The sequence below is a fragment of the Melanostigma gelatinosum genome (genome assembly GCF_949748355.1).
Source record: "Melanostigma gelatinosum genome assembly, chromosome: 7".
Lineage (NCBI taxonomy): Eukaryota > Metazoa > Chordata > Actinopteri > Perciformes > Zoarcidae > Melanostigma > Melanostigma gelatinosum.
Genome location: NC_136640.1, coordinates 21653265 through 21797443, shown reverse-complemented (window position 1 = coordinate 21797443; position 144179 = coordinate 21653265). Strand labels below are relative to the sequence as shown.

Genomic DNA, 144179 nt, shown 5'->3' with positions numbered 1-144179 from the left:
AACGAAATTTTTACACTAAGATTACTACAAAAATTTGCTTTCCTGAAACCATACCTTTAGGTTGTAAAGGAGCAGTATTTTACTTTTGGGTAAAGCAAATAATTAAGTTGGAAAAACTGGAAACTTTAGGTTGACCTCTTTTTAAGTTGGAGTAATGCAAACCATTGTTTTGAAAACCATCAAATGATTACATGAATCTAACTTAAAGTAATTGTGTTAATCCAACTTGTTAACTTAATTTGGAAAAACATAATTCATTTGTGTGTTACCAATTGAAATAATTCAATGAAGTTGGTCCAACTATTCTCTTTTTTCAGTGCACAAGCTGCATTCATGGTCCACAAAACTTGTCTTGTTCTGTTTAGTGTTGCTTCATATTGAGAAGTATATATATATAGAAGCAGTGATGAAGCTGCTGTACCATTTAAACACATTGTTGTAGTATCAGCTGTTTGTTGATCAGTAGAAATAGTGTAAAAAGACTGGGTCCCGCTGTTACTCAGGCTGCACTACAGCGTCTATTCACAGGCGCGATCCCACTACTGAGCGGCACGGGGCTTTGACCTGCTCCGTCTCCGACCTGTGCCGGTGCACCCCTCCTTAGACAACCTGGTGGTCCCGGGCTCCCCCAGGACCACCATACCGATACCGAACTTAGTGCGGACACCCGATCTGCATAGTCCACTGCAGCTCAGAGGTCCTGAGCTCAAACGATCCTCCAGCCTCAGCCGCCCGGTAACTGGGATAACAGGCGCGCGCCACTGCACCCAGCTAGAGATCTATTCATTCAGAAGGATTTGGGCTTTTACAAACGTGACGTCATTTGGGCGATCAAGCGGAATCTAGTGAAGAAAACATACAAGAAACAACAACTGGACATCTGTTACAGGGCTGTTGTTGCATTTCACATCACATCAGCCTCTTTCTGGCCACTCAGTGTTTCTTACCCACAAGCTGCATTCATGGTCCAAAAAACTTGTCTTGTTCTGTTTAGTGTTGCTTCATATTGAGAAGTATATATATATATATAGAAGCAGTGATGAAGCTGCTGTACCATTTAAACACGTTGTTGTAGTATCAGCTGTTTGTTGATCAGTAGAAATAGTGTAAAAAGACTGGGTCCCGCTGTTACTCAGGCTGCACTACAGCGTCTATTCACAGGCGCGATCCCACTACTGAGCAGCACGGGGGCTTTGACCTGCTCCGTCTCCGACCTGTGCCGGTGCACCCCTCCTTAGACAACCTGGTGGTCCCGGGCTCCCCCAGGACCACCATACCGATACCGAACTTAGTGCGGACACCCGATCTGCATAGTCCACTGCAGCTCAGAGCTCCTGAGCTCAAACGATCCTCCAGCCTCAGCCTCCCGGTCACTGGGATTACAGGAGCGCGCCACTGCACCCGGCAAGAAATCTATTCATTCAGAAGGATTTGGGCTTTTACAAACGTGACGTCATTAGGGCGATCAAGCGGAATCTAGTGATGAAAACATACAAGAAACAACAACTGGACATCTGTTACAGGGCTGTTGTTGCATTTCACATCACATCAGCCTCTTTCTGGCCACTCAGTGTTTCTTACCCACAAGCTGCATTCATGGTCCAAAAAACTTGTCTTGTTCTGTTTCGTGTTTCTAATCTGATTTTGAAGAAGCAGGAGTTTGTTATTGTCAAATGTACAAATGTACAAATGTTTCCTTTTAGTTGTGGGAAAAAGTTTAATTTCAGTTTTGAGGTGTTCCAAAAAACTGTTACACAACAGACTAAGACAGCTGTGTCAATGGAAAAAATGCCAAATATGATAAACTGTTATGCATTTTGTGCATATTTGTTTTCTAAAAACAAAGTAAACAAATGTTTATTTACATTAATGTAATACATTTTGAAAAACATTAGATTTGAGTTTGTCATTTTTCTTTCAGCCAACTTAAAATTGTATCGCTAGAACAGGTATTTTTATTTAATTGAACAAACGAAATTCTTACACTAAGATTACTACAAAAAGTTGCTTTCCTGAAACCATACCTTTAGGTTGTAAAGGAGCAGTATTTTAATTTTGGGTAAAGCAAATAATTAAGTTGGAAAAACTGGACACTTTAGGTTGACTTCTTTTTAAGTTGGAGTAATGCAAACCATTGTTTTGAAAACCATCAAATGATTACATGAATCTAACTTAAAGTAATTGTGTTAATCCAACTTGTTAACTTAATTTGGAAAAATGTAATTCATTTGTGTGTTACCAATTGAAATAATTCAATGAAGTTGGTCCAACTATTCTCTTTTTTCAGTGCACAAGCTGCATTCATGGTCCACAAAACTTGTTTTGTTCTGTTTAGTGTTGCTTCATATTGAGAAGTATATATATATAGAAGCAGTGATGAAGCTGCTGTACCATTTAAACACGTTGTTGTAGTATCAGCTGTTTGTTGATCAGTAGAAATAGTGTAAAAAGACTGGGTTCCGCTGTTACTCAGGCTGCACTACAGCGTCTATTCACAGGCGCGATCCCACTACTGAGCGGCACGGGGGCTTTGACCTGCTCCGTCTCCGACCTGTGCCGGTGCACCCCTCCTTAGACAACCTGGTGGTCCCGGGCTCCCCCAGGACCACCATACCGATACCGAACTTAGTGCGGACACCCGATCTGCATAGTCCACGGCAGCTCAGAGCTCCTGAGCTCAAACGATCCTCCAGCCTCAGTCTCCCGGTCACTGGGATTACAGGAGCGCGCCACTGCACCCGGCAAGAAATCTATTCATTCAGAAGGATTTGGGCTTTTACAAACGTGACGTCATTAGGGCGATCAAGCGGAATCTAGTGATGAAAACATACAAGAAACAACAACTGGACATCTGTTACAGGGCTGTTGTTGCATTTCACATCACATCAGCCTCTTTCTGGCCACTCAGTGTTTCTTACCCACAAGCTGCATTCATGGTCCAAAAAACTTGTCTTGTTCTGTTTCGTGTTTCTAATCTGATTTTGAAGAAGCAGGAGTTTGTTATTGTCAAATGTACAAATGTACAAATGTTTCCTTTTAGTTGTGGGAAAAAGTTTAATTTCAGTTTTGAGGTGTTCCAAAAAACTGTTAGACAACAGACTAAGACAGCTGTGTCAATGGAAAAAATGCCAAATATGATAAACTGTTATGCATTTTGTGCATAGTTGTTTTCTAAAAACAAAGTAAACAAATGTTCATTTACATTAATGTAATACATTTTGAAAAACATTAGATTTGAGTTTGTCATTTTTCTTTCAGCCAACTTAAAATTGTATCGCTAGAACAGGTATTTTTATTTAATTGAACAAACGAAATTTTTACACTAAGATTACTACAAAAATTTGCTTTCCTGAAACCATACCTTTAGGTTGTAAAGGAGCAGTATTTTACTTTTGGGTAAAGCAAATAATTAAGTTGGAAAAACTGGAAACTTTAGGTTGACTTCATTTTAAGTTGGAGTAATGCAAACCATTGTTTTGAAAACCATCAAATGATTACATGAATCTAACTTAAAGTAATTGTGTTAATCCAACTTGTTAACTTAATTTGGAAAAACATAATTCATTTGTGTGTTACCAATTGAAATAATTCAATGAAGTTGGTCCAACTATTCTCTTTTTTCAGTGCACAAGCTGCATTCATGGTCCACAAAACTTGTCTTGTTCTGTTTAGTGTTGCTTCATATTGAGAAGTATATATATATAGAAGCAGTGATGAAGCTGCTGTACCATTTAAACACATTGTTGTAGTATCAGCTGTTTGTTGATCAGTAGAAATAGTGAAAAAAGACTGGGTCCCGCTGTTACTCAGGCTGCACTACAGCGTCTATTCACAGGCGCGATCCCACTACTGAGCGGCACGGGGGCTTTGACCTGCTCCGTCTCCGACCTGTGCCGGTGCACCCCTCCTTAGACAACCTGGTGGTCCCGGGCTCCCCCAGGACCACCATACCGATACCGAACTTAGTGCGGACACCCGATCTGCATAGTCCACTGCAGCTCAGAGGTCCTGAGCTCAAACGATCCTCCAAGCCTCAGCCTCCCGGTCACTGGGATTGCAGGACAGCGCCACTGCACCCGGCAAGAAATCTATTCATTCAGAAGGATTTGGGCTTTTACAAACGTGACGTCATTCGGGCGATCAAGCGGAATCTAGTGATGAAAACATACAAGAAACAACAACTGGACATCTGTTACAGGGCTGTTGTTGCATTTCACATCACATCAGCCTCTTTCTGGCCACTCAGTGTTTCTTACCCACAAGCTGCATTCATGGTCCAAAAAACTTGTCTTGTTCTGTTTCGTGTTTCTAATCTGATTTTGAAGAAGCAGGAGTTTGTTATTGTCTACAAATGTTTCCTTTTAGTTGTGGTAAAAAGTTTAATTTCAGTTTTGATGTGTTCCAAAAAACTGTTACACAACAGACTAAGACAGCTGTGTCAATGGAAAAAATGCCAAATATGATAAACTGTTATGCATTTTGTGCATATTTGTTTTCTAAAAACAAAGTAAACAAATGTTTATTTACATTAATGTAATACATTTTGAAAAACATTAGATTTGAGTTTGTCATTTTTCTTTCAGCCAACTTAAAATTGTATCGCTAGAACAGGTATTTTTATTTAATTGAACAAACGAAATTTTTACACTAAGATTACTACAAAAATTTGCTTTCCTGAAACCATACCTTTAGGTTGTAAAGGAGCAGTATTTTACTTTTGGGTAAAGCAAATAATTAAGTTGGAAAAACTGGAAACTTTAGGTTGACTTCATTTTAAGTTGGAGTAATGCAAACCATTGTTTTGAAAACCATCAAATGATTACATGAATCTAACTTAAAGTAATTGTGTTAATCCAACTTGTTAACTTAATTTGGAAAAACATAATTCATTTGTGTGTTACCAATTGAAATAATTCAATGAAGTTGGTCCAACTATTCTCTTTTTTCAGTGCACAAGCTGCATTCATGGTCCACAAAACTTGTCTTGTTCTGTTTAGTGTTGCTTCATATTGAGAAGTATATATATATAGAAGCAGTGATGAAGCTGCTGTACCATTTAAACACATTGTTGTAGTATCAGCTGTTTGTTGATCAGTAGAAATAGTGTAAAAAGACTGGGTCCCGCTGTTACTCAGGCTGCACTACAGCGTCTATTCACAGGCGCGATCCCACTACTGAGCGGCACGGGGGCTTTGACCTGCTCCGTCTCCGACCTGTGCCGGTGCACCCCTCCTTAGACAACCTGGTGGTCCCGGGCTCCCCCAGGACCACCATACCGATACCAAACTTAGTGCGGACACCCGATCTGCATAGTCCACTGCAGCTCAGAGCTCCTGAGCTCAAACGATCCTCCAGCCTCAGCCTCCCGGTAACTGGGATAACAGGCGCGCGCCACTGCACCCAGCGAGAGATCTATTCATTCAGAAGGATTTGGGCTTTTACAAACGTGACGTCATTTGGGCGATCAAGCGGAATCTAGTGAAGAAAACATACAAGAAACAACAACTGGACATCTGTTACAGGGCTGTTGTTGCATTTCACATCACATCAGCCTCTTTCTGGCCACTCAGTGTTTCTTACCCACAAGCTGCATTCATGGTCCACAAAACTTGTCTTGTTCTGTTTAGTGTTGCTTCATATTGAGAACTATATATATATAGAAGCAGTGATGAAGCTGCTGTACCATTTAAACACGTTGTTGTAGTATCAGCTGTTTGTTGATCAGTAGAAATAGTGTAAAAAGACTGGGTCCCGCTGTTACTCAGGCTGCACTACAGCGTCTATTCACAGGCGCGATCCCACTACTGAGCGGCACGGGGGCTTTGACCTGCTCCGTCTCCGACCGGTGCCGGTGCACCCCTCCTTAGACAACCTGGTGGTCCCGGGCTCTCCCAGGACCACCATACCGATACCGAACTTAGTGCGGACACCCGATCTGCATAGTCCACTGCAGCTCAGAGCTCCTGAGCTCAAACGATCCTCCAGCCTCAGCCTCCCGGTAACTGGGATAACAGGCGCGCGCCACTGCACCCGGCGAGAGATCTATTCATTCAGAAGGATTTGGGCTTTTACAAACGTGACGTCATTCGGGCGATCAAGCGGAATCTAGTGATGAAAACATACAAGAAACAACAACTGGACATATGTTACAGGGCTGTTGTTGCATTTCACATCACATCAGCCTCTTTCTGGCCACTCAGTGTTTCTTACCCACAAGCTGCATTCATGGTCCAAAAAACTTGTCTTGTTCTGTTTAGTGTTGCTTCATATTGAGAAGTATATATATATAGAAGCAGTGATGAAGCTGCTGTACCATTTAAACACGTTGTTGTAGTATCAGCTGTTTGTTGATCAGTAGAAATAGTGTAAAAAGACTGGGTCCCGCTGTTACTCAGGCTGCACTACAGCGTCTATTCACAGGCGCGATCCCACTACTGAGCGGCACGGGGGCTTTGACCTGCTCCGTCTCCGACCTGTGCCGGTGCACCCCTCCTTAGACAACCTGGTGGTCCCGGGCTCCCCCAGGACCACCATACCGATACCAAACTTAGTGCGGACACCCGATCTGCATAGTCCACTTCAGCTCAGAGCTCCTGAGCTCAAACGATCCTCCAGCCTCATCCTCCCGGTAACTGGGATAACAGGCGCGCGCCACTGCACCCAGCGAGAGATCTATTCATTCAGAAGGATTTGGGCTTTTACAAACGTGACGTCATTTGGGCGATCAAGCGGAATCTAGTGAAGAAAACATACAAGAAACAACAACTGGACATCTGTTACAGGGCTGTTGTTGCATTTCACATCACATCAGCCTCTTTCTGGCCACTCAGTGTTTCTTACCCACAAGCTGCATTCATGGTCCACAAAACTTGTCTTGTTCTGTTTAGTGTTGCTTCATATTGAGAACTATATATATATAGAAGCAGTGATGAAGCTGCTGTACCATTTAAACACGTTGTTGTAGTATCAGCTGTTTGTTGATCAGTAGAAATAGTGTAAAAAGACTGGGTCCCGCTGTTACTCAGGCTGCACTACAGCGTCTATTCACAGGCGCGATCCCACTACTGAGCGGCACGGGGGCTTTGACCTGCTCCGTCTCCGACCGGTGCCGGTGCACCCCTCCTTAGACAACCTGGTGGTCCCGGGCTCTCCCAGGACCACCATACCGATACCGAACTTAGTGCGGACACCCGATCTGCATAGTCCACTGCAGCTCAGAGCTCCTGAGCTCAAACGATCCTCCAGCCTCAGCCTCCCGGTAACTGGGATAACAGGCGCGCGCCACTGCACCCGGCGAGAGATCTATTCATTCAGAAGGATTTGGGCTTTTACAAACGTGACGTCATTCGGGCGATCAAGCGGAATCTAGTGATGAAAACATACAAGAAACAACAACTGGACATATGTTACAGGGCTGTTGTTGCATTTCACATCACATCAGCCTCTTTCTGGCCACTCAGTGTTTCTTACCCACAAGCTGCATTCATGGTCCAAAAAACTTGTCTTGTTCTGTTTAGTGTTGCTTCATATTGAGAAGTATATATATATAGAAGCAGTGATGAAGCTGCTGTACCATTTAAACACGTTGTTGTAGTATCAGCTGTTTGTTGATCAGTAGAAATAGTGTAAAAAGACTGGGTCCCCCTGTTACTCAGGCTGCACTACAGCGTCTATTCACAGGCGCGATCCCACTACTGAGCAGCACGGGGGCTTTGACCTGCTCCGTCTCCGACCTGTGCCGGTGCACCCCTCCTTAGACAACCTGGTGGTCCCGTGCTCCCCCAGGACCACCATACCGATACCAAACTTAGTGCGGACACCCGATCTGCATAGTCCACTGCAGCTCAGAGCTCCTGAGCTCAAACGATCCTCCAGCCTCAGCCTCCCGGTCACTGGGATTACAGGAGCGCGCCACTGCACCCGGCAAGAAATCTATTCATTCAGAAGGATTTGGGCTTTTACAAACGTGACGTCATTAGGGCGATCAAGCGGAATCTAGTGATGAAAACATACAAGAAACAACAACTGGACATCTGTTACAGGGCTGTTGTTGCATTTCACATCACATCAGCCTCTTTCTGGCCACTCAGTGTTTCTTACCCACAAGCTGCATTCATGGTCCAAAAAACTTGTCTTGTTCTGTTTCGTGTTTCTAATCTGATTTTGAAGAAGCAGGAGTTTGTTATTGTCAAATGTACAAATGTACAAATGTTTCCTTTTAGTTGTGGGAAAAAGTTTAATTTCAGTTTTGAGGTGTTCCAAAAAACTGTTAGACAACAGACTAAGACAGCTGTGTCAATGGAAAAAATGCCAAATATGATAAACTGTTATGCATTTTGTGCATAGTTGTTTTCTAAAAACAAAGTAAACAAATGTTCATTTACATTAATGTAATACATTTTGAAAAACATTAGATTTGAGTTTGTCATTTTTCTTTCAGCCAACTTAAAATTGTATCGCTAGAACAGGTATTTTTATTTAATTGAACAAACGAAATTTTTACACTAAGATTACTACAAAAATTTGCTTTCCTGAAACCATACCTTTAGGTTGTAAAGGAGCAGTATTTTACTTTTGGGTAAAGCAAATAATTAAGTTGGAAAAACTGGAAACTTTAGGTTGACTTCTTTTTAAGTTGGAGTAATGCAAACCATTGTTTTGAAAACCATCAAATGATTACATGAATCTAACTTAAAGTAATTGTGTTAATCCAACTTGTTAACTTAATTTGGAAAAACATAATTCATTTGTGTGTTACCAATTGAAATAATTCAATGAAGTTGGTCCAACTATTCTCTTTTTTCAGTGCACAAGCTGCATTCATGGTCCACAAAACTTGTCTTGTTCTGTTTAGTGTTGCTTCATATTGAGAAGTATATATATATAGAAGCAGTGATGAAGCTGCTGTACCATTTAAACACATTGTTGTAGTATCAGCTGTTTGTTGATCAGTAGAAATAGTGAAAAAAGACTGGGTCCCGCTGTTACTCAGGCTGCACTACAGCGTCTATTCACAGGCGCGATCCCACTACTGAGCGGCACGGGGGCTTTGACCTGCTCCGTCTCCGACCTGTGCCGGTGCACCCCTCCTTAGACAACCTGGTGGTCCCGGGCTCCCCCAGGACCACCATACCGATACCGAACTTAGTGCGGACACCCGATCTGCATAGTCCACTGCAGCTCAGAGGTCCTGAGCTCAAACGATCCTCCAAGCCTCAGCCTCCCGGTCACTGGGATTGCAGGACAGCGCCACTGCACCCGGCAAGAAATCTATTCATTCAGAAGGATTTGGGCTTTTACAAACGTGACGTCATTCGGGCGATCAAGCGGAATCTAGTGATGAAAACATACAAGAAACAACAACTGGACATCTGTTACAGGGCTGTTGTTGCATTTCACATCACATCAGCCTCTTTCTGGCCACTCAGTGTTTCTTACCCACAAGCTGCATTCATGGTCCAAAAAACTTGTCTTGTTCTGTTTCGTGTTTCTAATCTGATTTTGAAGAAGCAGGAGTTTGTTATTGTCTACAAATGTTTCCTTTTAGTTGTGGTAAAAAGTTTAATTTCAGTTTTGATGTGTTCCAAAAAACTGTTACACAACAGACTAAGACAGCTGTGTCAATGGAAAAAATGCCAAATATGATAAACTGTTATGCATTTTGTGCATATTTGTTTTCTAAAAACAAAGTAAACAAATGTTTATTTACATTAATGTAATACATTTTGAAAAACATTAGATTTGAGTTTGTCATTTTTCTTTCAGCCAACTTAAAATTGTATCGCTAGAACAGGTATTTTTATTTAATTGAACAAACGAAATTTTTACACTAAGATTACTACAAAAATTTGCTTTCCTGAAACCATACCTTTAGGTTGTAAAGGAGCAGTATTTTACTTTTGGGTAAAGCAAATAATTAAGTTGGAAAAACTGGAAACTTTAGGTTGACTTCATTTTAAGTTGGAGTAATGCAAACCATTGTTTTGAAAACCATCAAATGATTACATGAATCTAACTTAAAGTAATTGTGTTAATCCAACTTGTTAACTTAATTTGGAAAAACGTAATTCATTTGTGTGTTACCAATTGAAATAATTCAATGAAGTTGGTCCAACTATTCTCTTTTTTCAGTGCACAAGCTGCATTCATGGTCCACAAAACTTGTCTTGTTCTGTTTAGTGTTGCTTCATATTGAGAAGTATATATATATAGAAGCAGTGATGAAGCTGCTGTACCATTTAAACACATTGTTGTAGTATCAGCTGTTTGTTGATCAGTAGAAATAGTGTAAAAAGACTGGGTCCCGCTGTTACTCAGGCTGCACTACAGCGTCTATTCACAGGCGCGATCCCACTACTGAGCGGCACGGGGGCTTTGACCTGCTCCGTCTCCGACCTGTGCCGGTGCACCCCTCCTTAGACAACCTGGTGGTCCCGGGCTCCCCCAGGACCACCATACCGATACCAAACTTAGTGCGGACACCCGATCTGCATAGTCCACTGCAGCTCAGAGCTCCTGAGCTCAAACGATCCTCCAGCCTCATCCTCCCGGTAACTGGGATAACAGGCGCGCGCCACTGCACCCAGCGAGAGATCTATTCATTCAGAAGGATTTGGGCTTTTACAAACGTGACGTCATTTGGGCGATCAAGCGGAATCTAGTGAAGAAAACATACAAGAAACAACAACTGGACATCTGTTACAGGGCTGTTGTTGCATTTCACATCACATCAGCCTCTTTCTGGCCACTCAGTGTTTCTTACCCACAAGCTGCATTCATGGTCCAAAAAACTTGTCTTGTTCTGTTTCGTGTTTCTAATCTGATTTTGAAGAAGCAGGAGTTTGTTATTGTCAAATGTACAAATGTACAAATGTTTCCTTTTAGTTGTGGGAAAAAGTTTAATTTCAGTTTTGAGGTGTTCCAAAAAACTGTTACACAACAGACTAAGACAGCTGTGTCAATGGAAAAAATGCCAAATATGATAAACTGTTATACATTTTGTGCATAGTTGTTTTCTAAAAACAAAGTAAACAAATGTTTATTTACATTAATGTAATACATTTTGAAAAACATTAGATTTGAGTTTGTCATTTTTCTTTCAGCCAACTTAAAATTGTATCGCTAGAACAGGTATTTTTATTTAATTGAACAAACGAAATTTTTACACTAAGATTACTACAAAAATTTGCTTTCCTGAAATCATACCTTTAGGTTGTAAAGGAGCAGTATTTTACTTTTGGGTAAAGCAAATAATTAAGTTGGAAAAACTGGAAACTTTAGGTTGACTTCATTTTAAGTTGGAGTAATGCAAACCATTGTTTTGAAAACCATCAAATGATTACATGAATCTAACTTAAAGTAATTGTGTTAATCCAACTTGTTAACTTAATTTGGAAAAACGTAATTCATTTGTGTGTTACCAATTGAAATAATTCAATTAAGTTGGTCCAACTATTCTCTTTTTTCAGTGCACAAGCTGCATTCATGGTCCACAAAACTTGTCTTGTTCTGTTTAGTGTTGCTTCATATTGAGAAGTATATATATATAGAAGCAGTGATGAAGCTGCTGTACCATTTAAACACGTTGTTGTAGTATCAGCTGTTTGTTGATCAGTAGAAATAGTGTAAAAAGACTGGGTCCCGCTGTTACTCAGGCTGCACTACATCGTCTATTGACAGGCGCGATCCCACTACTGAGCAGCACGGGGGCTTTGACCTGCTCCGTCTCCGACCTGTGCCGGTGCACCCCTCCTTAGACAACCTGGTGGTCCCGGGCTCCCCCAGGACCACCATACCGATACCGAACTTAGTGCGGACACCCGATCTGCATAGTCCACTGCAGCTCAGAGCTCCTGAGCTCAAACGATCCTCCAAGCCTCAGCCTCCCGGTCACTGGGATTGCAGGACAGCGCCACTGCACCCGGCAAGAAATCTATTCATTCAGAAGGATTTGGGCTTTTACAAACGTGACGTCATTTGGGCGATCAAGCGGAATCTAGTGAAGAAAACATACAAGAAACAACAACTGGACATCTGTTACAGGGCTGTTGTTGCATTTCACATCACATCAGCCTCTTTCTGGCCACTCAGTGTTTCTTACCCACAAGCTGCATTCATGGTCCACAAAACTTGTCTTGTTCTGTTTAGTGTTGCTTCATATTGAGAACTATATATATATAGAAGCAGTGATGAAGCTGCTGTACCATTTAAACACGTTGTTGTAGTATCAGCTGTTTGTTGATCAGTAGAAATAGTGTAAAAAGACTGGGTCCCGCTGTTACTCAGGCTGCACTACAGCGTCTATTCACAGGCGCGATCCCACTACTGAGCGGCACGGGGGCTTTGACCTGCTCCGTCTCCGACCGGTGCCGGTGCACCCCTCCTTAGACAACCTGGTGGTCCCGGGCTCTCCCAGGACCACCATACCGATACCGAACTTAGTGCGGACACCCGATCTGCATAGTCCACTGCAGCTCAGAGCTCCTGAGCTCAAACGATCCTCCAGCCTCAGCCTCCCGGTAACTGGGATAACAGGCGCGCGCCACTGCACCCGGCGAGAGATCTATTCATTCAGAAGGATTTGGGCTTTTACAAACGTGACGTCATTCGGGCGATCAAGCGGAATCTAGTGATGAAAACATACAAGAAACAACAACTGGACATATGTTACAGGGCTGTTGTTGCATTTCACATCACATCAGCCTCTTTCTGGCCACTCAGTGTTTCTTACCCACAAGCTGCATTCATGGTCCAAAAAACTTGTCTTGTTCTGTTTAGTGTTGCTTCATATTGAGAAGTATATATATATAGAAGCAGTGATGAAGCTGCTGTACCATTTAAACACGTTGTTGTAGTATCAGCTGTTTGTTGATCAGTAGAAATAGTGTAAAAAGACTGGGTCCCGCTGTTACTCAGGCTGCACTACAGCGTCTATTCACAGGCGCGATCCCACTACTGAGCGGCACGGGGGCTTTGACCTGCTCCGTCTCCGACCTGTGCCGGTGCACCCCTCCTTAGACAACCTGGTGGTCCCGGGCTCCCCCAGGACCACCATACCGATACCAAACTTAGTGCGGACACCCGATCTGCATAGTCCACTTCAGCTCAGAGCTCCTGAGCTCAAACGATCCTCCAGCCTCATCCTCCCGGTAACTGGGATAACAGGCGCGCGCCACTGCACCCAGCGAGAGATCTATTCATTCAGAAGGATTTGGGCTTTTACAAACGTGACGTCATTTGGGCGATCAAGCGGAATCTAGTGAAGAAAACATACAAGAAACAACAACTGGACATCTGTTACAGGGCTGTTGTTGCATTTCACATCACATCAGCCTCTTTCTGGCCACTCAGTGTTTCTTACCCACAAGCTGCATTCATGGTCCACAAAACTTGTCTTGTTCTGTTTCGTGTTTCTAATCTGATTTTGAAGAAGCAGGAGTTTGTTATTGTCTACAAATGTTTCCTTTTAGTTGTGGTAAAAAGTTTAATTTCAGTTTTGATGTGTTCCAAAAAACTGTTACACAACAGACTAAGACAGCTGTGTCAATGGAAAAAATGCCAAATATGATAAACTGTTATGCATTTTGTGCATATTTGTTTTCTAAAAACAAAGTAAACAAATGTTTATTTACATTAATGTAATACATTTTGAAAAACATTAGATTTGAGTTTGTCATTTTTCTTTCAGCCAACTTAAAATTGTATCGCTAGAACAGGTATTTTTATTTAATTGAACAAACGAAATTTTTACACTAAGATTACTACAAAAATTTGCTTTCCTGAAACCATACCTTTAGGTTGTAAAGGAGCAGTATTTTACTTTTGGGTAAAGCAAATAATTAAGTTGGAAAAACTGGAAACTTTAGGTTGACTTCATTTTAAGTTGGAGTAATGCAAACCATTGTTTTGAAAACCATCAAATGATTACATGAATCTAACTTAAAGTAATTGTGTTAATCCAACTTGTTAACTTAATTTGGAAAAACGTAATTCATTTGTGTGTTACCAATTGAAATAATTCAATGAAGTTGGTCCAACTATTCTCTTTTTTCAGTGCACAAGCTGCATTCATGGTCCACAAAACTTGTCTTGTTCTGTTTAGTGTTGCTTCATATTGAGAAGTATATATATATAGAAGCAGTGATGAAGCTGCTGTACCATTTAAACACATTGTTGTAGTATCAGCTGTTTGTTGATCAGTAGAAATAGTGTAAAAAGACTGGGTCCCGCTGTTACTCAGGCTGCACTACAGCGTCTATTCACAGGCGCGATCCCACTACTGAGCGGCACGGGGGCTTTGACCTGCTCCGTCTCCGACCTGTGCCGGTGCACCCCTCCTTAGACAACCTGGTGGTCCCGGGCTCCCCCAGGACCACCATACCGATACCAAACTTAGTGCGGACACCCGATCTGCATAGTCCACTGCAGCTCAGAGCTCCTGAGCTCAAACGATCCTCCAGCCTCATCCTCCCGGTAACTGGGATAACAGGCGCGCGCCACTGCACCCAGCGAGAGATCTATTCATTCAGAAGGATTTGGGCTTTTACAAACGTGACGTCATTTGGGCGATCAAGCGGAATCTAGTGAAGAAAACATACAAGAAACAACAACTGGACATCTGTTACAGGGCTGTTGTTGCATTTCACATCACATCAGCCTCTTTCTGGCCACTCAGTGTTTCTTACCCACAAGCTGCATTCATGGTCCAAAAAACTTGTCTTGTTCTGTTTCGTGTTTCTAATCTGATTTTGAAGAAGCAGGAGTTTGTTATTGTCAAATGTACAAATGTACAAATGTTTCCTTTTAGTTGTGGGAAAAAGTTTAATTTCAGTTTTGAGGTGTTCCAAAAAACTGTTACACAACAGACTAAGACAGCTGTGTCAATGGAAAAAATGCCAAATATGATAAACTGTTATACATTTTGTGCATAGTTGTTTTCTAAAAACAAAGTAAACAAATGTTTATTTACATTAATGTAATACATTTTGAAAAACATTAGATTTGAGTTTGTCATTTTTCTTTCAGCCAACTTAAAATTGTATCGCTAGAACAGGTATTTTTATTTAATTGAACAAACGAAATTTTTACACTAAGATTACTACAAAAATTTGCTTTCCTGAAATCATACCTTTAGGTTGTAAAGGAGCAGTATTTTACTTTTGGGTAAAGCAAATAATTAAGTTGGAAAAACTGGAAACTTTAGGTTGACTTCATTTTAAGTTGGAGTAATGCAAACCATTGTTTTGAAAACCATCAAATGATTACATGAATCTAACTTAAAGTAATTGTGTTAATCCAACTTGTTAACTTAATTTGGAAAAACGTAATTCATTTGTGTGTTACCAATTGAAATAATTCAATTAAGTTGGTCCAACTATTCTCTTTTTTCAGTGCACAAGCTGCATTCATGGTCCACAAAACTTGTCTTGTTCTGTTTAGTGTTGCTTCATATTGAGAAGTATATATATATAGAAGCAGTGATGAAGCTGCTGTACCATTTAAACACGTTGTTGTAGTATCAGCTGTTTGTTGATCAGTAGAAATAGTGTAAAAAGACTGGGTCCCGCTGTTACTCAGGCTGCACTACATCGTCTATTGACAGGCGCGATCCCACTACTGAGCAGCACGGGGGCTTTGACCTGCTCCGTCTCCGACCTGTGCCGGTGCACCCCTCCTTAGACAACCTGGTGGTCCCGGGCTCCCCCAGGACCACCATACCGATACCGAACTTAGTGCGGACACCCGATCTGCATAGTCCACTGCAGCTCAGAGCTCCTGAGCTCAAACGATCCTCCAAGCCTCAGCCTCCCGGTCACTGGGATTGCAGGACAGCGCCACTGCACCCGGCAAGAAATCTATTCATTCAGAAGGATTTGGGCTTTTACAAACGTGACGTCATTCGGGCGATCAAGCGGAATCTAGTGATGAAAACATACAAGAAACAACAACTGGACATCTGTTACAGGGCTGTTGTTGCATTTCACATCACATCAGCCTCTTTCTGGCCACTCAGTGTTTCTTACCCACAAGCTGCATTCATGGTCCAAAAAACTTGTCTTGTTCTGTTTCGTGTTTCTAATCTGATTTTGAAGAAGCAGGAGTTTGTTATTGTCTACAAATGTTTCCTTTTAGTTGTGGTAAAAAGTTTAATTTCAGTTTTGATGTGTTCCAAAAAACTGTTACACAACAGACTAAGACAGCTGTGTCAATGGAAAAAATGCCAAATATGATAAACTGTTATGCATTTTGTGCATATTTGTTTTCTAAAAACAAAGTAAACAAATGTTTATTTACATTAATGTAATACATTTTGAAAAAGATTAGATTTGAGTTTGTCATTTTTCTTTCAGCCAACTTAAAATTGTATCGCTAGAACAGGTATTTTTATTTAATTGAACAAACGAAATTTTTACACTAAGATTACTACAAAAATTTGCTTTCCTGAAACCATACCTTTAGGTTGTAAAGGAGCAGTATTTTACTTTTGGGTAAAGCAAATAATTAAGTTGGAAAAACTGGAAACTTTAGGTTGACTTCATTTTAAGTTGGAGTAATGCAAACCATTGTTTTGAAAACCATCAAATGATTACATGAATCTAACTTAAAGTAATTGTGTTAATCCAACTTGTTAACTTAATTTGGAAAAACGTAATTCATTTGTGTGTTACCAATTGAAATAATTCAATGAAGTTGGTCCAACTATTCTCTTTTTTCAGTGCACAAGCTGCATTCATGGTCCACAAAACTTGTCTTGTTCTGTTTAGTGTTGCTTCATATTGAGAAGTATATATATATATAGAAGCAGTGATGAAGCTGCTGTACCATTTAAACATGTTGTTGTAGTATCAGCTGTTTGTTGATCAGTAGAAATAGTGTAAAAAGACTTGGTCCCGCTGTTACTCAGGCTGCACTACAGCATCTATTCACAGGCGCGATCCCACTACTGAGCGGCACGGGGGCTTTGACCTGCTCCGTCTCCGACCTGTGCCGGTGCACCCCTCCTTAGACAACCTGGTGGTCCCGGGCTCCCCCAGGACCACCATACCGATACCGAACTTAGTGCGGACACCCGATCTGCATAGTCCACTGCAGCTCAGAGCTTCTGAGCTCAAACGATCCTCCAGCCTCAGCCTCCCGGTAACTGGGATAACAGGCGCGCGCCACTGCACCCGGCGAGAGATCTATTCATTCAGAAGGATTTGGGCTTTTACAAACGTGACGTCATTCGGGCGATCAAGCGGAATCTAGTGATGAAAACATACAAGAAACAACAACTGGACATCTGTTACAGGGCTGTTGTTGCATTTCACATCACATCAGCCTCTTTTCTGGCCTTTTAATGTGTAAAAAATGCAGAGCAATAAACTAACCTACATTTTCTGTAGATGAGAGTGTCAAACAAAAATAATACATTTGGTGAGGAAATTAGATGTATATATATCTGTCTATCTGTATATCTATCTATCTATCTATCTATCTATCTATCTATCTATCTATCTATCTATCTATCTATCTATCTATCTATCTATCTATCTATCTATCTATCTATCTATCTATCTATCTATCTATCTATCTATCTATCTATCTATCTATCTATCTATCTATCTATCTATCAACCCACCCATCATTACTCTTTCGGAGATTGTCTTGATCTGAAGTTTCCATTTACTGTTTCATATGATCAATACAATAATTTAGTGCAGGCTCAGAGTGAAGGCTGACGACTCACTCTGCTGGAGACCTTCCATAGCTTGAGATAAATTACCCAAGCGTAAAATCCGTAATGCGCCTGCGCCAGACACGTAGCTCTGTTATTGTCACGTGATAGCTGACTCAACGCCACACACTTTTGCAGAGGAGTTGCTAGTAACTGCTAGAAATTATGACATATCAAGCAACACTTTCTGGTGACGTGTGACTACGATATATATATATACGTACACGTACATTGATAGCGTCCTCGGGGGGTTAAATAATTTGAAGCGGACTCGATGTACACACTTTAAAACACCCATCTAACGCTAACGTTAATGTTAGCATTCGCATTAGCTAAAGCATCACGGAAGGAGGGAAAGGGGTGTGCTCACAGTAAGTTTATTTTAAGCCACCAATGATGCTGATACATTTGTCTGCGGAAGGGTTTTATTCGTTGCTTTTTATCAAAAGTTGATGTTTTGCTCATAATAACAGACTTTTTTGGGAGGCTATTGACAGTCGTCTCCCCTGCTAAGCATTTTGCTCAGCAAAGTTAGTTTATCAAAACTCTAACGTTACAACTGTTCTAGTATTAGCAGAGAGTTCTTTCTGGAGAAGGACTCTGGGAAGTTTGGGTCATATAATGTCTGCATAATACACTATCAGCAGAGAGCGTCTTTTCGTGTTGTCTAATATTGCTGTGTGTGTGTGTGTGTGTGTGTGTGTGTGTGTGTGTGTGTGTGTGTGTGTGTGTGTGAGTGAGAGAGAGAGAGAGAGCTAGTTATCTCAAACACAAAGCCACAGGGTCACTAAATCTTAGGAAATGGACCAACTCTAAAAAGTGCTTCCTGATGACACACATTCATAGATTTAAGTCTTGATGCTCTGATTTTAGCTTTAGGGTTTTGGCAGATATTATATAACTTATGGATCATGGTCTTGGTTCTATCTACTGCAACCAAAATGTAATCTTGTTGCTCTTTTTTTTTTTAAACAGACATTACAAGAGGACAATATAGAAGAGCGATTCGTGTTCTCTGAGGTTTTGCGATGGAGATTCCAGAGTCGAGGAGCAGCTAAAGCACAATTTCCTTAGTTTTCAGCTTTGACATTGGGATATCAAGAAGTCTCTCATCCAGGCTCAAATTCCCAGGTGGCTTCCACTGTCTTTTTTTCTTCCAGTAAAGCAGAAATGACTCATTTATAATCTCACACTTTTATCTTCCCAGTTTGTTTTGGGTATGCGGAACCGACACAGGGGATCCCATCTGGGCCTGATGCTTCTGGCCTCCCAGGTGTTTCAGATGGGTCTGGACAACATCCCCCCAGTCACTCTGGCTGTCCTGGGACTCAACGTGTACCTTTACCTGTTCCCTGCAGCTCCACTGATGCAGGTAAGGCACACATACAGAGACGATCATCTACACAACTTGCTGCGTCCGACTTATCTCATGCTTGCTGCTTTTCTTTGGCTTATATCACAGTAAATAGCAGCTGCAACTATAACTGCGTCCAAATATAATTATAAATGACTTCTTACCATCGGGGCTTTACCATCTTACAGAAATGACATGCACCATTGCCTTGTACTGTATTTATTTGATATTATTTGTATCATTATGAATAATACTATCTTTCCAACCCGTAGGCCTGTGTGAGTGTTCAGCAGGCATACTGGTTCAAGGACTGGCGCCGCCTTCTGCTGTCCCCGCTGCACCATGCGGATGATTGGCATCTCTACTTCAACATGGCGTCCTTCCTCTGGAAAGGCACCAAGCTGGAGCGACGGCTGGGCGGCCCCTGGTTCCTCTACCTGCTGTCGGTCTTCTCGCTGCTCACTGGATTGGTCTATCTGGTGTTGGAGGCACTGTTGACAGAGCTCACCCAGGACCAGTCCTACAGCATGGCCTGTGCTGTTGGCTTCTCAGGTACAGACTCATCTACAAAACTCTCAAAAGATGTACACTGGTATAGAAGATTGGACTTTTTTATGTAGCTCTACTGGTACAACATGGAATAAACATTAGAATACACTTTTCATAAAAGTAAAGTCAAATAAATACAGGAAGTATGTATTTATTGATAATTACTTTTTTTTCTCTAAGCTGCCTTTTTGCATTCTCTCATCTTTGGCTGCATCCAAAGTGTGCGTTTAGTGATATTAGTTTTTTATTGTTACATGTTTTTCCATTTCTTCTGTGAAGATGCTTTGCAGTTTACACCAGCCGATGTAAAGTATCTCCCGGCCGACTGCTGTAGTCTCCCGGTGTTAAAATTCCCTCACCCCCCTATTGATTCATCTTTGTAAATATGTCTGATGCTTCTAGGTGTCCTGTTTGCTCTGAAGGTGCTCAGCAACCATTACCACCCTGGAGGTGTGAGCTCTGTGATGGGCTTCCCTGTGTCTAATCGCTATGTTAGCTGGGTGGAGCTAGTGCTGATCCACATCACATCCCCTGGGTGAGTTCCCAATCAGACACATCAGATTGCATTAAAAATTCACCAGGATTCACCGGCCAGATATACTGCAGAGATACTAGCGCATACCCTCTTGGTGCGGGTAGCAGGGCACCAGCACTGACGGGGTTAATTCTTCTGTTTTCAATGGGATGACCCACGCTTAAAGGACCAGTTCACAAATGTTCAAGTTGATCTCTATATATTTGCTATAGTATGACAAGCCTGTTGTATACCGCACAGCTGTACGGCTGTCGGTAAGCTCTGCAACTTGTAAAACAACTCCCCAAACATTTCATTAGAGGATTCAGGCTTGGGCCAAGGAAGCCGATTTCAACTTCAAACATCTGTCAGGAGTTCAAAAGAAAAAAAAAAAAGTCCAATCTATGTTTGGAGCAATAAAAAAAAATGGAAACCATATTTTAGGAGTAAATATAAATATGTAGCACATGTTTAGAACACGGGTTCTGTTTGTAAAGTTTCCCCTTTTCTACATGCTGTCAGATGTTATGATTGAACGTGTCCACCAGGTGGCAGTGTCTCATTAGTTAGGAATGAATCTGTGCTCCGCTTCTTCAGGACCTCTTTCGTTGGTCACCTGGCCGGTATCCTGGTGGGTCTGCTCTACACTGCTGGACCACTGAAGGCCATCATGAAGAGATGTGCAGGTCAGAATTTAAGTGTGTGTGTGTTTTTATTCACGAGTTGTTTACACTTGTATGTGCTGACGGTACATAACCTTAGGTTCTTGTAACCTGTTAAAAGGTGTATGACTGTATGATTTAAAAAAAAAAAAAAGTCTAAAGATAGAAAATCCTCAAGCTTTAAAAAGTAATAATTAAATGTGATTCAGGTCATATACTAGCGTCATGGCGGTTCTCCTGTGCAGTAACAATCGGTACAGGTTTGCTAAGTGTGAATAGAAATAGATCTGACACTGGAGATAGCTTCTACACCACGTGTAGATCTATGTTTGTTTGTATTAATCCAGATGCAAATCTAAATGCACATCAACAACACTTCTGTTTGCACTGACATTGTCTGCTTGTCTACATTTTCACCAGGGTTTGTGACCTCGAATGGACATAACTCCCGGTCCAATGCGTACTACAGCTCTTCAGGTTCTTCAGGTACCTAATAGGCTTTTTCCAGAATTAAATAAAATTATTCGCTATGTAGTAGTGACTCGTTTTTTAAAGGCTGAATCAGAAAGTATTTCGAGACAGACTCACATTGCTGATTTTGATCTTTTCAGAGAATCTGTTGACATTAACAGGACTGTAAAATACACCAGCCTCAAACTTTTTAACGTGTTTTCTTAAATTTGAATACTTATGCTGTGTGTGTGTGCGCTTGTGTGTGTCTGCAGGCTACAGTGGCACTGGTGGAGGATACTCTGGATACCATCAGTCTCCACCAGATCACACAACGAGTCGTACACCATCTTATACAGGTGGACTGACGGAGGAGGAGCAGATAGAGGCGGCCATCAGGAACAGTCTGAATCACGGAGGTAAGGGAGGTTGTGTGGTGACACTGAATTCTAGAAGCTGCTGATTAAAAGCCACCCCAGAGAAGAGTCGGCTCAAATCTAAAGTGTGTAAATCTAATTTTGCAGGACAAACCAGCCAGAGACGAGCTCCACCTCCCTACGGGTTCCGCCTCTCTGAGGAGGCGACAGCTGAGGATATCAGGTTGAGGAGACTTCGGAGGTTCGACAGCTGAACTGCGGAGGGGAACAAGAAGAAGGTGTAGGTGCCAAGAGAGGAGCGCCGTCCTGAAGCAAATTCTGCTTCACAGGCTGAGGAAGAGCAACCCCCATATGAGAAGGTCCGACCACACAGACTGACACTTTTATTGCTTGGCCCCTTGTGAATACCTAAAGAGTTCAATGCCTTGTGAGCAGGTTAGGTTTGAGCGTGTCTGATGATGCTGAAGCAGCTTCCAAATATGGGGGGGGGGGGGATTATGAAAAAAGTGAATGGGCAAAAGTTGTTTTGAATTTGTCATCAGATTTGCTGTTGTTACGCCACTTGAAGTTGTGAAATGGATACAGGACATAATATCAAATGGCTCAATTTAAAATGTATTTTTCTCCATTCAAACCGCATTCGACCAGGAGTAGCTCGAGATACTGTATTTGAATTAGTCAAACCTGGACTTCAGAGATGTAAAGTTCCGTTGCAACTTTGTAAAACCTTTTCTTTCTGTTTCTGAAATCGGGTAAAAAAAACGGGCCAGATCACCGCAAGACCACGTACAACGTAGGACACTTCTACTCGTCAAAGCTGGACCAGCTTATGTCGATTCAGTCGAATGTGGTTTCTGATCTCCACCTGTTCTCATGTGGTCGTAATGGAGGGGAAAAGCTGTGAAATCAGCCTCTTTTTCTTTTCTTTTTTCTTCTCACAAGTAGAATAACAAACAGGAGGATGCCAATTCAACAACAAAAATAATTCATGGAAATGTTAAGTCTAAACCGGACAGTATTTTCAAAGTAGGTGAAGCTGATTGATATCAGCGATGCCTGAACGATTCTTTTGCACTTGAGGAAAGCTGCGGGTCCCTCCAACGCTGTTCCTGACCGATTCCTTGTTTCCCCTCAAATCAGCTTTTCCCAGATTACCAAAACACCATAATCATAATAGTAATAACAATTAGACTACCACCATAGTTGAATGCTGACCCGATGGGCCACATCTGGTTTCACAAAGGCCCAGCTGGCTCGTGTAACGATTCATCTTTAGTAAAAGTTCTTCTGAGCACTCACGGTACTGCTCCTGGTCGGTGTTTCTGACTTAGAACAATCCACGCAGACCACTGGTAAACAATGTTATCAATGACATTTATTACCCCAAAACACATAATGTGTCGTATTACTTCTACTACCCATGTCTCAATACATTGTTTTTGCAACCTTACCACCGTACTACTCCGAACTTTCTAAACAGTCACCGAGCAAGAGTGACACTGGCTGTAAGCAAAGTTACAAAAGCGACGTCGAAGAAGTACATCGCTGGCTCTGATTCCCCTAAAGCCCTGCGGCACGATGGGAAGTAGGACAGCTTAAATTAGAGCCAAGAAACCCAACGAGCCGTCAAAACCCCCATGGGCCCGAAACCATGCTGCAGCGGATACGATCCAAATGTACGTCCTGGTATGACAGGATGAGGACAGGGATGACATGCAGTGCACAGCAGGTGCCGCCCGTAATACTCGGGGGCGCACATTAAAGGGGCGTGTTGGTGGTTTTATGTCTTTCTCTGTGTCTGCACACGTCAGGGAAGTTGCGTCTCAGTTCGTCCTGTAAACGTGCAGTTCGTCCCGGTTCACGTGCGGAGGCTGTTTTACTTGACCGTGTCGGGTGGCAAGGAGGCTCAGCGATGGTCGCTCATCGCCCACAACATTCTGCTTCAAGCCCTTTTCAATCAGTTTGCCAACAATTAACGTTGATCAAAGTCTCGTATCAGTTCGGCATCTGCTCTACTCCAGGTGACATGAACAAAACAAGACACATGAGGACAATTGACCGTTTTTTTATGCTGGCTAGAAACCAAAAATGTGTTAAATCAATTGCACTGGTGCCAAACTCTGAAGCGTTTTTGTTCATTTATCTCTTTTGTTATCATTACATGGCAACAAAATAACATATTGTAGAAGTGCTTTTTATAAAATTGATACGGTTTGCTTCGCAGTTCAGATGTCAGTGTGTGAGGTTTCAAATGGAATTGGGCTGAACAGAGTGATTTGTATGTTCAACGATTTACACGCTGCCCCAAAAATGTCCTGAATATTTACATTTTGTGGTCACCCTTTAAAGACACAGTTTATATATATTTTTACTTTACCTCCAGATGATCATCTATAGAGAGACAATGTCCGTCATGTCCACACAACAATAAAGGAAGTGGGAACACAGCGGTGTGCCAATGTGTTTTTTCTTTAACGTGTGAGGAAGTTATTCGCTACTCAAGTACTTTCTATTGTTGATACTGTTCTACTCTCACTCAACTAGTTATATTGATGATTACCTGTACTTCTACTCAAGTACTCGCTATGACAGTACTTTTACAGGGGTGCAGTTTTTGTCCACTCTACCTGCCTTTGCCTGAATGGAAATGAAAACTTTACAGAATGCTTTGAAAATGGTCACAAAAATCGTTGAAACACTTCCTGTGTCTATAATGCATTAACAACATACTTATAATGTGTTATAATCTGTTTATGGCAGTTTAAGATCATGGTTATAAGCACCCAATAATAGTAACACATTATGGTGTAAAACGTAAAGTAGTTTTGCATAGATTTAATATTTCTTCACTTCACTCAAAGCAAATAATGACCACTTAGTACACTGTATGATCCTTTTAAGAAATGTCTGAGTGGCTGTTAATTATGAAATATTATGATACTTGACCTTATAAGTCATTATAAATTGCTTCATGTTGTGTTAAGATACTTGTTAAAAAGCATTCAGATTTTGAATGAGTGCTACAAGCGGGTTAAAACGCATTATAAGTATGTTTATAGTGCATTCAAGTCATGGGAGTCATGGAAAGTGTTTCCCCTGTTCCAGAGCATAGACGGTCATTTCATGGACAACTGTGTTGCTTAGATGTGTGATTAGAATGTCATCCTTCCTTCATGGTGACCGTGAAGCCGCTGGTGAACAATCGCACCATGACGGGGCCATGTAGGTGGGTTCTTCATGCTCCTGGGATCTCTGGCTGAGCTTATCAGAAGCGTGCCACATCACTGCCATGTGCCGCAAACACCCTCCGCTCAATCCAACGTGAAGGTCAATTTGTCTTTGCTTCCTGCCGAGGCCAGCTGGGGTCCCAATAGACTCCCACTGGACTGATAGCCGTACCACTGCATAAAGGAAACAAGCTTTTTATGGAAGACTGAGCCGCAGTTTCGGATCATTCTTTCCCTCTCCACTGTGCAGTGATTAACTTCATAACACTCAAATCCTACTCAGCAACTGGTAAAGTCTTGTGGAGAATGGCATTAGCTCGTGCAGAGGTACAAGCCCAGGGCTCATTTTTCCGAACAGCTTTATCGCTCGCCTGCCAGAGTTACATGCTGGCGATGATGACTAAAGAAACTTCGCCACACTATTTATAGGATAATCTCGTGAAATCCCCCATCGCTCCCACTTCTAATCATCCTGCTGACTTTGTTCTCCACTCTCCCTGTTCTTCCCTGCCCCGTGGTGGAACTTAATGGAACTTCCTGTTCGGGCTATCGGAGGCCCCCGCGCACCCACGCAAGTGTCTTCAGTCATTCTGGATGATTAGAGCTCTGTTCAACAGGACGGGGAGGGAGTTGTCGGTCAAACACACACACACAAGGTTTCAAGGACATAGTGTCAGCGACACTAATGTAGTCTCATTACATAAAAGAATTGCCTGCACACGGACAAAAAACAGTTAAGATGTAAAAAGAAATCGGTTTATTCCATGTACAAAAGCTGACAGACTGACCCTTTTTTGACACACACTTCATAAAGAATCATCAGATAAACCCTGTTAAAGGTGTAGCACGGCTGTGGAGGTCGTTTTTATTTCGTGGGTGATCTTTTGTTTATGTTTAAATCCTGCTGTTTTCCCTCCCAGGTCAATATTCTTGTGTTTAGTCTACTGTGAGGCTACGTGTGCATTGTACGTGAAGCTAAAAATGCTTTCCAAGTCAAATATTAATGCAAGCGGTGGCTCATGGTAATAATTATGAACCATATTTTGCATTACAGACTGTAGGAATACAAAAGTGATCATTCACCTTGTCGCTTAAGATGTTAATAACACAAATATGGAATTATTTCCAGCTATTTATAAGAGGTTTCTTCGTTTTTTTGCAGCGATATGAAGTTCTTTAGAGGTCAGTAAACAATCTTATCCACCTCATCTGTTGGTACAATATCGCGGGAACCAAAGGGGGGTTTCCACTGCTTAACGTGTGCCTTGAAGTTAGTGAACAAGGAAACAAGAAACAAGAAAGCCTATACACTTGTCTTCCAGCCATTTGTCTTTTCGAACAGCTGTTTGATCAGTTATTCCAAATATACTGTATTCTCCCCTTGTTCTGTCATTCAAAATACTGCTCGTACAAAATACAATTTTGTCTTTGTGACATTGAGTTGCAGCCCATAATGCAAAAGCTTTGCTTCCCCTTATTACTGCTTGATTGGTATGGATTTAGTCTAAATCAGTATGAAGCAATGATGAAAACAGTCTCGTTAATATTTTGTCTATTCACCGTCTACGTGACACTTTTGTCCAAAGCACTCTCACAAACGGAGCTATTTGGGGCTGAGTGGTTTCCTTAAGGACACTTAGACATGTGGACGGGAGTATAGAAAGGAGACAGGAGTACTACTCCAACAAAGTTTAATCTGAATGCAAAAGTATGCACATGCCTTGATGTATGCAGTAGCCTGACTCGCACTGATAACATTATTTAGGTTCTAAAAAAAAAAATCTGATTATTTTTAAAAACATAAACTCATAACATGAACATTGTCTTTTGTTTCGTTCCACTAATTGACAAATTTGCGTGATGCCATCATCAATTCAATGTTTGAAGTGTATCCACTGACGCTCATTTGATCGTATTCATTTCTACATACTTACATACATACATACATCAGCTTGCCAAAACTTTCTGGGTAAAACTCACGCTTTTTCCAAATGTGCGAGTAGAAGACAATATTAGACTATTTTGACAGTTTGGGTTCAAATCTACTTTTTTTACCTTGTTGTCTTCTGTGCTGCTGTCACACATTCTCTCCATCATACATTTCACTCTTTTGTTCTCTCCTGCATCTCTCGACTTGCTTTTGGAATTTTTCTCCCTTTTGAATTTTGATTCCTCCCCAGTGTGTGCCTTTTCTAAAACTCTCTTTTCCCCTTTTTTCTCCCTGTATCTCTCTCTCTCTCTCTCTCTCTCTCTCTCTCTCTCTCCTCCTCCCTTGATGTTTCTTTCTGTTTGTCTCTCGATGCGTCTCACACAATCTAGCACTGGTTTTGATCTCGCTGTACCTTTCTTTCCCTCACAATTTCTCTCTCTCTCTCTCTCTCTCTCTCTCTCTCTCTCGCTCTCTCTCACACACACACACACACACACACTCTCAGTCTCTTTCCTCCTGGGCTGCCTGCAGATCAGAGATAGCATGTCTGTCAGTAAGCTACAGAGGTACCGAGCTCCTTGATTCATCCCAGCTATCTGGGTGACCCATTTCTGCACAAAGTCGCACCTTTCAAAGCTGTGAAATAAAGTACTGTGAAGTGTTTCACCACATCAGTTCAACAATATAACCTACATCGCCAACACGTGATTCTTTCTCCGCTATAGATCCTGTGTGTGCTTTCAGAAATGGAGGACCACAGGGGTCTATTCTTGGCCCACCGTGCAGGAGTAGGCGTGTGAAGAACAGACGAAACACACCTTAAGATCCAAACTGGTGAATGCATTGTCCTTCTACCTTGGACACCAGAAAATAAAACTCCTCTCTTTGCCGTCACAAGACTCCCGCAACAAATCCTGAAGATCTTTTGATTTCTTTGCTTGGAGTATGTAGAGATCCAACTGTGGGCAGAGGTTTGCCTATCGTACTGAAGGCCTTGTTCACGATCCGCAGTAGTTACTTTCCATGTTTGACTGTGCAGTAAGAGAGGATGTTATGATGGACTCAATGAGGGCTGGGTAGAACACAACGAGAAGTTGTTGCGGTACTATTTAAGCGCTGAGAAAAACAAACACACTCATAGTTGGGCTTTTGCAATGATGTGTTCAGTGTTAGGATCACTTCAGGTTATTGCTCATGTGTGATTCGAGGAATTTTAAGGAGTTTGTGGTGGTGACGGGGTCTTTTGGGGTTTGACATGTAACGGAAGTCAGTAAGGAGCTCCTTGGTTTTGACTGTGTTAAACCATCCATTTTGAGAAATTTGCCAATTCTTGAACCTTTTTTTTCTTTACATAAAAACAAAGGACAGCAAAGGACAAAATGCAGCAAATCTGCACCCCAACATAAATGGTTTGTTAATATTTGTTCCACTAGGGATATTTAGCTGTTGCTGTTAAAGTAAAACCGAGTGCGTTAACTCGTGTGCGCTCAGGCATCTGTGGTGACTAAAACTGGCAACCCTATTTTCATTTTCCACAACCAGAAGCTGATTCCTTGTTGCTCGCCTTGCAACGATTTTTAAAAGCTGGTGTTGAGCCCTGCCTCATGCACCAAGGACACAACACGTGAAGAACATTGAATTCATCTGAGGTAGAGCTACAATAAATATGTGCCTGCACACACACACACACAGTTTACTGCGGTGACATGAACCTCCCCCCAAAAATGTGACAACGTGGATTATTATTGAGTTATTCTACATACGGGGGCTTTAATGATAAAACTACTGTCTATGGCCATTTTGCTATATAAGGTGATGACATGCTGTGATGTGATCTTTGAATGTCTTTTGTGTAAAAGTTGTTTATTTTATCAAAGGGAATTTATAAACTTTGTATTCTCTCTATTCATAAAATTGCTAACAGTGTACAAGTCAACAATAAAATGCTGCATCAATGATTTGACACTTCACTTCTTTGCAATACATTTATTTGCTGTTAATACTTGCATGCTGTGCTCAAATAAAATGAAGAATGCGGTACTTTTACTTGTAGTATCTCTATACTGAGGCTTGTCATCAATATATTTCTATTTCACAAGATAAATTCCCTCAGGGGATAAGGAGAAACCACGCGGGGTGTCGTACCGGATGCTGTCAAACCTTTCCCTGCAGGCACCTTAATCTGATGAGATGTCTCCTATATGAAGAAGATTCTATATTCTGCATAATTGGGTTAATGTCTATACAGGCTTTGTGAGCAGGCACGTGCACAGATAGACCCCTAGTGGTGCTCAAGCACCTGCCCTTTTGCCCTGGATGAGAAAAGTGCCCTTTCTGCTGGTGCCCAATTTTTTATACATATAATAAAATAAAAATTACTTTTTCTGTCATCAATTCTCCCCAAATGTGTTTCGATATCTGACGGGGCATTTATTTGAGTTCTTGTGAGAATTTCGCCCCGACATGCACCGCGGCGCCCACAAGCGTCCCACGCGCCCCTCCCTCCTCCTCCTTCACTTACTGCCTACTGCGCGTGCAGTGCTGAGCGTCAGGCTAAACGGCTGAAGCCAACTTCTTCTCTGACCCGGAGCATCAGACAGACAGGTAATGACAGTGCAATACCCCGACCTTGTTTGGTGATAAATTAACAACAACAATTAGCGCCGCTGAAAACATTACGTCGCAACTGGTCCGACGTTTGCTAAAAAACAAACAAAAAAAACCCCTCACGAAATCCATGATTTAAAAGCCTTGCCCAGTTGTTTTACTGACGTTTGTCATGTTTAATGAAGAGAGAGGGGAGAGAGGCAGGCAGACATTAATTATTTTAATTATTAAAAAGAAAGGTAGGTCTTAAGTTGAGCTACATGACAGTCTGGTGAGGTATTGTGGTAGGCTATAGGCTATTATTAGTGTAATGCTGCTTATGCTTCAACTGTCAGAAAACAGTAAAAACATGGGTGTGTACTGTGTTGTCAGCTTTAGAGAGATATGTAATGTCTTGATTATTATGCACAACATTGATTTATGTCATTTAAAAAAAATTGCAGCATAATGCCAAGAAAAGAGAGACTACAAAAACAGAAGGACAGGGAAAAGCAGCAAGCAGAGAAATCTGGAAGCTATAATGATGCTCCTCAATGAGATCTGCGAAAGACATCCACCTGACCTGGCCCTAGGGGATGCAAAAATGTACAAAAATGCGATTAACTTCGCATTCATTCTCTGCATGGAAATCACCACCCCAGCATTTGAAGTCACTGCTCTTGCATCAAATGCCATCAGCCCGTCTTTGTTTTGTCTTTGTTTTTGTCTGGCCTTGTTTTTGCCTATTATTCATTTATTTATTCAATTTGATAATTTGAGTTAGTATTGGTTGCGTTAACAAAAATAAATATATACGTTGAAAATATCCGACTGTGTTATTTATTTATTTATCATTATTTTAATTTCATGTATAATTTTAGCGATGGGTGCCCTTTTTTTTGCTTGAGCACCTGCCCCCCAAAATGTCTGTGCACGTGCCTGTTTGTGAGGATGGTGAAAGAGAGTAACATTACTCCAAGCTCAACTCTGGGGAATGGAATAGCAGTGAAATTAACGATAAAACACATTTCTATTCTGTCAGAGAAAAAAAAAAATCACCCGAAAGACTATTAGTGGACTAAAGAGTCCCACTGTGGGAACCAGTGTGAAACATTTGAATGATCTCTAATTGTAGATAATTGGCTGGCAGGAGGGAACCCCCCCCCCCCCCCCCCCCTTTGACCTGCTGTGAAAGTAAAACGTCACCGGATCCACTCCACGTTTTGTCCCCGCCACCCTTATTATTAAGCGCCGTGTGGGAGAATTAGAGGAAATAACAACGCACTACGAACAAGAAGCGCGTGCAGGATAACATGGAAGAAAGGAAAAAGAAGCCGCTGCACCACGCGCTGACTGAATGAGACACATGATGAAGGAGAACGAGGACGCAGGACGTATTTCTTTGCTGCCGCCTTTCCCGAAGCATCGTCCGCACCTTCACCGGAGGATGCTGCCGCGGCCGCTGCGTCTCTTGAACCGCCGCTATCTGCTCGTGGTCTCGTGCGGTCTCCTCAATTGCGTCTCACTTTGAATCTTGCAACGTGCGACGGGTGAAAGATAATGTGCGTGAACGGGCTTTCCGTGGGAGCGGGGAGCTTGACTTGACGGTAAAAGGTTTTTTTTTTTTCTGTGCAGCATCTGCAAAGATTTTTCCTCCTCAGTCGCATCACTGCCGACTTCTACGCAAAGGAGGAAGAAACCAAACAAGACGGACTTGATAATATCCTCAGTGTTGAATTATTTAGGAGTATCTGTTCCTCAAGATCACCGTATGCTGGTGTCTTTGTCTTACATCTTCCGCGCATGAACCCTCCCCGTGCTTGAAGTGGCGTTAACGTGGATGAAAGCCGATGGCCAGGCGCCCCAAAATTCCTCAGATGGGGGGGGATGCAACCTAAAATAACCCTGGTGCCAAACGGTAAGAGAGCAGATTTATTACCCAGGAATCGGTGCAATGGCTCACAAATGTGCAGTAACGTCTCTGTTGGTCTTTGCTCTCTCCCCCCCCCCCACAAGGTGTGCCCGTTTTAACCCCGCTTTGCTGAATTATCCCCCCCGCAGCTCTCCGCGCATCGCCAACTGAGGGAGCCCGGAATCTGTGATACGTATACGGCTTCTCCGGAGGACTGCCGACCGCACGGAGCCCGGACACCGGCGACTTTTTAATGGCTTTTGTCTTCAGACGATGGAGGGTCTTACTAGTGCTGAACGTGCTCGCGGTCGCCGGGTTCATGACTTTCTGGGCCAAGTGCAACACGCGCAGCATCCAAGCCGTCGGTCCGGAGGCTCCGGCCGCCGGGATGAGGCCCCGGGGCAACGGGACGGCGCAGGGGCCCAGCGTCAGCCACGAGGCGCTGCTGAAGAGGCTCAGCTCGCTGGAGGATGTGGTGTACAGGCAGTTAAACGGTAAAGAGCAGCTGGACTAGCATGTGATCCGGACGGTCCTCAGGGGATTCTGCTAAAGAAGGAAAAGTCAATGCTGCGTGACTTTCCCATAGACTTTCTCACTGCGGGCCCTGATATGACAATGTGATCTGAGGAAGGTCTGACAGTAGAAACAATAGAGCCCAAACATGTGGGCCTCTCAATCCAACACATTATTTCTGATGCCTGTTCAAAAAATCTAAATCACAAATGTATTATATATTTAAACCGTAACCTCTGTAGATATACAGTATGTAGCAAAGATCAACAACAACATGTGATTCCTTTAAACATCAAATTGTAAACGTCAAATGCTACTTTTTTTGGTGCAGAAATGCAATGTTGTCCTGAATTCTATATATTATATTTTACCACATTTGTGATATTTTTCCCAAGAAACACAACAAACGGCAGAACATTTGACTAGCTTGATTACATTAAAAGGCTTCATGCCTGCGGTACAATGTAGCTCCTCCACCAGCGAGGTCAGAGGTCAGGGTCGACAGCAGAGCAAGAGCGTTCAGTGCCTTGAGCAGGGTGTTTGTCAGCACAGAGGCTCAAAAAGACGTCTTATCATGTGGAACAATAGTCCCTTTAATCACTCTGCCACCTACAAATAAGCCCAGTCACACTGAGGAGATTCTTGCTTTATCCCTAATTTGAAACGGAATGAATTGACCTCAGATGTTTGCCTGTTTTGACAGCGACTGACTACATGCTGTATGTCCGTGTGTGGTTGGAGCTGCGGTGAGCAGCTAGGCTATCAGCCTCGAGCCACAGAGAGGAGAGTGACTCAGCCAGACCAAAGCGTCCTGACATGCAATCTTCTCCTCCGTTTGCCTCCCCCTCCCCCCTCAGGTTTGTCCAAATCTCTGGGGCTGATCGAGGGCTTCGGGGGTCGGGGTAAAGACGGCCTCGCTGCCACGCTGTCGCCGGCTGAGGAGAGCGATGCCAAATACCTGAGGGAGAAGTACGGCTACAACGCCTACCTCAGTGACAGGATCTCTCTGGATCGGACCATACCGGACCACCGGCCCGGCAAGTGAGTGCATGTCAAGTGGGTTCACTTTTTTCGATTCGCTCCCAACGTTGGTTCACAACAGTGTTTTGGAAAATTACATTTAAATATCATCGGCAACACGTTTTCATTGGATCTGCTTTTTTGGGGTATCAAGTAGTTCCAATAGTAACTGTGCGTTCTGTGCATTGACCCGGAAACCCTGACACTGTTTATTTAAAGACATGTTGCTCTGAGTTATTTAAATGAAGCATAGCGATGGTTGTCCCCACTGGCATTAGCTGATTGGCGTCAGCTGTTTCAATAACTTGATCATTCACAGCCGCCTGGTAATCAGCAGACGAGTCTCATCCAATCAGACGCATGCAGGTGCACAACGGCATTTCTCATGCTGGTTCTCTCATGCCAGCAGCTCCCTCCACTTATTCATGCATGTGTTATTCATGCATGTGATTGTTAAAGATGCATGAGGGATTCAGAGCATTATTATAGCTGCCAATAACTTTCTCTGTAAAGGCATAGGGGAGTCCTGTCTACCTGAGTGTAGAATGAAGCGTCTCCCTCTGTGTGAGCGGTGATCCTTGTAGCTTCTCCTTTCTTTGTTGGCATAGTCATGCCAGCAGCACATGCTGTTAAGGGAGATTCTTTGTCCAGTCACGATTTTGTGAACTTATCGATATGTTGATGTCATCGACAGATGCGTCCGACCGAGTTTCTCCAGAAAGAATCACGCAAAAGCACCGCTTTCGATCTTGTGTTTGCCAGCGATGTGCTTGTAAATTCTCGGAAATAAGTCAATCAGCATGAAGAAAAGCATAAAAATAAGACTCGTCGTCGAAAGAAGTCTTAGTACTGCTCTCAAACGGAGGTGCCTGCTGATAGCGCCGTCTCGACTGACGGCAATCGCCGCGGAGGCACAGCGCCCTGCCTACAGTTCCCCCTCAGGTACACACCGTCCGCTTCGTCAGCGCTTCTGCAGTAGTTTGCACACTGTTGGCGCTGGTGGCACCGTTAGCCGCGAGCAGCCATGTTGAGAGCCTTTGGGAGGCAATAGAAACGCTCCTAATCTCAAATGTAGCACTTTTAAAGGAGATTTGTCTCACGGCACAATCTGTGTTGTGTACACACACACACACACACACACACACACATACAGAGGCAGTCCTTGGATTAGCAGGTGGGAAAGGTGCATTTCTATTTGTGCTTGCATATCAGTGATGAATGTGTACAGCGTGCTCTTCCAGATAGCTCTGTGCAGTGTTTTACATCTGCATGCACGGTGCGGGCTTCTTCTCCGTAAATGCTCCTTTTAGGAGTCTTGTCGCTGGCCCACATTGCTGGTTAAGGGAGTAACACCCCTTCTGTTTGAAAGTCAGTGATGATGAGAACGCCCTCGGCCAATCGCTGCCACCAGCTGTGTGTGCGTGTGTTTTGGGGGGGGGGGGGGGGGGGATGGAGGGATCTGAAACCAGCGCTCTCATTTGTCACTTGGGGGGGTCTGTCATGTTTGCCGGGATCAAAGTGGCATGCGAGGCATGTTGGGGTGTGATATCTTCAGGTTTAGCAACAGCATGCATAAGCTGGAGTCTGAGGAGCCTGCTATGTTGAACTGAAGGTCCCTTCACACTGCAGAGCCGGAGGTGGTGCTGAAACGAGAGGGAGAGAGAGGGGGGGGCAATGGAAAGAGACGAAGAAGAAGAAACACGGTAGTTTTGGGGATACACTGATGATTATATGTTTTGTCCAAGCCTGCTTTCCCCAACACGAATAGTAGTAGTAAGAGTTGGCTGATACACCGCTTATGGTCCGTATTGACGCCATCGGCTGATCAGTAACAAGACACTGCAGTACACGGATGCCATCAGCTGATGAGTCAATGAAGCTGTACTTGTAATGTGACAAGTTCCCACTCTCACATTTGTACTCGCTGCTGTTACCGGTTACACTGATTTGCACCATCCCTGCCCCCCTCCTGTTCTTTCCTCTTATTACCATAATTGCTGTGGCGTGTCTTGCCTTGCACATGATGTGGGCTACATATATTTCTCCTATCAGCGTGATATGTAACTGCTGTGTTTTTGTAGACGTTCCCCCTCACACTGTTGCAATGCGTCTTGGTTTCATATGAGCTTCTTCAAACAGTGCCTTTTTGCTTCTTTTGGCAACTGCAGGTCCTTCTGTTCCAAAGAATAGTCCTAAGTTCTTTGAATGAAGTGTTTCTGAATTAAATATATTTCGAGCACAAATATTTTCCACCTCAATGTTTGTAATATTTATAATTCAAGCCCTTTGTTCTTGTGAAAAGATAGATATCTAAAACATCAGGGTTTCTTGTTGGATAGCTTAAAAGGGAGAAAAACGATTTCCTGCCAAAAAGCCGAAAAACCCTCATCCGACCTGATGAATTTTCATGAAAATGCTGGATTTATGATCAAATTATTTAAATTAACATTCAATTTCATGTGGAAAATAAGATTATTGATGAAAGGAATTAAGACAGAAAAGTGAAGGAAGGCGTTTCCTCCTCACCCTGCTTCTTTCCTCCTCATTAGAGCCGCTTAAACAAAACAGAAGTAAATAAATAAAAATAGGCCTCCTATCTGCAGCAGACGCCTGGTGAACGGGCCAATTTGATTGGTTGAACAGGAAGCCTCAGTAAAAAAAGATGCCAGCAGCTCCAGGAGCCAGTTTGGTCCGTTAGGCCAGGCAGGCACGGAGAGAGAGCTTTCCTTTCACAGATGGTGTGGTGTGTTTGCGTGTCTCTTGTGCAGATGCAGAAAGGTCAGCTACCTGAGAGATCTCCCCCAGATCTCCCTCATCTTCATCTTCGTCAACGAGGCTCTGTCGGTGATCCTGCGCTCGGTCCACTCAGCTGTCAATCACACCCCGGCTCACTTGCTCAAAGAAATCATCCTGGTGGACGACAACAGCGATGACGGTCAGTAGAAATGGAAGATTTCCCAAATCTCAAATGAGGGAACTCCTTTCACTCCTTCAGATTTGAATTTGTTCTCAGTGTAATCTGTTGTAAGTGTAACACTGTATGGTCTGTGCTCTCCTGACAAAAATGGGGGATGCAACAAACCTCGCCTCCCTGATCTGACCCGGGTTCACTGAGGTGAAAGGGCTGAAGGCAGCACATAGACTGCACCAAGTTTATCCCCGATTGTTTCCACAAACAAAGGCTTTTGCTCTCAGATTCATGTGAGTGATGCTACAACCACATTTTCACATTTATGGCAACATCTGGTCTGTCAGCTGACATAATTATTTACTCTGCAGCGATGATGATGATGTGTGTTAGCATTTATGTTCCTTTCCAGATTTTCTATCCTTCATAGAATTTCTATGATATGATGATATTTTACGATACCTTATTGATTTGTATTCTGCTGTTGGTTAGCTGGCATTAACCAATAAAAAGGTATAAAATGTTCCACATTTCTTTGTTGGTTGATTGCAGTTAATGGCTCCACTGGTCCCAGCCAGTGTTTAACGGACGGATATGAGCGCGGTGTCAGTCTGGTCATCATCTGGTCATATTTGCTTTCCCCAACAGGAAGCAAATATTTTTCCCGAATGGTAAACTGATCCTTTCAGGCCTCTTCACAATGATTTACAATTGTCTCTGTGTATATGAACCTAACCCTATAACTAAACTAACTAACTAAACATCCCAACATAACACAAACTACATACGCATTGCTATGTTACGCATGAACTTGCTGACACGTTGCTCCCCGATGTGTTGCATCATGGGACAAAGGCAACAAACTTGTGATATGACAAAGAGATGAGCGTCTCCGTGACAGGCGCCGCGGTTGCTGCTGTTGAGGAGCAGCATTTGCGTATCGGTGACTGATGGTGTAGGATTATTGTTTTGCGGGGCAGATGGAGGCGGAGCACCGCAATTGGATGTCACGGGAGAGATGTCCCTATCTTATGTATTGGGAAGGGCTGCTAAGCCCGGCATTGTGAGACGAGACAGAGAGAGGGGGAGAGGGGGGGGGGGGGGAGAGAGGGGGAGGGGAAGGAGATGAAGCCAGGAGAGAGGAGGTAGAAGAAGGATAAAGAGCAAAGGGTGTTGGTGTTCAGAGAGAAATTAATGAAGGAGGGATGAAACTAAAAAAGAAAGAAAGACAGCTGAAGGGATTGAAAATAGGCAAAGTGAAAAGGAGGGAGAAGGAAGAAGAGAGAAACGGAGCTGAAGAGGCATCAAAGAATGAAAGGAGATGCTGAAGGGGCAAACCAGGCTATTAGAGAGAGTGGCAGGAAGAGAGAGGGAGGGAATGGTCGAGAGACAGAGAGGCTCTAAGATAAATGAGGTCGGACAGCGAGGAGGAGAGAGTGCAAGGCGATGGATACCCGGAAGAGAGAGAGAGAATAATCTGACAGAATGGAAAGCAAAGACAAACAAGGAGGACGTGAGGAGGACGTGAGGAGGACGTGAAGAGGGATGAGACGGTCGAGTCTTAAAAGGAAAAGGCTGTTATTCTATCGCTCTTATTGTCATCAGATCTCATGGAAAGATCCAAAAGCAACAACATTCTGGTCTGTCACTCAACACTTCCCCACCCTGCCTGTGTCACTTAGCCCCAAGCCCACCGATTACTGAAGACATACAGCTTTTTCTTTTAAAGCCTCACAAATACACATGGTTCCATCTTTCCTCAAGTTTCTTTCTCTTCGTTGTGCTGATGTTACTGTGTGCCACAACTATGAAAACCCTTGTTATTCAAATTATTATTTTTTCATATTAAGTTCAGTTCAAGTTATTTTGCAGAGCCCCAAATCACAAATCTGCCTCAGAGGGTTTTGCAATCTGTACAGCATACAACATCCTCTGTCCCAGGACCCTCGCGCCAGAAAAGGACCCTTTTCGGCAGCAGGACGGTGGATGCAGTGCCACTGGTCATTGCCATGAAGTGACACGTGTGGTGGAAAAACTATTCAATAGTACTGAGTGAGTCCTATAATACTGAACACTGAAAAAAGAAACATTGAGGAAAGAAGTTTGTCTGTAAAGTATTTATTCCCACACAGAGTGCCTGTGTTGTCTGTGGGATGGAGAGTGTCCTGTGTGCAGTTTGAGCTCATCTTTTAAAGGGTCAGAGCATCAAAAGAGAAGGGGGGGGGGGTGTTTCTCACCAAGACATCTGGTGTGTTTCTAATCTACACATTTTACAATAGTACCTGCAATAAAACATTGACTACAGATCCTAATCTGTACATCCTGTGGTTTACTACCTCGAAGATAAACATTCTGTTATTACTATCTGCACTCCCTACATCAAAGATCTACGACTGATCTGTTCTAAACATTCCACAAACCTTTTCGGATTCTTGCTTTTGAAGGAGGCTGCAGCAGACACCCCATAGAGGTTTGTCAAGCATTGAATAAAGCACAATAAGATAGTCGCAGTACAACATTATACAGCACATTGAAATGTTCTATCACACACGTCAGTCAGTGCTCTCTGATGTGTTGTAATGGAGGTGTATGGCGCTTGGTCTTTGAAATAAGAACGATGTAGGACATTATTCTTTCAAAGAAGTGTTTTCCAGCGCTCTACTCCTCTCTCACTTGAAATGGCCGGTTGGCTGAGAGCCAGCCATCCATCGCAGAGGGGGAAGAGATTGCAGCGGCTCAGAGGGCGAGGCATGCAAACAAATACCTCTCACCGCTCTCACCGCCTGCCCCGCGAGTCACCCGGCTCCGTGGCCCAACGTGTGTGTGAACGATGTGATGTGTGTGTGCTTGAGAGAGAAGACACAGCATGGGAAATGAGTTTGTGAAGAAATCATAAGAGGCAGAGAGAAAGAGATGGAAAACACAGAGAGCATGAGAAATGTGTTTTTTGTTGAAAGGAATTTTTGTGTGTGTGATGCAGAGGAAGAAGGGTTGCTAGTGGGGGGGGGGGGGGGCTGATGAGTAGATTGACAGATCAAAGGCGGCGCAGTCTTTGACACTCAGGAAGCCACAGACTCTGGTGTTGTTTTGGAGTCGGCTGGAGCTCGAAACAGAACCGCGGGGAACAGAGAGCAGATTTGACGTCGTCTCTCATGTTTCTGTGGGTTGTTCATTCATTTGTGTGTCTTTCTCCTTATGAAAAAAAACAAAAGGATCATCGTGTAATTGCTGCTTTTGGTTGCTTATGCCCGCGTCAGGCGGTGACAACGGTCTGCATACATCACAGTTGGTGATCTGGACCTGGACAAGAGATGATACGATAATCCTCCTAATAAACCGGGGGAATAACTGATGTGAAGCTATTACAGGTGTACAAGCTACCTCAGCTCACCAGCAGGCCAGCTGAACTGCTCAAATATATGTTTTGCTTTAAGATTCTATAAACTCATTATTTGTGCTATTATGGCAACATTGGGTCTGTCAGATGACTGAACTATGTTCTTGCAGCAGTGATGATTTGTGTGCAAAGTGTGTTTGCATTTTCTAAAAGCTTGTGCAGTCTTCTCCAGATTCTTTTTCATGAAGTGCTGTGACGTCACATCTGGAGGCTGCTATTGGTTGAATGTAATTAAATTGGTTAAATGTAATTCACCAATAATAAGCGTTGAATGTGCAACATTTCTTCATTGGCTAATTAGTTTATGAAAAGAAGCAGTCAAATTTAGTTATTTATTTAATTATGTAGCGAATCACTTTGAAACACTGTGAACATATGTTAATGGCCCAAATTTCTATTTCTTTTCAGTCATGGAATCAAATGAAATCACCCACTAGAGCAAGTAAGTCATGAGTGATGCACAGTACTGAACATATGGTACAAGCTCAGGTTGGCGGAGGGTAAAGTAGAATCTGTGGGCAGATCTCCATCAGTGTCCTTTCTTTGGTAAGTTTTACTGAGAGCTTTAGAGAACTGATCTACTATTTTACCCCCTTTCTTTATGAGGTCAAAGGTCAGGGTGAGCTACTGTGCTGCAAAACGGCTTCAATATGTTGTCCGGAGACTCATCTAGAAGAAAGGATGCTGCTGTGATCTCAGCTTTAAGGACAGTCTCTCTAACCATCACCTGTTGTTTGTGGTTCTTGTGCGTTGCCTTTGTTTGACGGCCTGCAGAGCAGCTGAAAGGACCGCTGGAGGAGTACGTGAACAAGCGCTACCCCGGCCTGGTGAAGATCGTCAGGAACCAGAAGAGGGAGGGACTGATCCGAGCCAGGATCGAGGGCTGGAAGGTGGCCACCGCCGAGGTGACGGGCTTTTTCGACGCCCACGTGGAGTTCACCCCGTCCTGGTGAGTAAGTCCGGCATTTTTAGGATCTCCTTCTCTCTCTCTTGAATGAGTACAACCCATCGAATTACACAACACGAGAAGAAAACGGCAACAATGATGGACTTAGTGTACCACTTTTAAAATGAAAGTTACAAAGTGCTTTACCGAATCATCCAAGCAAAAGGACAAAGGAAAGCAGAAGCAGCATGAAAGGAACTCGCAGAAAGCAATTTCACACCTGAGAGGTTTTAAGATAAGGAGAGGAAGAGACGGGTAGAGCCTGCAAGAATCAGGTTTAAAAGATACCCGAGGACATACAGCTCATCAAATAACAAGCGGAACGTAACGCGAGCAATGAAGTACACATGGGAGATTTCTCAGAAGCCTGTTCATAAAAGCACATTTCAAGGAATCTTTTAAAAGAAGAAACGTATTCGGCCTGGACGTAGACACTTGGCTGCTCACAAAAAAATGTTGCTACATCCCGCTGACACCTTTTTATTAGGTCTCCCGCTCGTTTTCCAGCTCAGTGCGTGCCTTAGAGTTCGTACACAACCCAGTTCACTCAGCATAAATAGACACAAGCCCTCCAGAGCTGCACTGAGCGGAATCAGATAGAATTAGTCATAAAGTTGGTTCAGCTTGAAGGACCTTGTAACCGACTGAAGTGGGCGAGAGAGCGGAGATCTGAAGGGGAGCTCTGTGTCCCTTTTAGTCCGTGTGCACATATGTGTGTGTGTTTTTCACTCTTCGTCAGGGCCGAGCCGGTGCTAGCCAGAATAAAGGACGACCCCAAGAGGATTATTCTGCCTTCCATCGACAACATCAAGCACGACACGTTCGAGGTGGAGCGCTACGAGAACTCGGGCCACGGCTACAACTGGGAGCTGTGGTGCATGTACATCAACCCGCCCAAACAGTGGTGGGATGAGGGGGACATATCCGCTCCCATCAGGCAAGCCAACTTCATTTATAGAAGCACACACTCCGATGAACATGGATACGAATGCAACAATGGTCGCGTTGTCAAAAGTTCATCCTCCTGGGATGAGTGAGGGGGAAAAAGACAAATATGCTGCTGAAATATGCTGCTGACACTGCCTCGAAGTGTTAAAAAAAAGAAAAGCTTAGAGTGTCTGCACTGGAAATGGGATTTTTATAATCTGTTTAACCGGATAATTGTGTTGAATCTGATTTTCGAATATTAAAATTCTAAATAAACACTGATAATTTACCAGATTAGAAACATAGAAAATAGAACAAAAAAATGTAAAAATAGAAAGTGAAAATACATGCATCCCATTTAAACATGAACAAAAGCTTGCAGCTTCGCATACTGAGCATCTGCATCCATACTGTATGAAATCATATACAACCACATTCATTCAGGTGTAAATGTACATTCACAAGGCTACACACACCTGCAGGTCTTAACGTCAGTTTGTTGTGTTCTCCTCGTCGCAGGACTCCCGCCATGATTGGCTGCTCCTTCGTGGCCAACCGCGACTACTTTGGGGAGCTCGGCCTGCTCGACTCGGGCATGGACGTCTACGGAGGGGAGAACATCGAACTGGGCATCAGGGTTTGTGTGTCACCCAGTGTCCTCTCTTTTTTGTCCCCACTCCCGCTGTACCCCTGTAGCTTTAAGTGGAGCAGTGGCCACCGTAGCGTGGCACCGCTGATAAATGAGGCCCCATTAAGAGTCCTGGAGGACAAGCCCTCTGTGTGCTGCTCACAGCAGGGCAATGGTGATAAATGGGTCACATGGAGCGGGAAGGTTGCTGCTGCACATTTGAGAGAGATTGGATAGTTTGTTGTTGTAGTTCTGCGGTGTTATTTTGTTGCTGTTTGTCTAAAAGACAAAGGAAAGAATATCCAACATTTTCCAAATCTCTCTCAGTGTATATGTGACGAGTAGTGTTTTAACATTTACCTTTGGGTTCGTGTTTCTTTCAAACCCATTGCATCATTTCGTCACTGATGTTGACATTAAATGAAATGAATCTGTAATATGAATCATATAATTAATACGCAGCTTTGCACCTCAACAGAACACTGCGCTCTGTTTTAGTTTTATGCACATGTGGTTCAGTCTCATCACTCATCACCTAACAAAGGCTTGTGTTTCCAGCAAAAAGAGCTGGTGGAGACCAAACTAGAGCTAACAGGAGAACAAACACTGGACTTAAATGAACCCGGTGATCAGGAATATCATTCCAAATGCTAATGAGGCATGTATGCTGTTAGCAGTTATCAACTTGAGGTCAGGGATATTGTGGTGGTTGTAGGCTTGTTTTGATATTTCCTGCCCTCTTGTGGCCAAACCAACGTAATTGCTGGCTTTAAGTTGATTCCCCTGCTCTTTAACACCACCTACCTACAGGTGTGGCTGTGTGGAGGCAGCATGGAGGTGCTGCCTTGTTCCAGGGTGGCTCACATCGCACGGATGAAGAAACCGTACCACAGCAACATAGCCTTCCACACGCGGCGTAACGCTCTGCGCGTGGCCGAGGTCTGGATGGACGAATACAAGTCCAACGTCTACCTGGCCTGGAACATCCCCATGGAGGTGAGCGAGGGCCGTTGCTGTCACTAGTCCTAGTCACCACAGTAAACGTCACCACGCTGGTAGTGCTCATTACTGTGCTCTTCTGTTGGTGCTGTTGGTGCAAATATAAAGAGCAACTCTTCCTGTGCTGCAGACTTTTTTTTAATCGGCTCTTTTGAAAAACAAATGTACAAACTTCTTGTATGAACTGGGAATTAGTTGAATCATTATCGTGCTAATCAATACAAAACCATAGCAAGATGGATCATATTTGTGTTCAAATATTGCAACTATTCAAAGACTCCCTATAATGACTCCTCGCGCTTTTGCAGAACCACGGTATTGATTACGGAGACATCTCTCAGAGGGCTGCGCTGAGGAAGAGTCTGCAGTGTAAGAGCTTTGAGTGGTACCTCGACAATGTTTACCCAGAGATGAGGAGGTACAACAACACGCTGTTCTACGGCGAGGTGAGGTGCATTTACATGAGTGGAAGTAAAAAACACTAAGTATACCTAAATACTCTTGGGGTATGTTAGGATGCTAAGTCAAACGCTTTTTTTGATTTCAGATCCGTAACTCTAAAGCGAGCCACCTGTGTATGGATCAGGGCATGAAGGAGAACCACACGGCCACCCTGCACCCTTGCCATGGATGGGGTCCACAGGTACAACACGGACACCAGAGTGCATCTCTCACCACTTCCTTCTTGAAAACCCCAGTCCACTCGTTAGCATCTTTCACCAGTGACATGATTGACAGCCTCTTAGGAGAGGAGGCTCTGCTGTCAGGATAAAAATGTCTCTGTGTTGCACTTTTTTGTGCTGAGTCAGCCAGTGTCAGTTCCTCAGCCCTTCGGTCCGCTAAACTTCAGTTCTGGTAGTGAGTGCAGCACAATATCACCCTTTCTACAAAAGACGCGCTAATGTTGCATTTCTATGTTATCAATCGGGACAGTGGTCACGAGAGTTAAAATCTCTCACAACAATTGGGTATGCGATGGGAAACTTAACGGGAGACACAATGTACCGTGTTTTAACAGTAGACACAATGTACCGTGTTTTAACAGTAGACACAATGTACCGTGTTTTAACAGTAGACACAATGTACCGTGTTTTAACAGTAGACACAATGTACCGTGTTTTAACAGTAGACACAATGTACCGTGTTTTAACAGTAGACACAATGTCCCGTGTTTTAACAGTAGACACAATGTACCGTGTTTTAACAGTAGACACAATGTACCATGTTTTAACAGTAGACACAATGTACCATGTTTTAACAGTAGACACAATGTACCATGTTTTAACAGGAGACACAATGTACCATGTTTTAACAGTAGACACAATGTACCATGTTTTAACAGTAGACACAATGTACCATGTTTTAACAGTAGACACAATGTACCATGTTTTAACAGTAGACACAATGTACCATGTTTTAACAGTAGACACAATGTACCATGTTTTAACAGTAGACACAATGTACCGTGTTTTAACAGTAGACACAATGTACCGTGTGTTAACAGTAGACACAATGTACCGTGTTTTAACAGTAGACACAATGTACCGTGTTTTAACAGTAGACACAATGTACCGTGTTTTAACAGTAGACACAATGTACCATGTTTTAACAGTAGACACAATGTACCATGTTTTAACAGTAGACACAATGTACCATGTTTTAACAGGAGACACAATGTACCATGTTTTAACAGTAGACACAATGTACCATGTTTTAACAGTAGACACAATGTACCATGTTTTTGCCTGTTGTACGAGTGCTGTCTCTGTGTTTTGCCTCAGTTAGGACGTTACACCAAAGAGGGTCAGCTGTTCCTGGGCCCTCTGGGCAGCACCGGGGACGACACTCGCTGTGTGGTGGACGATCAGATCGGCAGCTTTCCTCAGCTCCTCAACTGTGACAAGGTGTCCAACGTGAAGCAGAAGACGTGGCATTTCTCTCAGGTGAGAAGTCGATCGAAAACTGTTTTCCTTTGTTTGCTCACAAGAAAAGCAGAATTTCATATTATTTTGTGAGTGCTACATAAGGAAACCTGATGTGAACCTTGGAAAAAAAGCATAGAGGTGTAATTGATGGGATGGAATAAGATTAAACCTTTACCTTTTGGTGCTGTTATAACGTGCTAGTAATACAGGTGCGTGTTGCATGCTGGAGACCAACTTTTTGTTTTTATAATTCAAACTTCCATTTCATCAATGATGTTCCTACTGTGTTGCATGACAGGAAAATACTGTTGGAACTTTGATTTAGAGTTTTTTTCCAGTCCAGAGAAGTAGAAGGTACCATCATTGACCACATCGCTGCACATTAGGCTCTAAATATTGAGTGAGTGCGTTCTTCTTTGGGCCCTCTGCAGTCTACTTAACGGTCACATTGAATAGGTTCAAACTGGGACTTATCGGTCCAAAGTATGTTCAGCTAGTGTTCAGTGCTAACCCTAGACTAAGCTTCTATTTCTCTTGTGAAGTTTGAATAATTGCTTTGCCAAAGCAACATGTTGCCTATTAATTCCCACTGGTTTTAGGCAGCATTATTGTGCACTCAACACTCAAACAAGAACCTGATCCTATTTAAATCTGCACATATATTAAAGCTAAGCTTCTTTGAACAATGTCTGGGGATTTCTTCTATTCTTAATGAACTGTTGCTCAGAGGTATCTTCGTCTCTTTTTGACTGTCTGGTTGATATATTGTGCAGTGTTTTCATCTCCATCAACAAGACAGACCCTTCATACAAATGAACATATTTGTAATGAGGACTTTGTAGAACCTAAAAGCATGAAAGATCATAAAAGATATATAGGAATGTCCTCTTAGCCACCTAATCAAGCTTTTTTGGCATTAGATTCCAAACTTTTAAAAGATTATAGTACACAGTATATACTGTGTACAGTTGTACACAGGTAGTAATGAATATAATTCATATAATATAGAATGCGGTTGTAGTAAAGTATGCCATAAATAGATCATAAAGTATAGTATGTCATAACCATGTCATCAATAAAGTCCGAGTATAAGATGTCATACCATGGCATGTCACACAATTATGAAAGGTTTGTAGTATAATATGCCATAAAGAAGTCATTAACATGTATTTCATACACAAAGTATTAAAAAAGTCCCGTTCATTTTTCACAATTAAGAATGAAATAATGAATACATAACCTGAGAAGATTAAATGAAAACATCTGTGCACATCTGGCATGGGTCTTGTCCCATCCTGTTCCAGTCACATGTGGTACAATGGCCATCTGTGTCTCCTCCCCGCCCTGCAGAATGAATCTCTCATAAATCGAGCCACGGGACGCTGTCTGGAGGTGATACCGGCTAACGTTTACTTCGGCCACCTGCTTGTCCTGCACCCCTGCTCCGGGCAGAGGTGGACCATCAAGAACACCATGAAGCAGTAGCCTCGTAGACTCGCCAAATTCACCGGGACCAATGACACACGAGGACATTATCAAGAGCCGTCCCCTGACCTCGGCTAGGCCGAGGGACAGCTGATGGGGGACAGACTCCTCATATTCTCAAGAGAAGACAGAGGTGGTTTGAAAGAGAAGTGAGCGGTCAATATCTCAGTGATACGAGGTTTGTGAAAAGTGTTTTGATTTTCACAAAGTGGACGTTCAAATGATGCAAATTTAGCATGAGAACTGTTTCTCCATCTGACAGGCTTTCGATGTGACGTTGCCATTATTCCTCTGCCGCTTCTTCTCTACCATGTTTTTAGGTGTAACGATGGAGATGTGATGAGCCAAAACTCTGTTCTGTCTTATGTGTGTGTGTGTGTGTGTGTTGGGTTAAGGTTTCTATCTTCATCCTCAAAATGTTTCTGTTTTATCTCCATTCTGAATCATGTTCTGTCTTTGAAGACGTGTAGAAGATTAAAACACCTGTTACATCATCAGTAATATGCACTGATCAGAATCCATTGGTAGTTTGTTATAAGCTTCATTCGTGGTTCTCTGCTTTTTAGCTTAGGTTTCCTGAAAATGAAAGAGTTTCTACTTATGACAGGCATACAATCTCGTTGAACATTAATGTCCTAAAGTGATTTTTATTTTCTCCCTACTGAAGCCTAGACCTTGTGAATATCTATAATTTGAAGCTAACGGAATAAACAATAACTATAATATGTAAATATAACACAGCGTATTTGTTTGCAGTTGCTGTAAATCATCTCAAAAAAGAAATCACATTTCCGAGGGCTACTGGGCTAAAATCATGGTTTTATATGTCGTGGATGCATTTGTCTTTTTTTTAATTGTCATTTTTGCTCAAAGCATTCGATAGCACCGAATGCAGTACATCTTGTAGCATGATTGTAAGTACTGTATGCACATGGGGACAAAGTTTAGTCGAGGTGATCCTATTAATCCTGTAAACTGCTGAGTGGCATAAATACTGAAGATGGCCAAACATAACAGGCTGCAGCCTGAAGCACTTTTCTGGACACAGAGTCTGCAGACTAAAGGAGGAAGATGGAATCAGGAAGGGAAGAGTGCACAAGTGTTGTGGAAATGCTGGAGGCCTTTGAAGCCCGTATTACTATTGTATTGAGATGTATATGATGTCATGAATTCAATTAATTCCATGTTATCAGTTGGATTTTTTTGCTCTCAAGATTGTCTTCCAATAAACAACTGGTTTCCTGGTTTTTGCACGGTTACTATTTCTGACGATAGAGTTGCTGTTTTTGAATGTTTGATGAATTGAGTACAGTATTGATTGTGTTTGATAAAACTGAGTTTAACGTAATTTCTTTAAAATATCATAATACAGTATGTCAACGTTAATAAAAAGTCATAGAAACCCTTGCATTGATGTCAAAAAAGCTATGAAAGCACCATAACATAGTATGTCATGAAAGGTAATTTAAAAGCCATAGTATAATATATTTTAAAAATACTAAAAAGCCATACATAGTACAGTATGTCAAAACAGTTATAAAAAGCTCATAACAAGTCAAATATGTCCAAAATACATAAATAAGCAATATCATAGTTTGTCGAAAAAGTCATGAAAAGCCATAGTATATTATGTAACGAAAGAGCCTCGAACCCGGGGGATCGAGTCTCGACCACCAAAGATAAATGGTCGTTTTGATATCGTCCTGTTTGGGCTGCCTTTGTCTCAATGTGTGCCAATGTGTAGATCTTTTATAACAGCAGTCATTTATCCGTGGAACCCGGAGTTCGCTGGGGACAGCGAGCTTGTAGGTGTAAGGGAGATACAGTCCGCTCAGTAAATCAGTGTTGGGTTAGTGTGCCAATGGGGGTAAATACGGTCTTACTGCATTAAGCTCAGGGTGTTTGCTTTCAAGCCTTTCACAGCGCGTGTCCTCATGTCCATTGAGGGTGGTGGGATAGTTTGGCCAGTCTTCTCAGATTCACGAGAAAACATGGAAGTCAAAATAAGAGCCTATACCATAACTTTTTTCGTCATACTATATTATGACTTTTTTTGACACCCTATAGGTCAGGGGTGGGCAATTATTCCTCCCAATGGTCCACATGAGAGACATGGAGTGTTGTGGAGAGCCGGACCAATAGACTGAACTCAATCCTGCTCAACATTATTCCACCTCTTTATAACAAGCAGTGCGTTGTTTGGTTTTGATGAGCTGTGAGTGGTAAGAGTAAATATTATGATTAGTGGTGGAATGCAACTAAGTATATTTGCGTAAGAACTGTACTTATGTACAAATTCAAGGTACTTTACTTGAGTAATTCCATTTTATTCAACTTTGTACTTCCACTCCACTAAATCTCAGAGGGAAGTATTGGACTTTTTACTCCACTACATTTGTCTGGCAGCTTTAGTTACTAGTTACTTTAAACAATATAATTTTTCAAACCTTTCCAAACTGAACAACAAGAGTATAAATAAGTTAAAATAAACTCCACCTGAAACATCTGCAGTGGGAATAATGATCCAAACAAATATAATATAATATCCATATATAATAGTAAAACACTGACAGGGATCATGTTTCTGATAAATTAGAACCTTTATTACTGTTTGTAGTCCAATGACCTCATTTTCTGTTTGTCAGTTCAGTGAACGAGTGCGCTGAAGTCAGGTTGAATGTGTGAGGTGAGATGTGAAGGACAGCTGACAGGTGATCTTCCGTGAGAGAGGATCTGGATTTCAGGGAACCTCAGGTGGTTCTGAGAAACTTTGGAAAAACAACAAAATGATTATGCAGTTGGCACACAATGTTACATAACCATATCACCAAGAACTATTGTCCAGTCTGAGCAAAACTGACAAAGACAAAAGTGAGGTAGTTGTTTTGAAGCCAAGGAGGAACAATTAGAAGTCAGCGCTCTGCTTAGATCGACAATGTTGAAAACCAGAGACCAAGACAGAAATCTAGGTGTAGCTATGGACTCTGAATTTCAACTGCCGCATGAAGACAATTACAAAGTCAGCCTAGTGCTGGGTGGTATGACCTAACGTGTGTATCACGGTATTTTTTAAGATTCTGCCGGTTTCACGGTATATCACGGTATTATTTTCTCCCCTTGACTGTGTTTTAATATTCATTGTATTTGAATGTCATTTTGTGGTGTGTTTCTTTTGTCTCAATGCTTTTGAAACCTTTGAATGGCCTTGTTGCTGAAATGTGCAGAGTAAATAAAAGGTACCTTCTCTTGCCTGGCCTGGAGCTTGGGGGAGAGGAGGGAGTGGATGGCCGATGTGAGGGCCCAGGGACACAGCGCGGTGAAGCTGGGATCCTACGGTGGATGAGCCGTGGGTCGTCGGGCCGGTTGGGGTCCTGGATGAGGGAAGACCTCCACGTGAAGCGTCGATCCGCCTGAAGGTAAAAAGGAAATGACCAGTGCACCTCGAGATCGGCATTTTGTTTTTTTGCAACCAGTGAACGGAAAGAGGGAAGTGGTGACGCTGCCTACGGCTCTGGTAGCGACCTGTCAATCACGAGGTAGCCCCGCCCTAAAGCATATCCTTCTTTATGGTCTAAAACAGTTCACACAGCTCAACCTCCCCTTTTGTCTTTTAGTTTTGTTGAGTTGTATGTCTCTTAGTTATTTTCTGTTATTTGTAAATGTAACTTGTATAAAATACGTGCAATGGACTGATGATGAAAGAAACGTATCAATAATGTGTTAAAATAACTGTGTGACGTTCAGGTTCTTGGTGCTCTTACCGTGCTCCTGGTTGGAGAGACTGTAATCGTCCTGCCAGGGTCGTTGTCAGGTGGGGGTCCGGGATGGTTAGGGTCCGGGATGTGGACGCTGGTGTTCGCGCTCCGTCGGGCCATCTGAGGTGTTACGTGATTTCTGGGGGGTGACCCCTCACGATTTTTTGATTCGATAATAAAAAATTGAAAAATTGAAAAATTAATAATTATTAATTTATTTTTTTTTATTATTTCTATTTGGGTTATTAAAACTAGATTCCTTATGTAAATCTTTTCAATTCATCTGGAAATAGTTAGTAATAAGCAAATAGGAGGCCTTTTATGTGAAACGCATAAAAGAGTGAGCCGACTGATCTCCGTATCAATCATTGATGCACAGATGACAGGGGGCCAGCTGGTGATACATCAACCCTTGCGATGCACCAGAGGGAGCCAGACTCCACGTGACTCATGCCCGGTGGATCCGGCCCCTCCCTGTGTGAACTCCTTATTGCCTTAAGATCTGGCTAGAAGGAGAGGATAGGTTTTTACTCCGTTCCTTATATGATTCTCACATCTGACCGTGCGGGAGATATTGTGAAAAGAAAAGGGTTTCAGAATTCTCCCTGATTTGCCTCGCGCACTGCTTTACTCTAAGATTGATCTTTACCGGGTTATAATATTGTACCAAATATTCTTTAATTATTTGACCACCAGCCCGGTCCAAAGCTGGCCTACTGTCTTATCTGACTTGACCCGCAGCCACTCACATAGACAGTGTAGTCTGTCGCTAGGACTATGATTTGGTTTTATAAGAGTCCAGTATTCACTTGACTCTTTTTATTTCTTTTGTTTAGATTTTTCTTAATCCTTTCGTAATTGATAAGATCCTGCTTGAGAGCCCAAACAGATATAAAGCTCTTTCAAACGCAAGCCGGTCTCTCCCGGGCGACTTCTCTTAAACTAGAGCGAAAATAATTTGAATAAGTATCAAGTGTGGTTTGGGGCATGTCAGGAATGCCATCAGTAATGTACCGAGCTGGATCAAACACAACTTACCTCAGGGGCTGAAGGGGATCATCTGAGGCGTAACCCCCCTCTGTAGGCTGGCTTCTCAAGAAAATATGAAGAAAAGGACTTGGTCGAAGAAACTAATTAGTTATTTATTTATTTGCATTTAAATCAAAGTGTAGTCTCTTGGTCCAAAATACAGAGAGAAAATATCGTTAACTGAAAAATATAAGAAAAATCACTTAAGTATTCAAAAACCCCTTCAGAGCAGTTTACAGACAAAGGATCTGTAAAAAGCACTGACTCAGCCAGCAGACGGACTGGCTGTTTAGCCTAAGGAGGAAAAAGTTAATGATTCACCCAGCGCAGGACTGGACAGAGTGAGCCTTCTCTCCTGACTAGACTTCAAAAAATCTTCTTAAGTATTCTTAAAAACTCCGACTCTCAAAGTCCGGAGATTCTGTAAAAAGTTAAAGTTTCACCCCGTGCAGGCAGCAGCCCGCACGGGGTTCGAGACTCCTTCCAACTCCTGCTCCAAGTGTTCTCTGCTGTTTCAAAACTGCCCCTATATACTCGTCCGGGCCTCAGATCTCTGACTTCAAACGGATTCCTACATATCACTTGATTGATGACACAAAAACCCTTACTTCAGCGTAATCTTTGAAAGCCAGGTCTGCCTTTGTGGTCCATATGAATCCGTCAGCAGTTTTAGCGACGCCACTGTCAAGGCTAAGTTTATTTATATGTACCCCTAGGCTACCCTACTGATCTGACCGCCCTATAGTTTCTTCCTGGAACTGCTGACTCGGTCTTTGTGACCTCGTCTGGGATTTTCCCTTCTGTCTTCTCTAGACTAATGACCTATATTCTCATGCCTCACACCGCCTCCGGCCTCCCGGACTTCACGGGGGTGCGATGGCTGCCCCCCCCCCCTCCTTCATCTCCCGGGGAACTCCAAGCCGCCATCTTCCTTCTTTGTGTGAATTTGCTGGCTCAGCTCTTGGACTTCCCCTGAACCGAGAAGCCCGCCTGAGGGGGTGGGGGTGAGGGTGTGTGTGTGTATATGTGTTCCCCCGTCCACTTCAGGGCAACGGAGGGTTTCTCGACAACTGAGACAGGTCTGTCTAACCGGTTCAACCTTATGTGCGACTTGTCATATCTCCTGATAACCAGGGCTAAACTGTTTAGAGGCATCGCGATTTCGCATAATCTCCCCCGTGTTCAACACCCTCTCTTGCGAATCGCGACTTGTCTCTACCTTCGTTCTTGTATCACACAAAAGGTAGCTACCAGGATTAATTGAGGCTAAAACCTTTGACAATGTCTATCTCAGTGAACGGAAGATCAACCATTTTCTTTGCGATCTGGGCCAATTCGCCACATCGCCTAACACCCTCTCTCGAATGGCACCAGATACACGAAAAATAGAACATCTTATACTCTCACAAAAGTTATGATGGACCTCTGCGGTATCGTCAAAAATGCACAAAAGCAGGTATTCCCAGAAAAACAAGGGGAATCTGAATCATATTGAAACACAACACATGAACTGATATTATAGAAATAAAGACAGGCAAATGAAAATGAATCCTATCTGAAAACATAGTTTAAAAGAAGAAAAAACAACGCTAAAAAGTAAAACACTCCCCATCCCCAAAAACAAAATCCACCTCTCAAAGATATCATAAAAGTACAGGATACAAAACGTTGAACATATCAGAAAATACAAAATACCCCCACAACCTCTTTGTTTTTGTATTTTTTCTTTTCTTCTCTCTCCTAGAGCAGAAAAGTCAATGTCCAGAGTCACATGCGAGCCACGCCAGTACCCGTCACTGTCGATAGTTCAGCATCTCCCGTCCGAGACGCCACCTGTCTCAGCCCGCTTTCTGTCCCAGAGGACATGTTCCTCTACCCCCTGGTCGTTAGAGTCGATTGAAGGCCCCCGGGCCCACGGAAAGTCCAGTTTCTGTATTTGGATACTGATAAGGACCCAGGTCAGCGTAGGCCGGTTCTCCCCCGATGGGCTGATGGTCCATCAGGTCCGTTGCATCACGTAAGGGCCCGTACACGTTTCGGGGATCGATTTCTTCGTCCACAGAGTGGACAGAGGTCAGGGTCATGTTGACGTTGGGAGACAGAGAGGGAGAGATAGCAGTGGGTGATTCTGGCGAGTCCGACAGTGGTACAACCCGCCGGTCCAACTGGACCTGCCCCGATCTTGGAGATTCGGTGTGGTTAACCTGGAGACCTCAGGGATGAGAGGTTAAACCCAATATATCCAGGGGATGAGGATAAAAGTATTCAACAAAAATAGCAGTAAAGTATCAAAGAAAGAGAAAACCTTAAACGACTACCTGTTTCAACCTGTCCTTTCTAGACTGAGGCGTGCTATCTCGCAGCCGATTAAGTTTTATACAATCGTGAAGGATATTGTTAGCTGCTGTTGCCCTCGCCCTTCGTTATGCCATACGAAAGCACAGATCAGGATCATAGATCGTTGGGCTGGGCCAGTCATCTGGTCCAAGATTCATTTTCACATAATGACCAGGGTAGAAATCGTGTAGAAATCAAAACATAAAAATCTGAAAAGGCTCTCTCCTTCCTTAACTAGAATATTCAACTTAAAATTTTGAAAAAGTTTTAAAACTAAAAATAAATGCTCAGTCCGTAACAACTGCATAAAACACTCAAACGATGTGTATATAATCCCTACTTAATATAAAGGATAAGATCGTAAAAAATATAAAATAAGAAATGAACAAACTGTCCTCACAGGAGAAACTGAAAAATCAGAGAAGCTCGTGTAAAATATACGGCTGATAAGAATTGAACTGGTAAAGTAACAAACAAAAAATGATATACTTTTAAAGGATTAAAGACCCTAACTATATTTAGAGAAACGGTGATTTTGGAGTTCCCCTGAATGCCAATAGATGGCTGTCCAGGCTCATTCTAGGCAAAATCTTGTCCCCTGAGGAGCTGATGATCCAGACGGCTTGTGGAATGTAACGTGTGAGGTCACAGAAGTCAACGTGAGGCCCATGCTTGATGGGATACTGGCTTGCCTTTTTTCTTTTTCTTTTTTTCCTGGCGTAGCTGTCTTGAAGCCATCAACCATCGTTCACTGTTGACCCCTGACCTCACTTTGTGTTGGATGTGTTCTAAGGTTAGGAAGAGGAACTAGATTCTGTTTCAAAAAACCTATTGACCTTGTCGTGTCCCTCATTTCGTAATCCCTCATGCACATTGGTCCTTATTGGAGAGGCTTGCTCAATCAGGACCTCAGTGAGTGCATCTTTCCCTCTCCAACCTGGTGGAAGGAGTTAGGGAAAGTTTAGCCGTTTTTCGGCCTGGCTTTGGGCCATTTAGTCCACCTGTCGTGGCTTGTCGTGGGCGAGCGGTTTGCTTTTTTCCTTAGTGAAGTCTCTTTGCTTCCATTATTCTAGCTCATTCTGAGCTGCCTTGAAAGCAAGGGAAGCAAGGGGAGGGGGCTGCCCCTCCTCCCCTGCTCGCTCTCTCTCCTCTGAGCAAAAAGGAGGGGGCCGCCCCTCCTTCCCTGCTCGCTCTCTCTCCTCTGAGCAAAAAGGAGGGGGCCGCCCCTCCTTTGCCTGCTCCCTCTGCTCGGAGCAAAAAGGAGGGGGCCGCCCCTCCTTTGCCTGCTCCCTCTGCTCGGAGCAAGGAGGGGGGCTTTTTAAATTTTGCACTTATCAATATTAACCAAAATCAACACTGTAATACTACCCCACACTGCAAATTTATAAATCGTTTTTAGTGTTCTAAACACGGATGTTCTAAACCGATATCTTGTATTCATGGTATATACTGTGCATTCCTGATTATATGGTGGCGGAGCACTGGGCTCCAGGGCTTTCCTTAATTCCCTGCAATAACTACCCGGATCAGCGTATTTACGGGGATCTGGACATAATGTCCTCCGCGGTTGCTCAAAGTGGGGGGGAGATAACCCCCCATGAGGAGGGTCCTCACTATCTGAACCCCATTCCGTTCCTTCCTCCTCCATTTTCGAAATACTATTATTTTAATATATAACAGCAATAAAATCCAAAGTGCTGCGATACCACTGCGGTAATATCCTACACCCTGATTCTATCCTGAGAGAAATCAATCAGTTCCCCTGTTCCACACGTTTTGGTGTTTCAGAGCCTCATTCTCTCAGGTCTCTGCTAAATGCCATAATCATATACTGATAATACCATCCAGCCCTGCAATAATATTACTGTAATATTATTACGAACAATACATTGAACCTTTCTTTATTATATAACTATGATATAATCTTCCAATATATTGACTAGGGAAGGATTTTGCCCTTTTTCATCTCTTCAGTGCCTGAGTCGTTAATTGCATTGAGGGGCCAGCTCAACTAGACCTTCTCTGTGTTACAGCGGTGTGCTAAAAAGGGCACCCTGTTTTTAGACGGGGGAGGAAACTATACTCTTTTATTTAAAATCGTATGCTCTCGCCGGGCCTCTGTGTCGACAAGCTAGGTATCCTTTAAACCTATGCGCAGCGATCAATATCTCTGTCCACTAAATCTCTTAAATGCCCTCCCGTGAAGTACTTTTAATTTAAGGGTTTCCTCTCTACTTGGTTCTAAGTTTTTTAACACTAAGGATCTGTCTATTTGTCCCGTTTTAACTGAACGACTCCTTCTCCTGTGAGAAGGACGGTCAAGTTTTTTAAAGGATTTATTGACTGCCTCGATCCATGGTACCGATTCCTAATAGAGAGAGCAGAGTGATAAAATCTTTTCCTTGACTGCCGGTACTGACGGACGAGTGTTGCGAACGTCGGTCGAGGATTGTCGATTTTTTACCACTTCTGGCAGAGTTCAATATATCACCTCAGCTTGATTTCGCTGGTTGAATTACATCACTTTTCTTTTTATCCTCGGGAGGATTCGTGTACTTTAACCCGAGAGGGAACCTCTGTTCTACCTATATTACACGTTCTAGTGTTTCTAGGATCTAATCCCTCAAGGGCCCCACGTTGGGCGCCATGTTACGTGATTTCTGGGGGGTGACCCCTCACGATTTTTTGATTCGATAATAAAAAATTGAAAAATTGAAAAATTAATAATTATTAATTTTTTTTTTTTTTATTATTTCTATTTGGGTTATTAAAACTAGATTCCTTATGTAAATATTTTCAATTCATCTGGAAATAGTTAGTAATAAGCAAATAGGAGGCCTTTTATGTGAAACGCATAAAAGAGTGAGCCGACTGATCTCCGTATCAATCATTGATGCACAGATGACAGGGGGCCAGCTGGTGATACATCAACCCTTGCGATGCACCAGAGGGAGCCAGACTCCACGTGACTCATGCCCGGTGGATCCGGCCCCTCCCTGTGTGAACTCCTTATTGCCTTAAGATCTGGCTAGAAGGAGAGGATAGGTTTTTACTCCGTTCCTTATATGATTCTCACATCTGACCGTGCGGGAGATATTGTGAAAAGAAAAGGGTTTCAGAATTCTCCCTGATTTGCCTCGCGCACTGCTTTACTCTAAGATTGATCTTTACCGGGTTATAATATTGTACCAAATATTCTTTAATTATTTGACCACCAGCCCGGTCCAAAGCTGGCCTACTGTCTTATCTGACTTGACCCGCAGCCACTCACATAGACAGTGTAGTCTGTCGCTAGGACTATGATTTGGTTTTATAAGAGTCCAGTATTCACTTGACTCTTTTTATTTCTTTTGTTTAGATTTTTCTTAATCCTTTCGTAATTGATAAGATCCTGCTTGAGAGCCCAAACAGATATAAAGCTCTTTCAAACGCAAGCCGGTCTCTCCCGGGCGACTTCTCTTAAACTAGAGCGAAAATAATTTGAATAAGTATCAAGTGTGGTTTGGGGCATGTCAGGAATGCCATCAGTAATGTACCGAGCTGGATCAAACACAACTTACCTCAGGGGCTGAAGGGGATCATCTGAGGCGTAACCCCCCTCTGTAGGCTGGCTTCTCAAGAAAATATGAAGAAAAGGACTTGGTCGAAGAAACTAATTAGTTATTTATTTATTTGCATTTAAATCAAAGTGTAGTCTCTTGGTCCAAAATACAGAGAGAAAATATCGTTAACTGAAAAATATAAGAAAAATCACTTAAGTATTCAAAAACCCCTTCAGAGCAGTTTACAGACAAAGGATATTTAAAAGCACTGACTCAGCCAGCAGACGGGCTGGCTGTGTAGGCTAAGGAGGAAAAAGTTAATGACTTCACCCAGCGCAGGACTGGACAGAGTGAGCCTTCTCTCCTGACTAGACTTCAAAAAATCTTCTTAAGTATTCAAAAAACTCTGACTCTCAAAGTCCGGAGATTCTGTAAAAAGTTAAAGTTTCACCCCGTGCAGGCAGCAGCCCGCACGGGGTTCGAGACTCCTTCCAACTCCTGCTCCAAGTGCCCTCCCAACTCCTGCTCCAAGTGTTTTTCTGCTGTTTCAAAACTGCCCCTATATACTCGTCCGGGCCTCAGATCTCTGACTTCAAACGGATTCCTACATATCACTTGATTGATGACACAAAAACCCTTACTTCAGCGTAATCTTTGAAAGCCAGGTCTGCCTTTGTGGTCCATATGAACCCGTCAGCAGTTTTAGCGACGCCACTGTCAAGGCTAAGTTTATTTATATGTACCCCTAGGCTACCCTACTGATCTGACCGCCCTATAGTTTCTTCCTGGAACTGCTGACTCGGTCTTTGTGACCTCGTCTGGGATTTTCCCTTCTGTCTTCTCTAGACTAATGACCTATATTCTCATGCCTCACACCGCCTCCGGCCTCCCGGACTTCACGGGGGTGCGATGGCTGCCCCCCCCCCCCCCTCCTTCATCTCCCGGGGAACTCCAAGCCGCCATCTTCCTTCTTTGTGTGAATTTGCTGGCTCAGCTCTTGGACTTCCCCTGAACCGAGAAGCCCGCCTGAGGGGGTGGGGGTGAGGGTGTGTGTGTGTATATGTGTTCCCCCGTCCACTTCAGGGCAACGGAGGGTTTCTCGACAACTGAGACAGGTCTGTCTAACCGGTTCAACCTTATGTGCGACTTGTCATATCTCCTGATAACCAGGGCTAAACTGTTTAGAGGCATCGCGATTTCGCATAATCTCCCCCGTGTTCAACAGAGGGTAAAAACACACACAACCCTCAGACCACTGATACACATCATGGTACTGTCTCACATCACATATCACATTAAAAGGATCAGTACCACAAAGCAGTATGACTAGACAGAAAGTAAATGTCATACAATAAATTATACGCTATAAGTATATGGAGAAAAAAAGACATGTGCACCTTCTTTATTCATTCTCATGAGGAGTTGACCTTGTCCTGCACAGGGACGAGTTATCTTCACACACACACACACACACACACGCCAGGGTTGGGGCCGCTGTGTGTGGGAGTCCTCCAGTTCTCATGGACAGAGAAGATGCTGTTCCTGCTTTCCACCTGTTGTTGCGACATAATATCGCACGGACTAACCCGCTTCACAACACATCTAGTTACGAGTTTAAGCTAAACTACCTGTGTGTCAGAGCGTCTTCTTTGTACGGGAAGCGCGTGAGTGCCTCACCCGGAGATTCAAACCTTTGCTCTGTGACACGCGCAACACTATTGCAAATGAGCACACACATAATACTTATACGTTTAATGCCTGTAAATACCGTTAGCATATTTCTACAACCCCTATATCACACTTGTATTACTCTCTGTGCTCCTATTGCTTTTTACCAACTAAACAACCTTTTAGTAGAAACTTGAGTTTTTTTTAACGGATGTAACTTTATTAATTGATAACATATTAGTAGCATGTCTGCACATGTTACTGTACTTGTTTGAAATAATAGGGGTTGTGTTGGCCAAGAATTGGGCCGATCACAACATGGTCAGTTTGTAAAGCACATGTCCACAATCCACAGGACAGACACAATCCTCGAGTGCTGCCAGTGTCTCCTTCTAGCTGCTGGAAACTCTTCAAAACCAGCCTGTATGTATGGGTGTGTGTGGCAATGTATAGCAAGAAGCACAATATAAACCAGAAGAACAGTGTCATGCCAGCAGTCGCCTTCAAAAGAACAGTGTCATGCCAGTGGAAGAAAGGATATTCTCCCCTGCAGAGAGCAAGCCTGCCAAATTAACACGGTATTTAATTAAGGTCAGAGCCACACCAGCTCATCCAGCTGATGACACTCCAATCATCACCAGCAACAGACAAGTAACAGGGACACAGTATACATGGGAGTAGGAAGGTCAACACATATGTCGATAAGAGTCCTAAAAAAGTCACGGGGTACATCTCAAGTCTCTTAATTGCATCCCCGGTTTCCAGTGGTGTATATGTAACAGACTTGGAATGGCATTGAAAGAGACGACTCAGAGGGTAGTTTTCCAGCATTTATTCGCTGCAGAAGACAACATAAACCACATTAGTTTCTTCCTGGTCTCACTCTCTCTGTATACATCCGCTCCCTCATCAGTACGAAACACCACTGTCTGGGGAAGTCGGGACTGACAGCGACATCAAGTGGACAAAACAAACAACTACATGAGGTGGAATGATTAACAAAACCCGCGAAAATTATAACATTAAACAAAGGAAAATAACGTTACATACCTGCAGAAGACAACATAAAAAACATTAGTTTATTCCTGGTCTCACTCTCTCTGTATACATCCGCTCCTAAACATGCAAGACAACATAATTCACACAAAGGAATGCCAAAGTATCTGCGTCGTTACCTTATGACAGGGCAGCCTGACGTAAAAGTAAATGGCGCAAAATAGGCGAACTGAAACAGCCAGTAAACTTATATTTTCCACAGTCAAAACGGCACGTAACAGCTTCATAAGGTCGTCGCCTTAGCAGTTACTGAAGTACGTAACGTAAACAGTTACATTCCCGAAGACAACACCAAAACAGTGCAACGATATTATTCCACATAACTTAACGGAGTTGTACCCCAAACCGGACAGTTTTTAGCTAATGTTTCAATACAATTCACTTACAATGTTGATACAAATGATCGTGTAATGTTTTCAGTTGATTTAATGGTGTTAAACTGAAGTTAAACGTCGTACCTTTCAAACGAAATATTGTTGTAATTATTACAGTTAGCTTTGCCTTTACCAGAGTCGTTAAAACGATGCTAACACGGGTGAATTAGCCGTGCACTGCTCTTGGCCTAATCCGTACGGACTTCTATTCACTTCTGAACACTGGCTGCTGCTGGTTTTTCGGGGATATTCGCTTGTTCCAGGGTCGCAAAAATGACCATCAATGCTGTCAACACATCCGGGACCGTAGTTCTGTCCTTCACAATAAGATATCGCGCTTCAACAACTCCAAATGATGCAATAAAAGCTCCTTAATTTCCGTTCGAGCTGTTTAAGCGTCGCCCGAGCGTTCTTTCTGCTTTCTCTCATCAAAGTCACTTTCCTATAGTATTTAGACATATACACGTCCATATATAGTCATGAAATTTGACACATAGATTATTTGATATGTATGAATTAATATTATTTACGTTTGGTTGGCGATCGCCGAAGAAAATGACAGCGTAATGACCGGAAAGGGCGTGACGACGGAATCGTTCGAGACAGGCCAAGAGCAGCTAGCGCCGACCGAGGCAGGCCATCGTTACGTTACCCTCATCAGTACGAAACACCACTGTGAGGGAAAGTCGGGACTACGGGGGCTTCGGAGGTACAAAAGAGGCGAGACGCCGCTTCCGCAGGAAGCATTAACAAAATAAAACGCAAAATAAAAATAGCTCATGAAGATAGAATTCACACATACTCAACAGAATAATAAAGTACATTTTTAACTCTGTTACATACAGTAACGAAGTAGAAATACTTCGTTACTGTACTTAAGTCGTTTCTTTGGGTATCTGTACTTTACTTTACTATTCATATTTCTGTTGACTTTTACTTTTACTTCACTACATTTTGCAAAGAAAACTGATACTTTGACTCCGATACATTTCCCCTGAAACCTTCGTTACTCGCTACAAAATCAAATCTATCTTTAGAAACAAAATGAATCATGAGAGCAGCGTCGGGGACTGTGGTGGAACACAGACTGCAAGCAAGCAGCTTTGGTGAATCAGTGGTCCTAGCAACAAGTTAAATCAATGGTTAAATCACGTTAATGCGCAAACAAGTGCTCTCAAAGCCGCGGTGTTTTGATTCCCAGTGATGCCCAGGATGCTACATGCTATAGCTAGCGGGCGACAACATGAGTAGAATTCCACACAGGACGGGTGGGATGAGGAGAGGTGGATGGGTCAAACAAACACTGGTGTTTCCTCCAGCAGGCCGCAGTTTGTGCCGTGTGTGAAACGAGAAGCCAATGTTGATTTATTTGTGACGTGACTTCCGTACTTAAGCAACGCCACTTCCGTAGATATCTTAACGCAAACCACGATCTTTTCCTAAACCTAACAAAGTAGTTTCATCGCCTAAACCTTAGTTGTTTCCTGTGAAGATGGAAGTTTATTTTGAAAAGACAGTATGCATGTAACAAGCCAAAACAGACTCATGTTGCTGGACTTTTGCAGGAAAAACGCACAAAAAATGAGCAGTAACTTTTCGTAAGATATCAATAAAACGGGGATGAATTTCTATCATTGTATGAAGAGAGTGACATGAGAAGATCAATCTGATGAACAATGAGGGGGCGTGTCGGCCGTTAAAAGACTTCCTGGAAGTCTGTTCTCTGGGTCCTCGCTCATGGCTCCTCAGAGATCCCTCCTCTCTCCTGGCTCCTCGCTCCTCAGAGCTAAATAAGAGCTTTGGGACGGCCGTCAATATGGCGGCGCAGAATAACTTCCGGTTCAAGCGAGGAGCGAGGAAATGACAATTAAGAGACTTGGGATGTACCCGTATAGTATTTAGAAAATTATCATAAAAAGTCATAGTAGGCTATATTATGTTAAATAAAGTCATTGTGAAAAAGGTTTTTCAAAAGTCATATTATCATGTCGAAAAAACTAAAAAAATGTCATCGTATAGATTAGAATGTTGATTTCGATTAGTATGTCGAAAAAAGTTTTTAAAAAGTCATAGTATAGTAGGCTATGTCGAAAATTGTCATGGAATGGTAGAGCTATGTTAAAAAAAGTCATAAGAATGTCAAATGTCCAAAAAGTAACAGAAATGTCATAGTATTATACGTATAAAAATATCATCAAAGTCTATACGTCGAAAACAAGTCAGTGTTGTTCGTCTAAAATGTCCAAAAACGTAAAAAAAAAAATCAGTGTAGTATTGTAAAAAAAAAGTCATTGTATAGTGTGAAAAAAGTCATTAAAAGCTTTAGTATTGTATGTCGCAAAAAGTCATACAAATGTATAATACATCGAAAGTCATATAAAAGCCATATTAAAGTATGTCAAAATAATTCATGTAAATGTAATACTGGAGTATGTCGAAGAATGTAGTAAGAAAAGTAAGAGCTACCATGATGCTGAGCCACTTTTTTAACTGCTCCATCCATTTGTATGGTTTTGGTCAAAATGCTTCTCATACTGTGAGATTTGCACTTTAAGTCTTCTCCAAAAATAGACTACTTCAAACGAGATTTCACCCTCAGCTCCCAGCTGCATGGCATCAGTTGCAACTGTGAACAGCGACTTGGCTTATGAATAGTTTCATCGCATATCCTTTATAAAAGTAGGCTGGTACACCAAAATCTTCCATAACGTCATCTGAGGCAGCCAATCGAAAGTAATGGTTTCAACTCTGGAGCAGCCGTGTGTCCTGTGCAAAGTGTCCTTGAACCAGACTCCTTGAAATTCCTACTGTCTACTCTCACTTATTTTGCTCTGGACGACGCATTAGCTAAAAGCGTGAGACGTCAATGAAACAGGAGGAGCCTGCTGAGAGCACAAGGGGATAGTTTCTAGCAGAGAGATGGAGAGCGTGGTGTGTCTCTGGAGGACAGAGCCTGCATGCTAACACAACACTGAATGCTTATCACACTCTTTAGCAACAGGCCTGCTCTTCTCCTCCTGGCGTGAAGTAAGATTACTATACGTGAGCAGTCAACAGTTACTCTAAATAACACCAAGGACAGTCTGATCAAATTAACTTAACAGACTTATTATATTACTCGAGTATTAAGGAGGATGCTATGAGAGCAGAAAAGTGCCTACTTTGTCAATTTTGATGTTCTTTTTATATTTTTAAATGAGATACAATGCAATACGATTATAAGCTTAATTTGGTGACATTACTATGTCATTTCTGAAGGAGAAACTATTTAAAAATGACAATCGGTTATAGTTTCCATATGGACCGTATTGTCCGAGGCATCTGTATCTCCCTGTGAGCAGATAATATAATCTGCTTTAATCACAGGACAGATCATCTTCGTCTTATCAATATGTTTTTGGTGTCCCTGCAGTAGACCTGTCACCTCTGCCTGCTTGTGACTCTGGATGAAGAGTTGAAACTATCTTTATCGTAAACTTTATAGTAACAACACAAGCTGTAATATAAACGTGACTGCAGCTGCTACCAGACATATAAGGATATAAATGGTGAGCTTTCAAAAAAGTGATTGAGTATTGTTATTTTTACTGGAGAAAACTATGTCTCTGGGTCACAAAAATGGTAATATTTGTATTCTGTATGTGGAGGCATTGATGAATTTACATGTATGTTAATGTGTATGTGACAGTACAGCCCTCGGCTTCACCATCTCAGTGCCTAATGCTACCCTCTTGTGGTTTTAGTGTGGTCACAATCAAACGCCACCTTTAACTACGACCTCAATTATCAACATACCTGAGTTTGGACACTTCTGACAATGTCACCGTTTGTGTCAATGCACCGACGGCCTCATGCCTTGATCCCATGAAAAAAGTTTTTAATTCCATTTCCAAGACATTGAGGGCCACATCCTTTCATTTCAAATAACAGAGGCCCTCAAATTGTAAGCATAAGATCCGACATTTACATGGAATAAGTCCTTGACAATGAACTGACAACTGCCTTAATGATAAACGTAAGTCCAGTGTAAAATAAAACAAAGCACCATTTAAAAAACTGTTTTATTGCATCAATGCTTACTCATGACTTTTGTACAGATTTCCGTATTTACAATTTCATAATTATTATGCCTCTAATAAATAGTACAACTAAAAGTCTTTCTCTAGTCTACATGTTTAAATATTGCACATGCAAAGTATGTATAGCGTGTGCTTGTCGAATACATATGCTATGTGATTAGCTATGTACATGGTTGAAGAACAGAAACACGTGGGATCCAATCACCATGCTACTGTAGAGACACTGTGTTTCCCATCCAAAATAAAACACTTTAAACATGCAACCTTGCTGCAGGGACAGGAGCAGTTTCAATTGACAAAACTAACCACAGTTACTGGTACTAAAAAAAATAAATACACAAGTGAAAATAAAACTTAAAAGAAATATAAAACACTTCTCCGGTTAACCACTACATGCAAGCAGTGACTAGCTGTGAATTCAGTGTGACATTTCCACCACTAATGCAAAATTGAAGGCTACAAACATAAAAATAAAATCAGTGTAACTTTTTCAGATGTGACAAAAACAGGACAAGTGTGATTGACAAGGTTTTGTAGACAGTTTTTGCACAAAATGCTTTTTTCATTCGTCTCTATTGTCTAGTATAGTCTCTATACTATTCATCTGTGAATGAAACCTTTCTACGGATTCAAAAGGACTTTTTTTTTCTGCCATAGGCAAGAAATGCATCGTGTTCAAACACAAGTGCTGCTCTACCCCGCTGTGTCGGTAGATCAAAGTCAACATACATACATAGAAATACTCATATTTTAACATTTAGGATTAACAATTGCCAGACCGTGTGAATACAACGCGGTGAGTCATCACATTGCCACAGTGCTGAGAGATGGAGAAACACACAAACAGTGCAGCGGGACAGCAGCATGGACACCGTGATCTCACTTCACCTCTAGATGGCACTCTCGCACAAACCTACAGCCCTCCTTTTCATTTTAGTGAAATAAACGAGAGGTACAGTGCAGAAAAAAATATGAAGAACAACAGGAAGAAATCAAATCCTACACGAGTGATCTTGTGTTTCCATGTAGGAACAGGGACAAGTATCTTACATTGTGTTGTCTGGTTCACCTCTGCGGTGGCTCTATGGCTTTGGCAAGAGTGTTGAGAGAAAGCAGAAGAGGTCTGACGCGTTTGTAATAAATCAGCCGCTTCTCCATCTGCTGATCTTCCTCCCTGCACGTCTGAACCCGGGTGAGCAGAGAGCACCGACAGTCATGCGCACACAGAGATACTGTGCCTTCGGCGGGACACTTGAGACACTTCCGACGTGTGGTTACGGTATTTACAAAAGACAGACTTCATCGCATGCACTTGATAACATGGCTGTTTCTGACCCGCTCCCTGGCTGGGTTCACATGTTGAGATGAGAGTCAGTGCAGGAGTTCAGAGCCGACCTCAGCGGAAATCAAGGCGCGTCTTGAAATCCTTCAGTGCTGTGAGAAAGTTTGCAATCAGAATTGACATGGTTCAAAATTCTTGATCTGTAGTCTACTATCACACAACAGGAACAGTTTCAAAATTTAAATAAAGTTAATATGGTGACTGCTAACAATTCTTTTGGGCATTTCTGCTTGAAAAAACCTTATGCAGACGTCAAAAAGTGTAGGAAACTTGGAGGGAGTCAACTTTTCACAGCACTAAGTTACAATTCATTAACTTGTTTAGTTGGGATTTAAAGATGTAAGAAAAAAAAATCCACCCTAAAACACTTTGACACTGTTAATAAATGCTGAGTTGATTTCTCAGATGATGTGGCATAACATACATTTCCAGTGTCAATGAGATGTTTCCTCAGGAATAAAGTGTAAAAGCATCATTTAGCCACGGCACCAACATACGAAGAAGCTGCGAGACATACTGCAGCTAAAAGGTTCAATTCCGCTTTGACCAACTGGAGAACTTTTTGCTATTTCGCTCTTACCATCGTCATCGAATGTGATTGTCTCACACTTGTTCTCTGAGGATTGTCAAAAAGTAATTTGGGGAAAAGCAGGAAATCAACAACTAATGCAGAAGTAGACAGATGAAGTAGAATTAAATCACCTTGCAATAAAAACTTGAGTGCACTGAACACCACAGGTAGATGATATACAGTATAACAGTGTGAACAGTGAAAGGGTGGATTCTTTTGGACACACAAACATTTTCTTTGCACCTGAACAGTGTTCAGACTTTCAATACTTCGGTGTTCTTTCATGAACAATCCAAGGCCAAAACACAAGCCCAGAGTTCCCGTTTAGCATTTTGTGTTTGCTCGACTGCTTGGTGTGTAGAGCTGATGAACCGATGCCAGCACCTCATACCAGCCCACAGATGCAGTGGTTGAAAACAGAAAGTCAGAGAGCTTCAGCATCGTAGCACCACAGGCGCTACAGGAGCTGTGGCCTGACGGCGTACGCGGATCCTTCCGCTCGAGTCTCGGCGAGGTCTGTCGTCATGCTTCCAGGAACTATAATGAGGGGGCAATTGTTCCCTTTAAGTGCCCCTGCAGCCCTGGTGGCTTATCTGGTGGGTGACGGATCGGCAGTCAGATCTGGCCTGCTGGAAAAGCGAGCAGCTCTGAACTCCAGCACTCAATCTGAATTTTTTTTCCTTATGAAATTTCAAATTGAATTTTTTTTTATTGCATCAGGGAAACAGACACGACAGAGTTATTATGTGTAATGTCAGCCCTTGAGTGTCCCTGTCAGGGTAAAGGGGGAGGAGTCCTGCGTGACTCCTCGTGCTGGCTTCACGGTTTCGTCAGTCAGGTGGAGAGGTGCCACTCGTTCGGAAAAACTGAGAATAGTCTTGAAAATGGATTTTGTCATGGGTTATTTTAGCGTAATTCCTTGTAGTTCTTTTCCTATCAACAGGGATATGACCTCGCCCACTGGCATGCACATGCAGGCTGGCTCAAATCCCCCCCCCCCCCGCTCACAGTGGGCGCAGCTACTCCATTCCGTTCCTCAGCATCTGATTGGCCGCGATGAGCATGACGCTGATGATGAACGCCATGGCGAAGGCGCAGATGAGGCTTTTCCTCACGCACGTCTGACGGTTCTTCTTCGAAGGGTGAACTGAAAGAGAAACAAGGAGGAGACAAACGGAAGGCGCCAGTTTAAAAGATGCAGACACCTCTGTCTCTGACATCAAGCTGTCATGATCTGCACCCTGAGAAAGAGTAGAAAAGACAGAGGGTACACATTTGGTGTGGGTTATTTACACTGTGTTTACTCCTTCATAAATTCTTAAGATTTATTAATGGCAGAGAAAGTATAAGTCAGCAGTAAAAAAAGTTAGAGGAGCCCAAATCTCTAAAACTGACAAGACAAGTTGCCAAACCTTTGCACAGCAAACATGTAATTCATGAACTCAGGTTACTTTCTAATTGAGCCGTGCACCACAAAGACATACGGCAAAGTAGAAATGTTCCACTGTGGCTGTGACCAAAGGAAATAAACTTGAGTTGTGAGCTCACACGAGAGTTGCCGGGCAGAATTAACAGCTCCGCTCGAACCACCATCTGAATGAGCAGCGGGTTACTGGGAAGTGATCCGCGGAGAGGGACACTGAGGTGAGCGTCAGTTCACAGGACCAGACTGATTTTACAGCACAACCCCTGGCTAGTTTGGAAGCTTTACAGTGTACTGCAGAATGGGAATGTTTGAACCATGAATTACATAACACATTAGAACGGACAGTAAATCCAGTCCTACTCGGCCTGTGAATGCAGTTGTATAATGTCTACTGCATCTCTAGTGGGAGCTTCAGAAAGTCTGATAAAATAAATCTCTGCTCGTACATAGGACTCAAAATTCTAAACACTATCATGCAACTAAATAGCAATTGAATTGCTATTATGCTACGATAGAATGCAGTTGTAGCTCATTTGCTGTGCAAGAAAAGCATAGCGAAACAAAAACAGTGGCGCATTACTGTGCAGTTTTTGAACTTGCATCAGAAAGAATGTAAACAGCAGCAGCTAAACAATTGTCTGGTCACTATGGACGACATCTCAACATTATATATTCAACGTCAGGGAAACAGGGGGCAGGTTTAACGATAGCCTCTAGTTGCATTATGGAAAATGTAGGATCAAGCACATTTGGAGCTTGACCCATTTTAGGGACTCGGGGTGACCCCGAATAGTCGGCTATTGGACGATTCGGTCTAAAGAGCCCGATTTGACTGCCAACACAGTCGAATCGTCGCAGTGACGGGAAGTGTGGTCGTGGATCCAAATGTCATTCATAAATGACAACATAGCTATTTCAAAATCAAAGAATAGGCCGACATTTATCAATTAAGAACACTCGCGCAAGAACATAGCACTATCAAAGACCTAGATATCTTTTGAATTTATAAACAGTTCCCTAATTTCAGCTGGGGAGGTGCATATAACAGCTGTTTGCGGCTTGTCTCTCTCTTCTGTTGACTGTCCCTTAGCCTCCCCTTCGTTTAGATACACAAAGGTTAAACAGAGGGGGATTAGTGAGCAAGAAAAACAAGATTCTGCTCTGTAAATTCATAGTAAGGGGACACTTTTTAGTTTTTTTAATTGTCCCCATAGATAATAGAAGTGCATTGCTAAATTGCTGGAGTACCCTCTTAATTTTATCAACATGAAAAAAAAGATTAGTAATCTTCGTCAGATGTTGACAAACTGTTATTTTATTAAAACTAGAATTGCAGTTAACAATAACATCCTACCTTCATGACGGTTTTGAGGTTCGATTTTTGTTTAAACTGTGCGGATTAACTGTGGCATTGCATTCAGTTATATTATTTAAAGTCTCACGCTTCAGCAAAATCCACCTCAAAACTATCAATTGTTTGTCTCCATAACTCCCCCCTTAAAAGAAGGAATAATGGGGGTGCAAGTAAATGACAGCATGTTGAGGACATTAGATAAAGAACCCAAGCTGACACATTGACACAACAGCCGTCCAGGTTCTCTCTATGCGATCACTTTCAGGTTCAATCAACCTCTGGCACCGACCGATAAGTCAGCAGCTCTGCCTGAAATGATTGTACCAGGGCCGCGGTAAGGAGTGGAGCTGGGCCAATGACCAACAGCTATGTACATGGTTCTCACTTGCTCTATTTATAACTCTCAAATCAAGAAGCGGTGAGGTCATCAAAAGTGCTTCTTGACTGCTGTTCCAAAGGAAATGAAATGTGGAAAGTGGGACGGAGATTGCTCCATCTTTCTTGGCTTGGGCGTTGAGGCCGTGTGTCAATAGTTGCCATTCTCCAATTGAAAATAAATACTATTCCAGACTCTCACATCATATCAAACACGACGTGATGAAATCTTTAGCCAAATGGATGATCTAACAAGGAGATTTCAGCCAAGAAAGGTTATGTAACTCAACACTGGATGACCATTGTGTCTTGGTTGGCATGCGTACACAAGCAGTATTGGGTATGTTTTTAACCTGAATTTAATAAGGGTGGTTTCGCTAAGAACAAACGTCTTTTTTTAAGCTCACAGTTACTCACATTCACACTTTGAAGCTGGTTAGTACAACTACAGTCTCATCTATTGGCCACTGGCTCCACAGATTGGTCAGTTTCACCCTACCTACGGGTCTGGGAATTGAACCTGGGATCTCTCAGTCACAAGTCGCTTTCCTAATTTCGCGGCCACATCTGCTGTGACACAACACAAGCATCTACCCATAATACTGACTGTTATTGAGTGCTACAATCATATTTTCTTAAACCAAGCTAAACCATCTGGGATGAGATTATGCAACTGACTTATAAATCAAACTTTTCAATAATGTACCAGAAGGTTTGTATCATTTTCTTGATACTTAAGCAGCTAGTTACATTTTTAAGTAGACCCATAGTTGTATCAGTCAGGGTGAGTTGAACAGGGTGTCAATGGAAGGAGCATGTGTTCAGCTGCAAGCTGGACTGTGGAGATGGGAGGAGAGTTGTGGTCTAGACATTAGTTCTCAGTCCAGTCGCCTGAACCTGCTGTCAGCCTCATAAAACACTTCCTCAGCCGCCCAAAATAACTACACCCCAGCCAAATATCCACCAAGGATTTTCTTCAGTGGACACTGTGGTCATGAAGGTAATGAGCTGTACGCTGGTTTCCAAGCTGCTGACTTATGGCTGTCTACATACCATCGTGCTTCAAAGTCAGTTGACCTGGAGGTGAATAATTCTAGTGTTACTTTATACATAAACAGTGTACAGGTTACAGGTCAACTAACTTCAATGTGTTGGTATAGAGATTGATTAAAAAACAGTGCTATACAAGTAATATGTTTCGTGTGGACCCTTAGAAGAGTAGCTGGTCAGGCTGGGGACTGAGGTTTGGGACCTGGGGTTTCACAAATGATTGCAAGATTCTAGGATCCTTGGTTTAAGAGATATTTCGTTCATTCTACAGTTGAAACTATAAATGTTAAAGGTGCCATACCATATTCTAAATACGCAGTCTGAACAATTCCTCATTTGTCCAACAGCACATTAACCCAGAAAAACAAACCCCTTTTGTTCTGGAAATACAAATTCTGCATTCAACAAACTGAAGGACATGGCTAATTATTGTGCAAAATTATATCATCAGACCTTTCAGCTCGCAATGTTACTTTCCCTACCATAGCCAAGGCTTAAGCCGCCCTACTCTGCCTCCAGGTGGCTTTACATGATATTCTTAAACCTAACTAATCTCACTCCTCATGCCTAAACCTAACCAGTCCAACCAATGAAGGCAACAAGTAACGAGAGGCAGAGTGGTGGGTCATGCCTTCAACGGCAGGAAATAAAAATGCGAAGGTCCAATGACGTCATTCTGCATAATAATTAGCCATGCGCTTCTGTTTGTTGCATGGAGAGTTTGTGTTTTAGGAGCATTGGGCATTTGGAAACAATGGGCATTGTTTTCAAGATACAGGTCTGTCGGTCGAATGGGCACATCCCAATGTTAAATACATCACCTCATGTGCTCGAGAAGATTTTGCTGCACTCAGAACAGCAACAGCAAATGATATACGTATGTACATGAAAAAGTTGTTAAAATCATGCAGGTGCACATCAACAACATGCACAATAAGAACATATTGCTAAGACGGGGGCTATCAAACCTATGCACCTGGTGAGATATTCATGGATCAAAGTTGATTTCCACACTTGCGTCTGGCTGCCAGGCGCTCGCTCCCTGGACAGCTGGCGCTCCGGCAGGTTTCTCTGCTCTTTACACTTTTGGTGCAATTCGTTCAGCAACCAATCATTGCTTGGTGAACTTCTATGGATCAATGATCGGATCCTGTATTCTGTTGTTTTTCAGCCGCACAACATATTGATTCCAGGGTGAGTTGAAGCCAGAGGGGAAATCAAGTGCCTCATATGCTGCCTCATATCGCAGTAAGCTGAAGCAAGAAGCAGAGTAGAATGATGAATCACGCTCTGTATGAATCTCACTATGACAAAATGTATTGATTTCTGCGTGACTGAGCACATGTTGGTGTCCCCGTGTGTGGGGCAGGTGGTACTCGTGGACCTTGAGGCTAACAGATGTGATTGCTCCGTATCATCCTGCAGTGGTTCCTCTTCATCATCATAAACCCAGTAACATCATGTTGTCATCACTCCACACCAGTTTTTAAGACCCTGATAAAGTGCCGGAGCAATCCGTGTCCATTGACATTGACACTAGTGTCGGGCAAAGTTTATCCCCCCCCCCCCCCCCCCCCCTTCGAAACAATATTGACTAGAAAGAACATCTCAGTGCTATGGAATGTCACACTCACAGTATTATTAATTCTGCAAACACAAGGACTGAATAACAAAGTAGTGACGGACCCTGCACGACCATGCTGCCTTCGGGACGTGTGGGAACGGGGGACAGTTATGACTCAGCCTTTCCTACATCTAAAATTCATGTGTCTGGATGAAATGGACGGCAGTGCAGTTCATAGGCTGCCTCTCAGAGCACCATGTCATCAGTCAGAGTACGTACGCAATAACTAATGTCACATACGACAGCTGAACATTTTTTGTCAGTGTGACATTTCTTACATTTCTGCAGCATTAGTCAGCTCGGAAAATAAGAAAAAGACGGGCAGATGACAGAAACAAACAAAGGGAGAGTGCACAGAGGGACGTGTTGAGGGGGCAGTGAGAGTTCATGAATTAAAGTAACATGCTTTATTTTAACGCATCTGTTAACAGCAACACGGCATCTGCTCAGCTCCAGCCAAACGGATGCTTCTTAACATAGTGCCGTGCACAGATGTTGTTAATACGGAACTGGACAGCATACTGGGCACTGTGGCACTAGGCCGTCTAGAAGTCACTGTTCTATTTAACTGTTATTGCTTAATGTAAATTCAAGTGCTTTTCAGTCTCTTCTCATTTCGATGAATTTTCGTTCTGTCAAGACCTTAAAAGCTCAAAAGACTCAGAGGGCTGACTCACTGAATCTGAATTCAAACAAGGCATGTGAAAACAAAAACACTGTATTGTAAATAAAATTGTATTAAAATAGAATTAGTTTGAAAGAAATTACTACATTTCCCATTTTTACAGTGAGCGAGAGAAAAAGTCCTGGAATACCCCCCCCCCCCCCCTGCTGCTCTGAGCCATGAATCTTGGAGAGCTAGTTTTTTGCAGAGCGAGGTCATGCATATTTCATCCGCGTCACTTCTGAACCGGTGACCAACTGACAGCAGTCACCCCCAAACGCCCGAATCAATAAACCAGCAGATGTGCTGTGACGCCGTAGATCTTGATGAGAAAGCCGTCTCTCCCTGACAGCATGGATTACTTTCTCTCCTTCCTGCCTGCCACACACACACACACACACACACACACACACACACACACACACACACACACACACACACACACACACACACACACACACACACACACACACACACACACACACACACACACACACACACACACACTTGTCTGTGTGTAAAGTTAGCTCAGGGACTTTCGCTCACCTCCCTCAAACTCTGTCTGATAGTTCCCAGAGTTCTCCTTTAGGCTCTCTTCCTCGTTGATGATGATGTTCTCAATGTCCTTCATGGTCAGGTGGTCGCGGAAGGCGTAAAACAGGATGTGTTTCAGCTCCTCCAGGGTGATTCTCTGCATGTCGAACTGCAGGAAGAGACGGATGAGAGGAAATTTTAAAAATAAAAAAGAGAGAGAGACTGTTTTCCTTTCACTAAATAAATGGTGTGCTCCTGCAGTCAGGCAGGGTGGCATATCAACCGAAACAAATTTTTTCAACAAAATGTTATCAGAGTCGTCATATATACACACATACATGAAATGTAACTTCTGCATTTAAGCCACCCCTAGCTTATTGGGAGCAGTGGGCTGCTGAGAAGCACCCGGGGAGCAGTTAGGGGTTCAGTGTCTTGCTCAGGGACACTTGGGCACAGGACATGTAGCAGCCAAGGATCAGATCGCCGAACTTGCGGTTGCCGGACGACCCTCTCTACCCATTGAGCCTCGGCCGCGCACAAGTACTAACTCACGTATTCATGTCACTCGACTCTCCCTCAGTTTTAGGGACGAGTGTGCAAGCTTCAGTAAAACAACACAAAGAATATAACCTCCATTACACGGCCACTTGACGCTGTGCGCACAAAGATCTTACATTCAGTTTTTGCTGCCAATACAATAAACAACGTGCAATGTAAGAATGGGAAAAAGCTCAAATACATAAATCATGATGCGTGTTGTAATTCTTTCACAATGCACATCCTCACAGACGTCGCTCTAATGCGTTCACTTTAATCAGAGTGTCGCACTAAGTTGATGCGTTGATTAAACTGAATGCATTGGAGTTATAGCCAGAACTGGATTGATTTGTTGTTCAGTTTGAGCATTTACACAATTCAGTCCAAAAGACACGCACGCACGCACACACACACGCACCACGCGCACACACACACACACACCTTGTACACAGTGGTTTTAAGGTCTTACCGAGAGCAATTGCAAAGTTTTCAGAAGTTCAGAGAAAACCTCTTGACACAGAAAGACCTTTTTTGTCCTTTGATCGCATGCTCGAAAGCAGCACTTCGCTTCACACTCGACAGCATTAACAAGTGATATTATTTTCTATGTATAAGGTGCTTGAAAGAAGCAATACAATTGGGCCAAAAGGGTTAGAGAGCGAATGTGACTGAGAATAAGTTCAATATCATCACAATGTCCAGAAGCAGTCGAAAGGACTGAATTCCTCTTAATCACTCCAAATGTTGGCAAACGTACCCTCTCATATTTACTGACTCAATAAACACAACTCATTTTACCAGGCTATTGCTCAATGCTCTTTGCTGTAAACACCAGATACTGCAGTAGTTGACACTGTCATTGTGTCATGATGATTTAAAGTGACACAACAGAATTAGCAAATCTCTCTCCCTTATCTAAAGATGTAGGTGTGGCAGCAAGCTTTTTGACAGGTTTTAGTAAGACGGATATACAAAACAAGAACAACAAACAAGAAGACAAGAAGACATCGCCAGAGGTGACGTCACACAATGGAGGACGGGGAAGTCTCCGACTCCTGATTGGTCTGAAATTCAGATTGAAATGCATGTTCCGGCTCTGTGAGACAAGCTGGTGATTATATTGATGGAATTGCCTCAAGTTCTTTTCTACAGGTGAAAGAGAAGAAAACGCTATAAATTCCTCATGGTAAAAAAAACATTCACTTTTCAAACCCCAGAGTGCGTATGTAGCACTCAGCAATATTACACTGAATGATGCTCACCCGAGAACAGAGAAGGATAACTTTCACTGGACGTCCTGGCAAACCCACTGGGTACATAATTACATTAATATCTGCATAAATCACAGTGGACATGAATCACATTTCCCATCGATACCCTTTGTTATCTCTCCAACTCAGAGGGAGCTCATGAACACACACAAACCAATCACATCGGCCGTCATGGAGATCAATTATCAAAGCTAATTAAAAGTTGGGGTTCAATGTTTCATCTTTGGTTTGCCGGATCATTAATCAAAGGAAAGTAAGTAAATGTTGGCAAAACAAAGGTAAAATAAAAGGTACATAGTAATAGAATCATCAATCAATACATATACTTCAGTGGAATGTAAATTAAGAGCACAAGAAACTGTCCATATGTCAGCTGCACGGTCAACGTGCATGCAGATTAAATGTGTGTTGCATTTAAATAAACACATCAATCATAACTCAATGTTCAAGTAATATTACTGCAACTGCTGGTACTACTAGAGGTGAGAGGCTACATTTCATTGTATGTATTGTATGATGCCAATGAGCCGCAGCACACTTTTTAGATGACATTTGAGCCTCATTCACCAATATCTCCCTAAATTTGTTTTTGAATTTGTTCGTGCAAAAGTTCTCAACAAAAGGCTACGTCAGATCCATATGAAAGCCTTTTCTGACAGATATTTCCTTCGGTTCAGGCAACAAACCGAAGTATACTCAGTTCATTTTTGGAAAAGATCAGGATTTGGGTTCAAATGAACCCTTTCTGGCAGAAAGCCCTGGAGACAAACGTCTCACAGGTGCGTTGTCAGTTGATCCTAATTAGGAGGTGAACACCGTGAACACCATGCCAAACACCATAAAAGGGCATCAGACTGCACCGTCAAGAATACACAAACAGTAGAAAGACGGTGGCTCAAAATGCAAAATAATACTTTGACGGGCTGTCATATTTACTTGCATTTGTAGTGGATATAAAACAACAGACAAAAAAAGATGCATGGGCTGTAGCGGCGCCGGATTTATTTCAGAAGTGTGTGTTTTGTGGGGTGACAACTTCTACAACCTCTAATTTCTTCTCTACTGATCGCCAACATCTGATCTGAGTGCATCCACCTTCACTCTCTTTGTCACTCAACCGCCCACTCACTACGCACACATTACACGATACTGTAACAACGACGTAATATGCAACATGTGGACCGCACTTTAAACCCGGCATGGGCCATATTCACCAGGCCCACTGAGAGCATCAGAGCTCGCACGCGGCGTTTTACAAGTTGTTTTGTTCATCTCCTCTCGTTGGTAATGAGGGTCAGGGTCCTTGATGCTATTACTCATTCAGCGTTGAAGTGTCAGTAAGTGTTGGTAGTGTTTATTTATTTTAAAAGACCACAATGCTAATCCAATTCTAGAAACATGCAACTCACATGTTCTGTGTGCGTATTATTGTCCATTTATATCTGTCCCATCTTGTGCAACAGCATAAAACAGATGTTTTGTCTTGTCTCAGAAACAGACGAGTTGTCCCAGAGCTGTTTATTTCTCCTCTTGGCGAACGCAAACAGAATAAAAACGCTAACTAATCCTTATTAAAGAGATCCACCCTGGGAGATCCTGCAGCATGCTGCTTAAAGTCACGGCCAGCTGTTGTGTCACTACTCCCCAAGCGAGAGGGGTTGTCGGCCTCATTGTGTTTATTCGACCTCCGCGCAAACCTCGCTGCTCCTAACGACGCCATCGCCGGTGGACATCGAGGGACTGGCCGAGCTTCATTTGCCGGGGACGCGAGGGACGAGCCGGAGGACAGATTCATTCACCGCGCTCTCCGGTGGCAGATAAGATTTCCCCTTTCCACATCACATCGACCTGCTCAGACTACATTCACATTTGAGCGTGGAGTGACCTTTACGGGAGAGTGTGGTGAAAGAAAGGAGAGTGGAAAAGAAGGATGCCTGTGGACCTGAAGTGATTTCGACAAAAAAAAACAGATCTTTAGCTGGACACCCGGTGTTGCGTGACCTTCACTTTTATACTGAACCCCATGCACAGACAGGAAACCTTCTGTCGTCTTCTTTGTCCCACAACCTTCACAGAAGTTCAGTCTGAAGTGTTAAGACCACCTGCAGTGGTTAGAACTCGCATGAAGCCTCGTAGTGAAGTGACCGAATCACAGAGAGTGATGTAAGGGGTGATGGAGATTTACTGATTAATCTCTCTGTATTCAAAAAAGAGATTTCACATCAACAAGATGTAGAAGACTCCAACTCTAATCTGTGATATCTGAGGAGCCACTGGTCGGATTTTGATGAAACTGAATGTAATACGTATTTTTCTTTGTTCTCATTGACAGGAGAAAAAAATCGGTGTCAAAGTGACAGCAAATTTCTCCAAAATGATCTGGGAGACATGCCATCACAGATGCATAATTCATATTTTTAGCAGTCCAAGTTTGGTGACAGTTGGCAGGAATGATGGTTGGCTCACTTCAGGCCGGAAACATTTGACTATTATGACTTCACATCATTGTTTTTTTGTAAAAACGACACTATAATAACATTGCATTGAGATAACTTTACAGCTTATTAACAGAACGCAGCACAATCGCTTACAATCAGAACACAGCAAAATACAGTCGGAAGAAAAGACGAATTACAGGCAGAGGGCAAGGTCTCTATAGACAGTGGGTCACAAGTAATGGTTGATAGGGATTATTGTTTTAAGAAAATGTATGAAATACAAAGGTATTACCATACGAAACATACAATTAACATGCTCTTCTCAAAGCCACTCTAACTCCAGTCAGACAACAGTCATTTTACCTCGCTGACAATTGAAGCATTCAAACCCCAAAGAAACAAAATAAAACTCGAAAAAACTCTTTTGTTAGTCTGTTCACTGTTCTAATAATCACCAACTCTGGTTTGAGAGTTTGAAAGGGAGACTGAACAAGTAACAGATATGTAAATAGTATCCACCACAACAAATTCATTGTCAACTAACCCTGTATTCCCTGCAGCCGCACGTATCAGAAGAAAATGAACATTGCCTATATTTAGTGTTTTTTAAATATCCTGCATCTACACATTCGTTTTGGTGGAAAAAGGGTATAAGAATACAAATGCTCGCTGTCAGATGGACTGTTTTCATTCTATCGTCTGCGTTTCATATTGTCTTCTCAAACGGTGCTCTTATCTTACACTGCAGCACGTACCTTTTCATGCTCTATGACTGGAGACTATGGGAGCCTGTGATGCAAGACAAATCTCCATGGGAACAGATGAGAAGTACCATCTTAAAAACATTATCAATTTAAACAATCTCTTCACCTCAGTATCAGTAAAAATTAAATGAAAAGCCTAATCACCATGAGAATAATCAAGCTCAATCTAAGGAGAAGCATTGCGGTTGATTTTCTCACCCGGGCAGAACACTGTCCTTGGATTAAACCTTGAACTTTTTTCGATTTTGCTCAATCAATTCACACCGCACAGTGATTAGGGGTTGACGATGAGGACGGGTAGTCACTGTAAAGAGAAAGCTCTGCACTTCTCCACACTTGTGAATGAGGCGTGTTCAGCTCCTCACACATTCAAGCGGTGAGAAGGTGCCAAGAGCCAGCATCCATCCATCTGCTCAGCCCGCTGCATTACAGCCAAATTACAGCTCCAGATAAATCTCTGCACACACTGCCGAATCCAATTATATGCATTTGCTAATCGGGCTGGCAAGTATTTTGTTTTTAAAGTGGGAGAAATATGAATGCATTTGAAACATGCTGCAGCTGGGGACGAGCTTGTGCTAGAAAGTCACTGGATTTGAATGCAGAACAATACGGTTTAGCTACAGACATCTCAACAAGTCCCTCATACTCTCTTTGTTGAATATGCCATCTCTTTAAATCTGCCACTAAAGGATCTAAAGTTAATTTTGGAAAAGTGAGAAGTGGTGTTTGGCAGGGATCTAATTGCAGTTCAGTATCCATCAGTTCTTTTTTTAAATTTTTTATTTTTTTTTAAAACCGAGAATATAATCTCTAGATTAGATTTCAGTGTGTGTTTGAATGGAAAGAGGATACAGCTCTGAAGCAGACGAGAGGATTTCATACAAGCTTGACAGCCAAAGGGAAACTAAGCGACAAGTGTATTACAGAAATCGAATACTTTCACGGGGTAAACAAAGGTTTGTAAATCAAGCAACAACACCAACCTACGAACTTACACCGACACCTGGCGAGAAATCTGAAGCTGTGAGAAAAGCGTTGAATCCTGTGACATCAGTCGGTCCTCTACGGACACATGAAGTCTCAAGGCTGCACAGGGCTGCTGGAAGGACTGTGTGAGGCTTTTCATGACCGCAAATATAACATCAAAACAATCTGGACTTCTGAACCGATGTTGAAGACAATGTGGGTACGTAATGGCGGACTACACTCGGGTCTTTTGGTCTTTGGTATGATATCAAAGGAGCTGGGTATCAAAGGCAATTATTCACCAACAATTAGGCAGCAAGCAAAGCTTCTTAAAGAGCCTCCCACACTGAACCAGCGGATATATATTGTAAATAGCATAGTATGGAATATATGACATTCAGTTTAAGATTACAGAAGGAAAAAGGAGAGGAGTACGAGACTAAATGGGATAGACTAGATACCTGACTAATGACGTGTCTGACAATAGTAAATACGACAGTCTGGCTCTGTTTCTCTTCTCTCTTCCTCATACCCCAAGAACCACTCATCTGATCTACTTCACACTTGGTGGGTGTTTTTGCTGGGGACCACATGGGGTGCTTTGTTGAATTCAGTGCGATTTGGACACCTTCAATGTGAATAAACTTCAAAAAATAAGCAAACAGCCTCCGTGTAGCAGCGAGGGTGTAGGAGCTTGCAGGGCTCTGCGGAGTCAGCACACTGAGCACAGATAGTGAAGAGATAGAACTGCTGCTGTGTAAAGGGAATACTGCTGTTAAAAAGAACCTGATGTGTTTTAAGAGTTTGCAAACCAAATGTTATTGCACTTTTGTTCATATAGCAGTAAATTTTAAATGATAATCGTCGCCCAGCACTAATTGTAATATTATATATTATTTGTCATCCAGGACTCTTACAGCTGTGAATTTAACATTTCCTTTAGATTTTGTACAGACCTTTGCTTGCATCACCATCCAGTCAGGAGCGAGGAAAAGAAAACCCCTGTTAAATCTCCCAACAAATATTTGTCCATGAACTTGAATGGGAGGTTCCCATCATCACACACAGCGAAGTTTAACGAGCGGAGGTTCTGACAGCTATAAGCCGGTAAGCAAGGACCCCATCAGCTGCTGTAAAAAGATGTAAAGTCATGACTCGTCATTACTTGGTTCGTTCCAACAATCTCCGAGCTGTCACTTTTTCAGGACATCCTTCTCGCAAACCTTTCCACTGCCTACAGCTGGTACTATTTATTGTCGGCACATTTATTATTTACGAAGAAGCCTCTTGCATTATTTCACAGCATCTCAATCCGCTCCAGAGTTTTCCCATGACGATACTTCTCAGTCACAAGAATATACATCTCCGACTCTTAGATACACGTCTTAGCTTTTTGCTCGGTCTTAAAGTCTGTGTGTTTGAAAACTGTGTAGTCTGTTGTCTACAAAGTGTACAAATGTGTTCCTCTTCATCTGTGATGTCCTGTTGCTCATAGACCTGAACTTCATTCGATCGTTCATATCTATCCGCATCGACGTCACCAAAACAAATTCCAGCACATTTATTGTTCAACACCTGTATTAACCTGAATATGAATAATCTAACATTGAAATTAACGACAACCTATCAACAATTACATGACTGCACATCATACACTGTAACTGTGTACTGTATTACTACAGACTTTTCATAGTACATGCCATAAGTAACGAAGCCAGACCAAGTGTCGTATAGTCATCACGTCCTCCCCTATCCTTATGTCGAACATGCACACCGTCTTCCCTTATGTGATAGTCAGCATCTTTATCGATCTCTGCCTATCCAACCACCGAAAGGGTCCGAGCCTTCGGGAGAAATGTATGTCTCAATTACCACTGCGTCAACCAGCCGTCATATGAGCCAAAGATTAATCGAGACAAAGGAAAACATAACAAGGGCCACAACGGTTACAACAGGGAGACAATTGAATGGAGGCTCACATCTCGAACAAGTCACTGGTGTGCTGGAAGTGACAGAAACATCGGCCACATGGGGCATTGATGGGAAATGTCTTGTACTTTGATTCTTATGGACAAAACCGTTACACATTCAGGCCCCGCGGAAAAGCAGACAGACCTCTCTGTTGAGCTCTCAAACATCTGCGCTCCACTGTGAACACTTTAATGGAGTTAATGCCCTGTGACCGACAAATGGTAAACAAAAACAATAACTTGCAGTCACAGGCAACTTCATCTTAAGTCATTTTGTGGCTTCCTCAGGCACAGGCAGACAACTTGAGTATTGCAGTCAGGGAATCCTTCAAGGGAATTTGAATCTCAGCTCAGATTCACTCCCTTTGCATTTGCTGCAAGCGCTGTGACACAATGCCGTTTGCATCAGCAAATCAAAGAAGAACAACTTTTAGATGATTTAACTAGGAGGCAATTTGAGGAGAGCGAGGCATGACGGGGAACTGCCAAAAGCCAATAAGAAGGCTATCAATAGCCAATTACAGGAAGTATGCTTAATCAAGGAGAAATTACTCCCATTAACCCCTGCAGTGAAGCAGGCTAGAGGAGCTGCCTGAGGTTCACGGCCCTCATTAGCAGGATCTATATGCCTGTCTCATGTAATTTATTGCTTTTGCTGAAGAAGAACGAAGAACAGATGAGAGAGAAGGCAAAAGAGATGGTGAATAGTAAAATGAGTTTGACGACCGCAAGGGACACACAGAGGACTGAAGAGGTGGAGTTGGCTGGGTCCTGTTGACAAAAGCTGATGTTACCCTTTGGGTTTAATTAAACTGCGTGCTGAATACTTTTCAGGTTGGAGTCGAGCTGCTTAGAATTCATTTTCACTCTCATTTTCCCCTCTGATACAACATACTTCTCATCTTAAACTGGTTGAAACTTTTGTGTTTTCAATTGGACCAAAACCTAATAAAAGCCTGGCCCAACCCAAGAGCCCCAGATCTGACTGGCTCACAGAACAGGATGCATTAAACATCAGTCTCTAAAAGTCAGTTTATTCACCTTTATCCTTCTTTCCTCTTAGAATTTTTAAGACATTGAAGTGAAGACCATTTTTTCCTTTCCTTTCCCAATAAAAGGTATAAAAAAACAACAGCAAACATAAGATACAAGGGAACGCAGAGAGAAACGTCGACCCACCTGCATATTACATATCTAAAAATCAAAATCATCTTCACAGAAATGTCACATTAGGTGTTCTGTTTTAATATGTGGAAGACTGCTTCACCGATGACTCAAAGCCTACACTTAAGAACCAGGGGAAAAGGTTAATGAATGCGGTATTATGAGCTGTAGAATAAACTGAACTCAAACTCATCTCAGAAAATGCTTACAAACTAAAACGTTGAATGACAAATGAGCAAAAAGCCTAAATCTTTTGAAGTGGTACATCAATATTACCTAAATGCCACCAGCATGTCTGCATATACTCCATAGGAAACAATACACTGGACCATCTTTGCTAAAATAGTTACAAATCCCTCTCTTGCCCCCACTTTGCACAATCAGTTCATATTTCCCTGCTTCTGCTGCCCGCATATGTCCAGCTGAAAGTGTGGACAGAAGAAGCTACAGCTGATCTACTGGATGGTTTTGAATGTACAGAATGGTACATGTTAAGGGATGCCGCCACACAGGAGAATGACATCAAAAAAGCTGCCTTTTGGTCAGGTGACAAGGAAGCATACAGTATCGCTCCCGCTTCCGCTCAGCCCTCACGCATCTTGGAAATAATCACTCCGACATCAGAATGTTGTTCGTCGATTTCAGCTCAGCATTCAACACAATCTCCCCCATTAAACTGATATAAACGTAGCACTCTGGGCTTGATTACTTCACTCTGCAACTGGTTATTAGACTTCCTCACAAACAGACCCCAGGCAGTTCGGATTGGCAGCAACACCTCTGCGAGTATAGTTTTAAACAACGGAGTCCCCCAGGGCTTTGTACTCAGCCCCCTCCTGTTCACGCTGTGCACCCAAGACTGCTACTCCCGACATTAAGAGAACTCTGTTGTGAAGTTTGCAGATGACACTACAGTCATGAACCGGATTACAAACAACGGTGAGCCTTCATATAGAGGGGAAATCAAGTAAATGGTTTAAAGTTTATGGGAATCATCACGAAAAAACTTCACGTGGTCATCACACGTTTAATGTATTTCTCAAGGAAACTTAGGGAACACTTTATAACAGCTTATGTTTTATTCTTGATTATAAGCTTATAAAGTACATTGTTTGCATCTTGCGATACATATTGATATGTTCTTGATCACTTTGTGTTTTGTCCATTTGCCTTTTCTGTTAAGATAACTGAGACTTTTGTGGGTTTTGAGGCACTGCTGGCATTTCAATGCAATTTATAAATGCTTTGTAAGGCATAGATAGTCCTCACTTTAGATGAGGTCACACAAAATACTTAACTGACGACTACTGAATTAATCATGAATTGCAGTATTAATATGAGTTTATAAAGCATATATTAACATAGTCCCTAACCATTAGTGCATATCTAAATCATATATATAAATGCATGAATAATGTACATCTAAATAAGTTCTTAATAATTTACTAACACTTTATAAATTATGTTATTAATCATCTACAACTCCTTAATAATTGGTTTGTAATATGTATAATACTTAATTTACAAATGGGGACTCTATCATTTATAAAGTATGAAAACACAACAATGAAACACATAATAGACGAGCTTATTAATCAAGAATAAAACATTTATAACTGTTATGAATTGCATACTGATGAGTGTTAATGTAGGAACAATGCTTTATAAATGATGAATTAAGTGTTTAATCATACTTAACTGAGGCTTCATAGTATGTAGTTATTATTAAAGTGTTACCAAAACTTAAAAAGGCAAAATTCCTGTGCCAAGTTCTTGTTAAGTTTTACAGAGGAGCAGTAGAAAGCATCCTGTGTGGAAACATTACAAACTGGCATTGGGATGTGCAGAGCTGGACAGGAGGGCTCTACGTCGGGTGATTAAAACCGTCCAGAACATCATTGATACCGATCTACTTTTCTTTCAGTGATAAGAGGTGCCTATAAAGAGACCAAAGGATATTTAAAGACAATACCCACCCCAGCCACAGCCTGTTCACCCTTCTGCCGTTTGGCAAGAGGAACAGAAATATCATTGGCCGTACCATCGGACTTTCAGAGCAGGCTGTGAGACTCCTTAATTCCTCCTCCACCCCCGACAGATAATATAGTTGTTTTTTCTCATGCAGCAAAATGAGACTATAAACTGCATTTTGTTACACAACCCTGTTGTACAATGACAATAAATAACCTTGTAACCTTGTAATGGTCACCATTCATCATTGCTGTCTGCATTCCTGATGAGACTTTGAAGTACAACTTGGAGAAAAAATAGGTTAAATCACATCTTAAGCGCTGTTAGCACGCCAAATTAGGCTGTGAAACGATGATCAATGAACACACAGGCCCAAGTCATGATCCATTAAGCTGACAAATGAGTTTCTACATCCATCTAAATAAGATTCCACACTGTGATTACTTTAGTAGATAAAAACGACGAAGATCCTCTCTCGGAAACCCAGCATGTTATCTCAAAAGCATACATTATCCGCCAGTGTCCGCCATTATCCAGTGTGTGTCTTGGTGTGTGTGTGTGTGTGTGTGTGTGTATGTGTGGGCACATCCAAGGATGTGTGTTTTAAGCGACAATGCAGTAATGTGTTGTTGACACTTCCCAGAGCTACGGCCTGCGTGAGAAAGAGCTGTAGCGAGGCGAATTACCGAGGTAGCCGAGCTGACTCACATGTAATTAAAGCTACATGGAACATAAGGAGGAGGGGGTCGGGACCAAAAATGTCACACACTGTACGCGGAAAAAATGTCTCCTCTAAATCATACAGAGAGGTTTCATAAGATGCAAAAGGGAGAGAATAAATGAGCTTTTACTTCTCAGGAGGCCTGAGGTGTGTGCTGCTGCTGCTGGCAGCAGAACTTCAAACAGCATCGTCCATATTTTCTTTCTCAGCACTGGGAGAAGGAAAGCTATCAGCCTGACTTAACGCAAAAGACTTCGCACTCTCACCACACACCGACTGCTTTTACAGTCACACTGGATTCTGGATAATAGCTCAAATGGTTAAGGTTTAAATCTGGCCAAGCCTCTTACTGTGCACTGCATATATTCTACGTCCTTTGTGTCTATTTATCCACAGGTACAGAGTTCCTCTGGCACCCGAAAGGGGAAAGTCTCCAGACAACCCTATAATAAGGTGATGTGTCCTGGAAAAAGAATCAGTGTGTCCAGAAGCAGGTGATATCATCAATTACACGTCATGTATGTTTGCATACAGTATAAACCACCTATACTGCCGTAAATTGATTGCAGCTGTGTATGTATACGTCAAAGCCAGTGATTGGTCAGTCAGCCAGAAAAGCAGCAACGTATGTTCTTAACAGTTTTCACATGCGTGTTATTTTGGTTTCAGGGAAAATCCGGCACCTTTATTTAAAAAAAAAGAAAGGGAATCCGGCACCGTTTATGTCGATGACCAATTGGTGCTGATGGTAAATGTAGCCGATTAAAACAATAAATTCCTCAGTGCGTGCTATATCTGACCCAGAAAAGCAGAGTTCTCCTGCTGCAAAATCTCTTGTCCGTCCTGCATCCAGCGCCCTCGTTTGACGTGACAGAGACGTAGCTGGCGGTAGGACAAACAACAGACCGCTTGGATTAGTCCCGGGGTAGCCAGGGGGGCCTCTAGATGCTGCTCAAAAACAAAACATCGTTCTCTTCGCTTGTAATGCAATCAGTGAAAAAAATGATGTGATGGACAAGGCTACATTTTATATATGTATGAGCCAGAGGCCGAAGAGAGGATGCGGAGAGAGGCTAAGGCAGGGATTTTATAGCCGGTGTAGCGTAGCTCATTTGGAGATAAGCAGAGCCAGTACTTTAGTGTGCAAAGGGCGTAGGGAGTGTGTGGAGGCAATGCTGAGTGAGCAGACAACAGAGAGCTTAAGTTTAGCGGTGAATATATCAAGTGAATGGGCAGTAACATTTTGTGGTTTGTGCACAAACAAATGCTGCAGCTTTCTCAAGACCAACAGAAGGTTCCTGTGTCTTGTCTACCTGCTGCTGGAGTGGAGTGACGAGGGGCGCATGTCAGAGACGCCGTTGGACAGAAGCTTGAGCACAATGCATCTCGGTACATAAGCACTGCCGGCACGGCTCCCCCAGCTAAAATAGATTAGCTTTCTGGGTAGCGCGCACTGAGTAACATATTGCTTGAATTGACTACATTCATCATCTACACTGATTGGATATAAATCTTTTTTTTTACTATTATTTAAAATATATGTACAAACTCACATGATATAACCATACAGCTTTAGCTCATCTTTCAGTGGCATGACAAGTGTGGGTGTTTTTGGTGAAGATGCTCCGAAGGGCAGCAACAACATCCCCACTCTTAGTCATTGCCCAGCAATCCCAATGCTGATCCGAGATCGGTTCTGGTACCTGCATTAGTCCCGCCTTGAGCAAAACCATCACAGGTTTGTGCTGAGCCGTGTATACGACCAAGCACTAAAGTGGTGTAGATGTGGTGAAATGGTTCAGTCTGCTCTCAAGGAAATTCATGACATCGCTGTGACATGGTGTTTCTTTTACTACTAAATTCATTTCTGTATTTCATTTTTTACCTGCTGCTAGAAATGCTTATCACAATGCAAAAAACTAAATGATGCTGAAACAAAAAACAAAATGTCAATGGAACCAGTAACTTAATTTAAATAGTCCATCCTCAACTAAATAAAAATGTCAATGAAGACATTTAAAACCACAGCATATACCGGTACACCGATTTAGACTGTGAAACTGATCTGGAGGTCATCATGAATACACCGTCTTGACTCACGGTGAGAGTGAAGACCTCAGAGGAGAGGACTCTGGCCTGGGATAAAAATGATGCCTTTTCTTCTGTCATAAACGCACTGTGACGCTTGGCGCAATAGAGACAAATAGACTCATTTTCACTTTGATAACCCTTCATAACTCACCAGCAAACCTCTGGGCCGAATTCTGAGGATGAACGCATTAGAGGCCCGGTGCTCAAAGGAGATCGGGTTGTTTGAAGGAGGGTGATTAGGTACATGGAAGGAAAGGGGGGGCGTGTGCATGCGTGGGTGGGTGTTGATTATCCGTCTGTAATGTCACGTCTCTGTGCCACCCTCATTGCTATTCAAGGCCATGCCTGGCAAAGGGAATATGATTTTTCTCGCTGCTCTGGCTTCCCAGCAGGCATGTGAATGCCCTTATACTGTGTTTACATCCTGCATGGCGGCCTAGAATCCTAGAGTCTAGACACCCAGCAGTAGTTTGTCAGAGAAGTACTGGCTCTTCTTATATTACTTGCGTGGAGTTGGACACTTGTCATTTGAGCTACAGCACGTAAACATTTTAGTTTGGTAAACTTTGATTATGCCTACAAAGGTGTGACCAATGAAAGGTGCGAAGAAAGATGATAACGGAAGACATTAAATTAGAAATATCATCCGTACCAAAGTAGGCTTATCGAAATACTATCGCATCTTTTATTCTGTCTTCTACGTCAGTGTAACCTTGCTGTGATACTAAGAGATGGAAATGATGTCTGAATGGCTGCAGGGAGTAAATAGATAATGTGGAGGTGAATGATGAAATCACACCAATCATGGGAGAGGTGTAAATCTGTCATCTCAGAAAGACGCAGCCAGCGGAGGACAAGAAGAGCCAGGAATCACACAAGGAGAAGCAGCTGATGTCAGGTCTAAACATGAAAGAGACTAACTATAAAGGCCTTGCATTGGCAAATCTTTGGCAGTATATTAATATTACAAATAAACACAATCATTATTAGGACACCCCTACATGTTTGAATTTAATTTAAGTATCATTATTTAATCAGATTATATATTTTTCTGGTGTACGCCATTTGCAAAATCTAATTCTATACCGCTTATTGTTGTTATTAGTATATGTCTTACTATGATTATTATATGAGTAGTAGTAGTAGTATATTACTTCCCTATTTATCTTACTTACGTCCTTATTTCTGTCTTTGTGCTGCTGCAACACCAATCAAGATCAATCAAGACTCATCTTATTTCAGCTCATCTTAATTTGAAGACAACATTTTGTGTAAATCTGGTTTAAAATGCCACTTTTGTCTAGAACTAGACTTCATTGTCAGTCAATCCTTTTTGGAAAAATACATACATACATTCACAAAAATAGAACATGAAATAGAAAACAAAACAAATAAATAGAAAATGATTGACAGCAAAGGTGGAAATTGTCTTATGCTCCTGAGACATACAAATTATCATATATAGGAAATGCAATATATTATAAATATTAATAAATGAAGAGTTTGACGGGCCTTTTGAAATGACATGCCATGTCCTGGACATTACCCTTTATATATTTCTGTGAATGAGGGCATTAAATGATATTGCATACTTGCTCTGTACCTAAAAACAGCCATGGCACAGACACAATGATGTACTCCCTTCTGTTAGCGATTCTCTGGAGGGGCCAACACAAATATTAGCCCTACTCTCATCTCTCGCTCTCGAAAAGATCATTGTGTCCCATGTATTATTCATCATAGATGGGTTTTGTTTCAAAGTCATTATGAATCCAAAATCATACCCGGGCATGAAGAACAGAAAAAAAGTAAGATTAATGGATCTCATTTCGGAAGAAAGTCTACATTCCGAAAGTGTGAAGGAGGCAGAGACTTCATATTCACTCAGCCATGTGTCTGAATGTCAGGAGAAAATATGTGGGAGGACGACTAACAGGCAGAGTCCAGCGCCCTGAGATTTGTGATGCGACTGACTGGCCTGCGCTAGCACACGGGCAGAACTCCTCCTCAACCCCTGCACCCAGACGGCCAAAGCCAAGGACAGCTAAGAAAAGTAAATCCTGCAAAACACCTCCACAACAACCAAGCCTACAACTTCAAAACCGATTTGCTCCATTGTCGCAGGATCCTAAATCTCCATCTGATGACCTGGATAAGCAGCTATCTCCTCAAAGCGGGGTAAGAACTGAGAGTCAATGTGAGAGTAAAAGGCCGCAGGCAAAGCTAGTGACTGGGCCTGAGACTCTGATTGTTGGTGACTATGCTGTAAAAGATGTCAGAAAACTGTGCAGCAAGAACACCAAAATACTCTGCTTTCCGAAAGATATGGTCTCTGACATGAGAGACAAAATCCTGGACATCGTGGCTGACTATCCCACAGCGAAAAACATCATCGTGCATACAGGAAGCTGTGATATTGTGAAACAACAGTCTGAAGTTCTGAAGCGAGACTTTATTGATCTGTTAAACATGTAAGAAATTTGAGCAAAAAACGGTGTTCAGTAGAAATAATAAAAGTGTTTAATAATTCATAATTAAGAATTCATAATTAGTCATAAACATAAGTGTATTGGGAATGCATAATTAAGATAAACATAAAGGGTTGTAAGATTAGTAGCTAATAAGACATGAAGCTTCTGCCAAGTTGCAGAAGCTTAGCTTATATACTGAAGGATTATAGAAGGGAGTAAGTCATAACTGACAGGATTTGAATGTGTTAGCTGCTCAGGGAGAGAGAGATGTGGAGATAGGCATTTACAGAAGTGTGTAGAGAAGTTAGCCAATAGAAATTGAGATAGATGGGAGGGGAGGAGTCGCGAACGAATATGTGGGTGGGGATAGAAAGTGTTTTTCTGCCTCCGATCTCCCACTTTCCCCACCCTTCCTAGACGAGGAGTCTTTACCTCCCTCCCCAGCTATTTCGGGTCCATACTTTGGATCACAATCCTCTCTCACACTCTCGCCATCGTCCCCCCACCTGGAGTTCACTGACAACATGAAAAAGCTGGTCATTGCTGGAACCAAACACACACCTCTTCACACTCCCCGACGGCAATACAACCGTCCGCTGTCTCCCCTACCTGATGGAGGAAATAATTGATATCTTCTGGGTCCAGGCTACAGGGCTAATGATACCAATGACTCTCCAGGAAAAGTCGGGGCCCTGTATGCAGCTAGCCGTTTCAATTCCTGTCCTGCAAGTTTATAGAAAAAGAAAGGTGAGGCTGCGAAGAAACAATAGTAAACATGCAAACTTATCAAACTTAGCATACATTCCTCATCAGCCTGTCCAAATAAATTGGGCAAAGAAAGCTTTAACCACATTAAACTGAGCTTTATTAAATGTCAGGTCTCTGTCAGGAAAAACATTTTTAATCAATGATTTTATTATTAGGCACAAACTGGACATTTTGTTTTTAACTGAAACTTGGTTAAATCAAGATAACAATGCAGCTGTTCTTATTGAATCAATACCTCACAACTTCAGTTTCATGAGTGAAACAAGAGCGCATAACAAAGGAGGTGGAGTTGCTGTTTTATTTAATGATTCTCTTCAATGCAAGCAGATGCCCTTTGGTCATTTTATTTCTTTTGAATATGTGGCTCTAAATTCCACTCAAGCTTTATTCCTAAACATTTAGAGACCGCCTAAATACTGTGCAACCTTCTTTGATGAGTTTACTGAACTGCTGTCTGTAATCTGTATTGATTTTGACTGTGTTGTTATTGTTGGTGACTTTAATATCCATGTTGATAATCCCCAGGACAGAGAGTCTATAGAACTATGTGGTGTCCTTGATAACTATGATCTGACTCAGCATGTGACAGGACCCACCCACAACAGGGGGCACACTCTGGACCTAATCATCACCAAAGGTGTAAACATTTCCAAGGTCGCTGTGGCTGATGTTGCACTCTCTGATCATTTCTGTGTTTTCTTTGAGAGTGCAATCTCCTTGCACACAAATGTCCAAACCAAGGTTGTGACAAAGCGTTACATCTCTGAAAACACCAGTGAACTATTTATTCAGAAGTTCTCCTCCACACCAGCCCTCTCTTGCCTCTCAGTCAATGAGCTTGTAGATGGCTTCAATTTTAAAGTTAAAAATATTATTGATGCCATTGCACCCACTAAAGTGAAGGTTGTCTCGGGTAAGCAAAGATCTCCTTGGAGAAATGCTACGCTGGTCAAAATAGAGAAACGAGAGTGTCGGAAAGCTGAGCGCAGGTCGCGAAAAACTAATCTCCAGGTTCACTGTGACATCTATAAAGAGAGACTTCGCAATTATAATTTGGAACTTAGAAATGCAAGGCAGTCATTCTTCTCTGACATCATAACCAAAAACAAGAACAATACACGTGCCTTATTTGCTACCGTCGACAGGCTAACAAACCCTCCAGTGTCGGTAGCTGCTGAGCTCCAATCCACCTGGGCATGCAATCAATTTGCCACCTTTTTTACTGACAAAATTCAGAAAATTAGACAAGCAGTCAGTGCCTCCACATCAACCACAGGATATGTGTTGTCCCGATCTAACATCCATTCAAATATCATGACACAATTTCATTCAATCAACCTTAGAAGCCTAGAAGACATCATACAACATCTGAAGTCATCCTCCTGCTGCTTGGATATTCTACCAACACACTTTTTCAAAGATATTTCAAACTGCATGACCACTGATCTTTTACAAATTGTAAACACATCCCTTCTCTCAGGTGTCTTCCCACAAGCTCTAAAAACTGCAGTTATTAAACCACTCCTAAAGAAAGCTAGTTTAGACTCCGCAACGAGGAAAAATTATAGGCAAATATCAAACCTCCCATTTTTAAGTAAAATAATTGAAAAAGCGGTTTTCCAACAGCTGACCGACTTCTTGGCCGTAAATAACTGCTTTGATGGTTTCCAGTCAGGCTTTCGACAGCACCACAGCACTGAAACTGCTCTTGTTCAGGTTTTCAACGACATCCACTTAAACATAGACAATGGCAGAAGTTCAGTCTTAGTGTTGCTGGATCTCAGTGCTGCATTCGACACGGTCGACCATGCCATACTCCTAGAAAGACTAAAAATCTGGGTGGGACTCTCTGGCACAGCACTTAACTGCTTTGAATCCTACTTGAAGGGCCGAGAATACTTTGTGTCTGTAGCTGATTACACATCAGAGCTGACTAAAATGACATGTGGTGTTCCCCAAGGTTCAATACTGGGGCCTCCTCTGTTCAACATCTACATGCTTCCACTAGCTCAGATTATGGAAAACAACAAAGTGTGTGATCATAATTATGCAGACGACACACAAATCTACATAACTATGTCACCAGGGGACTATAATCCCATACAAGGGCTGGGTAACTGCATTGAACAAATCAACAACTGGATGTGCCAGAATTTTCTTCAATTAAACAAAGATAAAACAGAAGTAATTGTTTTTGGTACCAATGACGAACAATTGAAAATCACCGCTCAGCTTCAGTCACTGATGTTAAAACCCACAAACCAAGCCAGAAATCGAGGTGTAGTTATGGATTCAGACCTCAACCTGAACAGCCATATCAAGACAATTACAAAATCAGCCTACTATCACCTGAAGAATATATCAAGGATTAGAGGACTTATGTCTCAACAGGATTTGGAAAAACTTGTCCACGCATTTATCTTCAGCAGACTGGACTACTGTAACGGTGTGTTTACAGGTCTCTGTAAAAAGTCCGTCAGAAAGCTGCAGCTGATTCAGAACGCTGCAGCTCGAGTCCTCACTAAGACCAGGAGGGTGGATCACATCACCCCAGTTCTGATGTCTTTGCACTGGCTTCCTGTCCAACAAAGAATTGACTTTAAAATCCTGCTGTTGGTTTACAAAGCACTGAATGGTTTGGGACCAAAATACATCTCCGATCTGCTACTACCTTATGAACCATCCCGACCCCTTAGGTCGTCTGGGACCGGTCTACTTTCTGTTCCCAGAGTCAGAACTAAACATGGAGAAGCAGCGTTCAGTTTATCTGCTCCACATATCTGGAACAAAGTCCCAGAAAGCTGCAGGTCTGCTGAGACCCTCAGCTCATTTAAATCAAGATTGAAGACCTTTCTATTTGCTGCTGCCTTTAATTGAACCACGTTCAATTAATATATTAATCAATTTCCTGCATTTCTGCATTTTACTACTGCATTTTATTTCTTACACAGTTTTTTAATTGTTTTTGAAATCTCCTTTTCTTTTGCCTTGTGTTTTGATGCTTTTAATGGTTTCATGTGAAGCACTTTGAATTACCTTGTTGTTGAAATGTGCTGTACAAATAAACTTGCCTTGCCTTGAAGACCTATACTAAAATACACTCAGGCTACATTTCAAAAAAACAAACAAAAGGCTGACTTTTTTGACAGCTTGCTTAATATTTTTGCTGTTGTCATGTCAAAACCCTGCATTTCCCAAATGCACAAATTCCACGAGTGGTCTTGCAATAGTTTCATGACAAAAAAAAGAAAGAAGTAAACTCACTGAGGAGCCTGTTGCCATTCAGCTTATTTAAATGCAACTGAAGGATACAAGGTTTTCAACCGACAGTGACAAAATGTAAACAGAGTTTTAACTCGCAGCTGATTCACTCATTGTGAGCTGAGACTAGCGACTACCTGCTCATTACTCACACCTGTTTGTACTTCTTCCTCCTGACATCTGCTCTTTGAAACAGAGAAACTGCAAACCAATTCCAAAACTAACTCTCTGCCCCCTTTTTGCCTCATTATCTTTATCTTTTTATCTTTTATTGGATCCATTGTCATCTTTGCAATAGGAATCATTCTAATTACACTTGGTTAACACATGCAGAAACCTTGTCACACGTCTTAAAAACTGCAAAGCTGGTCTTTCTTCAACAAAATACAATTGATTGGTTATCACCAAGCAAATAATGACATATGTGTCACAAGATGTATGAAGTCTGAATAGTGGCAATATTGACACATTTCTCTGCTTAAAATGATCTAATCTAAATTTCTGAGCAGAAGCAAAACACAAATGAACAAAAAAGCGATCAGAACAATAATTCATCTCGTTAGCTTCGTGTCAAAAGCTTCAAGAAAAACAGAAACATTGATCAACCAAAAAGTCAGATGTTTACAATCCAAATATGTTGTTGCATGATAAAATTCATTTCCCATAAATATTCCTCCTGAGGGCTGTAATAACTCTCAATCAGAGTGGGACTACAATAAGAAAGCACACAGAATGATTATAGTGCAAAAAGCTCTAGAATAGCCTCACTCATGTTGCTCTGTCAAAAGAGGTATGCAACCCCTAATCACTCACTTCTACTGGCTGTCAGTTTACCTGTGGGAGACATGATTAGCAGGCAAACTCAACAACAAGCACTTTAATCTTTGCCCGCTTTGCTTTGCAAAGATAAGAACATGATTAAAGCGGAAGTCTGTTTACAGGTGTTGGGGACTATTTCTGTAATATGTGGGGAAAAAGTAGTGCAAAGGCTTTTATACTTCACAAAGCCAGCCTGATGGCTTTTCCAACCAGGGGCATGGCGAATAAAAATGCAAAAATGCGGCAGACTCGCCAGCGACATTTTGCATAAAAACTATTCACACCCGCAGCGATGCAAATGTGTGACAGTTGCAATACTTAAAGAAAAGTTTCCAATAGATTTGCACAGGCAGAGGAACCACCCATGACCCTGTTGACCCAGAGCAGCGTCTGGCAGTCTGTCTGTGGTAAACTGTTGTATGGCCTAAGCCACTGCAAGCTATTGTATCGAGTTTCCGTTAAGTCAAATGCTCTGACTGAATTTGAGCTCCCTCTGGTAAACACAAACAGTCTATATGTCTCTGGTTTTTTGGTGAAAGGTAAGAACAAAATGAGAGGATCAGGTATGCACTGCCTTTGTCAAGGTTGAAAATAGTGATAAAGTTTGCTGTCTTGGTTCGAACTACAGACAAAGTCCCCAGGACAAGCGCCAGGCTTTGAAGCACTTTGTAGTGGCCAAACGGTGAAATTACAACTTCCTGGTTTGTCACGTGATACCATGGGGCCCAAAAATACAATTTCCCCACGGACTTACATTGTGAAAGAGACGTCTGTACCTTAGCATAATCAGCTGAGGCTGTTCCAGAGAGGCTCAGGAGGCTGAGACAGGAGCGGATAGATCACAGCTTTCATTTACACTTTGGTTGTCAAATTGTCAAACATTTCAATCAGTGCTTATTATGGTCTTTGATGTTTAGTGATGAAAATGATTACTGTAGAAGGTTTGGATTTTGAGGAGCGAGCCAAAAAGGTGCCACAAACAAAAGAGAACACTTTGCAGGTTGTTAAAATCAAGAAATGTGTCTGAGGCTCATGATTCAAGCTGAATGTCTTGCTGCTTCGTTGGATTGCGTTACGCTGAAGCTACTATCAGTTGGCATCTCTACAGTAGCCCTTATGTGATGGATTCCCCAAATGATGGGCTTAGAAAGAAGCCCTTTGATTCTCATGGACTAAAACCATAACATGATGATTTTTACAGATAGTTACAAACATCTAAAGAATCTCTTTGAATAAGTGCCCCTGTAGATGAAATATCGTTTTTGTCTATGTTGATTGTTGGAGTTTTGGAAAACAAGCTTTTCACCCTCCACTACTACTACCGGTACTTTAATTTTGTTTATTAAAAGAAGCCAGGGCTGTTGTACTTGAATCCGGTCTGGGTCGGGAGCCCGGCCTCAAGACCACTTTTTGGAAGTTGTGCACTTATCTTGGATTCAGAATTCTCTTGGTCTCGGGCTCGGTGCTAAATGCTTAGCAGCGCAGCAAAAAACATCCGCAATGCAATTTGGTCCGCTAACACAGTGATTTTCAACCGCTGTGCCGCAGCACACTAGCGTGCCATGAGAGATCGTCAGGTGTGCCGCGGGAAAATGTCCAATTTCACTGAATGAGTCGAAACAAACATTATTTAGTTGTTGCAAACATAAATAAATGTAAATATAATTATATAAATAAATGTGGCAAGGCGCCGGGGGTGGATGAGATCCGCCCTGAGATGCAGAAAGCGCTGGACATGGTTGGGCTGTCCTGGCTGACACGCCTCTTCAATGTGGCATGACACCGTTTTCATTTCAACTCGTCTCAGCTGATATATAGACTCGATGCCAAAGAGGAATAATTTGTCTGTATTAGAACTTTCTGTATGCGTGCGCTCATCAGGTCACTCAGTTATGTGAAATCTTATTAACACTAATTAGTATTGAATGAAGGAACGTTGTCCTCATCTATCATCGTCTGTGCTGAATTAGCTCCTGAGATAACCAGGTTATTCAAATGTATTTACTGAGCAGAAACTAGATCTACTTGTTTCACAATGACGCTAAAATTATCACCATTAGAGATGCTCACTGTTGTAATGGTCGTATCAGTAAATGAAGTTTACCACTGAACACTTGATGACATATGACAATATAAAACGTATCTGGTGAACTATCAGGCAGAGGCTGGACAGTTCCAGGCCATGAAATGAAGGAGAGCAGACGATGAGTCTGTGGGTGGTGTCACACATGTAGTTATAATTCAGCTGAGACCAGCTGTCCATCCCACACTGTTGCCCATTCGCTACTTAGGTGCCGTCTCATTCCCAAGGCCTTTTTTTTGGAACAATAGATTGAGCCGATGTTATTTAACTAAACCAGTAGACTTATTAAAGGGGACATATCATGAAAAAGTCACTTTTTTCAGTGCTTGTGCACATAGAAATGGGTATCTTGAGTGCCAACCAACTCACAAACTGAACGAAGACAATCCAGTCTGTTTTTTTATGGGCTGCCGAAAACATGCGATAACCTCCTGTGTCATATGCAAGCTCATTCGAACATACCGCCTCCATCTGAGTATCTCCACCCACGGTTTGAGTCCTACCTTTACAAAGGAGACGGCACGCGTCATATGATTGGGGTGAAACACATGTGCAGTAAAAATCTGCACAAATGTGGATGTTTAAAGCGGTGATTACCAACCGGAGGACAAGATAATTTCAGAATCCAGCATAAATAAACATACATGTCTGTTAGACTAAACTTTATATTTTTCAGGTTTTATTTCCTTTTTTTTAATGAAATATTGCATATTGTCTTATTGGCATATTGGCATATTGCATCTAAAAGTTCTTAAATTAACCAATCTCAGAGGGATTTATTTGTATTATTTAACTGCTCAAGTTCATTTCCACACTACGGCTATTTCCTGTGATGAGGTGTCACACGTAAGCAACTACATGCTAAACAGGTTGGGAACGACACATACAAAGCCTATAGTTTTCAATGTCTGTACTCCCCCACATTTAAAATCTACACTTGGACCTATGCCACTTACTTTAAACCTTTAAATAAGATAATGGTTTGAGTTATGTCACTTAGATATAACACAAAAGATCACTTTCTGAATGATCTTCGATTAAAGACCAGGGCGAGTTGAACTTAAATGTTAGACAACTTCTCACTACCCTGACTAAGTCATATTTAGGATTGTCTTCAGGGGAAAATATTGATCCGTTTCTAGGTAAGTAGCTTTTAGATGGCTTGTTATTTATGTCATCTGACTTTCAAGATGTGAAGGAAAGGCAGAATAGTTGTTGGGATTTGTTCACACCTGAATACCTCAATTGTACTAGCTTTATTAGCGGTGGAAAGACACTATTGCCTATAATGGTCTTGAACAGGACTCGATTTGCTCTAAAACCCGGTCTTGATTTGGTCCCGACATTCTTTGGACTCAATAGTAAACTCCATAATACACAAGACAGGGCTGAGACTGTACCACCTACTCCAGTGAGTCACACTCGCACATACAGAAACACGCAAGAACACCAGTCTCCACAGAACAATGCACAGTTGATTGCCCATTTTTCAAACCATCACAGACCTGCAGTGCTCGAACACAAAAGGTACATTCATGTGATGACAAAAATAACTCCTTGTGCTTCACAAACTCTGCTGAAAATTTGTCATTTTAAGAATTGAACACATGAATTTATGCTGCCAACAGTTTTTAATATTTCAGGATTTGTCAACATTTGATATATATATATATCTTTTTTGTTTGTTTTGGATCCAATCCCTGCCATATAAATGAGGTTCAACTTTAAAGAGAAGCTGAAAAATACAAGCGAGAAACAAGAATATGTAGTTTAGTAATTGAAAGAGAGAGAATTGCAGGCTCAAATGTCATATACACAAGTACCAACATCCCCCGTCAAGTCAAATCACGTGATGAATGTCAAGCAGACAGAGGTGGCACACGCTGTAAACGAGTAATAGCTTACGAGTTCGCATATATTCGGAATCATGGCAGCGCTTATATGATGTGCATTTCCTTCATTGTACCAAACTGTGCTCAGGTCACATGGCATAAATCACCACCAACGACGAATCACAACACTGCTGCAGGATTAATTAGTAAGACGATAAGTGACTACGTCAAACGCTTCCTGGAGAAACTCCAGTTTAAATCATTGATGTAAATTTTCTTTGGTTATGAGCGAGGGAATTATGATCTGATTAACGTCCTAACACCAACTCTAAAGCAGCTTATCATACATCAATAAAACTAATGGCACTGTTTTTTTTGTCAAAGCAAATAGTATTTCCTAATTCGCTATATGTTTAAATATATAAAATAATTTGAACTGGTTGAGTAAATGACAATGACATGGTAGGATGTCATTTCGATGGTTTACACTGACTTCAGGACAGTTGAAATTATTTTTCGAGACAATTAAAAAGTAAGTTTGGAGCCTTAAAAAACCCAGGATAAAGTACGGCACGAGCTGCACTAAATGAGTTTAGTTTTAACAGATATTTATATTGCGTGAATTAATGCAATGTTGTTTTTCTCTTTTGCATATTTATTATTGCTCCTTAATAAAGAAAAATATTATTTTATCAGATTACTTGATTAATCCTTGCATGCCATGATGTAACGTCAATGCAGCCTAAGAAAATATCCCGCTCAAAAGCAAACAAAATGACAAATGTTCCCTTTTGTTATCATAAGAAATAAACTTAAATCGATATAATCTATGCTTATGAAAGAGAGTGAAATGAAACAGACATCTCATCTGTGGTCTGTGTGAAAGCAGAGTGTGTTTATGAGGCCCTCTCGTTGCCGATGATTGGCAGAACAGAGGAAAATCAAATGTTTGCAGTTGTTCAATTACAAGCTCATAATTATCCAGACGGGATGATTAGATACATTAACAAAGTGTTTGAGAGCAGATACGAGTGAGTAGGAAGGTGAGTGTGTGACAGCGAGTGAATCATTATCCCATCGCTCCAGCTGGTGAGGATGTGACACTTAGTGGAATGAGAGAAGCTCCCGGCTGAGACCGCGACTGAAAGCGCTCTCAAAGATGTGGTTCAAAGAGGACAGGATCAGAACACAATACGAGGTTCACTCAAGTTAGCAAGGGGTCTGCTCTGATGGAGTCGAACCGACAGCCTCGCCTCGGGAAAATAAATATTTAATCCCAAAGATCTTGCACAATGCCAGATGGAGGAAACTGAAACCTGTGAAACGCTGTCAAATGCTCTAATCTTCTAATAACTCTGCAGCGCACTGTGGCCGCCGGAGTCATTCCTCAAAACGAGTTTATTGGGTTTTTATTCTCCTAAAGGCAAAACATTAAAATGAGATGTGCTCAATGAATGTACTGAAACAAAGCTCAAGGATGATTCAAAGAGGATGTTCAGAAAAAAAGTAATGCAAACCATTTCAGTATAATTGTAAAGCTGTGGTAAAAGTACTACAAGAAAGCCAGCGACTGGTTTGATTTGACTCACCGGATACTTTTGTGTAGAGCTGAAAGTTAACATAGAAGCCAAGCTGTTCATCATCTAGTTACACACATCTTAAACAGCAGACGTGTTCCTGCCAGGTTATTAGCATTTAAAGCCCGATGACGGCAAGAAAGCAAAAATCACATAAATGGTGCTGAAAAGAACATAATCGTCAAATGAGAATACTTTTTTTTGTCTTCATCGTTTCACCATTATGAAATCTTCCATTTAAAATGTATTGAAATCAGTGGCTGTGATCTGCTTGACACTGTACTCCCTGTCCAAAGAAACATTAGTTTTGAAAAGTTCTACTTTTTTCTCACTGAAGCCACTTCGGAACAGAAAAACTCCCAAAAAAAGCTGACAAACCCTCCACCTGACATCTTATCATCTGGTTGTATCAAACAATTGCCTTTTCACACATCCAGCAGACACAGATGATTATTAGCATTTGGAGTGCTCTGTCCATCTGATGATTAATGTAGACGTCTGATGTCTACTCTGTTCACTTAAAAAAAAAAAGAAAAGCAGCTGCCTACTGCCGTTAGAAACAGGCTAAATAAAAGCTGCTAGACTTAACCTTATGGTAAATGTGCCATAAAACAATGTACTAAATTGGTACAGTTGGACAAACTGTATCCCCCAGTACACCAGTTCAGCAGTAGACCATATGCAGTTTAAATATTTTTGAATATATCTCAGTAAAGCGCTAGTGCAAACAACAATAAAATGGACTTTCACTGTCTGCGTTGTTGCTTGTGTGACAGCAGAGAACACGCCACGTCAAGGCTACGTGACGAACGTCTCCATGCTGAACCGTCTGCTCTTCATCTCGGTCAAAGGACCAGGGGCTGCCTCCCTCCCGCCTGGAGATTCAGGAGTAGCCCGTTTATTTTTACGTTGTGCCGTTGCATTTTGCGATTACTCTGCCCAGCAGAGAGGCGCTCTCCAAGGTACTGAAAGGAGGATTTGATTCTGACATGTTAAATTAGCGTTTAACCTTCTGTTTTGTCGTGTGTGATCGTATTCCGTATGTGTCGGCGTCAGGAATGAACAATGCAGGAGAGAAAATAGCACACTACTTGATGAATTCAATTTTTTTTAAATGGATTAAAATATTCCTGCCAATGCAATGATCAAGTTCCAAAATTGTTCCATTGAAGTTCACAGTTACTAAGAAATGTATAAATGTTACTTTAAAAGCTGCGAAACAGCCACCGTCTTTATAGGCCCACTGGGTTTTGTGATTTATTTTCATGAATGAATTTCTAAGTTTTCCACAGATTGCACCCTGCTCACATGGTCATTATAGTTCATGTTCACAGTTAATGGTACAGGTTTAAAGAATTAAACCATAAAGCAATTAATTTGATATCAGGCCTTGGAGCAGGAAGAAAATCTATATCTGCAACACTGTATATTCTGTTTCCTATTAATTACGTAGTAATAAGCACATTCGAGAGAAACCAAGGACTTTTTCTAAGCATGCAACATTTGTTGATTGTGAGGACAGTTTCTGAATTTTGATGAGTGGGAAGTAATGAGCCAGCACCATGAGTTGTCCTGGTTGATGGTTTATTCAGTGTTGAACTGTTGGGTGGGCTTTTTGAGCAGATGGTATTATTTTGCATTGCAGATCATTTACATTCTTCCACCGTCGCTCAAACGTTACACACTGCATTGAACATTCTGTCCTGATGTAACGTTTTAAGGATTGTTGACAGGACAATGGTACGGTGCCCTCCTACAGTATGTAAAGCTAAAGCGCTGCATCAATATACCATTCTAAAGCTTTAGAACACTTTCAGATATTCAAGTAGTCTGAGTCACACAGTCGCCCATTCATAAACTAAACAAAGCACAAAAACTGTAATACCTCAAACGACTAATCGCCTGTGAGGCATGAGAAGAAATAATCACGATAAATCAACGTTTGAGTAGATTTCTTTTCCCTCTAAAAACGCTCTACACATTAAATGAGGAGCTGATTCCAGCTTTTAAGCATTAAATCATCAGACAACAAGTGTGGGTTTCTAAGTGTAAGTAACAAACCCCAACGCAGCCAACCCGCAACCACCAGCCTTTCTTGGAGGGGAAAGAAAACCAAAACATTTTCAGGCCAACTGCTCACCCGCACGAGCCAAGGTCATTGCAGCAGCCACATGGGGCTGGCAGCGCAGTGGCCCAGACTGCACTCATACCTCCGAAAGACTCGCGGCCTCCTGATGTCAACCACAAGCTCCCGCCCCCGAGAAAAGACCCGGGTTCAGGCCGATGATGACGTCAAGCGGACAGGCTTGCCAAGTGTTATCATCAGTGCCAAATGTCCTGTTCTTTCCCTCGCACCGGCTCCATTTGTCATCAATCCCGTCCATGCTCTCCAACTCTCTCCCTTGTCACACACATTCATCACTCTGTCTCGCTCAACGTCTTGTTGGTTTCCCTCCCGTACTGACATTTTTCTCTCCTGTTTGTTTCTTGTGCCACCGATTCCTTTTGTCACTCAGAGTCTCTTCAGAGGCTCAAAACCCTTTAGGATGTCCAAAGGCACAGCTGTCAGGGTCGCATATTACCATCGTCAGTCACGATCTCACTCAGAGGACGTCAGATGCACTCTCCGTCTCTCTATACATAGAAAAAAGCTTTTGTTTTGCACTGCCTTTCAAAAAGGCGCTTCACAGTGCGAGTAATGGAAACCGAGTGACATAAAGCAGTGCCTCTGTTAATGAGTGTTATTTCGCATTAGGGCAAAGAATAAGCGATGACATGACACACTTTCATCACATATTTGAGTTTAAAACACAGGACACTTTCGTATTCTGAGCACAAATTGTCTCTTTGACCCACATTAAAAACTCTTAAGTTGAGCTCATCAACGTAACATGCAGCATTATCACGAACGTGGAGAATATCACATACTTCTCCCTCAAAATGTGTTTGAATTAGTTGACCACAATGATACTTGCTTTAGATGGGTTTTCTAAACGATCTAAATACTAAGGTGCTGGAACTTCCCGCATGACCACTCCTGAGCTGGAGAGCTTCTTGTGAACCTGCACGCTGTAAATAGTTTCCTGGGACCAGATGACAAACATTAAGAATAACCATATAGAAATAGCCAATCTTCTCGTTGATGGTCTTTGTAGGTCACATAGAGGCATCCGATTTAAATTCAGACTGTTTCATAATCAGTTAAAAGTTCATTGTAAATTATTCGAGTCACAATAATTTGTACTATGACGCATTACTTAATATGTACATCCAAACAACATTTTACCAGTCACATATTCTATTTACGGTGTGTGTGTGTGTGTGTGTGTGTGTGTGTGTGTGTGTGTAGGGTCCCAAAGGTTTTTCACACCCTGACATAACAGTTTCCATTTGACAAAAACTTTTCCAGGAATAAAAAACTAACTCTGAAAGCTGAAGCATGAAATGAATAATCATGATTCGCTTCCTGCTCCTGCATTACTTTGCAGTAATCATCTCTCAACTGAGACACACAGCATCCGCTTCTTCATACCCAGTTCAATTGATGACTCATGAGCAAAGTCTACAGAACAGATGTGTTGAAGAGAATAAAGCTTTACCTGCCAGAAGATGGTATCGATTGTGCTGCCCAGGAAGCCATCTCTCGTTTCCGACGACAGGAGCTTGGGTCCAAGGATCGTCATGAACTCCTCGAAATCCACCTGTCCGTCACCTGACACATTGAAGGAAGGGACTGATTATTGATCAATGGCAACTTTCGTCAAATTCGTTTGCTGGCTGTAAATGACACTTATTGACATGATTGTTGAGACCAAACCATCCTAAACATCCCCCAATATTAAACGTATTAAAACTCATCCCAACTGAACACTTATCCATCAGATAATCTGATGAACGGACTTTCTATGAACTGCAGAGCAATTTCCAGGCTGCGTAACGGAAAAACAACCTTTTTTTGTATTTTTGGTCTGGATCTGTTTTGCTGTCTTATCTTGCTGTTCAGGCTGAACTGTACCAGCATGAACACAGTCTCTCTGGACCTTCATTGGTTTGGAGGGCGAGTCGAGGCCAAGAACCGCCAGCTAAATATGTGCAAGCTGTTTTTTTGAGGGAAACCGAGCAATGAAGGAAAGGCAATGAATTTATCGTGGATTAAAGCGGCACATAGCGGAGAGATAATTGAAGCCTTTGGAACTAAATTATTAAGCACGATGTTTTTGGCTTAAAGGGGAAATACGGATGCTGTTTGTGTCTTTGTTGTTAAAATGTAAGACCAACACCCTTCAAATCGCACCGTTCAGTTTACCACGGAGACAAAAGATGAAGCAATGAGCTCCGACTAGCTCTATCACACTGGATACGAAGCAGATCAAAGTTTACAGTTACTGTATCGCTCACAACATGGAGCACCTGCTGCGCATCATTGATTCCAACAGTACTGATCCGGGAGCCTGCTGATAGTTGTTGATGGTGCTTCCAAAACGAAGCATCAATACTCTGCAGACGGCAACCAAATCAAACCATGAATCTTTTTTTTTCTCCATTTTTTGTCTTTGAGTGGAAAGCCCGGTGAGATTTCTTTAACTCCCCTGCAGTTTATTATCTGTACGTTTGGATGAACCAAACCTACACTGTTGCTGAGGGAATTGTGAAAAGATTGGTGAAAGGTTTCAGGAAAGTTTGAGAATTGTCGGGACAGGAGGATGGATGGATGACAGTAGAGATAAGGGTTGACTGGGTGAACAGGTTCAAGGTTAGATTAAGTACAAGTAGCTGTGCTTGTACTGGGACCAGGCTACAAAACACCAGTATGTTGTTCAAGTGATATCTTTACACCGAAACGAATGACTAAATGTTGTGTCAAGGGAGCTTTAAAGCACGCTTTGTGTATGTTTCAGTCTCACAGCTCTCATCAACTTGGGTTCCAGCAGCAGGCAGCTGTTTTAAGCAAATCAACTCCTGCAGAAACAACTGTGTGCTCCTGTACCAAACCACCGTCAAACAGCAAAGAGGCTAAATTAGTAGCTTTTTTTCTCAAGAGTTTGTGAAGCAAAACCAGAGCCAAAAAACAAGGGTGGCCAGAAACAAAGGTTCGTGAGTTAGTGAGCAGTGAGTAGGGTTTAGTGGTGAGGCTGAAGATTGCATTCAGAATATCGCTCCGTTCACCGCTCCCTTACCGAGCGTGTGGTCGAACAACGGTGTCTTTTAGGCAACATAAAAACGCTAAAGTGGTAAATGGACTTATACTTGTAGAGCGCCTTTCTAGTCTTTCGTCCACTCAGTGCGCTTTAACACTACAAGCCATTCACCCATTCATACACTGATGGCAGTGGCTACCATGCAAGGTGCCACCTGCCCATCAGGACTATCTCACTAACATTCACACACCGATGGAACAGACTCCGGGAGCATTTTGAGGTTAAGTGTCTTGCCCAAGGACACCGCCGAGCTTCTGATGGAGGAACGACCCACTCTACCTCCTGAGCCACAGTCGACCACTGACTCTCTCTAGAGTCTAGAGGTTTGTCTGCTCTGGTCTACTGTAGAAACACAGTGGTGTAACATGGTGGACACATGACTGATGATATTTGGGGTTCTGCAAAATGTGCAATTTGTGTGCTGTTACGTGATATCTGGGGGGTGACCCCTCACGATTTTTTAATCCGATAATAAAAAATTGAAAAATTAATAATTATTAATTTTTTTTTTTTTTATTATTAGAATAAGTATCAGTGTGGTTTGGGCATTTCAAGAATGCCATCAGTAATGTACCGAGCTGGATCAAACACAACTTACCTCAGGGGATGAAGGGGATCTGCTGAGGCGTAACCCCTTCTCTGGGCTGGCTTCTCAAGACAATATGAAGAAAAGGACTTGGTCGAAGAAACTAATTCGTTATTTATTTATTTGCATTTAAATCAAAGTGTAGTCTCTTGGTCCAAAATACAGAGAGAAAATAGTTAACTGAAAAATATAAGAAAAAATCACCTAAGTATTCAAAAACCCCTTCAGAGCAGTTTACAGACAAAGGATCTGTAAAAAGCACTGACTCAGCCAGCAGACTGTGTAGCTGTGTAGCCTACGGAGGAAAAAGTTAATGATTCACCCAGCGCAGGACTGGACAGAGTGAGCTTTCTCTCCTGTTTCGACTTCAAAAAACCTTCTAAGTTTTCTTAAAAACTCTGACTCTCAAAGTCCGGAGACTCTGCAAAAAGTTAAAGTTCTCCTCCGTGCAGGCCGGAGCCCGCACGGGATTAGAGACTCCTTCCAACTCCTTCTCCAAAGCTGCTTCAAGGTCCTTCTGCTGTTTCAAAACTGCCCCTATATACTCGTCCGGGCCTCAGATCTCTGACTTCAAACGGATTCCTACATATCACTTGATTGATGACACAAAAACCCTTACTTCAGCGTAATCTTTGAAAGCCAGGTCTGCCTTTGTGGTCCATATGAACCCCTCAGCATTTTTAGCGACGCCACTGTCAAGGCTAAGTTTATTTATATGTACCCTCAGGCTAACCTACTGATCTGACCGCCCTATAGTTTTTTCCTGGAACGGCTGACTCCGTCTTTTTGAATTCGGCTGGGATTCTCCCTTCTTTCTTCTCTAGACTAATGATCTCTCTTCTCATGGATCACACCGCCTCCGGCCTCCCGGACTTCACGGGGGTGCGATGGCTGCCCCCCCCCTCCTTCATCTCCCGGGGAATCCCAAGCCGCCTTCTTGGTTCTTTGTGTAACTTTGCTGACTCAACTCTTGGACTTCCCATGAACCAAGAAGCACGCCTGGGGGGGGTGAGGGTGTGTGTGTGTGTGTGAATGAGTGTGCGCCCACCCGTACACATCAGTGCAACAGGGGTTTTGCACAACACAAACCTGTCTGTCTACCCGGTGCAATATTATAAGAGCCTCAGAGTCATATGCCTGATTTAAACAACGGCTTTGCTGGTAGAGACATCACTACTTCGCAAAATCTCCACCGTGTTCAACAGTGCAAACAGGTTTATATTGCTTATACATTGGTCAAAATAGTCTATTAGTGTTGGTAGCTATAATGGAGATGGAAATGTATTAAATAAATTACCAGCTACTTATTACTGCTTATTGGGAAATAGTTGAATATAATTGTGTTGGAGTCCTGTTCCATTCTGGTAATTAATTTGGTAGTGATTAAAGAAATGTTTTAACCAATTGAAAGTTAGAAAGATATAATAAATGACTTGTATAGTTTCATAATTCTCCATATGACACACAGTATGCTGGCAAGCTCCAGACCCGTGGAAGGAAATAAATGGGCAGGTATAATAAATGAAAGGAATCAATTATTTAAACAACTTTATGGTATTCACAGTATTTTTATGCTCTTGGTGATCTAAAAACCTGCACCTACTTAATAATAAATGACTGAGAATCTGTTGGTTTACTGGATCAAAACAACCCGTGTATTGTTGGGTGCTTTTCAGGCTGGACCATTTTTTACAGATTGTTAGTGTGTTTGCATTAATGTCCCCAAGATGGGAAAAAAACGTAGACACCTGAATTAAAACACTGCGTTTGTTTGGCGGATACCAGAAACTTTTCAAATCACACAGGTTAGACCAGAGGACATTACTGGACTGGTGTGCTGATTGGTTTACTGATATGCCATGCTGTAAAAACCAGTTGATGTTGAGTATTTACCATAGAAATAGAGTAGGAGTAAAAACAAACCAATGGCAGGGTTGTCCAGTCCATTCCCATACTGACGTGGTGTCATGCCCCTCGGCGTTTATAGCGACCTGTTATGAGAGCAAATCTGCCCCGCCAAACCCACAACATCCTCTCAGGACTAAGGACTGAGACAAGAACAGAGATAAAGTCTGAGCGGCGCTCGCTGTGCGTGTTTGAGAGGAGAGAGGGGGAGGTCTATTGCACGCAATGTTTCTGTAAGTTATTCATAATGTACTTGGATCCCCTTCCCTTTTTGACCCTCCCACCTGTACCTGTGATCATTTCTAGTAAGCGTACCCGAACGCTGTGGGTCGACCCCGCGCATCACTGCCGCCCACGTAGTTGTTGAATGTGAATTGAAACGCTCGTGTTCAATGCGGCCCCAATGTGCGTACCTGATCACCCGCGGAAGTAGTTTGGCTGATCGGATCACAATCCGTGATCTTTTGGGTGCATTTTTCATGCAAGGTGTAAAAGCGGGTGAGAGTTGCATGCCGACTCTCATTTTGATGGATGAGTCAACATAACGCGTAAGTCGCTGAGTCACTTTCTGTGTCTGTTGTAGTCCAAGCCACCTGTTTTTGACAAGTCTCTTCCTGTGTTATGTCAATACCAAGGATCCTGTTTCAGCTCGAAAAAGAACAATGAATTAAAGAAAGATGTGGAATCCTGCTCCCTTTAGTAACACACAAACAAGTCTAATTAAAGACAATAGGGAATCCAAACTTATAAATTCGAGTCAAACTTAGAGAGAGACCTGGAGTCCAGGTCATTGACAACAGAAGAAAAAGAACAACACGTGTAATCTCTCCTGAATAAACAAAGGCTGGCGCAATGCTGCAATCTGGAACAAAGACGAGTGGTCACACCTCTCCCTGAAGGGCATGCAGAGCACAACGCCGATCACACAGATCGGCTTAACAGCAGGGACGAGCAGAGCAGATAACCGATCAGCATCTTCCAGAGATCGATGGCTGTGACCGAGGATCCAATCCTCACAGCTGCCCACTCAAGATACAGTCACTACCGTCCATTCTGATGCATCTGCTTATGCCCTCCTCTCCTCCGTGCTCCTTTGATCAATGGCTCGTGGTTTTTGAGTTGACGCGCGTATGAAAAGATTTTTTCAAGAATTGCTCTGTAAATAACTGTATATCGTTACTGCTCTTCATATCAGGGTGTGATGGAAGTGGATACAGTAGATAATGAACTAATACATTAATTAGGGCTCCATCTAACCATTAATCTTACAATGGTGTAAAATAAGTATGTTTGTTATGTTGTTGTTGAAGTTATGGACAAATTAAAGTAACTCATCGACCTTTTTGGTTGAACACGGTACATGAACAGCGGCCTCCTGGGTGACAGTCCGGTGTTGACCCACCCACCCCAACCTCTGCCCCGCAACCACCATGATCTGAAAGGTGCTTGTGTGATGCGTCAAAAACAAAAAAATATGCCTCCTACTGGCCAAATGAAACTAGTTGTATCCTTAAACTGTATATAAGAAGTTGACGTAATCATCCCGACATCACCGATTGGTTTGTGGATTGCAGTTTTGAAGCCTCAAATTGGCTATTTTGCCGTCGCCAACTTGGATTACGGCCGTCGCCATAATGTTTTTTAGGCAACCAAGGAACGGAAGTGGTAGCGCTCTGGTAGCGGCAGTGACCTGTCAATCACACTAAGCCCGCCCTAAAGCATACCCTGCTTTATGGTCCATTTGACTCTAAATGGACCATAATTTACGAAATGAACATCATGCTGTATTGTGAGAAGTAGAGTTATTTTCTCATAGACTTCTATACAATCAGACTTCTTTTTGCAACCAGAGGAGTCTCCCCCTGCTGGTTAGTCGAGAGAATACAAGTTTTAAGACACTTCCACACTGGCTTCACTCGGCAGAACTAGAGGTTTGCCGCCTAGTTGTATGTAAACAATTTACACCATGTTAGTTCTGTCACTTTCTATTCCCGATCATGACAAAGCCCTTGCAAGGCCGCCAGTCAATCCTAATATTCAATAATGCCTAACCCCAGTCTTTTGCTGTTGACATCAATCAATCGACCTGGGTCGTTTAAAGGGAAAGAGGTTTCCCCATCTGCAACTCCAACAAACTCAGATTCGACACAAAGAGATGGAGAGAACAATGAGAAACAAGTGAATAAATAAACAAACAGCATTACAATTCACAGACTCCCTGAGACCAAAGCTGCTGTGACCTTCGTGGGGTTGGAAAGCAGCCTCGGCTGCCTCCTCGAGTTGCTGCAGTAGACGATGCAACAATACCCGGCCCTGAGGCACATAAGCAGCTACATTCTAACGTCTTAAACTTCAATATTCAGCCTTGAACCCTTTATAGTTATTTCTCTCTCCACAGTGAAAACGAAAAGCACTTATCAAAGGCTGCATAGCAGCATGACGAATTTGAATATGTTCCCAGGGATTTGCATATTGCATTTTCCCCCTCCCAGCCGTATTAAATTTTAGGAGTCTATCCTTTTGCAATGTCTCACTCACGGTTAACGCAGACAGGCCTTGCTTGAAACCGTCTCATTCTTGTGAGTGTTATCTCCGAGGGAAAAAGGTTAAAAAGATGTAAAAGTGAGGATGGCGCTGCAGAAATCAACTTGGGTGTATTATTTAAGCGCAGAGATGAGTTTTGTTCTAGCTAGACAACCAATATGAAGACCCCCCCCCCCACATGTCATGTGTGCATGTGTGCAAGTTGCCTGTTGCTGACGCCAAACACTTTTGTGTGTGTGTGTGTGTACATGCGACTCACCGTCCATGTCTAGTCTCTGCATGATGATGGCCAGCTCCACCTCACTGGGCATGTAGCCCAGCGAGCGCATGGCCATGCCCAGCTCCTGTTTGGAAATGAACCCGTTTCCGTCATGATCCAGCACCTTAAACGCCTCACGGATCTCTGCCAAGACAACAAAAAGGAAATCCACTCAGCATCTATGAACAATGCAGCCAAATTCCAAGTTGCAAGAACACAAACACTTATTCATTTCCTCTCTCTCTCTCTCTCTCTCTAGGTTAACAAGATCAATTCCACCACATCGATTCATTTTCTCCACCTGCTGTCACAGTCGCCTTCACGTCTGCCCGCTTTAGGAATTTCATGTCCGACGTGACCCTTCGGTGAGCTCCTTTATTCTCTTTTCACTGGTTTGTATTTACAGTACATTTTGAATCTCTCATAAGTAGTCCAACGTCCAGAGCAACATTCAAAGAGTTAGCAAGCTAGAGGGGTGTGGTTTGCTTAGGGGGGGGGGCATCTCTGAAAAGTGATTTTGTGTAGAATATCACTCCCATTGATGCTGCTGTATACCCTTCCTGCTCTGTGCATCCTTTATACTGCAAACCTCCATTTTCAAATGAGTTACCTGCAGTGGCGTCTCGGGTTTGATGTTACAAACAACGCTGCACACGTGCTGCCGCGGCGACATATTACTGAGCTGACTCACTCTTATAAATGCATATTTCATAAAGAGCGCCGACAGACAGGAGAGGGTGTGGGGCAGAAAACAGACGGGCATCTGCTGTTTTTAAATAGAGGTGGAATGTCACTTCTCTGAAGAACACTATGACTGCATGACATGCTTGAGCACAGTGTTGAGCACTGAATCATTTGAGACTGGAGAGGATGGCTTAACTCCATCCTTCCCAGAGAGGCACAGAGGCCATGCACTGTATCTCTATGCAAGGGGCAGCAACAGTAACTTAAAAATAAGATTCATTTATTTCATATCCACACAAACATTCTCTGACAGTTGCCCAGATTCTGGTGTAGCACACAAAACCACACAATCTTGTTACAAAGGAAAAAACATGAACAAATTGCTATTGAGGGAACAAACTTAAGTTCTGACGGCCTTGAACCAAGAAATTGCCAAACTGAAACCAAAAACATCATGAGGAAAATAAGCCTATCAATCATTTTATTATCTGCCGCACTGCTGCCAATCTGGACCAGACTGCTGGCAAATGATTTGGAGCAACAAGACATAACTGGAGCAGTAATTATGAATCAGCTCATAAAAATAGAGAGCGGTGCTTTCACTGCGCCGAGCGCCTACAGCAGATAATAACGGGGTCACAGTTGGCGACCTGCATCAAAACAAGATGTCGCTGCTTCCCCGTAACAGCTGGTCCTGAGCAAATAAAGCAAGCAACATCATTTGTAACAATACAAAACCCTCGCTTGAAAAGGGAATATTTGGAAACGCTAACAAACACAAACGAAAGGCGTCCAGATTATGTTCCCTGCATTAAAAGGAGCATCTCACGCATTAATCTGTGACGCAGGTCCTTGTAGTGTATACTCTCCTGTGTCAGGAGTGTGTTGGAACCAAACAACAACATGGAGACTGGGTTTACATGTCCAAACGACTCAGTCCATTTCATGCACGATGTGTCTGTTCATCAACACTCGTGACACACGGGGACTATTGAGCTGCTTTGTAACTCAAAGTTTGATATCTGGAACAGCAATATTTCTACCGGAAGGACAGAAGTTAAGACCGGAAAGACTTCAGAGCGAACTCCAACTTTGATGAACCAGAATCCTGAAGAGTTTGTTTTATTTTGCAAATGAAGCCTCACAGTGTAAAATGTTTATAAGGGTGTTTGTGTTTATTTGAGAGTGTGTCTGTGACTATGTACACTTGAATGACTGGTGCCTGTTTACTTGCATTATGTAATCCCCCCCAGTCACCGTTGCCGCTGTCTTACATTAAATGTTTCCTACACTGCACTATTTTATTCTGTTTCCTACCCGTCTTATTCTATTTTAGGTAGTTTTTATTTTATATTCTCTTGGCACTTAAATGACCGTATTTTTTATTGTTTTTACACAAGTGGTTTCTTTTGCACTCTGTCATTTGTCTTTCGACCCTTTGAAATGCCTGGTTGCTGAAATGTGCTATAGAAATAAACTTGCCTGGCCTGTTAAAGCCTTCACAAACGCAGGGCAAAGAAAAAAATCAACCTCGTTATGAAAAGATAGGCTATTCATGACATAAACCATAGTTCGATCAAAAAATATATTAACGTACAAAACACGAAAAAGCTTTTGAGTAAAGCCAAAAAGACTGCAGAAAAACATGTCCACATGGTAGCTGCTCAGCTCTCTCAGGTGAACCTAATTTCACCAAATAGAATCGTCTCTGTGTGTAATCACAGGCGTAATCAAGCCTCTGTCAATCTCTCTGTCAATGTCAAAAATAATGAATCAGTCAATTAATCAACTCATTACTTTAGCTCTAGGTAGATCTATTAATAAGAACGGGATAAAGCTAAATAAATAAAAGATGACTGAATGCATTTACAGTACACATTTTTGTTTGGGAATTTTGGGATGCATGTACACAGAATGATTGAGATATTTATTTTGATCTCTGATTAATACCGTGTCAAATCTGTAAACGACTTTGTTCCATACTTGGCTCCTTGCTACCAGAATGATCAGTGACTTTAGGTGTTGTAGCGCCCCAGTGGGACTGAGGAAAGGGTAAACACAGTCAGCACCCTGGACAGCTCCCCAACTGATGCCAAGACTGTTGCAAGTTAGTCAGTGTGCTGCAGGCAGTGAGGAGAGGCCGAGCCCCTCGGCCACTCTGCTAAGTTTGAATATGAATCTATGTGGCCCCCATTGAGTGGGAACTGCTGTTTATGTGCCCAAGGAGCTGGAAACAAGCTGCCTAATGCTGGTGCCGGTCAGCCTCCCTGTTCCCTCTCTCCCTCAAGGAAAGCTCAGCTCTGGTGGGCTGAGCAGACACAACCCAGCTCCCAGCAGGCTTACCGCTGTCTGATCCAGCTCAGCATGCTGAGTGAAAGAAGAACCTTAAGTGCCGACAAGGAAGGATTTCTTCCACTGCGTTCATTATACCTTTAATAAAATTAAATAAAGGTAACAAGATGAATCACTCCTTAGCTACTTTTATCATCAGCTCCGGAAAAACAAACACACACACACACACACACACACACTTTTTGTTGTGAACTCCCTGGTATCGGCTCTGTACCGGAAATAATGGAACATCTCAAATTGTGTGCACATTTAGTTCTCAGACTTAAAGCTCCCTAACAATGCATTCCTGTCCTGCTGTTGCAACTGCCCAATTAATGGACACTCTGGCTAAGGGCATAGAAAATGCAGTTAACATTTGATTTGCTGAAGAAAACCCAAATGAAATAAGTTTCCCTAAATGCACACATGTAAACGAGGGTCGCTGGCCTTGTGCAGCCTTTGGCCTGTAGAGTACCAACATCGGTCAACATCAACGTGACTAAGAAAGCACAATTCACACGAGGAAGAGCTCTACAGCACACCAAAAGACTGAACAAGTCAGAAGTTATTCACCAACCTCTGTCCATCATTCTATTGCTTATTATGTAAAAAGGAACATTTATCAAGACACAGACGATTACAGACGAGGACTTCAAGTTGAGATAGCGGTCAATTTAATAAGAACTCCACATCCCCTAAATTGTTGTAGCTCATGAAACCGCACGACTGTAAGTATTAGCACGAACAGCTCAGTTTTATCTTTCAGGGCACAAGTCTGGCATATGATCAGAGTTTTCCCTGCAAGAGTCTAAGAACAGACCAGAGAGCACAAATGTAGGTTCATTGCTTTTAGAGCTAATGAAGAAAAACGACATTCACGAACTGGCATTTGGGTGCAAATGATCAAACTAAATCTACAAAGCCAGCTCCTTCGTTTGGGCTTTTAAAGGGATCGCCTGTCAGAGGCTCAGCTCTGCAGCCAGGCTTGGCAGGGAGTGTGATCACAAATATTAACTGAAAGATCAAGGAGACACGTTTTTTAATTCTGTTCCGAAGAACAAATTACCAACTTTAAATGCCGATTTAAAGATCGTACACAGCACATACAACTCTCCTTCCTGCTGCGATGACACTGTCGACTTTATGGGCACCAAAGACACGTGAAGGTGATGCAAAGGATTTGCAAAAGTGGCCCCCATTTGCTCAGCAGTTGCTGGCCAATAACTGTCTGAATGAATCTTAAGGCGTTATCCACACCGTCAAAAAAAGACTCTATAGGGCAACAGCAGCTCTATAGGGCAACAGCAGCTTCTCCGTAGAGGCGAGACATTTGCCAGCTGACTGATTCCACACTCTCCGCCGTGTGACAGCTCGCCCTGCTGCAAGCTTTTTAAATGGACCTGGACAAATACTATTAATTGCCTCTTTAAATATTGCGAGGCAGAATGTGTTGAATGTGCAGAATGCGGACGCTGTATAAGCAGCAGCGGGGAGAAGGAGCGCCGGTGGAGACGTGCAGTACATACAGGAGATTCTAATGACTCTCGAAAGACAAGACCGGTGGCAACTTTTTTAATGGTGTCTGATGAAATATGTCCACTTTGCCTCTTTTGATTTAAAATAAACAACAGCTGGAAATTGCTTGTTTTTTTTTTACTCTTTGTCCAAAGGTTTTCAAAACCAGTGCAAAACCAGTGCAAAACCAGTGCAAAACCAGTGCAAAACCAGTGCAAAACCAGTGCATCCCAGCATCTGTTGACCTTCTAGCTGCGAGCCCACTGTGACACCACCACCGCTCACCCAACAGCTAAGTGTATAGTGAATAGTGTATGATACAGTAATTAGTGTTCGTCATCTTCACCATGTTCACCATCATGAGGGCCCTTGAACCATAAGCTGTTTCTTCCTCGCCAGATATTAAAGCCGCTGAAACGGGAATTTGACACGCTGCAAATATCTCCATGCATATTAAAGCTCCACCCTGATGGAGTATCTGGCTATTAACGTGCGCTCTGTAGCTAATTTTCCAGGCGGCATGCTTAATGTCGCATCAATGGATAAGTATTCCGGCGGTCTCGTTTGTTTACTTGCTTGCCGCCGATGAGGGCTGCCACTGCTGCAGACTGTAATTGATCAGTTTCTGTGTTCTACCAGCCCAGGTGATTACTCTGACACAGGCTGGAAAACAAAAGGTCCATGAAACACAGCCTCAGCAACGGCACAGATTGTCAAGTGGAGAGACAGAGGCCAGCGGTCCGCGAATGCTGCCGATGAGATAGACTACGTGGAGAGTAATGCATTACTGTGCTTTGTTGGCTCAGATGAGGAGGACACCGCTGGTTTCATGGCACTGTGTTGTTTCTTAAAGAGTTATCGCCTGTAAAAACCCACTGGGCCGACTCGGATCAGCGCCTGCCTCTTTAAGACAAAACCTGTGTGCATATGGCCCTCCGGTACGCCACATCATTTGTGGATCTGTTAGGAAACAGGGAACGAAGCTCCGTGTGGGTTTTGGGATTCTGCAGCGTGTACACAGCCTTGTTTCCCAAAATACTACAAGCAGTGCCTCCCACTGTGTGACCGTCTGATCCGCCTTACAGTCACATGACAGCCTGTGCCTCCTGTTCATTACAAGCAGTGCGGTCAACGACAGAGATCCTCAACGTCGTTGTTGCTTTTCTATTGCAGCAGACGTTGTTGTTGTTGAACTTTCGGTCACCGTTCCACTCGGTTCTGGTTCTACATCCGCCTCCAGCCGGCATGAAGCGGAACTAAACGTGAAGCTGCGGTGGGTTTACAATCATTTATATGCAGCACTACACTGCAGGTGCAAGTCTTTCAGTTCAAGTGTGTCGTCTTTCCTGCACTATAGAGCCGACTGTTATAATAAAGTCAGTGAAAGCAAATACTAATTATTTGTTTCTGCCCAGGCAAAGATGCTGCGTTTAGTTTCGGGGTGTTGTGATATACCAGCAGTAAAAACAGACAGATTGATGTTACTAAAACAACACATATGACAATGAGTAACTAATCCAGTGCCCCTTAAATCATTTCACATGTACAGTTATAGACTCTCTCCACCGACCAACAAGCGGATTTTGAGTGCAATTCATTTGACAAAAAAACCCTCAATTGAAGATTAACTTCAATTGAGGGTTTTTTCTATAGATATTGCAATGGAATTATTGCTAACTCTTTTTCGCCCTGATAACCGTGTAGTGACAATCTGATATTTTGACAGCCCTGATTTAGATTATGAGTTTTAACTGAAATGCTTCTCAATGAATTCATCATCTTGAAATTCATCAAGTCAGTTTTTTAGGTTACATCAGCGACATACAGTAGGTGTTAAACTCTATCATCTGCTCATCTTCGTTTGAAGTTAAATGTTGCCAGTACGGGGGTTTGAACGGCAGCAGCAGCAGCAGCAGCAGCAGCCACATCTCTTTCAATGGACATTAAGCATAAGGCAGGACAGCAGCCAGACGGTTTATTGAGATGCTTTACCATCAAGCTCCTCCACGGTGATGCTGGCCAGCACGTCGCTGTCGCTGTCCGACAGCGAGCGGCTCAGGTAGTTCCCCTTGTAGAGCAGGCCTGCCGTCACCTGGTGGAACGGCATCTTCTCCCTGAGAGGCAACAGAAGGAAACATTTAGTTCGGGAAAGGGAAGCGCTGACGACATTTCTCTCTTGGGTGTTCTTTTTTTTGGGAGGATTAATTCAGAACACAAAACACGAATTAGAAACTCCACACATTACACATGTTTCTGAAAGCGGGTTATCAGCAAGGTGAAGCTCCCATGTCACTGCAACATTACATCCTGTAATCAGGCATTCAAATTAGCCAAGAATAAAAATGGAAGAATTGACCTGCAAGGGGCATAAATCCTCTTTTCAACAAAGCTTAAAATGAAGTTTAAAACACAACCATGTCTCCTACAAAATAATGCTCCCATCAGACGGCAACCTCCGGTTCTGCAGAGTGTAGCCAATGTGGAAGTGTCTTAAAACTTGCATTCTCTCTACTGACCAGCAGGGGGCGACTCCTCTGGTTGCAAAAAGAAGTCTGATATTCTTCTTATATAGAAGTCTATGAGAAAATGACTACTTCTCTCTTGACTTATTACCTCAGTAAACATTGTGAACATGAGTTTATGTCTCAATCTCTAGTTTGAAGTCTTCTTCAATACAGCATGATGTTCATTTAGTACATTATGATCCACTTAGAGTCAAATAGACCATAAATCAGAGTATAATTTAGGGCGGGCTTACTGTGAATGACAGGTCACTACCACTACCTGAGTTCGTTGGTTGAAAAAAAAAAAAACATGGCCACGACCGTAATTCAAGATGCTGACGGCAAAATCGTCGAACTTGAGGCTTCATAACGGCAGTCTACAAACCAATGGGTTCAATTCTTATGTACAGTCTGTGGTTCCCATACAGCTAAACTGCATTCTCAATTGTGTTTCAAATAAGATGCAATTTCCCCCGGATTAGATTTTAATTAAAATAAGTTTTGGACGTATAGTTAAAGCAAGTCAACACTGATCAGAAACTTATTGGTCGTCAAAAACAAACGGAAGCCGGGAGAAAATACATTTCCCTCGAGACATAATTGACAGTGCAGTTGTGTTGTGTTGTGTGGGAATGAATTTTTTTGGGAGACCAGGCTGACATAAAAATGTGAACTCATAATCAGCAACAGGGAGCTGGTTTATCCATTTGTGATATTGCTGGAGCAACATCCAAGGGGGGACAGCATGAACGAGATCCGTAAATGAGGCAGAACTCATTCGCTAAATGGAAAGTCACACAGTGAGGGGGACTTTTATAACTCGGGGCGAATGTGTGTGTGCGCACAAATGTGTGTACTGTATGTGTGAATGTGACGGAGGCAATTAATTATTCAATAAATGGAAACCCAAGGGCATGGGGGGGGAAATAAGAGCACATAGAGCAGAGAGATTCGGGCGACTGCTTCCTTCTCTCATTGGATTTGGTCTCGAGCACTTTGAGGAGATGCTTCTGAGACAGAACGAGGGGTTCAACAACGAACCGCGACATTACGCCAACAGAGCCGTGCAGAACACTGAACTGCTCCTGAAGCTTCTCAGTGCGTTGGTCTCTCAACATCGGATTTCTGCAGTGAAGTCAGCCTCACAACCACAGGAGCTCTGATGACACAAACATCTGAAAGTGAAACACACTCTTTCATGAAACTATAGAGGACAAGTTCTTTGGCATTTCAGCAGCATCCGCAGCAGCAAACTGAAGTTTAGTAGTGTTGCTGACCAAATTACCAAATAGTGCTCTCTTGAGGCGAGTGAGTCTAATTCTTCAACTGCTAATGTTGCTGGTTTCCTCCTACCCATCTTTTTTTAAAACAATTACATATACACACCACACATTTGCCAGGAGAATCATCGCTGAACTACGGATACTGTTCTGTAATAAGGCTTACTCAAAGTAAAGGGTTTATAAGTTGTAACCTATGTTTTATTAAAGTTATTGATGCTTGATCAGTAAAAGGCCATTTCTGAGTTGGCTCATAACAAATGCAAACACATCAAGGCCTTTAAAATAGGACAGTTCAGCCACTTGCACATTTGTTACAAAGAATGTAATCCAGTATCTGTGGCAGGTTGACAATGAAGTGACTGGATGTGCTACCTGTCTGTCTACTGCATGCACACTCTCTACCGTGCACTCATTACGAGTCACCCAAGCTGCTAGTGGTTTCGGAGGCAGGCCTGGAGGGATGGGCTCAGTGTTGCAATTTATAATTGTGTGACTTTTGGAGCTAGTGGGGCTCACATACACCATCACAAGTGGACGTGGTCGCCGTGTCGTCACCCATTACTTTGCGGTTTTGAATCCTCAACTTTGGCATTTTTGGACGTCGCCATCTTGGTTCTAGGCGACCAGTGAGCGGAAGAGTCAATCACAAAGTCGTCACACCTTAAAGCGTACTCTATAGTCTATGTTACTCTAAATGGGACCATACCTTACTAAATAGGGTTGTTTTCTCATGGGCTTCTAGACAATCAAAGTTATGTTTTGCAACCAGAGTCCCCGCCCCCTGATTGCAGAGAATGCAGGTTTAAGGCACTTCAGCATTGCCTTCACTTTTCAGAGCCGTTGAAAACACTGGGGTGGTTTCTTTCCCGTTGGATACTTTCAAAATCGAGTTTATTCTTGCTGTTTTTTCCCAATGTTGCCGTCCCAAGTTTTAGTCTTCTCTTATAAACATGAGTAAGTCATTATTAATAACCCATCGGGACATATTAAAGAATAACACAAAAAGTCAGAGCAAGTAATGCTGGAGGAAACACACCAGCAAAGATAACTTCTTAAACAGGACTGTCATATCAGAGTTCAACAAATCACATTAAAGAAAACTGTTCACTGTGGTTCATCTGAGCCAACCAGAAGCAAAGGGAATCTCAACTCATTTTGTTTTTCTCGGCTGTGAAAGAAACTAATGTTGGCCTGTTCTGTTCAACAATTGATCAAATACATCTCTAATTTTTGTTTTTGAGTCCATCAGCTCCTTTTTAGCGCTGTATCCAGCACCTATAAATGCTCATGTTTCACTTTTTGGAGCAGCCAGCCATCAGTTTGCTCACGAATTGAAAACTGGGCCGTGCATCCTTCTTGTTTGTCAGTTTAATAAGCATGCATATCGAGACGTCTGCAACGGCGCCTTAAGCTTTCTTTCACAACAGACTTTCCTCGCACGTATTCTAAGGATTTCTCATTTCCCCAATTCATCAATTATTCAGTCATGTCTCAGTTGTCATTATGAATATTACAATCATCCCTCTTGTCTGTTCTTTCTATATTATCGTTTCCAGACAACCCATAAGCTGTCAGCTGTTTGACGCAGGTGCACGCCATCATTGCTTTTACATTTCCGCCGCGGCCAACATGAGGAAATATTGATCGGAGCGATTTGCCATCCAAGGGACAGAATTGACATACATTTCATTGCAGTACAGTCTTCAGGAGCGGACTTTGAATTCAGTGTTGGAGAACTCGAGCGTGGAGAGGAAAGACCTCAGGGGGCTAAATGAGAGGCAGTCATGTCATGCAGCTCAAACCTTTGCCCTTCGGTTCAACAATGGCAAAAGTCAGCTGTGTGTTTGGTGCGCTTTGTTCATCGAGCATGGAGGGCAACTGCGGCCTCCATTGTGAGTTCTCTCACATTTCTGACCATTTGGCCTGTGCATTCTTAAGTAATCTGCTTATCCACCTAAAAGCCTGCACTAACCAGCGCCGAGCAGAGGACGGACATGCCTTTCTGCAACAAGGACCGGAAAAATGTTCAATGACGCAGACTTGGGTCAGAGATGTACCGTCGGAAAGTGCAAAAGTATTTTCAGTACTTTTAGTAATACGTGAAACACTTAACTGAATGAATCATTTGAGTAGATGAGAAAACAATCCCAACACCAGGTCTATTTAGTAACGGTTCTGTTGTAAATTAACCTTGTGGTGACATCATTTCATCATCTGACGTTACGGTCAAGAATGAACCATACATAAAGTTATTTGTTGTCATGTTGTTTGCTGCTGCAGCTTCCTCCACCGCCCCAACCTCCACCTCATGTTGCATTTGTGGCTTTAAAAAGGGCAAATGTGCCGTTTTTCAACCTTATTTCTACCTCTCCGAGTTAGGGATATAGTGTCAAAAACACCTGCAGTTGTTGCAGATGTTTTCTGTGACAGTGATGTAGCTGGATACAAGGAAGAACTACAGGCTGCTATTGCAGCTTGGATTTCTCTGGGTATAGCCAGGTGCGAGTGTGCTCTCGATGTTGCCCAAAAACAAAGCTCTCCTTGCTTGCATTGCAAACTGAGGAAATGGCATCCCAAAATATGAGCGCAGATGATTTTATGGACAAGGATGCAGCAAGGAGGAAAGCGGGGACCCTCCTCAACCTGAGCTGCAGAGGGCAAACACTGACTGGTGGTGCCTTTGCTCAAGTTGCCCTCTGATGCCAAAGGAAACAATCCTTCTGCTGCGATTAATGTCAGCGTGGGCAGTTCTAGTTGGATGCCGACGCCAATTAACCTCCAGAGAGCCTGTGTGTGTGTGTGTGTGTGTGTGTGTGTGTGTGTGTGTGTGTGTGTGTGTGTGTGTGTGTGTGTGTGTGTGTGTGTGTGTGTGTGTGGGTGTTGAAAGTGCATGAAAGGTTTACTCCTCACTTGGACAGAAGTGTTCTGAAAACCCTCGTCAGTATCCTGAAGATAAACTGGTAAATACAACCAAGACCAACAGGGCAGATGACCATTGAGTGTGCTTTTATCACCTAATGTCATTGTGCGCTACTTTGCTCACAATAACATTGTAAGACTTGTCTTGGTTCACAATAGTTCAAACTACGGAGCCTCTGAACTCACGGGCAATGCATCCTGGTACATGTAGGCACTGCTGGCACAGCTCCGCGAGCAGGAGAACTCCACTTCTTCGGTCAATATAGCATGGATTGTGGAATTTATTGCTTCAAATGGACTACATTTACCATCAGAACTGATGACATCCACATGAAAAAAGATGGTAAATGTTTCCCTTAACTGTGATTTAATGTTCATGTACGTTTATTTCGGGGGATTAGCTCTCCGAGAGGACTCTTTAAGAACCTTCTCTGCATTTTCTTCTGAGTCGATGCTGCAGAAACACCACGTGAATCACTTGTCACAACACCAATTCCATGTATTGACATATTAGCTCTCAAATTGCGATTGCACCACGCAGTTGGAAACCGGACATCACTGGAAAACAAACAGTGACACTTGATTGTATTGATCAAGGCTTCAGGTTCATCATAGAGCAAACACATCAATTAGGAAGCAACCACCAGACTCAATCGAGACCACATCTATTTGTTTCCTCATCAAATTGCTATTCCCCGCACACTGCGATACGTCAGTTCAACAGAGAGAGTCGAGGACTGTGACTGTGGGGTTTAATAGTCAGATTGACTGGCTGATAAAAATGAGCCACAGTAATGACTTGGAGATAAAATCACTATTTAGTACCTCCATACTTTACTGTGCAAGAAGCAGTTATTTGATTGTGCAATTAGTTATTTATTCTGTCGATAATAAACTGCTCAGTTGCCTAGAACTCTAACTGAGGTCTTTAGAGTGCTCGTTTTGTCCGACCAAAAGTCAAAGACCCAATTTACAATGAAACCAAACCAAGTAGCCAGTCTCCACATCCGGGAGCCCATTCGCTCATCAATTCATCAACGAGTTGTTTCAGTTGTACTCCTCCTTAAATGGACTGTAAAGAAGTGATTGGTGAGAAAATGTAATAAATACAGTTTGAAGGAGATGTTTACACAGCAGTATGAAGAAGAACATTAGAGAGGGAACTATGACCTGTTCAACCTCTTAACACGAGCTCTAAGCAGCTTATAATAAAGAATTAAAACTAATATATAGGTCCGGATATCGGTATATACACACACACACAAGTCCAACTCACCACACATGGTTATTGATGGCTGCTCTAACTGTGGTTAGACCTGGAGCAGTTAACCACCTCAAGCTCTGCTCCACATTTACACCGAAACATGTTGATGATGATAATCACCCCGTCACACCAGTCTATTCATTTCTTAGAGTTACTAGAAGAGACGGTTACGTTTGACTGCTTAAGCAAACAGTTGATTGTAGACTTTGAAATCTTACAATTTTCCAGCATTTTCCTCCACAAAACTACATTCAACAAGTTCCACCTGAGCAAACGTAACGGGTGCGTTAAGGATCGACAGGTCAAAGAATACCTGAGGAAAAGGTTCTGAAATAAAAATAATAAAACGACAGCAAACTTCACCTGAACAGTTTTTGCTCGTATAGAGATGTTCATCTGAAGAAATGATACATAGATAAAAGTCAACATATCTGGCTCCGATTAAAAATAAAACACACCAAATATCAGTCCTACTGTCAATAACCCGCTAACAACAGAACATCCACTGTTGCTGTTAAAGATAATCATGTTACAGTTTTGAACGGACAAATAGTTTTTAAATATGTACATATCTGTCACGGTCAATATAAATCCCACATGTTGTATTCACAGTATATCATTTTACATGCACAAAGTACAGACAATCATACAGTCTATGTATATCTATTCAGTTACGTCATATATATATATATATATATATATATATATATATATATATATATATATATATATATATATATATATATATATATATATATACACACACACGCACCAATCTTTTCCTCTACCCGTGTACATAACAGTCCCGTCTTTTCTTTACCCTCATTAGTCGTCCTTGTCTCGAGATGTTATTTCTATTGCTGTGCAACTACATTGAGAAAGACGGAGTCCGATTTCTTATATGTGCATAGTCGTCCAATAAATGTGATTCTGATTTTCAAGGTCTCAAGAGTGTCCATTCAAAAAATGGTACATTTAATAAAAACAGTTGAGAGCATATATAATCTTGCTTTCTTTTTAATCTGTGTTTCCAGTCACCTGCAATAAAACCATTGGAAGGCAGCCGGTCGGTAGAATAAACTATTACTGCATCATTATAGTCCTTTCAAGTCTTTCCAGGGCTGTTAAGGCTGGGTCGCAGCGGAACTGAACCCAATTACAGCAGACACATAAATAAAAACCATCTCCATTAAAGTTGCATGCATGCCTTTAAAGGGAGAGCACTGCTTTGTACGGTCATCACCATATTACTGCTGAACACCTTAAATATGCTAGTCCGAGGTTAGCTCCTCTCCTCGCTATTTGTTTTACTGGCTTCATGGTTCACGGCTTGTTACCAGACTCAATGCTGTCTGTTCTCTTAGTGCCAGTCATTCAAAACAAAGCTGGTAAAGTATGTAGCCTAGAGAATTACAGGCCCATTGCTTTGGCCAGCGTCCTGTCAAAAGTCCTGGAAAGAATTCTGCTGTACAGAACACATGACTTTATCACTTCCACAGAACCAGTTCGGCTTCAAAGCCAAACTGGTTCTGACTTGTGTATATATACACACCTTAAAGGAAATTGTAAACAAATACAGAGGTCAAAACTCATCACTTCTTATGTGTTTTATTGATGCCTCCAAAGCTTTTGATCGTGTTAATCATAGTAAGTTATTTTTTAAACTGAGCCAAAGAGGTGTCCCCACATACATAGTGAGAATTCTGGCTTACTGGTATGCGCACCAGAGTATGAGAGTAAAATGGGGTAAAAGTTTGTCAGCCCCATTTGGGGTTAGCAATGGTGTCAGACAAGTTCTGTTTAATCTGTATATTGATGATCTGTCCAAGCAACTGAAAGCCTGTAATACTGGTGCATGATTGGAAATACTCTGGTTAATCACATCATGTATGCAGATGATCTGGTGATCTTTAGTCCTTCTAGCGCTGGTCTTCAGCAGCTCCTCACTATATGTACTGTGTACGGTGTGGACATGACATCAAATACAGCGCCAGTAAGAGTGCTATCCTGATCTGTAGAACTAAAGAGGACAAATGTCTAAACTTCCCTGACTTCAAATTGTCTGACAATAATCTTGGTGTCTGTAGTGAAGTAAAATATCTTGGTCATTTTTTAACAGAACACATGTCTGATGATAACGACGTTTCCAGGCAATGTGGTATGATGTATGCACAAGCAAACAGTCTCACGCAAGTTTGGTCTGTGTACAGATGGAGTGAAGATGTCTCTGTTCAGAGCATATTGTACTCTACACTGCACACTTGTGGTCAAACTACAAAAAAGAGTGTACAGAGACTTCAAGTAGCGTACAATGACGCCATGAGAATACTTTTAAAGAGACCGAGATGGAGTAGTGCCAGTGAAATGTTTGTGGCTGCACGAGTCAACACTTTCCAAACAGTTTTAAGAAATCTCATGTACAAATTCATCTGTAGACTGAATGACTCTGTAAATGAGATCATACTTGTTTTAACCAACATAAGGTTTAGCACCACACGCTACCAGTCCAGCTGTGGCGACATTGGTACAGCTGTCTCTTTGTAAGGCATTGCTAGGCCGATGTACTTTTATTGTTTGTGTCTGTCTTTTTATGTATTTGTCTCTATGGACCCCGAGTCTGAAATAAAGTATCTATCTATCTATCTATCTATCTATCTATCTATCTATCTATCCAGGGGCGGACTGGCCATCGGGGATACCGGGGGAATCCCCGGTAGGCCGACGGGGTCAACAGTACTGCATCAACAGTATAAACTGACATTATACTACTCCTTGCGATCCGAGGACGCCATAGCACGGCTGGACACTACGGTGCTTTTAAAAACCTTTCTCCATAACCGCGGTCTGCGCCGTGCGCTCGTGCAGGGCGACGGTCGGGGCGGGGCCGCGGAGGTGCGAATGGCCGCTGTAGACCGGCGAAATACAGGGGCGGCTCGACTGTCACGGCGTCCATGAATCGAGAAGGACTTCTTACTGGAACTGAAACGATGTACTGGGATTAAATTCTTTGTCAACAAAGAATTTGGTAAGTGACAAACTGCGTTTGTTTTTTTACATCTGCAGTAACGTTTTTATGAATAATATTTGATGGCTCGTGCTCTTGTGTGGTGGAATGCGTGGATCCGCTGCAGGTCTGCTGGATTGATGTGCTTTGTTGTCATATGAATATATGTGACTGGTTCTTATGACTTTGTGGCTGTCATTGTGTTAATTACGTTGATTTGACTATGCAAGTTACAAAGCGAGCTCAAACGTCTGGCACGACAGTGGGATAGGCTGAAGGCATCAGTATTTGAGGAGTACACAACCAAGACAACAGAAGCCGGGCTGGAGGATGCTGAAGATGAGGCTGAAGATGAGGCAGAGATGGTTTACAAAAAGTGCTCATCTTGCAAGGACTGTCCAATCTGTTGCTACCGAGTTCTGAAGCAGTACAACCTCCTGACAGATGCATACCACATCATAGGCCTTGCATACAGGTTCCTGATGACCCTCTCTGTCACACAGGTAGCATGCGAGCGAAGCTTTTCGACGCTGAAATATATCAAAAACAGGCTCAGGAGCTCGCTCTCTCAACAGCACCTGGAGGCTTTTATGTTGATGGCTACTCAGACAGATGTTTTGCAGATGCTGGACAGTGAGAAAATCATAGACGGTGTTGCAGAAAAGAGTGAGCTGCTGCAAAAACCGTGCATTGAGTGGGCAGCGCGCCGTGTATTGAGTGGGCCGGTCTGACAGTAACTCCCGGGCCACTTTTTCCCCCCAGTCCGCCCCTGTATCTATCTATCTATCTATCTATCATCTCAAGGATAAGACAAAGATGACACGACTAATCAAAACACCTCGACGTCGGAGGAAGAAGGCGGTAAGCCGCGATTACGCTATTTGCCATTAAAGTGCCACACGGCCTCAAAGAGCTGGCGGGGAGGCCGGATGAACTCATTTCTCTTTGTGTCTAGCAGCGAGACGTCGCAGATTAGTGTCATACAACATGGAAGTGTGGTTAAAAGGCAGCTTTGGTATTTTTCTACTTATTATTTTCCCATGTTTCTGTGCCGAAATGATTGTAAAAATGTACAACTATTTCTGGAATTGGTCCAGTGTTGCTTCAGGGCTGCAGCGTAATACTTTGAATTTGGCACCGTCAATTTACATCCACTAATAGTGCTGGTTTTTGGCGCCGACCGGCTCCGATTGTTATCATAAGCGTCCGACAGCACAAGAGTCTCGCTGAAGGAGAAGTCTCGTTCGGAAACGAGATGACGTGTTGCCGGAAGACAGCAGCAGAAACGTGGACGGGCCGGGCAGAGTTTGTTATGTTGGGGTACAGATAGCGTAGCTCAGTGTTGTCTAAAAGATTGTCAATGTCACGGCTGAATATTTAGACGATTTCTACAATGTGGACGAGGTCTTTGAATTCGATGGCGGCCCCGTATTTACTTGAGCCAGGGAATACGGATGAAGAGCTCCAACGATGACGAGAGAAAAGGAGGGGCAACCGGCAGAGAAGGCTGAACCAGCACAGAGGAAGAATCCTGTGATCTTTCATTTCTGTCCTCAAAGTACTTTTAGGGGCATAAACGTAACCAATCGCTTCAAAACATTAACCACATGGCAATGAGCCACACGTTTGTGCGAGTGTGATACGAGGGCGATATGAAACGCATTGATGACACTTTTCTCGGTTCAGAAACGTTGATATTCAACGTATCCGGTGGTTTGTCCTTTTGAATAGAGCAGTAATTACATGATTTCGTCCAACTAGACACTGTGTAGCCTGACAGTTAAAACAGACTACTTGTACACATTGATCGTCTTTGTATCGATACTTTTTAGAAACAGAATTGCACATCATCAGTGCTGCGAGTGTCGAAACTCCCTCTCTCTCTATATAAAATGCCTGATCAGTCCACGACCACACCACCCATTCTGAGTCTTGGCTATTGAAGAGTGCACAACCTGATGAAAAAGAGCACAGCTTGAGTCAAAGGCCGCTGCATGACAAAGAAGCCAGATGGCAATTTCTCACAACAGACCAACAGCACAACAGCCAGTAAGCAACAGGGCCGACACTGAGGAGGACACAAGCTGAACGCTGTGTACCCACAGCAAACTCTCCGGCCACAACATCAACATTGTGAAGAGGACCATGGCACTGGGGTCTTTCAAGTGCATGTTGAGAAAAGACACCAGGCCTGGTTTAAATACACCAAGTTATCCGCAGGTTGTAATTCCCCTTTGAAGGTACGCTGACGAATTAGCATTCCTTGCTAACCTGATGCACCAGATGGTCCGTCACACAGAACCCTCTTAGAAGTTGCATTGGAAATGGTTGTACATGGCAGGTGATGGGGTGAACCATGTGTCAATCAAAGTCTTGCAGAAGCCAATCAGGGGAAGAGTGAAAACATATTTTCCTTCAAGAAGAGCAATCAGTGTCATTCTTTGCCCTTTTTTTCCCCAAATTAAGAAAATACTCCAGTTGTGATATTACCGATTCTCCCGCCATCTCACGATATCGTGACAAAGCGCTGCACTAGAAAACCAAAAGAAACTGAGCTTTGCTTCAGGGGTAAAACCACACTGAATCACAGGACACCTTTTGCTAATTCCTGCGGTGACATCACAGATTGGTGGTGTGGCCATATTTGCAGAATAAGTGAAAAAGTTTCCACCCAAAGAGAGAAATGCAGCAGCAAATTCCCATAGTGGTTTTCCCATCACTGCGAGAGAACAAAACAACTGGTCTTAAAAACACAGCCACGTTCTGTAGAATCCTCGAACTTGAGCTCAAGTCAGAATTGAGGTATTCTGCTCACACTCTGACGTTTCCCTTGTTGTGAGGCAGCTTGGTGCCGGCTGATGACTCCGTCCACCTGCATGAGTCTGTGTAAACACAGTGAGCCTTTAATAATGCTGAACGCTGCTGCAGCAAACACACAAAAAGAGATGCCGAATACCATCAAGGTAAAAACAACAAAGCAGATGGATTAATTACCACGCGACCATATCTGTTCCTATGTGCTGCGTACAATGAAGCCAAGTTATGAAATGAAACAAATGCGCCCCAAAATCTGTCCCTGCAATGTTAATAAAAAGGTGAGAAACATCAGTATGGATCATTAAGACATGCCTGAACCTTCCGTGAGATCAATCTATGGTCTAATTACTTCCCAGTGCTGTGAACTGTGCAGCAGAGGCACACAGGGTGCTTGAAAGCACAGCCAAGTGAGTGCAATGGCATTTCACCAACCCATCGTCACACGCGCTCCAAAACTGAGGAAAAAAAGAGCCGGGGGCGTCCCACAGAAGTGCCACCTCTCTGCACACATCACCAGCTGCCGCAACAGACTCTTTCTCTCCTTCCCAATGCTCATTCTTACCCACAGTGGTGGCTGTACGCAGCAGGATCCTGCAGCACAAAAGGATACCTCGCCGGACTCTCCATCACCTCCGCCGTCCCGTCCCTCAGGTACGGGTTGCCCGGCAAATCTCCGTTTACCTCCGAGTGCGTCCCCGGCGACGATGGTGGCACGCCCGTGGGATCCACTGCCCGAGGATCGGGCTCTGTGACCTCCTCCTCCATCAGACTCTCAGACGCAGCAGTGCCTCCGGCAGCAGTAGGCTGTCTGTCCACAAACCACTGAGCCCGGCTGCCTCCACAGTTTGGGCTTGTCCCAGAGCAGCGGCATCGGTTCCCAGAAAACCCGTTGTTAATATTGGAGCACCGAGAGCAGCAGGTACAACAGCTCCTCTCATGCTCCACTCCTTGCCTCCTCACTCACTTGCTCCCTCCCTCTCTCTCTCTCTCTCTCCCTTTGCTCTCTCACTCACTCTCCAGTGCAATCATTTCTCCACATGGGGAGACAGAGTGGAGGGCTCATTAGCGAGTGCCAATGACAGACTCAGCCGCGCTTGCAAAACACACAGAGAGGCTGGAGATAGCTACAGGCAGAGACTCTGAGACAGACCGAGAGAGAGAGACAGACAGAGAGAGTGTAGACAGACAGACTAAGGAATGACACAATAGAGAGAAAAGACGGGGAGAAAGTAGGAAGACAAGAATGACAGATAAAAGGGGAAAAGAAACAGGAAAGGCTGCTGGTGACGCAGCCTTCACATCCCAGAGGATTACGCGCGCAGTGCGCTCCTCAGGTCAACACTGGGAGACTGTGACGGCACACAGACAAGCGACACGTCTTCGGAACAGCGCGCCAGTGCGCAACAGCATGCGCCACCGTGCGGTGCAAGCGTTGCGCAACGAGAGGACGAGGATTGGGATGGTTGTGGTGGGGCGTCCACAAGTGAGAGCTCGACTGAAGGCCTTCCCGGCTCCAACACGCGCGCGCGCGCACACACACACACACAAACAAGCTTCCTGAGTTGCTCGTCATCAGTGTGACATGCAACAGCTAACAGGCGTTTTCTAAATAAAAGTCGTTCTGCTCCGATCTCGTGTTATGAGTGAGTGCTTTTAGTTTGAAGGTAAATAGACAAGCTTATATTTGTCTCTGCAAACAGCACGTCGCGTGCTGTAGTTGAGGGTCAGGCCTATCTCGAGACATATCTCGCACAGGTCAGCGGTCAATAATTCATTTATTTTGTTACTTAATGAAACACGGATCAGTCTATTTAGCTGCTGCAGTCCTTAAGGAATCTCGCTATGCAAAAAGATAAATATGAATCAAGGCCATTTCTCCTCACACATTCTCCACAGAATCCTCCATGTGCCTTAGGAAACAATGCAAACTACACAGCAGATAATGATGCAGACTCTTGGACAGCCACGTCATGACCGATCCGAACAACAGGTGCGTGTGTTGGGAAGAGGAGGGGGGGGGGGGGCTTGTATGTCTAAATATGGACGTTACAAATAATTCAACAACAGGCTGTAATGAGCATATTCATTTCCCGTTGAAGGTGTATTTTTGGTCTCATTCCCCCAACTTACCTCTGAGGGTGATACGTGTCTGAAGGTGTTTGATCAAATCCGTTGAGCAGCTGCATCCAGTTCAGAGACTCGAGGTGGACTCCTCAGTCCTCAATCAGCCTCGTTGGTGGATTCCGGGGTGCTCGTTGTGTAATTAGGGGATTATTCCTTTATTTTTTGAAACGCAGTGCGCATATCTCTTCCCATCGTATAGATGAAAACGCTTTCCTTTTTTGTTAGATATGAAACAGCTGCTGATCACCGCGCATTCAATCGAGTTGCACTTTTCACCAAACTCGCATCTCTTTTTTTTTTAAATGTCTGATCCCACCTCGTATCCGGTTATATTCACGGTCAATGAATTCTAGGCGTTAAAAACAACAACAACAACAACCTTCCAGTGCACAGGTCCGCCGCCTCAAAGTATAAAATCCACGGATTTGAGATCCGCACGCACGTGTGTCGAGAGTCGGTATATGATTGATGAGAGCCGACCAGTTGGCCGAAAGAGACGCTCCGACCCAAATCAATACGCATGAAGCAGGAGAGCAGCGATTGGCTGCATGCACGCTTCTTTTTCTTCCTTATTGTGTTTATTGTGTCTTTTTTGAACCGTGCAACGACCTGAACCGTTTAGAAACAATAACAGGGAGAATTTATTCCAAGGTGTTATTTCTCAGCTCTAAATTTAAAAAAGTGAACCTGTATCCAGCTGAAACAAAATGTTTTTTCCGGTAATAATATAAGAAATAATGCCTTCATTACCGACCACAAAAACACAAAGTTGTAGAATTATGTTTCTTTGACTTATTAGCTCTCCATTGGGTATGTGTGTCATCAATTTACCCACGTTTTCATTGACAGCCAGGCTCCAAAAGCAATACACCAGTGTATCTAATTGGCTTTTGTCTGCTTCTGGCAAACACATGTTGTAGAGAGGGCACATAGCATGCAGTTCATTATTCGTTTTCTACACTGCTGTGTTGATTTTAAGGTGACTGTTAGTCTATTCCAGCTGGAAACTGTCTTATTCCCATGATTCATGCACCAGTTCAACATCGACTGATGTCTAGCAGAGACGAGACCAGCGAAGAATGAAGGGTCCTTAGCTGCTTTGTGCATGCGGGATTGTGAATAAAACACGCAGCCAGTTTCTTAGGTTGGCTGTGCATTTATGCAATAAGAAGGTTCAATGAATGCGGTTTTGGCTCCTGGAAACATTAGCAGCGGCATTTATGTAGATGAGAGGAGAACCCTGAGCGGATGTGGAAGTAACATCTCCCAGGAAGTGTGAGTGTATGAAGGAGAAGCAGAGGAAGTTGTTTGGGATGAAGAAGAAGAAGCTGTTCTGCTCGCCCTCCTCATTTTGAGCCCGAATAAGAAGCAAATCAAAGAGATGAACAGGTGGTTCTGCTGTGAAAGTGCGAGCTTGTTCCTGAAGTTTCAATGTGTAAGGACCAGCTTCATTGAAATACAATCAGTGACATGTGGTGTAAACATGGGTTGATTGCAGGATAGATGTCTGAAATGTCAATTTTTCATTTCATGCACCCCAGTTTTCCCCAAGACATCTTTTGACCTGCTAATAAAGCACTTAATCAACTCTCGCTGAGCATTTGAGCCATTTAGTCCTTGGATGTGACTGCTGTGATGCACTGTCCCCGTCGTTTTCAACAGTTTGAATACTTAAAATGAAGACTAAATAGTGGAACAGATTTTCTGTTAAATGCTAATCTCGATGTCATGGTAATCTGCCCACTAGAAACACCAGAGCCCAAAAAAAGGCCAAAATTGCAACTCACTTTTTTTACTGTCAAGGTTACAACAATTCTGATTCAAATCTTTCAGGATATTTAGAGGGCTCTCAACCTGTGCGACCTGGTGCGAGTCAGCACGCAGGAGGCCAGTTGGGGCTGGCAACGAAAGCAAGTCAATCCCCATAGACCCCCATGTTAACATGCTTTACAGCGGAAATAAACATGTTGACAGTCTGGTCCAAAAAAGCTGTTGTGGTATCTGTTGCTAACTCCTGTTCAAATGATATTAAGGCTCATCAGTATGCATTGTGAAGTGGCTGCTTAGAGTGTCAGGAGCGAACTGGATTGCATGTCACTGGAGCACCTTGTACGATTTTATATGATGAATAAATTGATTGATTGATAGAACTGTGTTTGTATCACGTTACAGCACTAATCAGCAGGTATCAGTGTCTGGCTCGTCAAAATTAGCATCCAAATTAAAATCACAGTTATCAACGCAAATTATGGAACCACCACCGTCGTGTCCAAATATGGTCACATCTGGTTCCAAAAAACAAACGAAATGGCGACGGCCTGAGCCCACTTCACTTTGGCTCCTCAGAAACCAACGCTGAGGTCACGGGCACCACGTCCATATTTTAAACAGCCTATGAGTCAGACGTGGTTGTGACCTTTCGGTTGTTGTGTAGCTTCAGACTTGTCAGACATACTGCGGCTCCATAGTCGTTTTCTCCAATAATTACGAAATAGCTTTTATTGACACCACACAAAGCCCACTGCACTGCAAAACAGTGGCTCACTGTAAGGGGTTCTTTTTCTATGAGCTGTATTTTACCAGGAATGTCTTTTGAACTCAGTGTAGGAATATCCGTATTCAACTTCATCCCGGCCAAGAAGAACGTCCACAAGCACTCAATCTACAATCATGCCGCACCGATAGAGCATCAACCACAGCACAGACACGGTGAGATAACTGCCACATACTGTGGCTTCACACCAAAAGTCTCCAGTATGCAGAGGAACTAGAAGCTAGAACAGTTCCAGCCTTTTTAATCATTTACAGTATGATGCAAGAAACAGCAAAAATGAAAAAATGCTCCAGATACACATTCTTATGATGCTGTGAGACTTCTGTGCTTGGTGAACTGTAAACCAATGCAGCCTTTTTCAAAACATTTAAATCAGGATTGGTTTATTTGTATATTATAATGACTGCTGGTATGGCACTAGTATGTTGCCCACAGTAAATAGCAATAAATACGTAATAATGAGAAATGTATAGTTAAAGCCACTACGAGGAACGTTTGTGTTGATTTTGGCGGTTCCTGTGGACCAGAGCGGTGGTGTTTCCGAGCACCAGGGTCCCTGAAAGCTCTCATGTTACTGCAGCAGGGGTCGGACAGGCTGCCCCGCTCAGTCCTGGTTCTGGTTTTTGTCTGATTTCGCATTGGGATCCGACCCGGTGGCACAGACGACCAGCATGACCATCAGTGTCTAGAAATCCATACATTTGGTTGATGGTCTGGTTTACTTATGTAGGTCATATGCCATCAGTATTACATTGAGACCGCTTCATAGGCAGTTAAAAGTTCCTCCCTGTAACCCTGCAATAATTCAAATAAGTCAACTTGGTAAATTATTACTCAAGCAATTTAGAGAAAGAAATTTGAAGTAAATTGCAGCGTAAGCAGTTTAATCAGGTTTGGTTTTCGTGCAGAGAACACTGTGAGCTAATTCTGATATTTCTCTGTAACGCACACTTCTACACACACACACATACTGTACATCACACGCCATGTGACACATATCCAATCTGTGCTCAGTTCCTTCACCAGTTCAGCCTCGGAGCGCTCATCACTATGAGCCGTGTGTACGTGCACGTGTGAGTGTGACTGCATGTGTGTGTGTGTGTGTGTGTGTGTGTGTGTGTGCGCGCGTGTGTGTGATGGTGGATTGAGTCACAGTGGCTCTGTGTTCCCGTTGTGTTTATAAAATAATCTAATGAGTCAACAAGTCTGTTCTGGATTTGGTGCAATGACATGAAAGTCGTCACTGACAGCTGCTGAGCAGCGCAGAGCTTCTGGCTGCTGAATATCTTTGCAGGGGACACATGTGGGGATCTTGTTTTTAAAACTGAATGGCCCCTGCACTCCCTACTTCTGGTGCCCTTACTCGGGCCATGCCCATCTTCAAACTTGGCCTTCATTTTGATCTCAGCTACACACCTGTAAAGCTTCGTAACTGCATCGTGCACGATTGGGATGAAATCTGTCCGCAGACAGACGGACAGAAATACAAACATCTGTCAAAGTCCTCAAAACCGCATCTGTAGACAGTAGGTGTCTCCAGGACCACATTTTTGCCACGATGACACATACAAGCACACTCACAAGGTGAGAACAATGTCACTGTCGCAGGCTGGTAAACAGCACCAAGTCCACATCACAAGTCTTGAAAAGCTTGTCAGATGATGGTATTTACTTGTCTAAAGAAGCACAGCCCTCACACTCTGATCTCTAGGTACAAACCTCCTTGGCTTGTTTTTTTAAAGGAAATGTAGAAGCCGATGAGATGTACTCAACACTGCGGCGGCTTCAAGAGGGAAAAGGTCTCCTCAGGCAGTCCAAGCATCACTCTGAGCTGCTCCTGCTGGCTCAGCAGCCCATGGCAATGACAGAAAAAGAAAGTTATTTTTTCTGGTTGAGTGTTTCTTATTTTCTACCATGAGAATAATCTTCTTAAATCTGCCAAACACTAAAAGCAGCAGAACAAACCACGGGGGCTCAGCTGTGCAGACAGAGAGGTCCAGGTGTGTTCAGACCAAAATGACACAAATGAGCTGCGCGACTAGAATGACGAATCCTGGTTTGCAGCATCCCGAGCACTTTGGGGGGAGTTTCATGGACTTAAATTCGAGAACTTATTCCATCATACTCAATAAATTGGTCTTGTTATCTGAACTGGGCTTGTGCCTCTGTCGCACACACAATGTCTAATATTTCCACTTCCTGTCCTTCCTGTGAACTCTTTTCAGAAGGTCTCTCCCTTTTTAAAGTGTTTTTTTTGGTGCCGTTTTCTGTGTGTTTTTTTAGAGATTGTAAGATGAGTGCTGTTGGTGCAAGATAAGATGAGATAAAACTAAGTGTGTCCTCAGGGAAACTGCCGTGCGGCGGTTGCGATGCAAAGTGGGAAGATTGCAAACTCAAAAGACAAACATAAAAGTCTGAGATAACAAGTGTGTATCTTAAGAGTCCGATGAGACATTTGACATTGTGTACTTTCCACCTGCAGGCAACATGTCTTCACCTCGTGACACTGAGGATACAGAGTGACAGCTGCTGAAGGAGAAAAGTATTGTGACCATTGTGCATATTATCTGCAAAACAATATCCCCATAACTGAGTCTGAGCCCCAGAGGTCACACACACACACACACACACACACACACACTCCTTCAGTCAATCCACCTGTGAGTCATTTCGTCACAAGTGCCGTTGCATGCTGCCCTTCGTCCTAAGTTGAATTGCTCTGCCTACAGAAGTGATTGACTGGAGCCTTTCGACATGTTTGCAAGAGCTGAGAATGTGTTTTCCAGAAAATGTCAGCGACTGCATTTGTATGCTGCAACAATCACCGCGCACGTCTGAATATTTCAGAGGATGCTGGGACCGTATCCTAGATAACTCTGGCTGCTGACGCTATCAGAAGGCTTTACTGTATTGATGTTTTCTTGACTTTCCTCACGCCTGGTGAATTGATTCACTCAATCCCTCTCTGCTCCTGCAATTGTATTTCTGCCGTGCTGGCTGCACAGCGTACGCACACTTTGTCCAGACAGCGACCCGATGTGAGGAATCTGTGCTCCTGTGACCGGTCATGTGTCTAACACTGAGCCCATGTGCAGAGGCAAGAGCTTCACACACTGACGGCTCTACGCACACAGAGGCTCTCGCGTCTCTGTGGCATTCTTTTCATTTCACGGACTCACTTTAGACGTTCATTCTTGGTTCAATACAATCATAAAAGAGAGCGTGACAAATGACTAATTGTTGGACGCCGTGCAAAATAAATGACTGAATCGACAGTAGTTCTACAGGTTTAGGTCACAATATATCAGAGACATTAAATGAAACTACATCTGGTATTTTACTGTTTAAATATACACAGTCTTTTGTAACATGTACATATATAGTTGTCAAATATCTGTCTATTGTATGATATATAGATATTTGTATCTATATGTACGTATGTCTATTAAATTAAGCTGCTATAAATACTGTAAACTGACATTGATACATACATATACTGTACATATCCCCCGACATGTATGTAAAGCAACCTGTTATATAAGCCATTCAATATTTATTCCAGAGTATTTGCACCATTGCACTACTGTAATATATATATATATATATATATAAACAAAATAATACAGTAGTGCATGAACATAACATCTAAATGTTGATGTTGGTCCATGATTTTTGCTGTATTTCGGTGTCTGCACAATGAGAGTAAACATGACCTGGTAAGTGTCCTCATTCTTGGTTCTGTGAACTAAAGGGTGACGAGCACCTTATTGATCGCAAAGGAAACTTCACAAAGTCTGGAACAAATACAAGAGGACGCAGGTGAATATGCAGCAGCGCACAGAGAGGATTAAAGGCAGATTCATCACGCCAACACGTTGCTCATGCAATAAACGTCCTCATGCTGACGAATGACTGTTTGCAGATCAACAAATGCTTTCTGTTTACAGACTTGCATGGTAGTGAAAGAGCATTTACATATAATACAGACATCCATCACTGGCTGTCCAAGTGCAAACTTACTGATCGAAGTCACACATGTGTTGGCTTCTTCACCGATGACATTAATAATGTATATAACTTTTCTAAACCACACATATATGACCTGCGCCCTGCTCTGTTCTGGACTACAAGAAAGATCTTATTGGTGCTGGTCCGTGTTTTAGTTTTTCTCTTCTTTTCCCCACATAACTAGTCCAGTTTAAGCCCAGAGCGAGAGCTGTGAGGATTTCCAGTTTGAATAAAACCCTTTTGGGCTGTTGCCAATCCACACGGCCAAGCGAACACATGCAGAGCTCAGCATGTTCTCCACGAGTTCAGGAGAAGGTTAGCAGGAATGCAGGTAACTCCCACATGGAGCCTTCCATCACCAGCTCCCCCATCCATAGCATAATGTAATACTTTAGTAATCACAATGTATTGCACAACAGCTGTACTTCTAATGCAATCAGGCGCAACACGCAGCACTACACAGCCGACCTGTTGCACATTTTAACCTTCGTGGCGTCAACAAAACAAACTTCAGTCGATTATGTAAAGTCAGCGTTCACATCTCTCAGCCTTTGCCGAGCCCGCTGTGACGGGGAATACGTCTTTATTTTGTTATTTTATGGGATTGATCTGCAGAGTGTGTATCAGCACTGAGGCCTTGCTTTTTGCTTGGCTACCTGCCTGAAATCCATAAGTTCAATCATGTACGGAGGGCTGTGTGCCAAACGGCAGGCCGCAGGAAAAATACATGTCAGAGGTAAATAAGTTCTTCAGTCAACATTACTTGATCAATATCAAGGTATTTTGGGCATGTTTGACTGGGAGGAGACCCCCATCTGGCCCGGGTGGGACCTCCATGAGGAGCCGGAGGAAGTGACTGTGGGGAAAGGAAAGTCTTGGCTACTCTAGCCTGCTGTCACTTCTACGCGGATCAGATTAAAAATGAATGGATGGATGTCTTTGTTCTCGCTCACAAAGTTGTACAGCCGTGCTATAACTGACAACAGCAAGAGGACGAAGTAGAAGCTGGTGTACGTCACCACATCTGGCCAGGTGCTGCTGGATACATATACTGCTAATAGAAGTGTTTCAACTAATGAGCCTCGAATGAGCGTTTGGCTCCTTGGGGCAGAAGAAGCTAACAGACTCAAAGGGCTGGCAGAGTATCGCCTTATTGTTATGGTGAACGTGTCAGGGAACAGTTTCCTATTTACACATCCAGCAGACACATTAGCATTCACTTGAAGTCGTGTTACTGTCCGTCTGATGAATCATATTCCTTCTCCTTCCAGCTCTGGTTCTGGAACGGAGAAACATATCTGGCTCTTTAGCAGCTGAATGCTCCACTGTGTTCACCGCCTCGGCTGTTACTTTCGTCCGCCTGCTGTTTTGGAGGCTGGGAAGACGCTGCACAGTCTGCTAATCGGAGGTGTTGCTGGAAAGGGGGTCGATGGCGACGGTGGGGCTGTGCAGTAGCGTGCAGTGTTGACAGTGTAAGGTAGTTACGACGGGAACTAATGGACGCTATTATGACGTGTTTGTGAAAATGATTACAGGTTATGAAAACACAGACACACACACAACTATATTGTCTCATCACATGATCAAACAGAGACTTGACATCAGCGTACATGCCCAGCAGTCATCATTGCACATATGTATATGAGAAAAACAGCAAAGAAATAAAGAAATGATGAGATAAGTTGATGAACTTTAAACTTGTTATGAAACTGTCTCAATGTAACACTGATGCCTCTGTAAGACCCACATCAGTAAACGGGACCATCGCCGAAAATGTTGGCGATGTCTACGTACATCGTTCTTTTTAAAGCTTGCCGTCGGTGCCAACGGGTCAGATTCCATACAAAATCACATGGAATCAAGCAGGTTCACCAGAGACTCCTTCAGCTCAGACTCCAGCGGGGCCTCCGGCAGCAAGCAGCCTGCCGCAGACAGACCCAATCCGGCTTCACTGCCGCCTTCGACCTGCAGTCGGAAGCTCCGGCGGGAGGAGGAAAGAGCAGCCCCCGGCAGCAGCATCTCCTCCTACGGCCGGGAGCAGAGCTTTGCCTCACGGCTCGGCCGATCCCCGCTGGAAGCCGACACCACGCCGCTGGAGACCCGGGCCGTATTATTGGGCTTGCTGGAGGGAAGGGGTGCACGGAAAACTGTCATACCTTGCTCCAGTAAAATGAGAGGTGCACTAAAGGGAGTCTGGTGCACAGAAACACTACCACTGTGGACCACAGGAATCGCCAAAATCAGCACAAAATGAAAGTTCCTTGTAGTAGCTTCAAGTTATTTGAACATACATCTCCGAGGTGGCAATCTGCACCACTCCATCCTGATCTCACAGACGTACATGAAATGACCAGTGTCATATCATGTGGTGGTGAAACATGGTAAAATGACGTGTCGGCACCATGAAAACAATGCTAATAGAGAGGCAATTAATTCTTTGTCATGGTTAACACACTTATTCAGGTGAATATGCAAATGATCATAAAGAAAGACAACTTATGGTGTGTGTGTGGGGGGGGGGGGGGGGGGAACTAATGCAGGACTTTCAACCAGGAGACTGGTCATCATGTCCAAAAGTGTTGCTGTGAAGTTATCTTACCAATGTCGGTAAAGTGTATTTTACTGAGTTTGCATACTTATTTCAAGCACAAGCATGACGATGTTACAACCTGTGCAACAACACACAAGTGGCATCAACAGTTTGTCAGTTTCAGGGCCAATCTAAAAGATCGCTCACCTCGAGCTGATTCAAGTGTCACAGGTCTTTATTTCAGTCGGTCTGCGGGATGGATAATAATCAGCTCCGTGTGATTCAGCTCACGGGTTTCGACCTGGCATCTCACCTGCTCACCTGCCTGTGTGTTCATTCATCAATCAGAGCGCTCCGGCCTCGACAGCGCGTCGCAGCTGATGGGACACTAAGGTTACAGGAAAATATGCTCCAGCTGACACCCGCCGATGACCTCTCTGCCCACACGCTGTCTCTCTCCGCGGGACGCTAACATCCCCACATTTAAGAAGCGAGGGGACGGAAGAGCTTCATTTTCTATCTTTATCGCGTTCAAGGTTTATGTTTCTCTCTCTCTGGAAAGTTTCATCTTTCAAACAAATGTACCAGAGAAAAGATCCAACACGAGCACTAAAGCGACATGCATTACTTCTTAATTGAATGCTTCCTATTGTTGAATGTGGCAATAATGCAGACTGAATTAACTGTGCAACGCTACCTCAATGTTTCACTGCCCTTCAACACACAGACTGTATACACGGATAAGAAGTGATGTAGTCGTCGTGACGTCACCCATTGGTTTGTGGACTGCCATTTTGAAGCCTCGACTTCGGTGTTTAGGTCGTCGCCATCTTGGATTTTTTGCAACCAGTGAACGGAAGAGACCATATTTGGACGGCAGAGAAGTGACGTGACTCTGGTAGGGGAGTCACCTGTCAATCACAATAAGCCCGCCCTAAAGCATACTGTGCTTTATGGTCTGTTTGACTCTAAATGGATCATCATTTACTAAATGAACATCATGCTGTATTGAAGAAGACTTGAAACTAAAGATTGAGACATAAACTCATGTTTACAATGTTTACTGAGGGAATAAATCAAGAGAGAAGTAGAGTCATTTTCTCATAGACTTTTACAACCAGAGGAGTAGCCCCCTGCTGGTCAGGAGAGAGAATGCAACACTTCTGCATTGGCTTCACTCTTCAGAAGGTTGCAGCCTGCCTCAACATAATGAGGGGAAAGGTTGATTATGGTTTACATTGGCCCATTTTCTTTTTTCATCTTTTATGCAAATGAAGCAAACGTGAGAACATCTTCTCTGTGATCTTTCCACATGTTTCCTTTCCGTATAGTGCAGTCAAATAGCAACAACACAACTCACAGCCTTAAAGATGACAATAAAACTGAGTCATCATTGAGGAGCTGACCTGATATTTCATCAGCTCGACATCAAGAGTTTCAGCTCAGCTATCTGGCAGATGTAGTTATCTCACTAAAATTGGTGATCAAAAACCAAACATGCACAGAAGATAGTGAAGGCCTAAACCCTTAAAGTGATATCTTAATAGCTTCCGATGGTGCAAAGCGTTTTGCAGGAACTGTTCCCCTTTATTCAACGAGGTGCGAAACACACAATATGACAGCTGAGCCCGGGGAGGAAAGAACGACCCAGGACACAGCAGGCATTTAGCACATCTCCTAATCTCTCCGCATTTCAGCACTCATTACCGAGACAGATTCCCTGTGATTCATCGCGTCGCCGTGTGATTTACAGCAGGAAAGTCAGTTGTCAGGCGAGAATTCATTACGCCGTTAGAATGCAAATCTTCGTTTGGAAAATGAAGCGTCAAAATGCAACGCGCCCGCCTTCGTTTGAGGGTCATCTGGTTGATGGACTCATTTTGTTTAAGGAGGCGATGAGCAGACGAGCTACTCGAGGGTTGCTTCCCACAGCACCTGTCTCGTGCACTTGCAGGCAGGAAACGAGGCCGCAGCCCAACACCTCTGGGGGGGTTAAGGGTCACTGTTGAGCCAGTTGCATTTCGACAAGATGATAAGTGACACAAGTGAGTGAGCAAAATGAACCAAGTGAACTGGCACAACACGGGAGGTCATTTGCGTTGCTGGCTTGTGATCACAGCTGAGCTCCACTGATGCTTCAAGTGAGGTGAGAAGTGGTGGCGGTCCTGGACAGAGAGGCATCACTACAGCTGCAGCAGAAACACACTCTCAGCTGCAGCTCCTCGGAGCTTATTTTACACCTGATCAATTATTTACCACATTAGCGTATATAGAGGAAACATAGCATTTCAACCGGAATGATCAAATTAAGTAGTAATATGCCAGACAAAAAATAACGATATACAACAGGGTGCAACATCCACTGGATCCGCATTTTGCAGCGTCCACTGAAACAATGACCAATAAACCCAAATGTCTCTGCAGCGTCTCACTGCACTGGACATGCGTGTCCATTGTGTTCTCATTTGTTTTCGGGGCTGTTGATGTCATTTTCAGCAATTTCCTCTTTGGCAGAGGCACATTTGGCTCTCGCTTCCGCTCAAATCTGTTGCTTTGACAGAGTGCCGACAAGCTCGTCCGTGCACGTCTGAATGTTCGGACAGAGAGGCGAGGCGCAGCACATTCACACAGGCATCAGAACGTACGGACACGGGCTTAGACACACGAGGGGGGGGGGGGGGCAGCTCGTCTAGTTTATAGGTCACATTTCTATAGAAGCATGAAAGTTCATCCTTGTTGAAAGTGTTCGATGCTGCGTTACGATTTGTCTATGATTCCGCACACATCACGGCAGTTTGTATGAGAAAGTCGGCTTGTCTTTCTTTTACAGCAGCAGAATGGAACTCTGGAACTGGAATGTTTTTCTTTCTTTTTTTTCAGACTCCTAAAACTATCAATCGCTGCAATCTTCAATCATGCGGATAAATATCATGTTTGTCATTCCTCGAACCCGAATCGTCTTTGGTGAAAATTCTTTTGAAGTTTTTCATCTGCATCTTTGTGTGAGCTCCAGTCACTGTAAAGTAGATTATTTTATATGCACGAGAGATTTTGAAAACATGATTAAGTCCGTTACATGTCTCTTTTATGGAAAATGTTATTTGTGTTTTTATGTATGAAACTGCTGCTGTCTTGGCTGGGGCTCCCTTGGACAAGACACCTTTAATCTTTTTAAGAAATAAAATAAATAAATGGTGGTTAAAATCAATCCGGATACTAACAAGAGTAGTCCAACAATATTGATATTAATCATATGGTAAGTGTAAAAATTAATGAAACGATAAAAATCATGTAGAAAATAATAATTAAATAATTAAATTGTTGTAAGTAATGAACTACGTCCCTCTGTTATGCTTTACATGCTCTCCACACAGGTAAGACTGTGACTAGTTAATAATACTACTACCACTAATAAAAATAATAATAATAATAACATAAAATAATAATAACAATAACAATAAGTTAGTGTCAGTTAAATTTGCTCATAATTATAATTTGTACAACAGCCTTTTGGAGAATGATAGCACAGTGTCATATCATATCGTCACAATAAAACGCTGCAGCCAGTGAATGAAACAATAACACTGAATTATCGGCCAGCCACAGTGATCCCATCAAAGGCCCGGCTTACCACGTCCTGCAGCAGGTTACGGAGACAACCCAGAGGAGGGGAGCTGGGCCACAGATGGACAACGACGGGATGAGCTGAGGAATGGAGGACTGCCCAGACAGAACAGATACAGATACACATGAATACACAGTGAAAAACAGCACACACACACACACAATGGTATCAGTTTGAAATGGCTGCATGAAGTGCAGCCATTTGATCATCTGTCACTGTTTGGGCAAAGCCAAGTGTGTGTTTTATCTTCACATATGTTTGAGCTCAATGCTTATTTAGAAGGTTTGGGATCCAGTTCTTGAGGGTGTAGGAGTTGTAAAAAAACGAAATCTCGCCTTTAGCAATGTTCCTGTGAACATACTTGCATGAACAGAATTACTAAAAATGCCAGAAGGCAACTAAATCTGATGTTATTTCCCCCCCCCCTCTCTCAGCCCTCCCACAAAGCATTCACGCTTTCTGTTCAAAACATCTACAGTCATCTGTTCTGATTCGGTTGGTCTCAGTTATTAATTATTTGTCTCTCTGGTGTGGAGGGAGGATTGCTGGAGGACGATAAAAAACTAATTTCTCATTCAAAAATCATCACTGCATGCATTCGCATACTGAAAAATTCATCGAACACTTCTGGGATACCGTGGTGCGCGGCCAGAAACATGTGTGGCTGATTAAGCCTTTTCTTCCCTGTAAGAGCGAAGTGTACTGAACGTGACAATAAGAGATAATAGAGTCAGGAACATGAGACGCTTGTCTTTATTTTTCTGACCCTGAGCATGTTTCATTCTTGTTTTATTATGATCCATATTGACTTTATTTGGCAAGGTTTTAGAGGCATTTACATATTTACTGAATGGTGATGGGAGCTCTTCGATCATCTTAAATTATGTCATCAGACATCGCACAAGTCACAAGTACAGTATGTAGAGCAGATTTGATAAATACGCTAAAAAGCACCACTGAGACCATTCATCATTCATGTATTTCAGTCATTTAGCTCAAGCACTCAGAGTGAC

General features: G+C 42.7%; 3 protein-coding genes across 4 annotated transcripts; 2 read left to right on the top strand and 1 right to left on the bottom strand.

Annotated features, from left to right (window-relative positions):
• The first annotated feature begins 17859 nt into the window (after nt 1-17859).
• Nucleotides 17860-24060, top strand: rhbdd1 (rhomboid domain containing 1). Of its 2 annotated transcripts, XM_079272419.1 has the most exons (9): nt 17860-18087; nt 18692-18847; nt 18924-19088; nt 19343-19622; nt 20022-20154; nt 20731-20819; nt 21216-21281; nt 21521-21664; nt 21770-24060. In XM_079272419.1, exons 3-9 carry the CDS (start codon nt 18936-18938, stop codon nt 21874-21876), a joined length of 972 nt encoding a protein of 323 aa, XP_079128545.1. In that variant the 5' UTR covers nt 17860-18087; nt 18692-18847; nt 18924-18935; the 3' UTR covers nt 21877-24060. The 2 variants fall into 2 exon arrangements, with proteins under 2 accessions (XP_079128545.1, XP_079128546.1); XM_079272420.1 differs by lacking the exon at nt 18692-18847.
• Nucleotides 24061-31516: 7456 nt separating this feature from the next.
• On the top strand, nt 31517-47184 carry galnt17 (polypeptide N-acetylgalactosaminyltransferase 17). Its single transcript, XM_079272404.1, has 11 exons — nt 31517-31771; nt 32648-32831; nt 35579-35745; nt 39890-40064; nt 40801-40998; nt 41508-41625; nt 42427-42612; nt 42924-43061; nt 43163-43258; nt 44397-44558; nt 45891-47184. Exons 1-11 carry the CDS (start codon nt 31531-31533, stop codon nt 46023-46025), a joined length of 1800 nt encoding a protein of 599 aa, XP_079128530.1. The 5' UTR covers nt 31517-31530; the 3' UTR covers nt 46026-47184.
• Nucleotides 47185-66797: 19613 nt separating this feature from the next.
• LOC306779965 (calcium-binding protein 8-like) lies at nt 66798-129090 on the bottom strand (the record flags this gene model as incomplete). Its single annotated transcript, XM_079272100.1, has 6 exons — nt 66798-66925; nt 72818-72974; nt 103112-103224; nt 110005-110148; nt 116527-116648; nt 128888-129090. 6 exons carry the CDS (start codon nt 129088-129090, stop codon nt 66798-66800), a joined length of 867 nt encoding a protein of 288 aa, XP_079128226.1.
• Nucleotides 129091-144179: the final 15089 nt, after the last annotated feature.

Excerpts from the sequence above, each read along its gene's own strand:
- rhbdd1 (XM_079272420.1), top strand. The coding sequence starts at position 18,936 with ATGCGGAACCGACACAGGGGATCCCATCTGGGCCTGATGCTTCTGGCC. Across the intron at positions 20,155-20,730 it reads ATCCACATCACATCCCCTGG|GACCTCTTTCGTTGGTCACC; the intron begins GTGAGTTCCCAA and ends CCGCTTCTTCAG. Across the intron at positions 21,665-21,769 it reads GAACAGTCTGAATCACGGAG|GACAAACCAGCCAGAGACGA; the intron begins GTAAGGGAGGTT and ends CTAATTTTGCAG.
- galnt17 (XM_079272404.1), top strand. The coding sequence starts at position 31,531 with ATGGCTTTTGTCTTCAGACGATGGAGGGTCTTACTAGTGCTGAACGTG. Across the intron at positions 41,626-42,426 it reads ACATCGAACTGGGCATCAGG|GTGTGGCTGTGTGGAGGCAG; the intron begins GTTTGTGTGTCA and ends ACCTACCTACAG. Across the intron at positions 44,559-45,890 it reads AGACGTGGCATTTCTCTCAG|AATGAATCTCTCATAAATCG; the intron begins GTGAGAAGTCGA and ends CCCGCCCTGCAG.